The sequence below is a fragment of the Amblyomma mixtum genome, chromosome 4 (genome assembly GCF_055824585.1).
Source record: "Amblyomma mixtum isolate Tamu chromosome 4, ASM5582458v1, whole genome shotgun sequence".
Taxonomy (NCBI): Eukaryota; Metazoa; Arthropoda; class Arachnida; order Ixodida; family Ixodidae; genus Amblyomma; species Amblyomma mixtum.
In genome coordinates, this window is record NC_143015.1 from 62,860,993 (window position 1) to 62,988,091 (window position 127,099).

Below are 127,099 nucleotides of genomic sequence, written 5' to 3' on the forward strand. Positions count from 1 at the left end.
TGGTGGCACAGACCAGCATCCAAATTTTCCTTTTGACTTAAAAGTACTTTCAATATAAAGGCAGTGCTACGTCACAAGGCTTGTTCAGTGGCTCCACTGATGATGAAAACACACAGCGTGTGCGTCAGTTAAGAACGCTTTTGTTATTTTATAACACTCAAGGTGCCGTAAACAGATCACTAGGTTTTCGCATACCATTTTGCTAACCACTAAAGCACCCTTCTTTCGATAGTCGCAGCCCTTTTGCAATATATACCCAACGAATGTCTGTCCCTACCTTTTCTTCTTCCTGAGCTTTCGTTTTATTATCCAATTTCTCTCCAGCAGAAAATTGCAAGCATTAAAATCTCCGCGGAAGACTGAAAAGAAATACTATAACTTTTATACCTTGCTCAACCAAAACACTTCTTCTCGTAATGTCCATGCTATAGCTGAAGCTTAGCTGTTCGTGTGATGCACCGGTTGTGAACTCAAAGGTAACTTTGCTTTAGGTTTATTTTAGGCCTGGTGCTGTATTGGTGACTAAGACGGGCACCAGGTCAGAGGCAGGATGCTTTAATTAGTTCAATAATTAGCAAAATATGTTAATAAAGATTGCAGTTTTGGCGGCTATGTTGTATTTTTGGAATTAGAAATCGTCCTACCAAGAGTTTGCAACATGAGCATTTCAGGTTATTCTGCGCCCTTTTATTATTTATTATTTATTTATTTGAACATACTGCTAGCCTCACATTTGAGGCCCTCGCAGGAGTGGGACATCACATACACTAAAATAACACAGGTCAAGTAAGTGAAAACACAAAGGCGATCGTAGTCAAACAAGGCAATATGCAATATACAAAAGGTAAAAGAAAATAGCAAAACAGGAGCAAGTAGCATATTTGAGGACTTCGGCACGGTAAAGAAAAAAAACTAAACAAGAAAAAAAACACAGTAACAAAAATGCAGACAAGTTTTTAGGGAGCAAGAAATGAAACCGTAGCTGCTGAAGAATGATACTGTCATGAGAAACGAGCAATAAGGTTAAAAAAAATAATAAGCGAGAGTCAGATAAGAAAATGTGGATGTCATCGTCAGCAAGGAAAAAAGAGTGCAAAAGTACAGCGCACCAGCATCGTAGTCGTTATTGCAAAACAAAGCGTGATATGTTGGCGATGAAATCTTTGAGTGATGCGCAGTTGACAGCATCGCAAGGCAGACTATTCCACTCACGGATTGCTTGTGGGAAGGAAGAGTACCTGAATATATCGTTGTGAAATCTGTACTGGGTTCATAGTTATTGATCTTTCACCATTCTATGTAATGCGAGTCTGCAGTGCATTTTTCATAATTAGGGCAGCGTTTCCTTTCCATGCGCACGTTAAAACATGATCTTAAGAAAAGCAAAAGTTGCTCTCTAAAGTAGCTGTGTCTACTCATAGTTTTCAACGGTCTCAAAAAGTTGTTTTTTGTCAACCTTTGACATAGGACTGTGCAACGACAGCATACTCGTTGTTATTTTGTTTCCCTGACGGTACACAAGGAAGGGTATACAAGCAAAATACAGCATCACTTTCATACAAAGGCTGTTGTACCTATTAGACTCGGTGCAGAAAAGAAAAATCTTTTATTGCTGCAGCATTTCTGTTCGCCTACACATGAATAACAACACCAAGAGAAATTTACAAAAAACTAGACAAGGCAACACGGTCATACCCCAACATGATGAAGTAGGAAAGGGGCCGAGTAGGTCACCGACTACATGACCCGCTACGTCGAAGCAAAAGCGTTGTCTAGTGGTACCGCAGCAGAAGTTGCAAAATTTTTTGTCGAACAAATTCTCCTCCGACACGGCGCACCCGAAGTACTCATCCCAGACAGAGGAACATCATTTACAGCGGAACTGACGCAAGCCATTTTAAAGTACAGCCAGACAAGTCATCGGAGGACAACTGCCTATCATCCGCAAACCAACGGACTCACAGAGCGTCTGAACAAGACCATCGCAGACATGCTCTCCATGTTCATCGACGCCGAACACAAGACGTGGGACTCTATTCTGCCCTACGTGATCTTCGCCTATAATACTGCCACCCAGGAGACAACCAGGTTTACTCCATTCCAGCTGGTATACGGCAGGAAGCCCACAACAACACTCGACGCAATGCTCCCGCACGTTTCCGACGAAGACAACCTCGACGTCGCCGCCTACCTTCATCGCGCCGAGGAAGCCCGAAGACTTGCACGGCTTCGCATTCAAGACCAGCAGCACACCGACGCCCGACGCTACAATCTGCGCCGACGAGACACGCATTACAAGCCAGGTGATCGGGTTTGGATATGGACGCCAGTTCGCCGCCGCGGATTGAGCGAAAAGTTGCTGCGACGCTACTTTGGCCCGTACAGGGTTCTCCGTCGCATCGGTGACCTCGACTATGAAGTCATCCCCGACGGCACGACAGCATCTCAGCGACGCCGCCCACGCCCGGAAGTCGTACATGTCGTACGCCTGAAGCCATATTATGAACGCTGAAGGACTCGAAGTTTCATTCTCCGTGTTTATTTTCATTTCAAAGCATCGAGACGATGCTTCTTTGGAAGGGGGGTAATGCCACGTATCATTGTAGTGTTTGTTGTGTAGTGTTTGTAGTGTTTGTTGTGTAGTGTTTGTTGTGTTGTCTGGGGGAGGTGCTGGGTAGCCTTCCATGTACCGGACACCCCCTACAAGCCGTGACGCCAGCCCTCTGAGTCATCAACCGCAGGACCTGAGTCCAGTCCACCGCGCTAGCCGACGCCTGCAAGGGGACGCACCAGAGTTCGGGAATCTGCCGGACCCTACCCGGAAGCGAAAGCAAGTACCAACGTCCATCATGACCTTGCCCCAGACGACCACTCCAATCATTCTGCAGCAGCCCCGGGTGCCACCAACCTTCGGCGCTTCGCCTGGCGCCGACCCCGAGGAATGGCTGGAGCAGTTCGACCGTGTGGCTGTCTTCAACAACTGGGACGACGCCATGAAATTTAGGTACGTCTTCTTCGCCCTGGAGGGACCAGCGAGAGTCTGGTTCGAGAATCAGGAAGACACCAGAAATACTTGCAAACGAAGCTCTTTATTTGGGCTGACTTGCGCCCTCAAAAGAACTGAATCACTCGGCGGCGGCGTAAGCAACAGGCGTGCTCGGCGGTCGTCGAACTACGAATGTCCGCCGCTCGCGGCATCGCTCAATTTAAAGGCGGCAAGGAAACTTCCAGATAACAGGACAAGATCATCTACAGTAATCTAGAAAAACCTAGATGCAGCCCTTCATGGCTGCGATCAATCGAGATTAGTCTGGTCGCTTCTCGCGCCACGAACAAAAGTGATAACAACCCTTTCCTGCAGCCTTGAGCGTGAACGAACAAACACTACAATGATACGTGGCAATATCGATTTGCACTACCCACAGAATCGGGATCAGCTTAGTGGAAAAACGCATTGGTGAAAGGAAAAGAAGGCATGTTTGAAACCTGGAAGGACAGCAAAAGCGGTAGCAGCTTCGTAGAGGGCTATCGGCTCAAACAATGTTGGCAGGAATAAACGGGTACACCACAAATATCGCGTCTTTTTCTCGCTCGGGGCTTACGGGTCGCAGTAGCAGAGAAAAACTAGACGCGAAATGTATATAACTGCGCTTGGGAAAATAGCAGCCTTTGAGAAAAATCAAGAACCGAGCGTAGGCAGGAGATTTTCGAGGTTGCTGGTCGCCGTGTTTGCGATGCGCGTAGCTCACTGGAGATCTTCCTAAGTTGCCAGCCCTTCTACTGGGCTTAGCGCATGTCGAAACTAGAATGCGCTGCAAGGTTCTTTTGAGGCGCCAGAAAGAGGCAGTATGCCTTTCGGAGGAAAATTCGCTGGAGTAAGGTTCAGCTTTTGGCGCCAGCATTCGAAGTTTGCTCAAGAATTATTACTGGACCGTGTGTTTGTGCTTCGGCGTAGGTCAAACAACTTATATAGGCCATTCGTTGAACTTGCTTCTAGACCGAGAGCTCTACACCTAGGGGTACAACTTCAGATTTCGATGGAGATTAGAGAATGACCTTCAACGCCTCACAAGGTCAAACTGAACTTAACTGTGTGGTGGTATAGCCCATGCTATGGAGGTATGACCACGTTATCAGATGACTACGATCATTGGTAACTGAACTTAATCACTGACCTTGACCTTGATATTTGAACTGAGGCAGTGCATACCATGCTTAACACAGCTTTCGCACGTACAACAAGGTTCAAGCCTCGTTGAACACCAGCCATTTTGAAACAACAGCGCGAATAAGAACGGGGACGAAAGTAAAGACAACACAACGAGCCGATTCCCACATTGTCAGGCTCTGTCTTCAATATAGCAATAGTATTATACAAACAGAGGGATAAGACCACGCGGAAGATTGTGGAATCATACCATGTCGCAAAAAACCGGACCACGTCCATCAGCAAGGGCACAATTTTACAGATAAATAGCTCGCATTCCTGGACTCAAGTTGAGGGCTCATAGAATTCTATATTGGTTCTTATCTCTGACTGCACACTCCTCCTTTTCTTAATTTCTTCCTCATGCGTATATAAACTGCATTTCAATTCAAATAAAGTTAGTTAAGAGGCAGCGCTCATTGTGTTGTCTTTACTTTGGTACCCGTCCTTATTCACGCTGTTGTTTAATAATTGACAAATTCCAATTCGCTCTTCTTTTCCAGCTATTTTATTGTTGAGCCAGCAGGTGTGGTCTCACACTTATAGAGCAAACTTAGTTGGAGGCTACCATGCCGTTCGTATAGCGCATCATCGCGCTTTAGTGAGCAAATACGCTCTGATGAGTGTGCGCCTTGCTTTTTCAGCATATCTCTGATCGTGTACGTCCACCTTTCCACCCAACTGCCAAGACAAAAGCACCGTGCGCCTGCATTCTTGGGCCATGTCGCGGGGTTGGAAATCGGCAAACCGCCACTAAGGCTACCGTATCTCATACTTAATAATATCGCGTGCGATGTTGCAGGGACCAAGCTCAGCTATAGGGGCGCACTCACGGAAGAATGCAGGGGAAGCAAACATGTTGGTGACACGTGCTTCATAGTTATTGCCACGAGAAATTATTCCGCGGGTCTATATGATTCATTTCACATTCAAGATCGGAACAGAGAGAGACTGATCTTTATGCGAGTCATTCACAGAGTGGCCATTATAGAAACCTGATCGACGCAAACAGGTTGCATTCCACTCCGCGCGTTACCCAGCGATATAGCCCCCGAGAGAGAGCGTTATTATAGGAGTCCAACCATTTCCCAGGCTAAGCACACAAGCGCCACTGGGTAGTCCCAGTTCTGCGTTTCCTCGTGCTTTGCCTAATTGAATCCGGGTACGTACACCGCCTTAGGCGAAGCTTTGTGCGGCGTGATTGCGTCTGCCTCTGTCCTAGCAGTAACCACCGCGAGTTTCTCGAGGTTCGCTGCTTACCGGCGCGTAGTAAGGGGTCTCTGGACGACAGTTTACACAGCCGGCCATGTGGCAGGGCCCGGGAGCGTGGCGAACTAGTTGCAGCTCATTTCTCAAGAGGAGCGCAGCTGCGAATGTCACAACCGCTCGTGTTGTTACCATCTCACGTTGTGTCTGCACAGTGCTGGACATTTTTTGCCTTACCTCTGTGCACCACAATTAAAAGGCACTAAGGGAATGAAGAAAACAACGAGAAGAAACATTTGCTCGTTATTTTCCGTTAGATAGCAAAGTAGCAATGCAAGAAAGTTGCAGAAAACTAATGCTCATCTCTGGACAGCATGACAGTAACTAACTAGCAAAGCACCATCACTGTTTTAGTTCTTCCAACGGTTGAATTGTACGTGAGTGTGTTCTGCAGCAGTTTATTAAGGGTAGTTATAATCATTTATTAGACTCGTTTACTAGTTTTCTCTCCGTCTGGCGTGACGTCACAACAGAGGTCAAGCTAAAGGTCAAACGTGAATCCGCCGGGACGACGCTGAAGGCTCAAAACCTAGTGCAGTATTGCTGTCGCAATAATAAACCGAGTTCGGGCGCAGCCGCAGAGGCCGCATTTCGCTGCAGGCGAAACATCGTGTATTTGCATACATATCGCATATTGCCACCCTACCCTCTTCTTTCGATCACCTCTTTCTTCCCCCTCGCCCTGTCCTTTTATTCCCCCAAGCCACAGCTCAGACGCTTCAGGTTTCGATCGCAGATGTCGCGTCTAGTAACATCTTTTCTTCACATTTTTATTTTTATTAATAAGCAGCCACTAACGACAACGAACGTAAAGGGCCTGTGTGCTCAACTGATGCCAGTGCAGGTCGAAATTATTCCGGAGCCCTGCACTACGGCACCTTTAAAACGCATCTTTTTGGCGTCAGTTTCTGCGTTTCGCGGCGTTGTAGTCGCCGTTGTCCGTTGTAACCAGCATTCGACACCTTAGTAGAGCTTTAAGCTGCGAAGCCCATGGAGCGGGAGCTTTGAAAGCAAAGGAAAGGAGATGATGATGATGATGATGATGGTGATGATGAAAACTTTATTTGTAACAAGGGAGTTTTGGACGCATAACTTCCCTCTTGGAACAGTGCACACCTCAATCGATTTTTAAGCTACGTCGCGGTAGTGACAGATGTGTGCTGCATGCGTTGGAATTGACAACATTGTGCCATTTTAAGGAAAGGAAGTGCGCATAACGCTCCCTGGGTCAGTGGATGCCTGAATCGTGCTTATAGGTGCGTGGGTGATCAGAGAGATATGGGGGCTGCAGGCATTGACAACACTGTGCCAGAAACGCGGCGCTGACGCCATAGTCCTTCGGCGTTCGTTGTGTTCATTGCCGTTGGCGTTGACAACGTTTTACACTACGATCATTTTAAAGAAAAGAAGTGCGCATAACAGGCTCCCTGAGCCAGTGGAAGGCTGAATCGCGCTTATAGGTACTTGGGGTGAAGAGAGAGAGATATATGGGCTGCAGGCATCGAGAGCTTTGTGCTAGAAACGCGGCGCTGAAGCCATAGGCCGCCGGCGTTCATTACGTTCATTGGCGTTGACGTTGGCAACGTTTTACATTGTAATTATTTTAGGAAAGGATGTGCGCATAACTGGCTCCCTGGTCAGCGGACGCCTGAATCGCGCTTATAGGCATATGGGGTGATGAGAGCGGCTCTAACGCTGCATGCGTTAGAGCCGACAATGGTGAGCCAACTCTCACGATCAACAATTAACTGCCACCTGCCAGGGTGGCAGAATGGGTGAGGACTTCAATGTAGTACATATAAAGACAAACAGGAAATTCTTGCCAATATGCGGGAGAACATCCCTTTCCTCTCGCCCGTAACGCCTCCCACGCCTGTGACATCCTCGCGAAATACTTGCACAGACCTCGTCTTTAAGAACCAGGCATTGGTGCAGCAAGTCGCCTCTTCCCTCCGCATCCTTTCCCTCTGCCGGGCGGAACCCTTCCCCGCGGGACCTAGAGAACCTCAAGACCTGGGAGGACTGGGAGACCCTGCTGCGCTCGGAGGACTCGGCCGTGCAGACCATCGCCACCGGCCGGGCTGCTTGCGTTATGGACCTTAGGAACATAAACACTTGAGTGCAGTGGGGTCGTGCGGGGACCCTGGAGCGTGCCCCGAATTCCTTGTACAATAAAGTTTTTTCTCTATTTCTCTCTCGAGCATATAGGCATCTATTTCTCCGACCACAAAGCTTCCTTCATGGCAATCAAGACCTGTTAGTGGAATGTTTATTCAAGGAGGAATATGTGTCTGTAATTGTTATGTTGTCTGTAATTGTACATACATGTCATGCTCAAATTCTTTGCTTCACTCTATCAAAAGCTTAGTCAGCTGATGAGCTTCTCTCAAATTTCGCATTAAAAAGTAAGGTAATCTTCGGCAATTTTTATTAGCAATAAATAGCCACTAACAACAACGAAAGCAAAGCGCCAGTGTGCTGAGCTGATGTCAGTGCGCGTTAGATTCCCAGGCGGCCGAAATTATTCCGGAGCCCTGCACTATAGCACCTTTTTTTTTCACTTTCTTTTGTCGCTCTCACTTTCCTCCCCTCAGTAACAGTGCGGTTCAGTGCGGTTTTTTCTAAACCAATTTTTTCCGCTGCTCTGCACCAGTGGGAATTTCTCCCCGTGTTCTCGCTGTAAACACGGAAGCGAATGCGAAAGAGAACCCACCGTGGTGGCTTAGTGGTAAGGCGCTCGTCTTCCGAGCCGGAGTACCCGGGTTCGAACCCGATCGCGGCGGCCGTGTTTCGATGGAGGCGAAATGCAAGAGGCGCCCCTGTGCTGTCCGATGTCAGTGCACGTTTAAGAACCCCAGGTGGTCGAAATCATGCCGGAGACCTGCACTACGGCACCTCTTCCTCTCTTTCTTCTTTCACTCCCACCTTCCTCCCTTTCCTTACGGCGCGGTTCAGGTGTCCGCCGATATATGTGATGCAGATACTGCACCATTTCCTTCCCTCAAAAACCAATATACCAATTTTACCATGAAAGAGCTGAAAGAAAGAGAGAGAGGGAGAGATCGAGTGCACGTGAGCAAGTGAGCACTTGAGCACGACTTGTTCTGCTGACGTGGCAGTCCACTCAATCAGACGGGCCCGCGATATCAGTCCAGGAAGAGACGCCATTGTGTTCGGGTCATGTCGCAGGTGCAGCGTCTCGGAAGGCACAAAAGGGACTGCTTGAAGGCGCCGGCAAAAACTGGATGACTTTTCATATTTATGTGGAGTGATATGGACCCAGCAGAAGCTTTCCCCGGCATCTTCCTCGGTGCTGGAGCAGACGTCATCGTGCATGGTGAGGACTACAGTGCCCTCTTAACAGTACGAAGACATAGGATGTTCCGGAACAGCGAGGGTGGACAGGTAGACCTAAGCCTTTTTTTTTAGTACATCTCATTGGAAGTCTGCGGCAGACTAGTTTGCCCGGTAACTGGTCTTAAAGCCAACATTACACACTGCCGCATTTTCATGTTTTCCACGGTGGTCAAAGCGCTCTCTGCTCAGTGCATGTAGGTGTCGTAGCGCTGGACGTGCGTCGACGCTAGCTTCGTCGACGCACGTTGTGCATTCAAAAGCTTCTCGTCACATAACGAGAGGGCAGCCGCTCATTGCTCGTGCGGTTTACTGTATGCCACGTGCATCCTCCCGATGTACTACTTCTTCGAGAGTTCGCGACTATCACATAGCGCATCGGCTTCCTCGGTTCGATGTGTTCAAGGTGGCGGCGACTGGCGTTCTTATCATCCTGTCCACTTGAGAGCGAATGCAGCCTCGCGCATTAGCATTCGCGACTAGGCCTAGTACTGAGAATCGTTGAGTCGACGAGTGTGCCTTAAAAAATATAACAAAACTTAACATTTTGACAGTGAAGAATGATTGAATGCGCTTTCGAACGCATGCCGGTAGGCGTTGTGGGGGCCTGAAAGACTCTTCGAGTGTCCCAGAATCTTATCAGGCCTTTCCTTTTACACTTTTAGGAAGAAGGAATTCGCATCCATGTGAAAGAAGCGGTGAAAGAACCACAGCATGGCCGTGAGGAAATGAGCGACGCCGACGTGAGTACAATTTCGACATCGTTAAAACCTATAGCCGGCGTAGCTGGTGTCAGGCTCCTTAATTCATGATTACCATGGGAATAGGCGACCACATGAAAGAGAATATTAGGACAACCAACTATTGATTTTGATTTTGCTTCTAGTTTCTTGCCCAAATTTCTGTAATTCTGACCCAAAAGACGCGGGTTCGATGCCTGCCTTGGAGGTCGAATTTCGATAGAGGCCAACTTCGAGAGGTCCGTGTACTCTGCGATGTCAGTGCACGTTAAAGAATCTCGTGTGGTAGAAATTTCCGGAGCCTTTCACTACGGCGTCCCTCATCGCCTGAGTCACTTTTAGACGTTAAACCCCCGTGAAGCCATAACCCCCCCCCCCTTTTTTTTTGCTTCATCGTGTCTACATCTTATTTTGCTCATGACCTGGACTTTAGGAAAATTCTCCACATCGCGTCAGTTTTTGAAAAAGTGGCACCTGTTCCATACGCAGCAGCAAATAAAAATGTTTCGAACTCTTGTAACTCTTTTCTGTGGCAGCTCATACACGCAGATTTGTGCCTTTAGGAAAACAACTGCTTACGCACTTCGCCACTTTCTCTTTGTCTTGAATCTTCCTGGAGCAACTTGGGCTAGTGGAAGTTTGCAACTAATTTCCACAGCCATCCGCCGCGGTGCCTCGGCTACTGAGCCGGAGTACCCGTGTTCGAGCGTGGCCGCGGCAACCGTGTTTCGATGGAGGCGAAACGAAAGGGCGCCCGTGTGCTTCCCGGTATCAGGTGGGAATAATTCCGGAGCCCTCCACTACAGCACCTCTTCCTCTCTTTGAGATGCCACCTTCCTCTCTACTCTCACAGTGCGTTCGTATGTCCACCAAGAAGTGAGGCAGCTACTGCGACCTTAGGCTCGACCACCCAAAGCCGTAACCTGCAACACGCCTGCAGAATTAGTAGTTTAGGTTTGGTTTATTAGGGTTTTACGTCCCAAAGCGACTCAGGCTATAAGAGACGCCGTAGTGAAGGGCTCCGGAAATTTCGACCGCCTGAAGTTTAACGTGCACTGACATTGCACAGTACACGGGCCTCTAGAATTTCGCCTCCATCGAAATTCGGACGCCTCAGCCGGGATCAAACCCGCGTCTTCTGGTCAGCAGCCGAGCGCCGTAACCACCGAGCTACCGCGGCGGGTGGAAATTAGTCGTTTCTGAAGGAAATAAATGGCGTAGTAACTGTCTCACATCTCAGTGCAAGGAGAAAGAGAAATAAACGCAGTAGTGGAGCGCTTGCGAATAATTTGGACCACAAGGGGAAACATAACGTGCCCCGACATTACTTCTAGAACTTCTAGCTGCATTCTCGGCGAAAGCCGGGGGATGAGTGAAGCCCTCTTTAGGGTAACGTGGCATAAACGCGCCACAGAATAGGTCACCACAATTCGTTGTCTTATTGGCGTTGGCAACGTTGCACAATCCGCTTTTTGAAGAAAGGAAAGGCGCATAAATCGCTCCCTGGTTCAGTGGACCCCTAAACCGCACTTTGAGGCAGCTGGCTGTGGTGTGCAGCTACAAAAAAAATTGAGGGCGCTTAATCTTCGCCTCAAGGAATGGAACGCGAGAGCGTGTTGCAGCGCTGCCAGGGAGTCAACGGAACGGAACGCCATCGCCCTTTCGGCAGGACGTCTTGCCCGTTGGAAACACCGTTGAACATCGTTTTTATTGCGAAAGCAATACTGCTCGAGATTTCCGCTCTTGGCCGTCGTCCCGGAGAATCCACCATTGACCTTTAGCGTTTCTTGAATTGCTGAATGCAAGTATAATCGCTAGCTCATTGCTGCAAGTATCTCGCACTCAATTTGAGACATCGTTACTGAACCTCCTCTGTGGTTTTTCATCCCATTCATCCCCATCACCAACAGGAACGCCTATGTATGAAGCCATTTACTGTAGCTCTAACTCTCAAAGGGCAAGGCATCGCATTGAACGGGTGGTGGCGTTCCGTGGACTGCCTGCCAGCGCTACAACACGCTGTCGCGTTCCACTCCTGAAGGCGAACTTTAAGCGTCAATAACTAACTTTGATAACATAACCCTTACTAAAAGCCCCACCAAGACATACCACCAGCCAACCTAGGCGCAGCCCGGGGAAATTGCTTTCGCAATTACCGGGCTTAACCTAATGAAGCCATAGCCAATTTTTTTAATTAGGTGGCGCCGTAGTTGCCTCACATATCGGTTATCAATGCATGGGGCTGTAAGGTAAATATAAAGAAATGTCTCCGTTCACCGTTCGGCAATAATTTACTCCACCTGCGCTCCTTTACGCGCGGAAAAATCCAAACAGACACAGATGCATTTTGCATTTCTTCATCCAACCGCGGCGAGGAGTCCACCTGCCTATTACAACAGAGCAACCGAGTGTCCCTGCCATTGAACTAACACTGCAGATGCGTAAGTTGGCCGATGAAGAGAGAATGAAAAACTTTTATGAGCAAAATGAAATTTTTAGAAGAGTTGGAGGGGTCGCCCGGATCTACGGCGTCTTGCGACCTTGCGCAAACCGCGGTGCCTGTGTGAAAGTGGCTGCAAGGGGCTGTTTATTGTAAGAATATTCTTGTATAATATTGCATCATTGCTATGAGCCCTGACGTCATAAACGGTAGCTGCAATGTTAAAAGGACAAAGGAATGAAATAGGAAAAAAAATTAGATGTGGTTCAGCTCTGGTTAAACCTGGAGGACTGCGAAAGCAACATCTGCGCGTAGCCATATATTTTTGCGTGAGCTACATTGCCCAAAGTCTCGCCGTTTCGCGTGCTCTTGCACGACCATCTGCGCATGCGCGGGGAGCAAGTGACGTCACTACGCACAGCGGGTGTGCCTTGCCGCGCGCACTCGCCTTCTTTTCCTGAAAATGATTGCAGTGTAAAACGTTCACAACGCCAACGCCAATGAACGCCATGAAAGCTGATGGCCTATGGCTTCAGCGCCGCGTTTCTGGCACAACCTTGCCAATGGCTGCTGCTCCTATCTCTCTCTCTCATCCCCCCACGTCATGGAGGAAGAAAAACTAGGAGGGACCATGACGTCACAATCTTGAAGCCTAGTCATAAAAAATATAATGGAAAGCATCATGGGAAATAGGCCCTCACGTGACAAGGCAGTGGTAGCTCTTAGCTGGATTTCGGTTTCGGTTTCGCTCTCTCGCTGTACGAGCAACTACGTGACCATCTGCTTGCGTTCACTGACGGCTCCGCGGTGAGCGCAAACTGCTCGCTCGCCGCAGCGGCCACCATCCCCGAGCGACGCGTGCGCTGACTGCGGCGCAGTGGAGACACTTGGAGCACATGCTCCTTCGCTGTGCCGCTTCTGCAGTGCCGCGTCGCGAGATTCTCGCGGCCTGCAGGGCGCTGGGAATCATCCCGGACAGTCTCGAAGCGCTCCTGTGGCCGCGCGGCACTGCGCGCACCCGTGATATTCTAGCCTCTATACCCGTGACAGAACAGTGGTGAGCCTCTGTGCGTTCATCGAACAGGCGGGCTTGACTTCCCGCTCGCTCTTCGCCAGGTAGTGCACGCGTGACACGAACGCTCCGTGGGTGCTACCTCCGACGGTATACGCGGCCGGGCGCCCCACCCCGGCCGCTAGTGCAGTATGCCGCGCGCGCGATTAGTCCGAGACAGGACGCTACGAGCGCGCGGCTATGTATACATACAGTTTACTTCTTTTTGTAAGTGATTGTGCGCAGTGGCCGGGAGACCCCGCGCAGGGGCAGACGTAAAGCCGCCGGCACTCGCTCGACAGCGAGAGAGAGAGAAATACTTCACTGCTGAATTTCACGTCGGAACCGCCTATGTGCGCGCGCGTATTCGGCACGACTTGTGCCTTGAGAATAGCGGAGAACGGAGGGCCCATGGGCGGCCCGAAGTCCGCCTGACCGAGAAATAGAATCTTGCGCAGCGCGCCGGAGCGCTCGTTCAACACGTCCGTCCGCCGTGAGCGCTCTGGAAGCCGCCGCGCCCTTTTTTAGAGGCTCGTTTCTTCGCCTACTCTCGAGTTCTCCGCTCATAGCATGCGCTGAAATAAACGCTCCGTATGTGTGTATAACGACGAAAGGAATTCCTCTCCATTCTCTTTATGAACCACAGTTGAACAGTGACGAGGTCGCGGCCGCACCCTTTGATGCAAAGTTTACCCGCAGTTTTCTACAGTGCACCCAAAAACTCAAGAGTGTAATCAACAGAGACGCGGAGCCTTCAGACAACCTCGAGCTCGGTACGCATTCCGCCAAAGCGCTGCGCTGCGCTACTTCGGAGCACGGACGTTCACTAAAAAGAACCGCTGGCTGGCAGTCTGGTAACTGTGGAGGAGGGCCTATTTCCCATGAGTCAGTGCGCAAAAGGGCCCTCGGCAGCGGCGTCAGAGGAGGATGGCTTGCAGAGGCTGAGCGCACTCCCTCCTAGTTTTTTTACCTCCATGCCCCACGTACATATAAGCACGGTTCAGGCGTCCACTGACCCAGGCCTTTCCTTAAAATGACCCGAGTGTGAAACGTGGTAAACGCCAATGAACACAGCGAACGCCGACGGCCTATGGCTTGAGCGCCATGTTTCTGGCACAACGTTGCCAATGCCAACGCATGCACCGCACAACTGTCACTACCGCCACTTAGAGCATGGTTGAGGTGTCCACTGTTCCAAGAGGGCAGTTATGCGCCTTCCATCTGGTTCAGGTGTCCACGGAGATGTGGACACCTCGCCCTCACCTCACGCTAAGTATACCCTGGCATAGCAGAGCTAATCCACTCCCAATTTTAAGGCGAAAGCCTTTAATGCCTCATACTGTCGTGACCAAGGAATGTTAGCAAATGTGTCCGCGTTTCGGCGTCACTACTTAAAACACAGGTGCGCAGCGCGGCAAACACACACCGTAACTGCAGCCGGGCTCTCTGAAGGAACGAGTTGGTCGTCCATAATCTACAGCTGGTATGACGTCACAGCGGCAGTAGCGCCACAGGTGCGCGGCGCGGCGTAACTGCAGCCGGGCTCTCTGAAGGAGCAAGTTAGTCGCCCATATTCACTCCGCTAAAGGTCAAACGCAACTGCGGCCGGGTCACGCGAAGGCTTGAAAGTGCGAGTAGTACTGCTTTCGCAATAAAATTCGAAGACACTTAAGGTTCGCGTTTAGGAGTGGAACGTGACAGCATGTTGCAGCGCTGCCAGGGAGTCCACGGAACGCCATCGCCCGTCCAGCGCGACGTCTTGCCCGTTGCAAACCGCTTTGAACGTAGCGCATTTTTAAGGAGAGGAAACGGCTCAGTAAATTGTCTCACATCTCGGTGGATACTCGAACCCCGCCGTAACGAAAGACAGGTAGGGGGGAGTGAAAGAAGAGAGAGAAAAGAGATGCTTGGGCTTAGCTTTGGTTAAGCCTAGGTAATTGCGAAATCAATATCTCCTTGGCTACGCTATGTGTTTCGCTTATGGTTGGTTAATATCTTAAGCTTCGCCTCTGAGTGTGAAACGCGACAGCGTCTTGCAACGCTCCCAGGGAGTCCACCGAACGTCATCGCCCATTTGGCTCTATGCCTTGCTCGACGGTAAATTGGTTTTTGAGGGAAGGAAATGTATCTCTCTCGCATTTCTCGGTGGACACCCGAACCTCGCCTAACATTTCCCAATGTTAATTTTCCCAATGTTGTGTGGTCTAATGTGCGTTCCTATTGTAATCCTTTTTCTAGTGAAGCTGAAGATTTTTGAATTTCTGCAGCCATTTCAACTTGTTGCCGCTCGTAATGCAGCAACTCGAATTACTTCTGCTACTTCTAACATCTTAGATTTAGTGCTCACCACTTCACCTGATCTTTTCCAGCCCATATCGTATCTACAAGGGTTAAGTGATCACTTACTGCTTCATTTTTATTTAACCTACACCATGCCTCACCAGAGCAACTACAAGAAATATATCCGGGACTACAAAAATGCTGATTTTGATGCCGTTAACCGTGAACTGTGTGTTTTTTTAGACGATTACTTACCCAGATTTCATGACCGCTCCGTGAACGCCAACTGGAATTTGTTTACAGAAAAAGTTTCATCGCTCATCGATAAATATGTTCCGCGCATAGTTATCGCATCTAACCGGCAATCACCATGGTTCACTAAAACGTTGAAAAGGCTCAGTAACAAGAAAAAACGTATCTTTCGAAAGGCAAAACTAACCTGTTCTCAAGTTCGTTGGAATGCTTATCAGGCCGCAGCTACCGAATACAAAAAAGCACTCAAGCTCGCCAAGGATTTATTTTTCAATACTACATTACCATTTCTTTTAATTAGTAACCCTAGGCAATTCTGGAACATCGTTAACAAAAGAGACGATACTGCTATCGCCCTTAAGGACTCAGCCGACGCACTTATCCGGCCTGATGAGTGTGCGAATGTTCTAAACTCTGTATTTGTCTCTGCTTTTTCAAAAAATGTGTGTTCTGTACCACATACATATCCCGATGCTGACTTTTTGCCAATGGACCCTATTATCTTTGATATTGCTGGCGTGGAAAAAATGACAGAAAAACAAAAAATTTCTTCATCATGTGGGGTTGATAACATCAATTCAAAGTTTCTGATCAGCCGCCGCGGTGGCTCAGCGGTTATGGTGTTCGGCTGCTGACCCGAAAGACGCGGGTTCGATCCCGGCCGCGGCGGCTGGAATTTCTTTGGAGGAAAATTTCTAGAGGCCCGTGTACTGTGCGATGTCAGTGCACGTTAAAGAACCCCAGGTGGTCGAAATTTCCGGAGCCCTCCACTACGGCGTCTCTCATAGCCTTAGTCGCTTTGGGACGTTAAACCCCATAAACTAAACCAAACCAAAGTTTCTGATCAGGACTAAAGTATACAGCGCTATAATTCTTTCTCATCTTTTCCAGCAATCTCTTGACACAGCCTGCATTCCTGGCGACTGGAAGGTCGGGAAGGTTATTTCCTTGCACAAGTCTGGAGATAAACATTCAGCGCTTAATTATAGACCCATTTCTCTAACGAGGATTCCATGCAAAATCATGGAGCATGTAATTTACTCTCACCTGGCATCATTCCTACAGTCAAATGCCTTTTTTACAGATTATCAGCATGGACTTCATAAGTCATTTTCCTGTGAAACACAACTCTTATCGTTTACGCATGATCTGAATTCCATTCTTGACTCGGGTTCCATTGTCGATTGTATATTCCTAGATTTTTCCAAAGCGTTTGACAAGGTTTCACATCAACTGCTTTTTTTTAAACTAAGCAAACTTAACTTTGACACTAACATTCTTCCATGGTTGCATTCTTTTCTTACTGATCGTTCACAATTTGTCACAGTAAATAACACTTGCTCTTTCACATCGCCAGTCGAATCAGGCGTACCACAAGGCTCTGTGTTGGGGCCTTTGCTTTTCCTAATATATATCAACGACTTGCCTATTAGCATATGTTCATCAATTAACCTTTTTGCAGATGACTGCGTCATATACCGCGAAATTAACACTGACGCTGATGTAACTCTTCTTCAGTCCGATATCGATCATGTTCTTGACTGGGCTAACACCTGGTGCATGGAACTAAACCCTAAGAAATGCAAGTACACAAGTACATGCGTCTTTCTCGTTGTAATACTTCACTGCCCACGTATCATCTTAATAAGAGCAGCATCGAATCCGTGTCTTGTTACAAATATCTAGGCGTAGTTATTTCTTCTAATCTCTCTTGGAACACGCATGTAGATTATATAACTAACAACGCTAATCGCATGCTGGGCTACTTACGCCGAAATTTTTATCTTGCTCATAGTTCTGTAAAATTACTTCTTTATAAATCGTTAGTTCGTACTAAACTGGAATATGCTGCATCTGTTTGGGACCCCAGTCAAGAGACGCTCATCTATCAACTGGAATCCGTCCAGAACCGGGCGGCTCGTTTCATTCTTTCAAATTATCATCGCAACTCCAGCGTCACGACTATGAAAACAAGCTTGTCACTACCCCTGCTGTCACAACGTAGAAAAATATACCGTCTTTGCCTGTTCCATAAGATTTATTACGATAAACCCATTCTGAGGAATAAAATGTTACCACCCTTTTACATTTGACATCGCATTGACCATCGTCATAAGGTTGGTATTCCTTCATGCCAAACCAACCATTATCACAATTCATTCATCCCAAGTACGTCAGCAAGCTGGAATCACCTTCCCGGATCTATCGTCGAAATTTCAGATAATTCTATGTTTAAATCTGCTTTAACCAACCTGCTGCTGTCATAAACTCGAGAATACTTAACACTGTCATCTTTTTTTTTTCCTTTTTACGGTTGTTCCACTTGTTTTATATGCGCGTGTTACTGCCCTTTGAACGTGATTTCTCTTGTCGTTTGTTTTTATTGTATGCTGTTGCTTTTTGTTGTTGTTTTCATTCTGCGATATGCGCTGTTTATTTTTTACTTGTTTTGACGTAACTTGTTTGTTCGTTTTTTTTTTCTCTGGGCTTCATTTATGTCTAATTATTAAGTGTATCTACAGCTGTATTTTTTGTTTCACTTTCGTGTGTAATCCACTCACCTCTGTAATGCCCTCTGGCCCTGAGGGTGATGAAATAAATAAATAAATAAATAAATAAATAAATAAGGGAAGGGAGAAAGATGGGAGTGAACGAGGACGCTGTACTAGCTAGATGCGCCTTTGTTCGGTCGCAGGTTGTCGACCGGCCGCGAAGTTGTAGCTGCGGCGCACTGAAGAGCCGACTTGGTGCCCCATCTCTCGCTCTGGTATGACGTCAGTAGTCACATGACCGACCACCGGCCGTGCAGGGTAGGCTGCGGTACCGCGAAGAGGCGACACCTGGCGTAGTACTTTCGCAATAAAAGAGATGCTGTGTCTCAGGGCCGTAATGGACGACACGAGAATTGGATTTGAGGAAAGGAAGTTGCAGTAACTGTCTCACACATCTCGGTGGACACCCGCAACCCCGATTATAGGTTTCCTGTTAGAATTCCTGCCGCAAGCTCTCTAACTAAACCAATAAGTTTATGCTACTCGAAAGGCTGAATGGTATTACACCATCTGGAACATTCTGCGGCAAACGGTTGGCATGATACTTTTTTTTTTCCATCGCGATGCCAGCAACTACAACTACAACGCCGACGGCTTTTCGACCGAACGCTAGAGCGTGAACGACTATGTGAGGGATACTGAAAAAAGCGCCATAGGACAACAGAAACTTGCAGATGCACCCGGCGAACGCTGTAGCCGCATTTTCTTACCGACGAAAGCCTGCATGACAAAAGTTTGTATACGACAGGACGTGCAGGTAGTCAATACACTGGAACCAAGGTGGAGGTAGCGGAGCCATCGCGGCTTCGGCCGCTTATCTGTTTCTTCAGCAGCGTCCGCTTCGGCGGACGCGGTTGTTGCTGCGACGCGCGTCTTTGCTTTTCTTTTTCTCTTTTCTCTGACCTTTTATTTCTCCTCTATCTGCACGTGGCAGCGGTGGTGGCTCGGCTCGAGCCAGTAGGCAGGCCCATGCGATTTCCTTTTTAAGCGAAGCATATTACTCGCACAACCGAGCTCTTCCTTGCTGCGCCGCGCACGGCCGCGTAGCTACCACTTGACCTTCATCGGCGCACCACGTGATATGACGTCACAACAGCTGTGAAAGCTGGGGCCTCGTGCGTTTGCTCGCGAACGCGCAGCCTCCACCGGCGGCCTAACTCCCGCTCCTACCGCTAGGAGATACTGACGTCACGCAAAAGGCGACGCACTCGTTGAGTCAGTTGTGCAGCGAGATGTCGGCCAGGGAGAGGGCGGCTCGCGAGACCGCAAAACTATGCTTCGCATCCTAGGCTTAACCATAACCTAAGCCAGGCCATTTTATTCTTCTCCCAGTCACAACAACAACAACAACACTAGAACAAACCTTTTAGATGAATCCAAGCTATGACCCGAGATACTGTTATGTATTAATGCTGCTGGGATTTTTCGCTCACAGCCAACGCCAGGGACGACAACGACAGCGGGTTTTCTGCGACACAACACGGGGCCCTTAACGCTATCATGTTAAAATACAACCCCTAGGTCCAGTGCCTTGAAGCGTCCACTGAGCGCAAGTCCCGAAATTCGTATTTGTTCAAGAAAGGAGTAAGAAAACGCTGTTTCCGTCTCATTTCGCGTTATTTTCGAAGAAATCCAACACTTAGGACACAAACGCTTATCTTTGACACTTCAGTGCAAAACCGTAAGCATTCGCAAAGCAGTGTTGGTAAAGTTAGTTTTAGCTGGTGCCAGCACTGATGCAGTTTTCAGTGCACATCATACCAGATCACGTTATTACTAAATACGGGCAAGGTGTTGCAAACTATGCCGCACATGGCACAGACCGAAGCGGACATGTGCAAGACCCCGCCGCGGTGGCTCAGTGGTTAGGGCGCTCTGCTGCTGAGCCAGAGTTCCCGGGTTCGAACCTGGCCAGGCGGCCGCGTTTCGATGGAGGCGAAATGCGGAAAGGTACCTGTGCCGTGCGATGCCAGGGCACCTTTCAGAGCCCACCGCTACGGCAGCTTTTTCTTATCTAGAATTTCGCCTCCACCGAAACTCTAATTTTCTATAGGTGGACAATTGGAGTGTACTGGGTCTGCCCTTTCCCGACTCACTGCCCAAAGTGCGTCGTCTAGCGCGATTTGAAGGTGATCATTTCAGGCTTACCCAGAATAAACTGCTCTGACACAGTTATTTTCGCATGAACGCTGCAGCGAACACCTGAGCTTAGCTAGATGAAGGACTCTTCTATCATGCACCGTCACGTTTGTTGCGGACTAAGCGACCGTCACGTCAGAAAAAAATTTCCTGCTCTGTTTCAGCCGGAACGAATGTGATAACCCTCAAATCGCTCTAAACTACCAGCCACAACCTCGCCGTTGTTCGTGGCATTCGTCGGAGATCGACACTGACTTGGTTCCCGCCTTTTTTTAGCGTTACGCTCCCCATGCTGGAGGGAAAAATCTTTCGCCGTATTTTATAACCAGCTTCCAAATTTCCGACGCATCCGCAGGTGTGACTAAAGAACGCAGTTTCTTCGTTGTCACGGAAACAACTGACGACAGCACCTGACGAAGATCGAGGGCGAGAGTCAAGCTCACAGGTAAACACCTCAGTCTTTCTTGGTGAACACAAAAGCATTGTGCATTGCATGGTTTACGTGGTTAAGAACGTATTCGTTGTCTGCGTAAGGTGGATGAAAATGCTAATGGTCAGTGGTTAGGGCGCTCGACTACTAAGTCCGAGTACTCGGGTTCGAACCCGACCGCGGCGGCTTCGTTTCGATTGAGCGCGAAACGCAAAAGGCGGCCGTGTGTTGTGCGATGTAGGTGAACCGTAAAGATCCCCAGATGGTTCAAAATGTTCCCCAGACCTCCACTACAGCACCTCTTTCTTTCTTTCTTCTTTCACTCCCTCCTTTATTCATGGTAAAACAGCGCGGAAAAAACACGAAGACGGAACAAACACGACAACACGAGCGCTGACTTTCAACTGACGATTTATTACGCACATGTGTACATATATAGCATTCCCGCCAAACACTAAACAGAACAAAAAAACACTGCATCATCACTGAAAATATTAAATCTACATATCTACAAATGCATGCTCCAAAAAGGTGATTTCGCGGTTAGCCAGTGATAATGAGGGCTTACTAATGCATGCTGTACCCCCTTTGTCAATGTGATATGCCTCTACTATTTCTCTTACTATCTGATCCTTATGTTTGAAGATGACGGATGTCTGATGAAGCAATAGGGCGCACGTGTGCTCAGGTTGCCTGCAGTGAAGCGCCAAATTCAAACCGGCTGCCTTGTCCAAAGAATTATGGTGCTCCCTCAGGCGTTCGTTTAGACATCTCCCAGTCTGGCTAACATACCACCCACCGCAAGAAAGGGGAATCTTATAAACAACACCCTCGATGCACTCAACCCTCCTCTCTACGTGTGCTGTGGTACAACCACCACCATCATCAGACATCCGTCATCTTCAAACATAAGGATCAGATAGTAAGAGAAATAGTAGAGGCATATCACATTGACAAAGGGGGTACAGCATGCATTAGTAAGCCCTCATTATCACTGGCTAACCGCGAAATCACCTTTTTGGAGCATGCATTTGTAGATATGTAGATTTGATATTTTCAGTGAGGATGCAATGTTTTTTTTGTTCTGTTTAGTGTTTGGCGGGAATGCTATATATGTACACATGTGCGTAATAAATCGTCAGTTGAAAGTCAGCGCTCGTGTTGTCGTGTTTGTTCCGTCCTCGTGTTTTTTCCGCGCTGTTTTACCATGGATAGTAATAACCAACTTGCCCACCTTTCTGTACTCCTTTATCCCTTCCGCTGCGGCGCGGTTCCGGTGTTCACCGGACTATGAGACAGTTACTATGTCATTTCCTTTCCTCCAAACTAATTTTTAATTTTTTTTCGCCCGGAGAAATTAGGCCATCAACCTACTGCACCTAACGGAATGCATCAAAATTCATTATTACCGGTCGCCGCTGCCATTAGCGTCAAAGAAAGCACGAAAACTGAATGTCGAGAAGGGTAACAGAAAATAACAGCTGGTGATAGCTGTACCAAACTCTGTTCACACTTCTCAAGACCTATTTGCGCTATCAAATTTTTAGTAACTGCTGAAGTATTCAGTCTCTTTCTGCTAAGAGTTTTATTTCGTGTTTCATTAGTCAGTTCACATTTCATTTCATGTCTAGAGGAATTTAATATTTTCTTGTGAATCTATGTCCATGGGGGCGCATGTCCATTGCAATCGTGACAGAAAGTGTCTCTGTAGCATCTCAGTATGCTTCTAGTATGACCGCAACTTCTTTCACGCTCATACAACTGCGCGTGCGAAAGATTTTTGAGACTGACATTTAAAATGGAAATGTTTTTTTTTTTTAATCTGGTTTTGGACGACAGCAAATGGCGCAATAACTGTCTCTCACATCGGTGGATAACCAAACCGCGCCGTAAGAGAAGGAAAGAAGGTGGAAGTGAAAAAAGGGAGACAGATTTGGGGTGGCGGAGGGCTCAGGAATAATTTCGATCACCTGGAGATCTTTAGCGTGCACTGACCTCGCAGAGCACACGGGCGCCTTTTGCGGTTCGCCTCGATCGAAACGCGGCTCCAGCGGACGTTACTATTTTTAAGCCAAACAAGAAAAACAAAAACAGGGATTTGTTCAGTATAGGCTTGATTAATGGCTGTTCTGATTATCCACTAAGTTCCCTCATCTTCTACTCGTAAATCGGAGCACAGCCCGCGGTAAACTACATTCAAGCAAGGTCCAAGGGGGGTAGCACTTTAGCAGTACAGGTGTAGGCACCACAGATCCAATCGTATGAAGACCGCGTTCAAGAGGGGTTTAATGATACGTGCTCCTTATGTATCCGGTAAATAAGTTCTCCAGATTGGCCGCTTAGAGAAATCCTTTATTAATGGGTTTTCTAATTCATATATGCTTGCTGAATGCGACATGTATCAGGCCGCAAGCTTCAAAGGTTTCGATTAAACTGCTTGAAACCTCAGAAGATGTAGGGTGGAATCACCGTCTCTCCTGATCTCTCATGGCGCGCTCATATCAGTAACATCATTTCAGCATCAAATAAAACACTAGGTTTCCTGAAGCGTCACCTCCGTCTTGCCCCACCTGAGGTAAAGCTGCTCGCGTACAAATCATTGGTAAGACCAAAATTAGAATATGCATCTGCCATCTGGAACCCACATCAAGTATATCTAATCACTGCATTGGAATCTGTTCAAAATCGTGCCGTCCGGTTCATTCATTCCTCATACTCGTACGACACCAGTGTTTCAACTTTGAAAGTGAAATCCGGATTGCCACTCCTTTCATTTCGTCGCCGCATCGCTAGCCTCGCTCTTTTTCACAAGTTTTTTTATTCTTCCCTGAATCAAGCACCGTACATCACAGCCGCAGCACGCATATCTCACCGCACCAGTCATCCACTGCAAGTTGCACGCCCATCGTCGCACACTACTACTTTTTCTGCATCGCTCTTTTCGCGAACAGCTTCAGACTGGAACGGCCTTCCCTATGACATCGTCGTCATCGCTTCGCCATCTGTTTTTCAAGCGCGTGTAACAAATCATCTTCAATGTTAATCATTGCTGTTTTTCAAGTGTATTCCCACCCCTTATGTAACACCCCCTGAAAAGGGGGCCTTTAAGGAATAAAACTGAACTGAACTGAACTGAAGGAGGGACGGAAGGTATTCCTCGCAGTGATTACCCCAGCGATAAGACCAAAGCAACTAAATGCGCAGCGGCAAACTTCCATCTCAAGAGGCTGCCTCCAATACCCGGATTTTCACGGCGAGACCGTTTTGCGTAGTCCTCCCTGTGCCGCGATCAGCGCAACTGAACGATGCAGCTAGCGGGAGACCCGAGCTTATATAGCTCATGCTTAGTAGGCTTGAACTATATAAATAGAGGAAGATGGAAGAGATAAGACAAATCTGAAGTGAACAATAAAGCACCGCCTTAAGGGTAAGGTGCGATAAGACAAATGCCTACATGCAGAATGTCATTCTCTGCATTGCATTCATATATTACTGGGAGTCCTCATATCTCTCCTGGCGCAATGGAGGAGCTGCTCAGCGATGCGCCACTGCCCTGTGATGGAAGGTGCTGCCAGCGATGGGCTTTCTGCGTGCCAGGTTGCTGTTACCGAGCGACCAATCGTTAGCTTCCACCTTCGTGTACAATAAGCGACTGCGCAATGGCTCCCATCGGAAAGCGAATAATCTGACAAGCATTGATGAGGAAGGCAGCATTGCTTATATTTAACGCACACTCTTGACTGGGTCGTGATGGGCTGCGCCTTTTGAAGCTCCGCATAATCATGCAGGTGTCAGCATCACGGAGTTGTTCCCGCGGTCGATGGCCATTGGTTCGTGTGGCATACCTGCACCGCGTAATGGCCGACTTTCCGGCGGCGGCGAGTCCTGTAGCATTTGTCGCACTACTATGACCCGGTGAGTTCCTTCCGACGTCCAGCTCTTTCGTTGTTCCGATGCAACACATGTGGCATTGGTTATTTGTGTGTATCGCGATTGACTAATTTTGTGCTGGGATTTCAAGCTAAGGTGTTTTGGCGGGGCTGGATTTGCGTGCACTGTCTGTCCGTTTTGTTGTCTACTTGAGCTCTCGAAGACGCGTATCACGGAACAAGTGGGCGAAAAGCAAAGAGAACGCATTTTTGGTGCTGTTGCATTCAAGAACAAGTTCGCGTGTAGCAATAAGTTTTTTCGCCTCTTAAGTTTAGAGAACGAAGCACGAGCCTAAGCGTAATTCGTTCGAGCTTTTTGGATACATATCCTTGCTTGATGGAAACCTTCCAGTGGTTGAGTGCAAGCTTATTTAAGACTAGAATTGCGGCATTAGCTAAAAAGCAGCGGGTGGTATCTAAACGTTAAAATAGCGGCTGAAATGAGCGCCGGGCTTCATTGATTGTGCCTGCCCTTACATTACTCTTAATCTTAATGGACTAAAAATTAATACAACTAAAACTAAAGGTGTACTGTTCAAAGCCAGAAACAAACATGTGGATATAAACCACCCTCTTGTACTTGGTCCTGAAGTGATAACATTAGTTGATAAACTTAAAATATTGGGTATAACCTTCTCCGCTGATATGACATGGACTAGTCATATCGAATCATTATCAAAACACCTATCAGCAGCAGCAGGTGCAGTATCACGATGCCGGCATCTCTTACCAGTGAAAGCCAGACTCCAAGTTTACCACGCTCTTTTTGCTTCTAGAATTAATTACTGTACACTTGTGTGGGCTACAACGAGCCTTAAGAATCTGTGCATTCTTCATCGTTTGCAAAAGAAAGTTTTGCGCTACATTGGCAATCTCCCACGACTACATGCAACCGGCCAGTTATTTGCAGATTTTGGCATTATCAATGTGATGACTGTCTTTGAATTCCGCTTAGTCTACTCGTTGTTCTTTTCAAGTGAAGATTTTAAAGCATTTTTAACCGCTTCTTCTTGCTTAACTAGTCAAAGAAGTGATCCCCGAACCCGTGCTTCAGATATGTGGTTTCTACCACATCGTCGCACGGGATACTTACTTCAATCACTTACATACCAGGTTCCCTTTGTGCTGAATAAACATGAAAAACTGTGTGCTGATTTCACTACTTTTACTCGGAGACAAGTTCGCGAATATTTCATGAAACGTTGAAACAATCCTTTTGATGCTTTGATTGTATCCCTCTGGTAATACCATCATGTTGCACTGTTATTTTGGTAACCACATATCTATTCTTTATACCTGCGTTTATACCTGCGTTTATACCTGCGTTTATACCTGCGTCTATACCTGCGTCTATACCTGCGTCTATACCTGCGTTTATACCTGCGTTTATACCTGCGTTTATAACTGCGTTTATAACTGCGTTTATAACTGTGTTTATAACTGTGTTTATACCTGTGTTTATACCTGTGTTTATACCTGTGTTTATACCTGTGTTTATACCTGTGTTTATACCTGTGTTTATACCTGTGTTTATGCTTGTGTTTATGCCTGTAATATGTTCCATGTAAAGCAGCTTCCTGCTAAAACTGTCGCCTGCTGATGTATGCGAGGGCCCTCGGCACTCTCAAGCAGTGAGAAACTGCTTTTTCGCTGAGGTGCCCCCCAACCTAGAGTTGGAAAATAAACATTGAATTGAATTGACTCAGGTATAGACGGGGGCGCCAGGGGCTCGCGTCTGCCATTTAAGACTAAAGAAGCAATTATGAATGTTTATGGATAAATAAAGCACAAAAACTGCTTGACTGTGAGCCTAGGAAAAATTTTATGTCCACTTGTGCATTACTGGGAGCCTTAAAACGCGCAAGACACCGTTGCTATCAGCTTGGCGGGCGCTGCAGAAATCTGGGCAGGTTGGCATGAACTGAACTGCACAGAAAATGGTAGAAAGCACAGATGGTAGAAGCGGCCCCAGATTCAAAGCGTCTTAATGTAACCTGGAGCCATAGATCTGGAATAAAGCACAATTCACGCCAGAAAACTCTCAATAGACAATATGCTTTCGGCCTCGGAAAGCCCTCAACATCCCGTCGGGGAAATCCACGCCGAAACGCACCTTCAGCAAAACTAGTCCCTGGTCGCATCATGTCACCTCCCAGAGATAATGCACTTTTTGTGATAGCTTTCGTTTTATCTCTTCTGTGAAACTCAGAGTTGTATTTATTGTGCAATCTTCCAATTTTCTTTTTTTCAGGGGTTCCAGGTAAAGAATTCACCTTTCTTCGATCTTGTAACCAAGTGAAGTTTTGGACACCGGCCCCTTGTTTCGGTATATTCGCTGTTTGTCAGCTCTTTCTCCTAATCAGGAAATTTATCGTTGTTGTGAGTATGTTGCATGATAACGTGCGGATACGTTTATGGCAGATCTGCTATTGAAACCTCTGCGAGGTCTCGTTCCTTCGCTCTCAGGGCGTAGCCCTAAACTACGAACTCCGACACGTATGGTTTTCGCCTCTGAAACGACTGACTGCCCAATTAGTTTCATAGTTTCCAGTAGTCTTCACCCTTCATTAACATGGGTTGCCTTTACCAGACGGGAACTGTTAACACCAAAATGCAGTTCTCAAGAGCACTGAAACTTCATTAAACGTCCTGTGGACGTTTAGAACGTCGATGGGACGTCCAAGAGAATACCAGTGTTCATTGGGTTGTCCGTTGTGCCAATGTAACCCTGTTTTCTTTCCTGCAGATGGACCAGCCACTGAGCAGCCCATGACAGCGGCCGCACTGGGCGAGTTCTGGGTCGTCTAGGACGTTTCTGGGACTTACGCGTCACGCGCGCAGCGCACCCGTCAAAACAAATTCAAAGTGCAAGAAATTGGTCAGGGTGAGCTTGAGTATCCTTGTTATAAATGTGCGTTTAAAAGATACGAAGAAGCGAAGAGAGCCTGTGCCACAAAGCACTCAACCATTGTATCCGAGCTCAAATTTTCTTTACTTTTCACTGGTACACTTTTTTTCTAATATGAGCAAAGCTCACCTCGTGAAGGTGTATGGGTGGGCCTGAAGTGACCAAGTAAGAGGTTTTATAAGGGAACAGTTTGCTTTAATCCAGCTGGCATGTTGGCCGAAAGTTGAAAAATTAAGGAATGCTTCATATGAGATGCGTCCTTGCACCTCAGATAGTATCCAAAATTGCACTCAAATATCCGCCATATTGCTCGCCTGCAAGAGCGCGCTATCTTCTAGTAAGTAAGACGCTTCGTGCAAAGCTCAAAACGCATTCATAATTATGGTTGAACAGAGCAAACAGACACAGACCAAGAACGAAACAAGACACACACACCAGCGCTTAACTTACAACTGATTATTTATTAGGAAGAAGCACGTCATACGAAAACAGCGCACATGTGAAAGTCAACAATCTCCTAGTGCTGGTAAATGTTAAAACGCTTTAAAAGCATGTGTGCATCCCCAGAACCGCTACCCACTATGTGGCATTTTCATTTCTCGACGAGATAATATGACAGATGGCGTACACACGCACCCTTTATCCTTCCGGACAATAGGAAATGCTTCAGCTTTCGTATATGAAAGCGGTTTTACATTTTACCAGCACTAGGATTTGTTTCGCATATGGGCTATTTTTTAGTGTGTGTATATTATAACGTGCTTCTTCCTAATAAAAAATCACTTGCAAGTTCAGCGCTGGTGTGTGTGTCGTGACTGTTTCTTGCTCTGTGTCTGTCAGCGCTGTTAAACCACCATTATGAATCTACACCAACTAGCCGAATCTGCAGATCAAAACACATGTCTAGAACGAGTCGAACTATGTTCCACAGCTCTAAAATCCACTGCGACCACGAAGGCAAAAAATGCTGATAAAATTCTGTAAGGTTAACTGCACGTGCTTACATCCAGACCATTTTCAAACATATGTTATCCCTAGATTTCACGAGATAAGCCCGAACACGGCCATAATGCGTTCTAGACAAGCGTTTTTGTCAAACGTTTTGCCGTCTTTACCATATACCAATGATTTTCAAAAGGCCAAGACAAATAGTTGGCCCCCAGTAATGTATCTCCAAGTCCTGTCCACGCTTGTGGGAAACCTCGTAGTACAGGGAAACGGCAGCACCAGTTTAATCACGAAAGAAATTCCTCAGGTGCCATGCGTAGTCGAGAATTCAAATTGATCGACATATGGAGCGCTGTTGCAGGTTATGTCCTGAATTAGACCGCTGCTTCTCCGCGCAAAGGGCCATTATTTATTCATTATGATTTTATAGGTGTGCAAGCGATATGTTTCCTCCAAAATAGACAATCTTGCTTCTGATCAGGACGCCAGTTTACCAATTTCCCTCACGAGAAAAGTATGCAACTGCTGTATTTTAACTGTACTCACCTATGGGGCAGGAACATGGAGGCTAACGAAGGGAGTTGAGCTTGAGGACAACGCGGCGAGCTATGGACAGAAAAATGATAGGTGTAGCATTGAGAGATAGGACGCGGCTGGCTCGGGTGAGGAAAAAAACGCGGGTTAATGACACCCTAGTCGAAATCAGGAGGAGGAAATGGGCTTGGGCAGGGCATGTAATGCGAAGGCAAGATAACCGCTGCTTCTTATTAATGTAACGGAATGGATTTCAAGAGAAGGCAAGCGTAGCATGGGGCGGCAGAAAGTTAGGTGCGAGGATGAGATAAGAAGTTTGCGGAGATACGGTGGGCGCACCTGGCAAATGACAAGGTTAATTGGAGACATGGCAAAGATCTTCGCTCTCCAGTGAGCACTGTTAGGCTGATCATGATGATGACAATGATGATAATGCCTTTCTTGGTCAGTCATAAAATGAAAGGGGCTAAAAGAGATGTGATATCAGAGCCTACAAGTTAAAAAATACGTGCTCATTGGTCGTAACCACAGGAATGTCCCTTCCAGTATTCCTTGGTGTCTCTTCCAATATTTGTTTGTCGTTGTTTTTTAACCATCATTTTTAGCGTAACGAAGATATTTGGTGAATTATACTTGTGCCGTTTTTGAATTGCATTCTGCTCAAAGGAGGCGGTCGCAAACCAGCTGCCTGAATTACTGGCGGGGTGAGCTGCACCGTCTGAAGTGTGACCGTCGCGTGGGTGCCAGAGGTCGGCCTGACCGCCAAAGCCGACAAGCAGGGGTGAGGATGGCTTTTATTCGAAAGTATGTTGATGATATATTACAACTAGTGATATTTATGCCTGCAAAAACAATGTAATATTCCTACGCACGATACGGAGACAATGAAGGCAAAACTGGAGTTAACCTTTCTTGGTCATTTAACACATCTTAATAAGGAAAAGGCTACATTCACTAACAAATTTAAAAATAAGACCCGAAAAATTTAAAAATAAGAGCCAAAAAATTAAACTAATGTCACACCCGTTGGCGGTTGCTCCTCGAAAAGCTGCAGTGGGGTAGACAACTTTCTCACGTCGATCACTGAAACTTATCTATAGGACAATTCTCTTTCATTTCTGCATTGTGACCATGCACTTGATCCTTTTAGGTCGTGACTTGACAGGTTAGAAACTTTATTACCGAATATGCAGAGAGGTAGTCGGAAGGCGCAATTTTTTTCTTTTTTAAATACCACTTCTTAGCAAACACAGTCCTCTCTCGTTTATACGAATTCATCGGTTCGCGGGTTCGATCCCGGCCGCGGCGGTTGAATTTCTTTGGAGAAGAAATTCGAGGCCCGTGTACTGTACGATGTCAGTGCACGTTAAAGAACCCCAGGTGGTCGAAATTTCCGGAGCCCTCCACTACGGCGTCTGTCATAGCCTTAGTCGCTTTGGGACGTTAAACCCCATAAACCAAACCATCAAATCCAAAGCTATACATAAAGCGAGTATTTCGTATTAACCATTCAAACTTCGGCACTAACAAGCAACGTTACAAATATCAAAAATCCTATTTAAGATTCGAATATGCTTGCTAAATAACCATGAAAAAATGTCCACGGTAGAGAGAGGGTGTGGTAGATGGTCCTTGGCGATCACAAAATGAACAAGGGAGGGGAAAACCTCAGGTTGCTTGAGCCAATGTTTCGACAAGGGGACTTGTCTTGCCCAGACGAAGACAAGTCCCCTTGTCGAAACATTGGCTCAAGCAACCGGAGGTTTTCCCCTCCCTTGTTCATTTTGTGATCATGAAAAAATGTAGGCATATTCGAAGTTATTAAGCTAGTTTTTTTCTATGTTCCATTTTTTCAACACTTGCGTTTCCCATATACAAAGTGCTAATGTCGTTTGAAACAACTTTTGCGATCTCTGTAGTGCGAATTTCTTCTTCTTGCTATCTGAAGACATCCTTACAGCTACCCGCAATCACTTCACGCAGTATAGAAAACAACTTATTGAGAAAACCACTATGCTTCAATAATTGTTTCTGTCAATGTATAACCTGCATAGTATATATCGCTTCAAAAGTATGGTAGACGGGAAAGTATTTCTGAAGCGATGTCTTATACTGCAGAGCATAACGCGCGATCATGTGACAACCATCTGCTCCTGGCTCTCGTTTCCTTCATCTTCTTCGGGTGAGGGGCACGCTGGTAGGGTAGGGAGAGTATGTGACCACACACTCAAGCACCCTGCCTCTCGCACAGTGCAATGTTAATTTTGCTGTCATCGGGTAGGTGGCCTGGCCGTAAGACACCCCAAACGCTTGGACTCTCTCAGACGCCGCACGTAGCCACGCAGCAGTGAATGCCCGAAAATGGTCTAGGAATCCAGTATACATTTAAGCATAAGGTGCTGCCTGCGAGTGAACTGCCCGAACAGCTCCGCAGATCTGTGCTCACATATTTGTTAGATACAGCGGGACCGCGTTTATACCGACCGGCGTAAGGTTGGAATCCTCAGATAGGTATATCGCCTGTCTTTGAAGTCAGCTGCTGCAAATCGCCAAACATTTGCAACACAAAGCTGACTGCCAGTGAAAGATACAAAGGCGCTAGTTTATTGTTTTTTCATTTCGGAAATCACCAACTATTTTTCATAGCATTTGTTGTTTTTTTTTTCAACTCAACATTGTTTCTTCAAGAAAAAGTTCCTCAAAAACACTCGACTGCGACAAGGCTCAATGTACGTCCGTTTTCCTGCAATAATTCTTCTTCTCTCAATAAGTTGCGAATACATTAGATAGTTGCGATATATTCCGCAGTAATTACAGTATTCAAAAATTCAAAATACAAACAAGGGTGTATTTTGAGGGAAAATAGGACATTCCATTTCACATGTTGTACTTCTTCGAACATTGGCAAACAAAAAGTTGAAAAATTGGGAAAGTGAAACAAACCAAATTCTTTTAAAAAATAAGGAACATATAAAGATGTTTTGTGCTCACTGGCTGGCAATGACGATGAAGTTGGACCAATATTTGGGAACTCGGTATACAACGTCCTTGCAGTATTTGTGTTTGAAATATTATGGCGCTGCATGGAGGAATAAGCGGTCAATAAAACGCGTGTAGGTGGTGGTGGTGGTGGAAAACATTTATGTACAGGTATAATACAGGAGGTTATGCATGAGCTGACCCAGAGGGGGCCAGCCCTTACAAATACTAGGTGGAGGTCCCTAGTTCGGGACCCCAGTGGCATCGGCCGCCGCCCAGGCTCGCCCGACCAAGGCCCACAAAACACAGGACTGACGCCAACTTTCAACTGGGGTTTATTGCACCAAGCCTGCCTTTTATACCACAACCAAGCCATATCAACGAAAGCGTAAACGTTGTACATATAAAACGGCAATTCATGCGACCACTGGCAATATAGTAACGCTGATCATAACAATCTAATCTAAACAGAGCTTGGGAGGCCAACTTATTTTCTGGCCAGCAGAAACACATCAACCAAGGCAAAAAAAGAAAAAAGAAACAAGGCACTGGGGCATGACAAATCCACACTAACGAATTATGAAACGCGTGATGAAGGCGAAACAGAGCAAAAAATCGAACGACTATGAGATAAAACCACGTGAAAAAAGATAACCAACAATAACCCGGCAAAAAAAAAAAAACTCTTCCTTTCAGTGGTAGGAGCGGACATCAGCAGAAATATCAGTGACCCTCATGTAGTTTCCATACACAGGTATGTCGACGATTTCTTGGTCATTCTGAAGGACATTCCGGAACAGGATCTAGACGCTGCCGTCACGAGGACTGTGTCCGTTTTTTCAAGCCACGGCCAGGGTCTCACGTTTACCAAGGAGGTCCCTACGGACACGCAACTCCAGTTTTTAGATATCAAGTTAATGTTTCCGGACAAAGGTCTTTGCTGGCTGTACAACCCGCGTTCTAAGAAAGGCTTGCTACCATTTGACAGCGCTCATTCAAAGCTTGTAAAACGCGCGATTGTTTCTAACTCCCTGCAATCTGCCTTAAACAAATCTTGCCCCCACATGTTGTCCACAAGCTTTCGCACTCAAGTTGAAAGGCTAAAACAGGCAGGTTATCCGCCTTGTCTAATTTCGGCGGTGTGCGAAATGCTTTTGCAGAAACTCAAGCAACTCACTTGCATCAGGGAGCCGGTATCGCATTCATCAGTAACAGTAATACCGTATATTCACAAGGTGTCGCATAACATTAAGAAAATAGCGAGCAGACATAATGTTCAAGTTGTATTCTCCGCGCCTTGTAAGCTTTCAAGACTTTGTGCCATGACCAACAGAGAAAAGCGGCCGGCTTGCACCATAAAACACCAAAAAAAGTTCACGCAATGCAGGACACAAGTGGTTTATGAGATACCGCTTAGCTGTGGCCTCGTTTACATCGGGCAAACAGGTCGTTGTTTTAATGAGCGTGCAAGTGAGCATTCCCGAAACTTGCGCAACAACGAAAGAAGCTTCCTGGTGGACCACTGCAAGAGCTGTTCTAATTGCCGTCCCGAATTCGAGAAAGCTAGATTTTTAAAGAGTGGGAAAGATAAAACTGAGAGAGAAATTGTTGAGGCATATTTCATCGAAAAAGCTGGCAACAAATGCGTTAGCAGGCCTTCCATTATGCTTAGCAGCGCCGAGATGTCTTTTATAGAAGGTTTTTTGTAGTTCGCAGATTTCCCTTGGTTTTGTGCTCTTATTTCGTCCTTTCTTTCGGTGTTTTACAATTTCTAGATTCTTCGACGCTAAGACGACTGTTCTTCAGGAATGATCTTCAGTTTTTATCACTTGACGCTAGGTGCTGTATCTTCAGACTTCATCCCTCCTTATTGTTATTGTTGGTCATGTTTTTCCGCGTTATTGTTGGTCATGTTTTTTTTTTGCCGGGTTATTGTTGGTTATCTTTTTTCACGTGGTTTTATCTCATAGTCGTTCGATTTTTTGCTCTGTTTCGCCTTCATCACGCGTTTCATAATTCGTTAGTGTGGATTTGTCATGCCCCAGTGCCTTGTTTCTTTTTTCTTTTTTAGCCTTGGTTGATGTGTTTCTGCTGGCCAGAAAATAAGTTGGCCTCCCAAGCTCTGTTTAGATTAGATTGTTATGATCAGCGTTACTATATTGCCAGTGGTCGCATGAATTGCCGTTTTATATGTACAACGTTTACGCTTTCGTTGATACGGCTTGGTTGTGGTATAAAAGGCAGGCTTGGTGCAATAAAGACCAAGGCCCGTTGGGCCTGCAGGTCAGAGCAGCCGAGCAGGGTCGCCTCCCAGTCCTCCCGGGTTGGGTTGGGGTGAGGGGGGAAAGCAGGGTTGGAGGGGCAGGCCCACACTATGTGGTAGATGTCCGAAGACTTCTCCGCACAGTGCGGACAGCTGCCCGAGAAAGAAGGGTCGAAGTGTTTCAGAGCTGCCGGGCACAGCAAAGTATTAGTATACAAGCGGAGCAGAAGCCGCTCCTCCGCCTTTGACAGACCTTTACACGGGCGGGGATAAAGACCATGGCCAGATTGATAGAGTAAAACGATGTCTTTGAAGGTGTAAGCTGGAATAAATTCGAGTTCCTGATCGTCAGGGCGGCTCAAGGAGTGATGGCGTGTCCGCTCTGTGATTTTCCGTACCCCACGCATTTCTAGATGATATCTGTAACCTGTCAGTCCTCGGCGTAACAGGAGGTCTAGTGACCGCAATCTTCATAGCCAATCATGCAGTACGACTGACGGTAATGCGCGTCCAAGGATCACGCTGCAAGTGTAAAGCATGAACCTCCCAAAAATGGGCAATTACTAAAAAAATTCACACTTTCCCACTTCGTTTCGCTAGTGCTCCGTACTCAAATTATGTAGTTGTCGCAGTCGAGAAAAGCATATCGACCGAATTGCCCCTTGGGCATTTTTACCGCGGCCATTGTTCAACCTCCACATTACCGAGGCCGTTTCAAATTGTTATGCGCTAGGAAAATAGTCGATAACGGGAGTCGCCATACTGAAGAGGTTAATATTGATGGGGCAATATTTTATAGTTTGTTACAGCAGATCCTGAAAAAAGGATTCAAAGAATCAATTTTTTCCTTCAAAAAAAGTAGTGAACTTGCTCTGAGTGTCGCTCGCATATTGACGCAGCGTGCAGCAATTTCGAGGCGCCCCTTTAAACAAAAGCACAGTGACAGTGTAATGCCCAAGGTATGCTGAATGAGAAGATTTAATATTGAGAAAAAAATTAAACTTTCCATCTCCTTATTAGGTGCTCTTTCGAATAGCTGCGATCGTATTAAGCTAACAAAGAAAATAATTGCTGTGAAACTAATACTGAACGTGCTGCGTCTCCATGTTCATGCTTAATGAGCAAGAAAAGTGCGTGGTGGCCGCCGCGGTGGCTAAGTGGTTATGGTGCTCTGCTGCTTATCAGAAAAAAGAGGGTTTGATCCCTGCCTTGCCGGTTGAATTTGAATGAAGGACCGATCAGCCGAGCAGGGTACAACGGGACTTTTCTGGGCACTCTGTCTTTGTGGAGACAGCCGGGCCAGGCTGGAATCGGCAAGAATCCACTGCGCGAGCAAGTTGCCGACGAGGACAGCGCCCGATGAACAGTCGTCATCCACCAAGTGCGTGGAGGATCACCACCGATAGATCCGGCGAGGCAGGTGCGCATGCGTCAGCCATTTTCATCAAGCCAGATAACTGAGAAAGGTGGTAAACATTAATTGTGAACAGCACAAGCGCTACAAACAGACACATAGGGGGAACACGGCGCTTACTCGCAACTAAAGGGCTTAAAATATATAATACACAATGTCTGAATGTACGGCTTATGGAACATGCGAATGCCCTTGTTAGGAGCGATACCTCAAGCATTTTGGCAGCTCATTGTCGAAACTACAGCAACAAAAAATTGGCGGGGGCTTAGCTTTGGTTAAGCCTGGTAGGTTGCGAAAGCAGGTGTTTTATACTGCACATGCAGCGCCTCTTGTGGGAAGAGCGCGGCGCGCCGTGCCAAGCGGCCGCCGTTGCCCGACGAGCCGAGTTGCTAGCCCGTCTCTCGCTCCTGGTATGACGTCATGCTGTACCGTCACTAGGCATGGTATGACGTCAGGGGTCATTCTAAAGGTCAAACGTGCCAAGTGCCCACCGCTACGCTAAACGCCGTTCTTGGGAGTAGTATTGCTTTCGAAATAAAAGGGGGAAAAGTAACACTCTCAATTACTTTGAAGAACGAGCGTTCTGCTCCGTCACTGAGATCGACTAACACTGGAAATAGTTTGGTTTATTTGGCTTATTGGGGTTTACCATCCCGGAGCAACTCAGGCTACGTGGGACGCCGTAGCGTAGTGTTCTGGAAATTTCGACCACCTCGAGTTCCTTAACGTGCACGGGCCTTTATAATTTCGCCTTCAGCGAAATTCGCCCGCCGCGGCCGGCAGCAAATCCGCGTCTTTAGGGTCGGAAGCCGAACGCAGTATTCACTGAGCCACCGGGGTGGTTGACTAGAAATAGAGGAGGCGTATTCCATATCAAAATACCGGATTTACGTTAGCCTTTCTGCAAGAGAGATTGTTTAGATACACGGATAACGAATGCATGGCAAGTTTTCCGCGCAGTGGTTTACACATGAGTGCTCTGGGTTGGTCGATTGTGTGTCTGTGTGCGTATATACCGAAGCTTCTTAAGAAACCCTTAAGTTTCGAGTAAGCACTGTGTTCCCCCTTTGTGTCTGTGTTTGTAGCTCTTGCGTTATTCCCAATGGCCATTTTCATGTTGAAGATGGCACCAAATTATTGTCTACTCCTACGAAACATATTTAGACGTGTTTTATTTATTTATTTGAGGTACTCTCCAACCCAATGGGATTTTCACAGGATAGGCACATGATTAGAACGCAAAAATATCTGACACATAAACTTCCATACAGTGTTGGTTAGAAATTAATTACTTGAGTGTGGAACAGAAATGCAAATAGATAATAAAACAAGAACGATACAGCTTACTCGATAAAAAATGCATGCTGTTATACGGGGCTAATATTCGCCGCGGTATCTCAGTGGTTATGGAGCTCGGCTGCTGACCCGAAGGATGGGGGCTGGATCCCGGCCGCGGCGGTTGAATTTCGATGGAGGCGATATTCTAGAGGATTGTGTACTGCTCGATGTCAGTGCATGTTAAGGAACCCCAGGTAATCGAAATTTCCGGAGCTCTTAACTACGGCGTCTCTCAGAGCCTGAGTCGCTTTGGGATGTTGACTCCCTAAACCAAATGAAACCTATACAGGGCTAGTAGGGTGCCTATACAGATGCTGTCTGATACAATGATGTGAGCAGTCTAATACCTGGGTCAACATAATTTAATTACTGCGTATTAGTTCTTCTACAGGTGTTAAAAATTTCTGCAATAATAGAGCAGTAGTTATACAAGGATCCAAACAATTCTATTCTTTTATTTCCAGTGCGAAAAATGAGTATCTAAAACTGTCGGCGTGATATGCATATTCTTTGAGAGTTAATCGATGATGATTTTGGTATGGCATGGAATCAAGTACGGAGATGTAGAACGAGGCATCTATGAGTAATGTTCTGTGTACTAATTGGAATAGTAATTTGTCATGCTAGTTTTACGCCGTTTTGTAAAGTAGAAATACCGACTAACTTGAGCAGTTTGTATGACAAATCACTTTCCCTGTGTATTTTGCGCTACTGTTGCAATGCAAAGGAGATTTCCATAGATCGGCGCCTGTATTTGCAAGGTTGAAAAGAAAGACATTAACGCGAGTATAATGAGAGTATGCAGCGCATTACTGCATGCCTGTAGTAAATAATTAGTGCTTCACAAGCACCGGGTCGCAAAAAAAGAATTCAGAGGCGGGAGGCTGGCATGTCCCTGTCTTCTGGATTGCATTAGAACGTAACACTTACGAATGTACAACAGCCTCTTTGATAAGTAACTGAAACGGAACTGTGCGTTATTAGTAAATATGATCAGAATAGTGGCAAGTTAACCGCCACATTTATTCACCCGCATTTCCATGCACAGCACCAAGAATAGTGAAACCAGTCCTTTTTGTTTCGATCACATTGTCTGTATTCTTTGCATTCTCTTGTGCTGTTTTCCGCTAAACACATAAAAGGGAATTGAATGTAGCGGCGTTTCCCTTGGCTGCTCTATTGCCGGCCACTTGAGGAAAACAGCAAGTTAGTCCATGGTGACTCAGTGGCTATGGCACGCGTGTTCTATCGTGGCCACGGCGGTCAGGTTTCAATGGAGACGAAATTATAAAGGTCCGTGTGTTGTCCGATGTCGGTGCACGTTAAAGAACACCAGATGGTTGAAATTTCCGGAGCCCTTCACTTCAGCGTAATTCTAGCCTGAATCGCTTTGGAACGTTAAACGCCCATAAACCGAACCAAACCAACTTGGAAAAGAGGAAGGTTCAACTCTTCGTTTTGTCCTCGAATGCTTCTGATCTGATCAAACCAAATATTTTAGCATTCGAGATAACATGCCAAAGTTAAGCATAAGATCAGGCCATTCTTACCGACTTTCAACCTGTGACCCTACTCAGAACTGGCGTGTTATCAACAAGCGGTAGTTCGGGCTTTCTTCGCGGTTTCTTCGAAAAGCATATCAATGGTTGTATTACGATGTTCGCAAGAAGCTTTTAGCATTTTGGATTTCGAACATGCTTCTGAACTTGGAGACTCCGTCCGTGTTCTTCTCTCTTGTCTAACCTCTACGTTGCCTTTGCACCGCTCTGTGTGCAACGCAGTGTGGTGTGCGGGGCGGCATTCACAAGCGTATATAGTTTCCTGGGAAAGAGGTGGTCATGCTGCATATCAATATGATTTCGTCATTCCAAGGATCTGTCATAGCGCTCCCATCGTTCTCTTCCCTGACCGTTGAGCAAATGTGCTTTGAATATTATGGTCGCAACATTTCTGTCGTGATTCTTATGGAGTTGAGGTGGCACGTACATCACACTCACCAGTGCGTTTTTGAGAAACTAGTCCGATGTACAGAGAGCTATGCTGACCGATCACATGAATCTGGAGCGGTTTATCCCCAGGCGGTAGGTTGGGCGCTATGCGCGATCTAGATCTTCTTCTGGTGACAAAAACTCCGCACCGGATAGGTAGTTAACCTCTTTCCCGGTAGTTGGTGCCATAACTGAGGGCGCAGGATCTCTGCAGACTTGGATTCAGTGACGCCGCATATTGAAACGTAAACAAGCATTGAGACGGGTGTCCTTTCTCATTTCGAATGCTCGTGAATGCGTGCAGACTTACAATTCAGTGTGATTGCTGTATTGAAGCAGAGGTGCCTTTAATCCTAAGTTCCTGTCTTCTCTTCTCGCAGACGGCATCCGTTTCGTGGGTCACGTCGTATGCACTGTGATGGCTTTTAGCCGACGGGTACAGCCCTGTGCCCAGACGGCGCGGCAGTTCCACAATCCAGACAGAGGGTGAGTAGTTTTAAGTGAGTAGCAGCCCGGCACCGGAACCAAGGAGTGTGGTGGATCACATTTCTCTATTTCCGATTAAGTGGATGGTGTAAATATATCTGAAATATCAGGGCACCATTCTGTCTCAGTTCTGGCGGCCCTCACTTGTTCCATCTGCACTTTTCTTCTTATCGTGACTCTGTTCCTTTTGAACGAAATTTTCAGACAATAGATAGCGGGCAGTGACGTTATTTCTGCCGATTAACTATCTTCTTTCCCCATCTCATTATTTCTGAAGTGCTACAAGCTTACTGCGCATAGTACAATGCACTGTAGGTTCCAGCATGACATCGGCCTTTCGCCCCGCCGCGGTGGTTCAGTGGTTACGGCGCTCGGCTGCTGACCCGAAAGACGCGGGTTCGATCCCGGCCGCGGCGGCTGAATTTCGATGAAGGCGAAATTCCAGAGGCCCGTGTACTGTGCGATGTCAGTGCACGTTAAAGAACGCGACGTGGTAGAAATTTCTGGAGCCCTTCATTACGCCGTCCCTCATAGCCTGAGTTGCTTCGGTACGTTAAACCCCAATAAATCCATAAACCCATAAACTTCGGCCTTTCGATTGGTATATTGTGGGCGTATTTTCGGTTAGTCTTCCACGCAAATTTCTGCGGGGAAGAGGGGAAATAAAGCCTTGTTCCTAATGCAGCATTGCTACATAAATTGAAGCACCAAGCGTTGTGAAAATAGAACACATGACATTCATGGCCCTTTTTCCTTACGCTGTTAAACTTGCTGGTGTACACCTTTGGGTGAACGCGGCGACTAGTGGACATTGCTGTAGGTATCGAACGCGCCACATTTCAACCGGGGTTACGCGGTTATGACCACCACGGCGCTCACATTCGCATTTGTCCAGTCAGCGTCGCTTGAATGGTTAGCGGAAATACATACGAAGTTCAGGCCTGCGTAGTAAGCTGTCAGCTTATTGCGCATGTGAAATGGCCGTCGTCTTACCCGTTAGTTGCGAAATGCGGACATATTAAACGTTTCATTCCTTATTTAAGCAAAAGCACTCACGTACGAATTACCCGTAGCCATATTTTACACAGACTCGTGTACACAATTCGAAAGCTGTTACGCCACCAGCATAACAAATGCTGGCGGCTTCACTGCAACTGAGCGCCCGCGTTGGAGAAGAAATTGTGGCGCTACTCGGTGGACAGCTTCGCAGCGCGTCAGTGAGCCTTAGTGGATATGAAGGGTGCAGGCCTAGCTACTACGCAGGGCTATTAAACCCGAAGTCTCTCAAGTCCATGTCACTGGACCCTCGAGAGCTAACTTCTTACCTGAAAAGACGCTTGGAATGCTATCCGGGAATACACTACCGGAGTCGTTCACCTAAGTTTTGTACAAGCTTTATTTCTGAGCGTTCAGTAGAGATTGCCGGGCTCAGTTTGGTCCAATTCACGTTAAGTCATCATTTGCGTGAGCCGCTGTGTTTGAGCCGTGCCGAAGTGAAATTGCAAGACCACAGCGGTGGCGTAGTTGTTTGAACATCCGCCTCTCACGCGGGAGGAACGGGGTGCTATCCCCAGTGCCGCCGGGCACCAGGTACAAGCTTTCCCTTGCCTGGTGATAGGCTTTGTTAGAGTGAAGTTCTTGGCAAATGGGTCTTTCACCGCACCTCGATTGAAGGAAAAAACCTGTGCCATGGTGCTCTTCGGCCGCAGATGTCCTTGCGCCTTAAAAATGTCATCATCATCATGAAGACAGAGTCCAGCTTTCGTGCACATTGCCCGTTTGTGCCGTCTTTCGGGGTCGGCAGTAAACACCACGTAACCCAACAGCGATGGGTAAGTTTACATCCGCGGTGAAACCTCAGATCGTTCCTGCTCTACAGAATGACGGGATGTGGGGCGAGTTGGTGCATGCCTGAAAATACAGCAGTGCAACAATGACAAAACAAGAAAAAAAAAGATAACACATGCACACACTACCACCTATTTTTGGGAAGAAAAGGGCACGCATTTATAAACCTCACTCACAATTGTAACAAGCCTCTATCGCGCTCAGCGATAGAGCCTTATCAGATCGAGAGGACATAGAGTGGAGAGAGACATGCTGACACAATTATAGATCTGGAGTGGGAGGATTTCCCAGCCGTTACGTTGGGTGTAATGCCGGTCTAGATCTTGTTCTGGGGTCGAAACCCCACGCCTGGTAGGTGGTTAACATGTTGCCCGGTGGTTGATATCGTCACTGCTCCCTTTGCTGTCTTGGATACAGCGACATCGTATATCGACAGGTAAACAAGCAATGAGATGGGCGTCCTTTCTTATTTCGAAAACGCGTGAGTGCGTGCAAACTTACGATTCAGTGTGAATGCAGTGCTGCAGTAGAGGTGCCTGTCATCCTAAAACTACACCTTGTCTTCTCGCAGGCAACACCCCTTTCGCGGCTGTCGTCGCAAATGCTGTGATGGCTTTAGGGCGATGCCTACAAGCGGGTGCCCAGACGGCGCGTCAGTGCCACATCCAGTTAGCGGGGGAGTAGTCTCAAGTAAGCAGAAGCCTTGTACCGATTGCAGGGGGGGGGGGGGGGGGGGGGGGGGGGGGAATTGGTAATTAAATTCCTTCTACACGCTTCTTGGTCAGCGCGGTGTTCTTCCCTTTGAAAGAAATTTCCAGGCTTTGAATAAGGGCAATTACAATATTTCTACAGATTAACATGCTTTTACCCGTCTTCATTCTTTGTGAAGTGCTACAAGCTTACAGCCTTTAGCACAAAACACTGAAACTGAAGATGGCAGCATGAATATGGTCTTTCGATTGGTACATTCTCGGCGTCTTTTCGGTTAGGCTTCCACGGAAATTTTTGGTGTGAAGAGAGAAAAATATTTTTTTTGTATTTTCAGGACGAGGATACCCAATTGAAAGTATGCTCTTATCGCAGCTTTGACCCATTAATCAAAACACCAAGCGTTGTGAAAATGAAACACCTAATGTGCATGAACCTTTTTGCTAAACTATTAAACTTGCTGGCCTACGCCTCTAGATGAACATGGCGACTAATGGTTAGTGCTGTTGTCATTTAACGCGCCAAATTTCAACCGCGGTTGCGTGGTTATCGCCACCACGACACACACATTCGCATTTGTCCTGTCAGCTCCGCATGAATGGTTAGAGAAAATAATTTCGACGTTCAGGCCAACGTAGCAGGCAGTCAGCCTACTCAGAAAATAAGTGACCGTTTTTAGACCCCTTAAGTGCGCACACGCACATCAACTAACTTTCCTTATGGAGACAAAAGCACGCACGTGCGGATTGCGCGCAGCCATATTTTATATTATGCTATTCAAAAGCTGTCACGCCACTGGCACAGGGCATGTCGGCGGGTTCACAGGCACACAGCGCCCGGGTTGGAGGGAGGAGAAATTGTGACGCTACACAGCAGACAGCTTCGAAGCACGTCAGGAAGCCGTAGTGGGTGTCACTGGTGCAAGGCTACCTACTACACAGAGTATTTCACACGAAGTGTCTCAAGTGGGCGTCCTAATTTTTGTATCAGATTTATTTCTCACCATTCAGCGAAGGTTGCCGGACTCAGATTGGCCGATTCATTTCAATTATCATTTGCGTCAGCCGTTGAATTTGTGATCCGTGCCGAAGAGAAATTTAAAGACCACACCAGTGGCACTGGAGCGCAGCGCCTGGTTTAGATGCGGGAGAAAATGCGACGCTATTCGGCGGACAGCTTCGCATCGCGTCAATAGTAGTGGATGTGAGGGATTCAGGGCTAGCTACTACGCAGAACTATTAAACCGGAAGTGTTCTAAGCGGATTCACTGGGCCCACGAGAGCTAAATTCCTACCTCAAAAGACGCTTAGAATGCTATCGGGCAATACCCTACTGGAGTCATACACATAATTTTTGTATCAGTTTTATTTCTGAGAGTTCAGCAAGAGAGATCAGAAGTTTCTGAAGTATATGTGAATGGACCCGCGAGAGCTAACTCCTTACTAGAAAAGACGCTTAGAATGCTGTCGGGGGATATCCAGCGGAGTCGTTCGCCTTCACTTTTGCATCAGTTTTTTTTTATTCTGAAAGTTGGGCAAAGATTATCTGGCTCAGTTTAGCCCAATTTGGGTTCAGTCATTATTTGCGTGGCCGAAGATGAATTTCAAGACCGCTGCGATGGCCTAGTCGTTTGAATCGCCTGCGGTGCAACGTCAATGCGGTGCACCACGCGTGACCGCTGCGGTGGCCTGGTGCGTTTGTATCCGCTATGCACCCTGGCCAATCCCCCGCCGTGGGTATGTGCAATTAAGCCTGAGGACATCATCATCATCATCATCTATTCCGACCACCTGGAGATCTTTAGCGTGCACTGACACCGCAAAGCACTCGGACGCCTTTAGTATTTCGTCTCTATCGAAACGCGGCCGCGACGGACGTTAATATTTATGAGGCAAATAAGAAAAACAAAAGCAGGAGTCCCTTCAGCATATATGCTTGATTAATGGCTATTGCGGCTATGCATGAATTTCCCCATCCTCTATTCGTAAACCGGAGCGCAGTCAAGGTCCAAGAGGGGTAGCACTTTAGAAGTTCAGTGGAATGCATGATCAAGAGGGGCTTTAATGATACGTGCTCATCCGGTAAATGAGTTATCCAGATTGGCCGCCTTGAGAAATTCTTTATTAATGACTTTTCTAATTCATTGATCCTTTCTGAATGCGGCATGTATCATGCCGAAAGCTTCAAAGGCTTCAATTAAACTGCTCAAAACCTCACAAAAGGTGGGGGCGAGGGACGGAAGGTTTTCCTTGCAGTGACTAACCCAGCGGTAAGACCGAAAGAACTAAATGCGCTGTGTCAAACTTCCGTCTGAAGAGTTGCCTCGAATACCTAGATTTTCACGGGGAGAGCCGTTTTGCGTAGTCTGCCCTGAGCCGCCTTTCAGCGCAACCCAACGACGCAGCTAGCGACACGCCCGAGCTTATAGCTCATCCATAGTAGGCTTGAACTAAACAGAAGCAGATGGAAGAGATAAGACAAGATTGGAGTAGACAATAAAGCACCGCCTTAAGGGTAAGATGTCATAAGACAAATGGGTTAGTTCGCATATATGCAGGTCATTTGTTGCATTACATTCATATATCACTGCGAGTCCTCATACTCCTCTGGCGCAGTGGTAAAGCCGTTAAGCGATACGCTACTGACCTGCATTGGAAGCTGCTGCCAGCGATTGGCCTGTGCGGGACACGTTGCTCTTCTCGAGCCACCAATCGCTAAATTCCACCTGCCTGCTCAATAAGTGACTGCGCAATGGCTCCCATCGGAAAGCGCGGATAACCTGACAAGTCTTGATAATTGTGGGAACACTGCTTATATTTAACGCACTCTCTTGAGTGGGTCGTGATGGGCCGCACCTTTTGAAACTCTGCATAATGATGCAGGCGTCAGCATCACGGAGCTGTTCCCGCGGTCGATGGCCATTGGGTCGTGTGGCATACCAGCATCGCGTAGTGGCCGACTTTCCGGCGGCAGCGAGTCCTGTAGCATTTGTCACACTACTATGACCAGGTGAGTTCCTTCCTACGTCCCGCTCTTTCGTTATTCAGATGCAGCACATGTCGTATTGGTGATTTGTTTACCTTTAGTATCGCGATTGACTGTAATTTTGTGTAGGGATCTGAAGCTAAGGTGTTTTGGCAGGGCGGAATTTGCGTGCACTGTCTGTCGGTTTTGCTGTTTACTTGAGCTCTCGAAGACGCGTATCACGAAGCGAGTGGGGGAAAGGCAAAGAGAACGCCTTTTTGGCGCTGTTGCATTCAAGAATAGGTTCTTGTGCAGCAATGAATTTTTTTTTCGCCACTTAAGGAAAACTGCTACTCGTTGAGTGCAAGCCCAGTCGAGCCAAGAATTGCGACGCTAGCTAATAAGGAGTGGCTGGTATCTAAAGGATATAAAAGTGGCTGACATGAACGCGATGCTCCATTGATTGTGCCCACCCTTTACATTACTCAGGCATAGGCGGGGGCGCCAGAACCTCGCGTCTGCCACTTGAGACCCTAGAAGCAATTATGAATGTTTATAGACAAAAAAAGCACAAAAACTGCTTGACTGTAAGCCTAGGAAGAATTCCATGCCCTCTTGTCCAATGCAAGGGGCCTCGTTGGTATTAGCTTGGCAGGCGTTGCAGAAATCTGGGCAGGTTGGCATGAACTGAACAGCACAGGAGAAAGTAGAAAGCAGAGATGGTAGAAACAGCCCCGGATTAAAAGCGTCTTAATGTAACCTGGAGCCATAGATCTGGAATAACACACGATGCCGCCAGAAAACACTCAATAGACAATATGCTTTCGGCCTCGGAAAGCCCTCAGTACCACCTCGGTGGAATTCACGCCGAAAAGCACCTCCCGCAAAACTAGTCCCCGGTCACAGCATGTCACCTCCCAGAGATAATGCACTTTCTTTGTGATAAGTTTCGTTTTATCTATTCTATGAAACAGACTTCTATTGTTGATTGCGCAATCCTCTGCCTTTTCATTTTTTCAGGGGTTCCAGGTAAAGAATCCATCATTCTTCGATCTTGAAACCAAGTGAGGTTTGGGACACCGGCGCCTTATTTCGGTATATTTGCTGTTTGTCAGTGCTTTCTCCTCCTTAGGGAATTTATCGTTGAAGTGAGTATTTCGTATGATAACGTATGAACGCGCTTATGGCAGATCTGTAATTGGGCTTCTTCGATTATCCGCCTCTGGCAGTCCGCGGGTTGCTTGCGGGCTGCCCGAGCGCGCTCGATTTTCTCGGGTTGCTCCGCCCACTTCCGGTGGCTGCCCGGAACGCGTTCGTTTTTCTCTGGCTGGGCGGTTTCGGGCTGCCAGCCGGCGGCCAGACTCGCCAGGACGATTTTGTGCTGGCAGCGCTCGGGCAGCTAGCAGACGACAGAGAGGTGTATGATAGCGGGAAGCTCGCGCGGCCATTTTTATAAGGACTAGAAGGACCGCGGTTCTTCATGCGATGTTTTGCGCGATGCAGGCGCTTGTTTCGACTAGGCCACGGTGCATATCGACTGTGTCGCCTGCAATGGCACCTTTTGCGGTAGTTCTCGCTGTTTATTGATGTTTTGCGTGCGTATGCGCGATCATATTTCGATCATCTCACCACCTCGCAAGCACACTCAAGCTCGCTTCATATTACGATCGCATACTTCTGATTCAGGAAATATTTCGGCTGTTAATTCCGTGTGCCAGGCGGATATTGCGATGGTGTTCGAGGCCTTTCACGACAGCAGCCGGATTCCAGTTCCGAGTACGCGTTCAGACGCGCGTATATATGCATGTGCTGAACGTGTTTTACGAAGTGTTGGTTGAGCGCGATACGGGAGCGTATGGTCTTCATTGCGTTTGGCGCATTGCAAAAGTGGATATGCTTTGAAAAACGCTTGACTGAAACAAGTCCTTTATTAAAAGCCCTCACGAGCACATTGCTCGAGACATCTCTGCGGCACAGAGAATTGTCGCGCCGACCAAGTGCTGATTCTGTCTTCGCCAACTGTTGTACAGCTTCATGCTCGGGCCTTCTGCCACATATGTTCAAAATATCTGAGAAGTACCGCAGGCATGCACCTCCTCGCGTTTGGCTCATTTTAAAAAAATAGATAAAAACGAGCTCTAGCGCTGATCATCATGCAAACACACGCGGAACAAGAGGCGCCGACACACAGGGCTTTATTCTAGCGCCTTTCATTCCAGTGCCAGTTCTCTGCTATAAAGCTGTATTATTACAGAAACGATACGCAGCTAAATTTATACAGTGCACCCGCTTGTTCTAGGTGGACGTTCAACAAGCTGATATGAGCTTTTGTCGAGATTATGCGTTCCTTGCCCGCAGCAAAAGCCGGCGGCCGACAGACTACAGTTGAACGAACGTATCCCGATTATTTTCTGCTTACAGCTTACAGGAAGCAGGTTACGAGCGTAGAAATCGCAACGACCACAGCAGAGTCCACCAGGATCGATCGTCGGTGGTCATACCAGTCATATATATACTTACTGCGTAGTAAGCAAACACGCAATAATCCGAGAGTACGGCTTGTCGTTTGATAAACAACGCACGGGCAGTTTTTCCGTGGTGTCGACTGAAACACATTAGACTGCGATTGCTCATCGCATGCTTTTGAGGATTTCTTGAAGCTTACACAGTGCACCGAAATGCACACGCTCGCGTTGTCGTTGCCGATGTATACGCGTGCGACCTTGATCAGCTGCATGTTCTGCAGTCGGCGGAACGCAGCCCTCAATAACTGTAAGTCGTTGTTTTCGATACCAAACAGCCTATTTCTACCGTACGCGTGCGTAGCAATGAGACGCAGAACGCGAAGCTAGAGCTAGAGCATCTGCCCTCCGTGATCCGCGCCTTGCTTGCCGCCGTGATTGCCGGCAGGCTGGTTCCGGTGGCCGCCAGCCCACGTGACCATGATGCGTTTTCCTGTCAGAGACGAACTTGCGGGCCGCCAGCGGGCTGCCCGAGCGCGGTTAATCGAAGAGGCCCATTGGGGCCTCTACGAGGTCTCGTTCCTTCGCTCTCAATGCCTAGCGCTTACGTACGAACTCCGACACGTACGTTTACGCCATCTGAAACGACCGCCCAGTTGGTTTTCTAGTTTACAGTAGTCTTCACCCTTCATATCCATAGGTTGTCTTTACCAGACAGAAATAGTTAACACCAAATACAGTTGTCCATTGTGCCAAAGTAATTCCGGTTTTTCTTTCCTGCAGATGGACCAGCCACTGAGCAGCCCATGAGAGCGGCCGCCCTGGGCGCTTTCTGGGTCGTCTGGGACGTGTCTGGGACGTATGCGTCACCGCGCACAGCACCGGTCAGAAGAAATTGAGGTGCAAGAATTTGGTGAAGGTGAGCTTGAGTATCCTGGTTATATATGTGCGTTTAAAAGATATGAAGAAGCGGAGACAGCATGTGCCACAAGGCGCACAACCAGTGTTTTTTTCTAATATACTCATAGCTCACCTTGTGGAGGTGTATGGATGGGCCTGCAGTGGCCAAGCAATAGGTTTCCAAAGGAACAGTTTGCTTTAATCCAGCTGGCGTGTTGACCAAAAGTTGAAAAACTAAGGAATGCTTCATATGCGATGCGGCTTTGCTCCTCACGAGGTATAAAAAATAGAATGAGAGCCGAGTTGTTGCACTCAAGTGGCCGCTGTTTTACTCGCCTGCTTGAGCGAGCTGGCTTCTAGTCAGTGGGACGTTTCGTGCAGAGCTCAAAACACATGTCTAGAACGACCGGACTGTGTTCCGCAGCTCTAACAACCGCTGCGACCTGGAAGGCAAAAAATATCCGTGAAATTCTTAGAGTTTCGCTGCACGTACTTACATCCAGACCATTTTTAACCAGACGTCATCCATAGTTTTAACGAATTCAGCCCGAAACACGGCCATAACGTGTCCTAGACAAGCGTTTTGCCCTCTTTACCATACACCAATGATTTTTAAAAAAGTTATGACAGGTAGTCGGCCCTCAGTATTGTATCCTCAAGTCCTGTCGACACTTGTGGGAAAAATCGTAGTGCAGGGAAACGACAGCACTAGTTTAATCACGAAAGAAATTCCTCATATGGCGTAGGTACACAATACCGAAATATTGAGCGCAATTGTAGGTTATGGCCAGAATTAGAATGTTGCTTCGCAGCGCAGAGGGCCAGGATTTATTCAAAATAATTTTATAAGTGCGCAAGCGATTTGTTCCCTCCAAAATAGGCAACCTTTCATGTGACCATGAACGCCAGTTTACCAATAGCTGCCAAGAAAAAAGTATGCAACAGCTGTATTTTACCGGTACTCACTTACGGGGCAGAAACGTGGAGGCTAACAAAGAGAGTTTCGTTAAAGAAAATACAGTGAACTATGGACAAAAAAATGTAGGTGTACCGTGAAGAGATAGGAAGCTGGCGGAGTGGGTGAATTAACAAACGCAGGTTAAAGACATCCTAGTTGAAATCAGGTGGAAGAAATGGGCTTGGGCCGGGCATGTAATGCAAAGGTGAGATAACCGCTGTGTAACAGGATGGATTCCAAGAGCAGGCAAGCGTAGCATGGGGCGGCAGAACGTTAGGTAGGCGGAGGAGGTAAAGAAGTTTGCGGGGATACGGTGGCTACACCTGGCACATGACAAGGTTAATTGGAGAGACTTGGTAGAAGTCTTTGCTCTGCAGTGAGCGTTGTTAGGCTGATTATGATGATGACAATGATGATAATGCCTGTCGCTGTCAGTCAAAATGAAAGGTGCTTAAAGAGATGTCATGTCCGAGCTTACAAATGAAAAAATACGTGCTCATTGACCATAACCCCAGGAATGTTCCTTCCAGTAGCCCTTAGTCTCTCTTCCACTATTAGTGTGTCGTTGTTTTTTAAGCACCGTTTTTAGCGTAACGAAGATATTTGGTGAAGTATACTTGTGCCGTTTGTGCATTGTTTTTTACTCACAGGAGCCGGTCCCAAACCAGCTCCCTGAATTACTGGCTGGGTGAGCGGCACCGTCTGAAGTGCGTCCGTCGCGTAGGTGCCAGAGGTCGGCCTGACCGCCAAAACTGACAAGCAGGGATGAGGATGGCTTTTATTAGAAAATATGTTGATGATATATTACAACTAGTCATATTTATGCCTGCCGAAACAATGTAATACTCCTACGCAGAATACAGAGACAATTGAGGCAAAACTGTTGTTAACCTGTACTGATCGTTTAACACATCTTAATGAGAAAAAGGCTACATACACTAAAAAATAATAAATAACAGTCAAAAATTTAAACCCGACTGTCACCGCCGCTGGTTGTTCCTGGGAAAGCTGCAGTGGGGCAGAGAACTTTCTCACGTCGATTGCTGAAAGTAATCGATAGGACCATTCCCTGTCATTGCTACACTGTGATCACTTGATCCTGTTAGGTCGTGACTTCACGAGTTTGAATGAATTGTTTAAAAAAGGCCGTATCAGCGAATAAGCAGAGAGGAAGGAAGACGGCGCAATTTTTCTTTAAATCCCACTTCTTAGCAAACACAGTCGTTCCTCGTCTATACGAGTGCATTAGTTCACGACCAAAGCTATGCATAAAGCGACTAGTTCGCATTAATCATTTAAACTGCGGCACTAACGAGCAACGTTACAAAAATCAAAATGCCTGTTGAAGACACATACGCTTGCTAAATAACTAAAAAAGAAATGTAGGCATATTCGAAGTTATTAAGCGTGTTTTTTCATACTCCATTTTGCGACACTTCCCTTTGCCATATACAAAATGCAAATGTCGTTTGAAAGAACTTTTGCGATCTGTGGAGTGCTACTATCTGAATATATCCTTAGAGCTACCCCCAATCTCTTCGTGCATTACAGAAAACAACTTACCGGGAAAAACACTATGATTGAATAACTGTTTGTCATTGTGTGAGCTGCATCGTATACACCGCTTAAGAAGAATGCAAGGCAGGAAAGGATTTCTGAAGGGATGTTTTCTGCAGCATAGCCATGATACGCCCTTCCCACAACGACCCGCCCGTAGCTCGTTCCGTGATCACGTGACCAAAACCAGCTCGTGCCTTGCGTTTACTTCGTCTTTGGGGTGCGCGCTAGGAGGGCAGGGAGAGTATGTGACCACACACTGAAGCACCCTGCCTCTCGCATAGTGCAATCTTTGGTGTCGTCGGGTAGAATAAGTTACCGTAAGACACCCCAAACGTTGGTTCTGTGTTGTTGTTGTTGTGGCTGTAGAAAGGATGGAAGGAAAATTGCACGGGCCTGCCCACTTTACGGGCTGAGTCACACTCGCTGCCACATGCAGACAGATGAGAGTTGAAAGATGTGAGAAGAAAGATTGCAAGAAAAGACGCGCGTCGCAACAACCGCGTCCGCCGAAGCGACAACGCCGGCTGTAAGATACCCCAAGCCCCTTCAAACGCTGCGAAACGCCTCTCGAACGCCGCGCATAGCCAGGTACCAGTAAAAGCCTGAAAACTTGCTGCGAATCTAGCGTACATGTCATAAGCTTAAGATGCTGCCTGCGAGCGCACTGCCCGAACTACTGCGCACCTCTGTGCTCACATAATTGTTACACACAGAGAGACAGCATTTACGCAAACGGGCGTAAGATGGAAAACCCAGAGATAGGTATATCGCCTGTCTGAATTCTTCTTCTGCCATATGCCAAGCGTTTGCGTAAAACTCATTGCCAGTGAAAGATACAAAGGCTTTACTTCATTGTTTTTCTTTCTGGAAATCAACTATTACGCTTATTTTGTTTTGTTCATTTCAAAATTGTTTATTCACGAGAATGGTCGTCAACAACACTCGACTCCGGCAAGGCTCAATGTATCCCGTTTCCCTTTAATAATTCCTGTTCTCTCAACAAGCTGCGATTACAGTTTTGAATTTTTCCCCATTTATTAAACAAAATACCAGAATAAAAATTTTGAAGAAGGGTGTGTTTTGAAGGAAAATAGGACATTGCGTTTCATATATTGCAATTTTCGAACATCGGTAAGTAAAAGGGTAAGAAATTGTGAAGAAAAAAGAAACAAAAATCATTAAAATATAGGAACTTATACACGTATTCTTCTCTAAATACTGACCGGCAGTGACGAGGAAGTTCAACCAATGTTTGGGAAGTCAGTATGTATTGTCCTTGAAGTATTTATGATTGAAATGTTGTGGGGCTGCATGATCAAACGCGTGATGGCGTTTCGGCTCTGCGACTTTCCACACCGCACGCACTGCTAAGTGATATCTGTACTCAGTCAGTCCTTAACGTAGCAGGAGCTCTAGAAAGCGCAATTTTCGCACCAAATCATGCAATACGAGTGATGGTAATGCGCACCCGATCACGGTACGAGTGTAAAGCATGAACCTCCTAAAAATAGGCTATTACTAAAAAAATTCACAAAATTTCCCACTGCATTTTGCCGGTGTTGCATACTCAAAATATCTAATTGGCGTAGTCGAGAAAAGCATAGCGACCAAATTGGCGCATGGGAATGTTCTCCGCGACCATTGTTCCAATTTCCATATTACCGAGGCATGTATGCATCTAAAACGTTTGGGCCCTAGAAAAATAGTCCTTAACTGGAGTCGCCGTACTAAAGAGGGTAATAATAATGTGGGATATGTCCTAGTGTTTTCTGAAGAATCATTTTTTCCCAACAAAAAGTAGCGAACTCGCGTTGAGTGTCGCTCTCATATACGCGTCGTGTGTGGCAGTTTCGAGGCACCTCTTAAACAAAACCACAGTGACAGCGTAATGCCTAAAGTATGCTGAAACTAAACAGCCTATCTCTTTGTTGAGTGCTCCTGCAAATAACTGCGATCATATTTAGCTAGAAAAAAGAAAATAACTGCCGTGAAAGTAATGATGAAGGTGCTGCGCCTTCATGTTCATATAAGTGCTTACTGACCTAGAAAAGTGGTACCCTGCATGCACTTTCATATCTTCGATTTTCTCGAGGTAGCATACAGCGCCTGCAATTAATTCTGTGTGCGTAATGTGTCACGTGATATGACGTTGGACACTACCGCGCGCCCGTGTTCAGCTTTCAAAACGGGACAGTTCGCGTGTGTTTATGTGCACAAGGGCCGATCGGCTGAGCAGCGTACAATACGACTTGTCACGGCAAACTCTCTCCGTGCAGACAGCCGGGCCAGGCTGGAATCAGTGAGAATCCACTGCGCGAGCAAGACGCCGATGAGGACAGCGTGCGATGGACAGTCGTCATCCACCAAGTCATGGTGTGGTCGCACGTCACACCGATGCAGCCGGTGAGGCAAGAAAGAACGCTCGCATCAACCATTTTCTTCAGGAAAGATAACTGAGCAAGCTGGTAAACATCAATTGTGAATAACGCAAGCTCCACAGACAGTCACAAAGGGGGAAAAAAGCCTTCACTCGCAACTAGACAGTTTGTTAAGACGCATAAAGTGCACGGTGTCTGAATGTGCGGCTTAGGGAACGTGCGAATGGCCTTGTTAGGAGTGATATCTCAAGCAATTAGGTACCACATTGTTGAAACTACAGCAACACAAAGGGGAAAAAGGAGCGCTCTCCGTTACTTTTGAGAACAAGCAGTCTGTTCGGACACAGAGATCTAATTACACTGGAAATAGTGGAAGCGTTTTTCACATCACAATACGGGACTTCTTCTTGCGTTAGTGATCCATGTGTCAGACTTTTCGCAAGAGATCTTTTAGATATACAATTTTTTAGATACCAGTCTCCAATTGTTTTTTACTCATCCTTGGGCTTGGGAAAATATAGTTTCCAACACTACATGCATGCAGTAAGTAATTAGCGCTTCTCAAGCACCGGGACATAACAAGAATTCAGTGACGGGAGGCTGGCATGTGACTGTCTTCTGGCTAGCATTAGAACTTAACATTTACGAATGTACAACAGCCTCCTTGATGCGTAACTGAAATTGAACTGTGTGTTATTAGTAAATTTGATCAGGACAGTGGAAAGTGAACTACCAGATTTATTCACCCTCAATTCCATGCACAGCAACAAAAAGAGTGAAACTAGTCCTCTTTGTGCCGATCACATTCTGTGTATTCTTTGCATTTTATTGTGCTGTTCTCCGCCAACCATATGAAATGAAATTGCATGTAGCATTCTTTCCCTTTGCCTGCGCTGTCAGCGGCCACGTAAAGAAAACAGCAAACCAGTCCGCGGTGGCGGAGTGGCTATGGTACGCGGGTTCTATCACGGCCGCACCGGTCGAAATTTCGATGGAGACGTAATTCTAATGATTCGTGTGTTGTCCAATGTCGATGCACGGTAAAGAACTCCAGGTGGTCGAAATTTCTGAAGCTCTTCACTTCGGCGTGAAGAGCTAGCCTTAGTCGCTTCGGTACGTTAAACGCCCACAAACCGAACCAAACCAACCTGGTAAAGAGGAAAGTTCCGCTGTTCGTTATGTCCTCGAATGCGCCTAATCTGATCAAACCAAATATTTTAGCATTCGCGATAACAGTTAAGCATAAGATCGGGTCATTCTTACGCAGTTTCCACTCGTGATCCTACTTAAAACTGGCGTGTTATCAACAAACGGTAGTTGGTGCTTTCTTCGCGGTTTCTTCGAAAAACATATGAATGGTCGTATTTCGGAGTTCGCAAGAAGCTTTTGGCATTTTGCATTTGGAACGTGCTTCTAAACTTAGAGACTCCGTCCGTGTTCTTCTCTCTTGTGTAACATCTACTTTGCCTTTGCACCGCTCTGTGTGCAACGCGGTGTGGTGTGCGGGGCGGCATTCACAAGCGTGTATTGTCACCTGGGAAAGAGGTGGTCATGCTGCATATCAATACGATTTGGTCATTACAAATATCTATCATAGCGGTCCCATCGTTCGCTTCCCTGATCGTTGAGCTAATGTGCATTGAATATCATAGTCGCAACATTTCTATCGTGATTCTTATGGAGCTGAGGCAGCCCGTACATCACACTTGCGAGTGCGTATTAGAGAAACCAGTCCGTTGTACTGAGAGTTATGCTGACCGCTCACATGAATCTGGAGTGGGGTGATTCCCCAGCTGGTAGGTTGAGCGCTATGCGCGATCTAGATCTTGTTCTGGTGACGAAAACTCCGCACCTGGTAGGTAGTTATCCTATTTCCCGGTAGTTGGTGTCATAACTGCGGGCGCAGGATCTCTGCAGACTTGGATCCAGCGACACCGTATATCGACACGTAAAGAAGCATTGAGAGGGGTGTCCTTTCTCATTTCAAATAGGTGTGAATGCGTGCAGACTTATGATTAAGTGTGATTGCAGTACTGCAGTAGACGTGCCTGTAATCCTCAAACTCCATCTTGTCTTTTCGCAGGCGGTGTCCGTTTGGCGGGCCACGTCGTAGGCGCTGTGATGGCTTTTCGGTGACGGGTACACCCGCGTGCCCGGACGCCGCGACCGTTCCACCATCCACTCAGCCGGTGAGTAGTTACAATGGGTACAAGTTTTTAGTATATTAGCAGCCCTGTACTGGTTGCAGGGAGCATCTTGAATCAAATTTCTCTATTTCCGAGTAAGTGGCTGGTGTAAATATTTGTGAAGTGTGAGGGCACCATTCTTTCTCAGCTCTGGCGACCGTCACTTGTTTCATCTGGAAGTCTTTTTTTTTTTCGTGAATCTGTTCCCTTTGAAAGAAATTTTCAGACAATGGATTTAAGGCAGTGATATTTTTTCTACACATTAACTTTATTTTACCGTCATTTCATTCTTTCTAAAGTGCTAAGAGCTCACTGCGCTTAGTACAATACACTGAAGGCTCCAGCATGACTTCGGCCTTTCGACTGGTATATTCGGGGAATATTTTCGGTTAGGCTTCCACGCAAAAGTCTGCAGGGAGGAGGGAAAAGTAGTTTTCGTATTTCCAGCAAGGGGATACAGAAATGAAAGTCTTGCTCCCAACGCAGCTTCACTCCATAGACCGAAGCACGAAGCATTGTGAAAATGAAACACCTGACATGCATGACCCTTCTTCGTTAAACGGTTAAACTTGCTGGCGTACACCTATGGATGAATGTGGTGATTAGTAGATAGGGCTGTTTGTGTCTAACGCTCCGCTTTTCAACCGTGGTTGCGCGGTTACCGCACCACGGCGCTGACATACGCATTGCTCCTGACAGCGCTGCATGAATTATTAGCAAAATTACATAGGAAGTCTTTGCAGGCCGTCAGCTTTCTGAGCAAATAAAATGACCCCCACCCCCACCTCACCCACTAGTTGCAAGGGAGGTGGTGACGAAGCGCGGCTACGGCCGCTTATCTGTTTTTACAGCCAGCGTCCGTTTCGGCGGACGAGGTTGTTGAATCGACGCGCGTCTTTTCTTTCCTTTGTTTCTTTCCTTTGACCTTTTAACTCTCCTCTATCCGCACGTGGCAGCGGTGGTGGCTCGGCTGGAGCCAGTTGGCAGGCCCGTGCACTTTCCTTTTCATTCTTCTCTCAGTCGCAACAACAAAACCCACTAGTTGCGAAATGCGGAGACGCACATCAACTATTTCCAGTCTTTACTGAGCCAAACCTTTCACATTCGAATCTCTTCCAGCCATGTCTCACGCAGACTCGCGCACACAGTTCGAAAGCTGTTACGTCACCGGCATAACACATGCTGGTGGGTCTACTGCAACGGAGCGCCTGCGTTGGATGAAGGAGAAATTGTGCTGCTAGTGGGCGGAGACCTTCGCAGCGCGTCATAAAGCCTTAGAGGATGTGAGGCGTGCAGGTCTTTGTTTATAGGGTTGCAGGGCTATTCATGCTACTAAGCAGAGCTATTAAACACCAAGTGTCTCATATACATGACACTGCACAATCTAGAGCTAACCTGTTAACTGAAAAGACGCTTGGAATGCTATCGGCGAATACCCAGCGGAGTCGTTCACCTTAGCTTCTTGACGACGTTTATTTCTGAAAGTTCGGCAAAAATTGTGGTGCTTAGTTAAGTCCTTAGTTAAGTCCATTCGCATTCACTCATCATTTGCGTGAACCACTGTGTTTGAGCCATGCCGAAGCGAAATTTCAAGACCACAGCGGTGGCCTAGTCGTTTGAACATCCGCCCCCCATGCGGGAGGTGTGGGGTGCTATCCCCAGAGCTGCCGGAAACCCACCGGTTATACAATGGGTACAGCCTTTCTCCTGCCTGGTGCTCGGTTTTTAGGGTGAACTTCTTGGCAAATTGGTCTTTCACCCCATCTTGAGTAAACGAAAAAGCCTGCGCCTTGGCAGTCTTATGCCTCAGATGCCCTTGAGCCATAAAAATTCATCATCATCATCATGAAGGCAGTTCAACTTCGTGCCCATCGCCTACTTGTGTCATTTGTCGGTGTCAGCAGCAAACACCGCGTAACGCAGAAGCGAAAGGTGAGTTTACGTCCGCGGTGAAAACTCAAAAACCTGCTCTACAGAATGAAGGAATGTCGGGCGAGTTGATGCATGGCTGAAAATACTGCGGCGCAACAACAACACAAGAAAGAAAATGACAACACATGTGCGCAGTACGAACTGGTTATCGGAAGAAAAGAGGCATATTTTTAGTCCTCACCACACCATGTAACAAGTCTTTATCGCTCTCAGCGATAGAGCTTTGATAGAGAGTACATAGAGTACAGAGAGATATGCTTACACACACAAGAATCTGGAGGGCGATAAATCCACAGCCTGTAGTCTGGGTGCTATGTTGGTATAATCTTGTTCAGGGAATGAAAACGTCACGTCGGGTAGGTCTTTAACAAGTTGCCCAGTAGTTGTCATAACTGCCCCCTCTACAGTCTCGGATCCAGCGACACCGTATATCGACAGGTAAACAAGCAATGAGATGGTTGTCCTTTCTTTTTTCGAAAACGCTTGAATGCTTGCAAATTTATGATTCAATATGATTGCAATACTGCAGTAGAGGTGTCTGTAAACGCTGCCTTGTCTTTTCGCAGGGAACACCCGTGTAGTGGTTGTCGTCGCAAGCGCTCAGATGGCTTTAAGGCGATGCCTAAAGACGGGTGACCTACGACGCGCCAGTTCGACAATCCAGTCTGCGGGTGAGTAGTTTCTAATATAGCAGCAGCCTTGTATCGTGATCAGGGAGCATGGAGAATCAAACTTCTACCTTTCCGAACAAATGGATTGTGTAAATATTTCTGAAATGTGCGGTGCGCCGTTCTGACTCAGTTCTGGCGAAACTACCTCGCACCATCTGCGCGCTTCTTGCTTACCGTCACGCTGTAGCATTTGAACTGACAGTTCAGACAGTGGATAAGGGCAGTGGCATTATTTCTACAGATTAAGATGGTTTTACCCCTCTTCATTCTTTGTGAAGTGCTGCAGGCTTACGGCGTTTAGCACAAAACACTGAAGGTTCGAGCATGACTTCGGCCTCTCAACTGGTACATTCTGGGCGTATTTTTGGCTGGGCTTCCTCGAAAATTTCTCTGTGGAAGAAGGAAAAGTTAATTTGTATTTTCAGCAAGAGGATACATAAACGAAAGTATTGCTCTTATCGCAGCTTTTCCCCATAAATAAAAGCGCCAAGTGTTGTAAAAATGAAAAACACCTGACATGCATGAATCTTTTTCACTTAACTGTTAAACTTCCTGGCGTACACCTCTGAATGATTTTAGGAGAAGGTAAGTGACGCCAACCAAGTAAAATACAGGAAAAACACGACGTTTCGGGACTGGCTCGGCCCCTTCTTCACGGCGTGACTACGGGCGAGCGCAGCTTGCCTTTTTAAGCCCCTGCGTGGAGGACCTCCGGGTCAATGGCCGCAGCCCATGGACGTAGGATGAGGGGAGTGTTTCCAGGGAACGATTAACATACTCTCGTGTTTGCAGAATGTTAATCGTTCCCTGGGGACACTCCCCGCATCCTATGTCCATGGGCTGCGGCCATTGACCCGGAGGTCCTCCACGCAGGGGATTAAAAAGGCAAGCTGCGCTCGCCCGTAGTCACGCCGTGAAGAAGGGGCCGAGCCAGTCCCGAAACGTCGTGTTTTTCCTGTATTTTACTTGGTTGGCGTCACTTACCTTCTCCTAACATTAAATTTCCCAACCAGACAGACTTCAGTCGAATGTTTTCTTTTGAACCTCTGAATGAACATGACGACTAATGGTTAGTGCTGTTGGTATCTAACGTGCCAATTTTCAACCGCAGTTGCGCAGTTATCACCATCAGGTCGGTCACATTCGCATTTGTCCTGTCAGTACCTCATGAATGGTTAGAGAAAATACTTCGGACTTCTAGAACTACGTGGCAGGCAGTCAGCCTACTCAGAAAATAAAATGTCCGCCCACGTAGCCACTAGGTGCGATTTGAGGTCACACACATCTACTATATCTTTCTTTATAAAGACAAAAGCACGCAAGGGCGAATTGCGCGCCACCATACCTTATATTATGCTATACGAAAACAGCGGCGTGCGCAGTAAATGCCGGCCGGTTCACTGCGACGCAACGCCCAGATGGAGGAGAAAAATTGACTCTACACAGCCGACAGCTTCGCAGAAGGCCTTAGCATATGTGCGGGTTGCAGGGCCAGCTACTACGCAGATCTATTAAACATGAAGTGTCTCAAGTGGATTCACTGGACTCACGAGAGCTAACTTCATACCTGAAAAGGCGCTTAGAATGCTATCGGGGAATACCCTCCCGGTGTCATTCACCTAAGTTTTGTATAAGCTTTATTTCTCGCCATTCAGCAAAGATTGTCGGGCTCAGTTTGGCCAATTCCGTACAATCATCATTTGCGTGAGCCGCCGTAATCATGAACCGTGCCGAAGACAAATTTGAAGACCGCAGCGGTGGCTTGGTCGCTTGAGCATGCGCCTCGGATGCGGCAGGTTCCGGGTGCGACACCCAGTGAGGCGGGTACTCAGCGGTGATACAATGGGCACAGGCTTTTTCTGCCTGGTGCCGGGCTTTTTTGTGGCGAACTGTTTGAGAATTATCTTTTCCACCCCACCTTGAGTCTCTCTTTCTTTCTTTCTTTCTTTCTTGTGGGTTGTCGTCAATAGATATTTCATCATAGCAATCAATATATGCACTGTCACCCGAGTGCTGATGACATGGCTCCATGTTAAGCCTAACTATAAGTAAATATTAACCTAATTAGACAGTATTGGTGTCTAACACGTCCAACTCATCGAGCAAGTTACAAATATCCATTAGTTAGTTCATGAAATTATCGGTTTGCTAATTATAAGGAATTTACGACATGGCCGCCTTGTTAAGCCTAACTATAAGTAAATATTAACCTAATTAGACAGTATTGGTGTCTAACATGTCCAACTCATCGAGCAAGTTACAAATATCCATTAGTTAGTTCATGACATTATCGGTTTGTTAATTATAAGGAATTTTAATAGTTTAAACAACACCATAACTGAATGTTAACTAGATGAGTTAATTTTGTTATGTAACCTGTTCTACTCATATCATCATCATCATGATCATCATCATCATCAGCCTGACTACACCCACTGCATGGCGAAGGCCTCTCCGCTGTCTCTCCAATTAACCCTTTCCTTTGTCAGTCGCCGCCACTGTATCCCCGCAAACTTCTTAATCTTATCCGCCCACCTAACTTTCTGCCGTCCCCTGCTGCGTTTGCTTTCTACTCATATAAGTGATTCCAAATAACTAATTCGTTTTATGACACCTAATTAATTACTGTGTTAAAGGCAATTTTTATTTTTAAGCACACTCATGTGACTAGTCAATTATGACGTAACCAACCAATCTAAAATTGGGTTCTATGTCGGTTTACAAAGGGGGCCGCCATTTTGAATTCCTTGCACAGAAAATTTCACAGAAAATTTCGCGCAGACAGAAAAGTTCACAGAAAATTTCACGTCGAAGGGAGGCTGTGGAACACACCAGGAAATCGTAGAAAATTTCATGCCTGAAGGGAGGTGGTAACAGACCCAAAAAAGTGAGAAACGTGATGAATAACAGCTACAACTCTTAAAATCATATATTTCTGCTGTACAGAACGGCAGGCATTGCGAAGAGTTGGTGCATGACTGAAAATACTTGGGCAAAACGACGACTACAGAAAAAAAGACAACACATGCACACACTAGCTGCATTCGATTCAGCCGTGGTTCTCTGCACCGCCGGAACCGGTTCACGGTGCGCTGCACCAAAGCGCTCGATTCACAGCGCCTCCTGCACCACCGTCCGCGATTGATTTTGGTGCAGTCGTGGTGCCGCTTCGGTGCAAAGAACCGCGGCACCCTCAGAAACGGAGGTGCAGGATAGTGGTGCACGTGTTTGACGGCGTAGGCAGACGACGCGCGCAGACGACGTTTTGTTTGTTAACATCAATGGCCAACTAAAGGAAGTTTTTCCCGTTTCTCTCGACAGCCTGAACAGCCTCTTGAATTCGAAGCTGAAATACCTAGCTACTACGCTTTCGTAGTAGTTGGGGATTCTGTTGCGGTCTGTCCGAACTGTGTTGCTGCAAAAGAAAGCGCCACGTCGGCTTCCTCATCTTCGCTGTCTGACAACTGAGAAAATTCGATAAAAGTGGATTCGGCGATGTCGTAGTCCATGACTCCACGAGGCACGAAAAACAGACGCGACGCACCGCAACACAACACACCACGACGGACGAGAACCGGATAGCAGACGGCAAGGCCTGTGCGTGCACGCGCTCGATTGAAAATCTCCGCACCAGTGGCCGCATTTGTTTTTCCAGTCCCGGACTACTTGCTGGCAGGTCTCGGCTTCCGCTCGGACAGGAAAAGCGTCATGGTCACATGACCTACTTGCCATAGGCTGCTTTCGAACACGGCGCCAGAGTCGGGCTCCCCCTCGGTTACCGTACAAGGACGCTGTCATCTGCTAGCAGACGATGCAAGCCACGGCCACTACGACGCCGAAGCAACGCCGAAGCAACGCCGTGCGCTCGATCATGATACTGAGTCGATTTAAAGACTGTACTGTCAGCTTAGCGTAGGTGCATTACAGAACTCAGCTTCGGAGGTATGCTCGCCGCTACTGCTTGCGGCGAAGTTCGCACAAAGTAGCCCAACTCGTTGCGGAAAGGCGGATAGACGAAAGCCTCCGCAAAAATGTTGACAACAAGCTCTATAGCTGCTCCAGTATACGAGTGGTTCACCTGCGATGCTTTCAGGTAAGCGTACAGACAGCATGTGGCAAAACAAGCGAACAAGAACCTCTTGACGACACGAGCAAACAATACGCGCTCGCAGCTCCGAACGCGCGTCCGTGTGCGGTGGATTTCAAGAAAATAAACGAAGATGCAAGAACAAAAAGTCTTGCGATGGCTCAGAGAGGAGCTACGGAGCTCATGTGAAGGTTTAACGCATGATATCGACCTCCAGGGACACGAAAAGCACTCAAAATGCACACGGAGTCTAACTTAATATGGCTGCCAGCGCGGCGCTCAGCTATCGTCTGCTGCCTTCTCAGGAGCCCCAAGCAGCCCGCGGACTGCCATAGGCTAAAAACGAACGCGTTGCTATGGCGATGCAAGCAGGTGGGCGGAGCTTTCGGGCTGCCCGAGAAAAACAAATACCGGACTCGAGTCCGCAAGTAGTCCCGGACAGTCCGGGACTGAAAAACAAATGCGCCCAGTGATTTGTGACGCTGATGACGCGCTGCACCTGCACCAAGAAACTGGAATTGCACCGCGCCGGCACCAACGGAACTTTTTCAGAATTAGTGCAGAGAACCAGTTCTGAATCGAACAGACCTACTGTCAACTGAATATTGCAAGAAAACTGGCGTATTTATAACCTTCACTGATCATGTAAAAACCCTCTACTGGTCTCAGCCCAGCCAGTAACCAGTACAAGTGGAACCATTTTTATAAAGCTCTGTGCCACGAAGAATTACGTTGGTGTCCAATGCGCAAACCTAGGTGGTGGTGTTTTTTTTCTTATCTTACTTAGTTCGTGTAATGTCTTTGTTATTTTAATTTCTTATTGACTCCTTTCATGGCTGCCACTCCTTTTCCTGCGATTGTCTGAGTATGTTATTGCTAAATTTTTTTTCTTTTCAAACGTTTGTGATAAACCAGTGCTTTAAGTGCAGGGTAGAAGAAGCGTTCTGCGATATGCGTTTAGCCTTGTCATTTACAGATTACTTGTTACTCACTGGGCATAGAGTGATAGAACGTTCTTACATGCTAAGTGTTCTAAATGTACCAAATTACTTCCAATAATAAGCTGTTAGTGTGCGCATGTGTTTCCTTTTTCTCTGTTGTGTTGTTGTAGCAGCGGCGCAGTATTTTGACTCATTCCTGCTCTACCCGCCGTGGCTGTGCCCTAACGCCCAATCAATTGAGTGTAATATGCCTAGAATTCAAATTAACCCCGCAAGTGTCGATAGGATCCGCTGGCAACTGCTGAAATTAAAAGGTTTTTCCCGATTTCCAAAGCTTCTGTACGCACCTTATGCCAACGTACTTTTCGTGTGTGATTGCCTGTGCCTCTCAGCATACACAACTTGTGTGGAGTCTCCTGTTAGATTTGAAGCCTCGATCAAGCACTTTTATAGCGAAAGCAATACTACGCTCATGAACGGCCTTTCGCGTAGCGCCGGCCGGTAGCCACGTTTGACCTTTAGAATGACCTATGACGTCATACCAGGGTGACAGATGGGCTACTAAGTCAAGTCGTTGCGCAGCGACGGCCGGTAGCCACGCGTGACATTTAGAATGACCTCTGACGTCTTGCCATGCCTAGTGACGTAATAGCGTGACGTCATACCAGGGTGAGAGATGAGCTACTAAGTCGAGTCGTCGCGCAGCGGCGGCTGGTAGCCACGCGTGATCTGTAGACACGGCGCACAGCGTTCCTTCTCTTGGAGGCGCTGCGCTTTTGCTTTCGCAACCTGCCAGGCTTAACCAAAGCTAAGACCCGGCGAATTTTTTTTGGAGACCTGGAGATTAGTGGGATCACTAGATGTTTCGCTCCATATCGTGGGGATATGTTGTAAAAAATTCAACCAGGGGCTGCTAGACAACTAGTCTACAATGTTTGTTTTAAACAAAAGCAAGGGATGCTATTTGGTATGTTAGTTATGCTTCGTCAAGCAACTGATTGTATGCATCACGTTCGCAGGGTACCTCTGGCGTCTCTGATGTGGCAACCCGCTTCGAGCTGGGAATTTCGCCTTGTCTGACCTGAGCTTGGCGGTGCGCCTGTACTGCTGCATCTTGAGTCGGCATGGTGTGAGTGAAAGGGCAGCCATCTTCGAATAAAGTTCAAGTGTGTCGTTCAGACAGCCGCATGACACAGTTGATGATGGTACGATTAAGTGCTCGTGACAAGTGACAACTTGATTCAGAAGCAATTCAAAGCCAAGATTTCGCCGGCTGCCGTAATAGCTTGTTGCAACACGTGGCGCTGAATAAGTTGCTCGTCGAGGAAGTAAAACTGAAGTCTTGTATAATGAAAGTAGGAAACACGGGGTGTCTGTGGGGGCCGTTGTCTCTCTTATGTACGACCGAATGACAGAAAAGATTACAATCGCTATATAATGTCCAATATAGCCCATTACGGGATTGTTTTGCTGCCGGAAAGTTCCGGAGAGAATAAGTGCAGTATTTCTCAGGATAAAAAGCGCTGTTTCCTACAGCTCGGGACCGCTAAGAACAAGCGGTTGTATGAAAGAACAATTGCGTCTATGTCACATAGAGACCACAGATTTGAGATGAAGAGAAAAATTGGCGGGGTCATAGCTCTGGTTTAGCCTGGTAGGTTGCGAAAGCAGGTGTTTTATACTGCATATGCAGCGCCTCTTGTGAGAAGAGCGCTGGGCGCCGTGCCAAGCGTCCGCCGTTACCCGACGAGCCGAGCTGGTAGCCCTCTCTCGCTCCTGGTATGACGTCACGCCATAACGTCACTGGAGCCTCTATGCACCTCCATTTCGAGGAGGCGGTCCGTTGAAGTCGTAATGGGAAGCCCAGGCGCCCCCTTCACGCATCGGCTGATAAGTGCGTCTTTTCTGTGTTTTTCATGTCCTAATAATAAGGAACGCAGACAAAAAAGAGCGGAAGCGCTTACAAAGCGCATAGAAAATAAGAAACCTGAGGAAGTCGCCTATGTAGAAGCGGCTAACGGAAAGTCGGGGGCGGCAGTCTCCACGGCGGTCAACGGCCGTGGCGCACCAGTCACCGCCGCTTGCATTAGAAGCCGAAACATAGATACAGCTGAGGAAGTTGCAATAGCGATGGCATGCGTTAGAACGAAAGCAAACTTCATAATTAGCGACAGCAGAACGGCTGTGTGGATTTTTGGCAAAGGAAGGGCCTCGAAAGAGGCAAACAAAATTTTAGCAAGCTCGGAATTAAATCGTAAAATTACGATAATCTGGGCCCCCGCTCACGAATCAGTCCCAGGCAATGAGGCAGCACACGAGTTAGCCCGAGCTCTCTACTTCCGGGTAACCGTAGAGCCGCCCGACTGTCGAAGACTGGATGAGCGCGCGCAAACCTACCCTGAAATCGTCGAGCAATATAGAGTTGGAAGAAGGTTCCTGCCGCCACCGGACCGAACTTTAAGCAACAGAGAGGCTGTCGTTTGGCGACGCCTGCAAGCTGGGAATTCCCGAAATCCAGTCTGGTTATTCCTCTCGCGAATAGACGATAGACCTGATGATAAGTGTAAACTCTGCGGAGATAGGGGCACTCTTGATCATATAATCTTGGCAATGTCCTGACTCCCCAGGCGTCAGGAAGAACATTAAAAGTAGAGATGCCTGGGAGCCCTTGCTGCGAAGCAAGTCCCCCGCCGATGAGCAACAAGTCATACGCCTGGCGACGGAAGCCGTGAAGAAACACTGCAATTTCGCCTGTCTTTATTCGTGGAAGCCCGGCCCCCGCCCCTTGAGCCTGCGTGCCAGAGGCGGAGAGTAGGGGGCCTCCTACATCGGTGAAAAATAAAGTTCAGCTACTACAACTAATGCTACCAGCGCCTCTAGCGGAACGAGCGCGGCGCGCCGTGCCAAGCGGATGATGTTACTTGACGAGCCGAGTTGGTAGCCCGTCTCTCGCTCCTGGTATGACGTCACGCTATAACGTCACTAGCGCCTCCAGCCGGAGGAGGGCGGCACGCCGTGCCAAGCGGCCGCCGTTACCCGAGAGGCCGAGTTGGGAGCCCGTCTTTCGCTGCATGTATGACGTCTCGCTGTGACGTCACTAGGCATGGTATGACGTCAGGTGTCATTGTAAAGGTCAAACGTGCCAAGTGGCCGCCGCTACGCGAAAGGCCGTTCTTCGGAGGAGTATTGTTTTTGCAATAAAAAAAGTCCTTTGTTTAATATTTTTATCGAGACTGATGTTTGCACTGCATCAGACTGACATCACACTCACCAGTGCGTATTAGAGAGACCAGTGCGTAGTAGAGAGAGGTCTGCCGATCACTCACATGAATTTTGAGTGGAGTAATTCCTCAGACTATAGGCTGAGCGCTATGCGCGATCTAGATCTTGTTCTGGTGGCGAAAACTTCGCAACGAGCAGGTGGTTAAAACATTGCCCTGTGCTTGGTGTCATAACTGGGGGTGCCTCATCTCTGAATACTTGGATCCGGCAACACTCTAAATCGACAGGTAAACAGGCAATGAGAGAGATGTCCTTTCTTATTTCGAAAACACGTGAAAAGCTTTCGAACTGGGGATTCAGTGTCACTGCAGTACTGCAGTAGAGGTGCCTGTAATCCTAAAATTCCGCTTTGTCTTCTCGCAGGCACGAATCACTTGATGAACCTCGTCGTAGGCGCTCTGATGGCTTTTCCGCGACAGGTACAGCCGTACTCATACAGCGCGCCAGTTCCACTATCCAGTCAGCGGGTGAGTACGTTTTAGTATAGCGGCAGCATTGTATCGGGTGCGGGGCGGATCGAGAAACAAATTTCGGTATTTCCGAATAAGAGGATGGAGTAAATATTTCTGCCATGTGAGGATGCCGTTCTGGCTGAGGTCTGACGAAACTACCTCGTTCCCTTTGAACGAACTTTTCAGACAATCGATCAGGGCAGTGACGTTGTTTCTACAGATTAACATGGTTTTACTCCTCTTCATTCTTTGTGAATTGCTACAAGCTTACGGAGTTTAAACACTGAAGGTTCCAGCACGACTTCGGCCTTTCGATTGGTATATTTTGGGCATATTTTCGGTTATGTTTCCACGGAAATTTCTGTGGTGAAGAGCCAAAAGTAATTTTAATATCTTCAGCAAATCCATACATAAACGAAAGTTGTGCTCCTAACACAGTTTTGCCCCATAAATTGAATCACCAACCGTTGATAAAATAGAACACCTGACATGCATGAACATTCTTCGTTGCACTGTTAAACTTTGCTGGTGTACACCTCTGGATGCGCATGACGACTAATGGATTGGCCCCGCCGCGGTGGCTCAGTGCTTACGGCGCTCGGCTGCTGGCTCGAAAGACGCGGGTTCGATCCCGGCCGCGGCGGCTGAATTTCGATGAAGGCGAAATTCTAGAGGCCCGGGTGCTGTGCGATGTCAGTGCACGTTAAAGAACCCCAGGCGGTCGAAATTTCCGGAGCCCTTCACTATGGTGTCCCTCATAGCCTGAGTTGCTTTGGGACGTTAAACCTCAATAAACCAAACTAATGGATTCGTTGGTTGGTTTATGGGGTTTAATGTCCCAAAGTGACTAAGGCTACGAGAGACGCCGTCGTAGAGGGCTGCGGTAATTTTGACCACCTGGGGTTCTTTAACGTGCATTGACATCGCACAGTACACGGGCCTCTAGAATTTCTCCTCCAAAGAAATTCAACCGCCGCGGCCGGGATCGAACCCGCGACTTTCGGGTCAGCAGCCGAGCACCATAACCTCTGAGCAACCGCGGCGGCACTAGTGGATAGTGCTGTTGAAACCTAACGTGCCACTTTTCAACTATGGTTGCGCGGTTACCACCACCACGACGCTTACACTCGCATGTGTGCTGTCAGCACCGCCTGAATGGATAGCGAAAATACGATGCAATTTCAGGCCTGCGTAGCAGGCAGTCAGCCTACTGAGAAAATAAAATAGCCATCGTCTCACCCACTGGTTGCGAAATGCGGAGACTGACGTCAACTATTTCATTCCTTACCCAAGCAAAAGCCCTCACGTACAAATTTCTCGCAGACATATCTTACGCAGACTTCTGGACACTATTCGAAAGCTCTTACACCACCTCCATAGCCCATGCCGGCGGGTTCACTGCAACGCTGTGCTCGCGTCGAATTGAGACGGAAGCGTGTTAGAAAGTCCTAGTGGTGAGCGGCCTCCATCTTACTATGCAGAGCTATTAAACCTGAAGTGTCTGAAGTATGTTTGAATAGATACGCGAGAGCGAACATCTTACTAGAAAAGACGCTTAGAATGCTACTGGGGGATACCCAGCGGAGTTCTTCACCTTTACTTTTGCATCAGCTTTATTTCAGAAAGTTGGGCAAAGATTGCCTGTCTCAGTTTTGTTCAGTTCGCATTCAGTCACCATTTGCGTAGCCGAAGACAAATTTGAAGTCCGCAGAGGTGGCCTGGCCGTTTGAACATCCCCCTGGCTTTCGGAAGGTGCGGGGCACCATCCCCAGTGCTGCCCGGCACCCACCGGTGATACAATTTGTACAACCTTTCCCCTGCCTGGTGCTTGGCTTTTTTATGGTGAAGTTCTTGGCAAACCGGTCTTTCACCCCACCTTGAGTAAAGGAACAACCCTCTGCCATGGCGCTCTTCAGGCTCAGACCCCCTTGCGCCATAAAAATTCATGATCATCATCATTAGGACACAGTCTATCTTTGGTGCACATTGCCCGCTTGTGTCATCTGCCGGTATCAGCAGCAAACACCACGTATCTCAACAGTGACGGGTGAGTTTACATCCGCGGTGAAATCTCAGATAGGTCCTGCTCTACAGAGCGACGGGATGTGGGGCGAGTTGGTGCATGGCTGAAAATACTGCGGTGCAACAGCAACAACCCAAGAAAGAAACAGATTACACACGCGCACACTACAACCGGTTTAATGGAAGAAAAGGGACACATTTATAACCTCACTCACCATGTAACAAGAATCTATCGCTCTCAGCTATAGAGCCTCGTTAGATGGAGAGGACATAGAGTAGAGAGAGACATGCTGACACAAATATGGATCTGGAGTGGGGTAATTCCTCAGCCGGTACGTTGGCTGCTAGGTCGGTCTAGATCTTGCTCTGGGGACGAAAACCCCACGCTGGTAGGTGATTAACAAGTCTCCCGGTGGTTGATGTCATAACTGCTCCCTCTGCCGTCTCGGATCCAGAGACACCGTATATCGACAGGTAAACAAGCAATGAGATGGATGTCTTTTTTTTTATTTCGAAAACACGTGAGTGCGTGCAAACTTACTATTCATTTTGATTGCAGTACTGCAGTAGGGGTGCCTATAAGCCTAAAACTCTACCTTGTCTTTTCGCAGGCAACACCTGTCTCGCGGTTCTCGTCGCAGGCGCTGTGATGGCTTTAGCCCGATGCCTACAGGCGGGTGCCCAGACGGCGCGTCAGTCCCATATCCAGTTAGCGAGTGATTAGTCTTAAGTAAGGAGCAGCCTTCTACTGTTTGCAGGGCTGTATTGAGAATTAAATTTTGGTACTTCCGAATAAGTGGCTGGTGTAAATATTTCCGAAAACTGAGGGCTGCAATCTGGATCAGTTCTGGCGAGCCTCTCTCAATCCATCTGCACGCATTTTGGTCAGCGCGGTGCGTTACCCTTGAACAAATTTTTTCTCAGTCAATAGATAAGGACAGTGTCATTATTTCTACCGATTAACATGGTTTAACCCCTTTTCGTTCTTTGGGAAGTGCTACAAGCTTACGGCGTTTAGCACAAAATACTCAAGGTTCCAGCATGGCATCGGCCTTTCGATTGGTACATTCTGGGCGTGCTTTCGGATAGGCTTCCTCGGAAATTTCTTTGGGGAAGAGGGAAAAGTAATTTTCATATTTTCAGCAGTGGTTACATAAACGAAAGTATTGTTTTTTTTCGCAGCTTCGCCCCATAACTGGAAGCTCTAAGCATTGTAAAAATGGAACACCTGCATGAACCTTTTTCGATAAACTGTTAGGCTTACTGGCGTACACCTTTGGATGAATGTGGCGAATAAAGGATGGTGCTGTTGGTATATAACGTGCCAATTTTCAACCGCGGTAGCACAGTTATTACCATCACGTCGCTCACATTCGCGTATGTTCTGTCAGTACAGCATGAATGGTTAGAGAAAATACTTTGGACTTCTAGAACTACGTGGCAGGCAGTCAGCCTACTCAGAAGATAAAACGACCGTTCACAGATCCAATAGGTGCGATTTGCGGTCACACACATGTATATATCTTTCCTTATGAAGACAGAATCACGCAAGGGCGAATTGCGCGCCACCATACCTTATATTATGCTATACGAAAACAGCGGCGTGCGCAGGAAATGCCGGCCGTTTCACTGGAACCCAGCAACCAGATGGGAGAGAAATAGTGACTCTTCTCAGCGGACAGCTTCACAGCGGTCAGAAAGCCCTAGCGGATGTGAGCGTTGCAGGGCCAGCTACTACGCGAGCTATTAAACATGAAGTGTCTCAAGTGGAATCACTGGACTCACGAGAGCTAACTTCTTACCTGAAAAGACGCTTAGAATGCTATCGGGAAATACCCTGCCCGTGTCATTCACCTAAGTTTTGTGTAAGCTTTTTTCTTGCCATTCAGCAGATTGTCGGGCTCAGTTTGGCCAATTCCGTTCAATCACCATTTGCGTGAGCCGCCATAATTAAGAGTCCTACCGAAGACAAATTTGCCCCTCGGACATGCGCCTCGGATGCGGGAGGGGCCGGGTGCGACACCCAGTGAGGCGCGTACTCACCGGTGACACAATGGGCACAAGCTTTCCCTGCCTGGTGCCGGGCTTTTTTGTGGAGAAATGCTTTGGAAATATCTTTTTCACCCCACCTTGAGTCTCCCTCTCTTTCTTTCCTGTGGGCTGCCGTCCATCGATGTTTCATCATAGCAATCAATATATCCACCGTCACCCGAGTGATGATGACATGGCCGCCATGTTAAGCCTAACCACAAGTAAATATTGACCTAATTAGACAGTACTGGTGTCTAACATTTCCAACTCATCGAGCCAGTTACAAATATCCATCAGTTAGGTCATTTCATTATCGGTTAATTAATTATAAGGAATTTAATTTAAGCATAACCAAAATAAATATTAACTTCATTAGTTAATTTTTGTGTCTAACCTGTTTTACTCATATAGAGGATTCCAAATATCTAATTCGTTTTAAGATGCCTAATTAATTGCTGTGTCAAAAGCAATTAAGCATAGCCCTTTGACAAGTCAATTAAGACGTCACCAATCAATCACAAATCGGGTTCTATATCGGTTTACTAAGGGGGCCGCCATTTTGAATTCCTTGGACAGAAAATTTCAGTGCAATTTGCGGGCAGACAGAAAAGTTCACAGAAAATTTCACGTCGAAGGTAGGTGGTAGAGCACCCCAATAAATCGCAGAAAATTTCATGCCGATGGGAGGTGGTACCAGACCCAAAATATTGAGAAACATGCTGAATAAGAGCTAACACTGTTCAAATCAAATAATTCCTGCTCTACAGAATGGCAGGCACTGGGGAGAGCTGGTGCATGACTGAAAATGCGGGCGGGAAAACGACGACTACACAAAAAAAGACAACACATGCACGCACTGTCAACTGATTATTGGAAGAAATCTGGCACATTTACAACCTTCACTCACCATGTAAATACCTCTACTGCTCTCAGCCCAGCCGGTAACCAGTACAAAGGGAAACATTTTTATAAATACCTGCACCAGCAAGAATTACGTTGGTGTTTTGTCTTATCTTAGTTAGTTTTGTAATGTCTTTGTTATTTTACTTTCTTAATGACAGCTTTTAAGGGTGGCACTCCTTTTCCTGCGATTGTCTGATGCTGCTATTGCAAAAAAAAATTTCTTTTCCAACGTTTGTGATAAACCAGAGCTTTAAGTGCAGGATAGAAGAAGCGTTCTGCAGTATGTGTTTAGGCTTGTCATTTACAGATTACTTGTTAATTACGGGGCTTAGAGTGATAGAGCGTTCTTAAATGCTGAGTAAGTGGTCTAAATGTACCCACTTACTTCCAATAATAAGTTGGAAGTGTGCGCATGTTTCCATTTGCTTTCTTCTGTTGTTGTGGTAGCGGCACAGTATTTTTAGTCATTCCTGCTCTACCCGCCGTAGTTATGCCCTACAGCCCAATCAATTCAGGGTAACATACCCAGCATTCAAAAAAACCCCGCAAGTTTCGATAGGACCTGTTGGCAGCTGCTGAAATTAAAAGGTTTTTTCAAATTTCCAAGGTGCGCACATTGTGCCAACGTACTTTCCGTGTGTGATTGTCTGTGCCTCTCAGCATACACATCTTAGGCAGAACCTGCTGTCAGATGTGAAGCCTCGATCATGCACTTTTTTGGGGGCCTGGAGATTCGTAGTATAACTAGACGTATCTCTTCGTATCGTGAGGATATGGTGGAATAAATCCAACCAGTGGCCACTAGAAAGCTCGTCTAAATTGTTTAAATAAAAACAAATGGCATTATTCATTTTTCGGCACGTTATTCATGCTTCGTCAAGCAACTGATTGCGTGCTTCTCCTTCGCAGGGTACCTCTGGTGTTTCGCATGTGGCCAGCCGCTTCAAACTGTGAATGACGCCTTGTCTGCCATGAGCTTGGCGGTGCCCCAGTACTGCTGCATCTCGAGTCGGCATAGTGTGAGTGAAAGGGCAGCCATCTCCGACTGAACTTCAAGTTTGTCGTTCAGACAGCTGCATGACAGACAGTTGAGGATGGTGCGCTTAAGTGCTCATGAGAAGTCACCACTTCATTCGGAAAGAATGCGACACCCGGGTGTCGCCGGCTGCCGTAATAGCTTGTTGAAAGAAGTGGCGTTGAATAATACCCCTGTCACACGAGCACTTTAAAGGCATTTGAAGAAAAAGACATCTCACAAAAAGGAGTTGCATCCGCAGACACAAGCCAAAGTTTAATCTCCTTTTCAGAAGCGGTCTTTTCCGAAACCGGAGATCGCCGATCTCTTTTACGGCTGGAAAGACGTAGCATCCAACGCAGTGGGCACCAGTAATTATCATGCAATAAAGAAACGAAGCAAAAGTGCATTTTTATTTCAAGTGTACACATAAAAAAAAAGGGTTTTGTCTTTCGCTGAACCTTAAGTAGGCGCAATTTCGCACTTTTTGCACGGCACTCTCGTAAACAGTGGCCGAAGGTTACTAGACAAACATGTAAAATTTGCTACTTCTACGAAGGCTCTTGAAGCTACCTTATTAAATCTTCTTTAATTTAACCTTTTCGAATAAACTGTATCTAAATTCACTAAAACAAGCATATTATAATACGTTTCTAATTTCTATATTGAAATACGTTGGTTTATTCTAACTGGTTTTGTTTCAAAATCTAGCGCCATGCTTTCCATAGCGTCTTTGGAAGGAAACGATAAAAGGAGATCGCTCGCGCCGTGTGTCTTCAGCGCAACTCCTTTTAATTAGAGGCCTTTCAACTCGGTAAAGGATCGCTTAGGTAAGAGTTTTTGCGCGCTCGTGTGACAGAGGTATAAGCTGCTCATCCAGGGAAGCAAAGAATGAAGTATTGTATTTTGGAAGTTCGAAACATGGGGTAGCTCCGGTGGCCGCCGTCTCTCTCATGTACGACCGGAGGACAGACGAGATACCGTCGCCATATAATGTCCAATAACGTCCTTTACTGGATTGTTTTGCTGTCGGAAAGTTCAGGAGAGATACAGTGCAGTATTCCTCAGGATAAAAAGCGCTGTTTCCTACAACATCTCGGGAACACTGCGAACAAGCCGTTATGTGAAAGAATAATTGTGTCTAAGCCACATAGAAACCAAAGATTAGAGATAAAGGGGAAAAAAGTCATTTGATTATTATTTTTATAGACATTTTCGTTCACACTGCATCAGACTGACACCCCATTGACCAGTGCGGATTAGAGAGACCAGTGCGTAGTAAAGAGTGATATGCTGACCGCTCACATGAATCCCGAGTGAGGCAATTCCTCAGAATATAGGTTGGGTGCTATGCGGGATCTAAATATTTTTCTGGTGTTAAAAACTCCGCACTGGATAGGTGTTTAACGCATTGCCAGGAGAATGATGTCACAAGTGCGGGCGCAGCATCAATGCAGACTTTCATACGGCGACATCCTATATCTACAGGTAAACAAGCAATATGAGGGGTGTCCTTTCTTATTTCGAAAACGCGTGAAAGCGCGTGAACTTAGGGCTCAGTGTGACTGCAGTACTACCGTGGGGGTGCCTGTAATCCTAAAATTTCGTATTGTCTTTTCGCAGGCAGCAGCAGTCTGATGGCACTCGTCGTAGACGCTCTGATGGCTTTTCCGCGGCAGGTACAGCCATACTCCTACAGCGCGCCAGTTCCACACTCCAGTCAGCGGGTGAGTAGCTTTTAGTATAGCAGCAGCCTTGTATCAGTTGCGGGGAGAATCGGGGATGAAATTTCTGTATTTCCGAATAAGTGGCTAATGTATATCTTTCAGAAATGAAAAGGAAGCATTCTCGCTCAGTTCTGGCGAACCTGACTCCTTCGGTCTGCGTGCATGCCGCGACACTGTTTCCTTTGAACGATCTTTTAGTGCAATGGATAGAGGGCAGTGACATTATTTTTACAGAGTAACTCGGTTTCACCCCTCTTCATTGTTTGTAAAGTGCTACAAGCTTATTGAGTTCTGTACAATACACTGAAGGTTCCAGCATAACTTCGGCCTTTGAATTGATATACTGTGGGAATATTTTGGGTTAAGGTTCCACGGAAATAAAAGTAATATTCGTATTTTAAGCGAGGGGATACATAAAACGAATCTTCCTCCTTATGCAGCTTTGCCCCATAAATTAAAGAACAAACCGTTATGACTAGTGGATAGTGCCTAGTGGATGGATATGACTAGTTGATAGATAGTGGTTAGTGCTGTTGGTACCTAACGCACCGCTTTTCAACCGTGGTTGCGCGGTTATCACCATTACGACGCTTAAATTCGCATGTATCCTGTCAACACCGCCTGAATATATAGCGAAAATACAAAGGAATTTCAGGCCTGCATAGCAGGCAGTCACCATACAGAGGAAATAAAATGGCCGTCGCCTCACCCACTGGTTCCGAAACGCGGAGACTCACTTCAACTATTTTCTTATTTACCCAGGCAAAAGCACTTACGCTCGAATTTCCCGCAGCGATATCTTACACAGACTCGTGGGCACTATTGGCGAGCGGTTACACTACCGCCATAGCGCATGCTGGCGGGTTCACTGCAAAGCAGCGCCCACGAAGGATGGTGGAGAAATTATGGTGCTACCCGGCGGACACCTTCGCAGCGTACCAGAAAGCCTTAGTGGATGTGATTAGTGCAGGCTAGCAACTAAGGCACCTAAGCCACCTAGAGACACTTGGTTAAAGATTAAGAAAAGAAAGTCACCTTTGATTATTATCTCTCATTGACATTGTTGTTCGCACAGCTTCAGACTGACATCACACTGACCAGTGCGCATTAGAAAGTGTAGTGCGTAGCAGAGAGAGGTATGCTGACCGCTCACATGAATCCAGAATGGGGTAATTCCCCAGCCCATAGGTTGGGCTCTGTGTTTCTCTATATCTTGTTCTGGTGATAAAAACTCTAACGGGTGGGTAGTTAACATATTGTCCAGTGGTTAGTGTCATAACTTCGGGCGGAGCATCTCTGCACTCTTGGATCCGGCGCCACCGTATACTCACAGGAAAACAAGCAATGAGGGAGGTTTCCTTTGACATTTCAAAAACGCGTGAATGCGTGGGAAGTTACGATTCAGTGTGACTGCAGTACTGCAGTAGAGGTGCCTGTAATCCTCAAACTCCACCTTTTCTTTTCGCAGGCTGTACTCGTTTGGCAGGTCTTTTCGCAGGCACTGTGATGGCTTTCGGGTGATCCCCACAGGCGACTGCCCAGACGGCACGCCAGTTCCACAATCCAATTAGCGGGTGAGTAGATTTAAGTAAGCAGCAGCCTTCTATCGGTTGCATGGAACATCGAGAATCACATTTATTTGCTTCAGAACGGTGTAAATATTACTGCAAGGTGAGGGCGCCGTTCTGGCTCGGTTCTGGCTACCCTCACTTGTTCCATCTTCATGCTTCTTCTTATCACCACGCTGTTCCCTTTGAATGAAGTTTTCTGGCAATAGATAGAGGGCAGTGACATTATTTTTACAGATTGACTCGACTTTACCGCTCTTCATCTTTCTGAAGTGCTACAAGCAAACTTCGTTTAGTACAATCCACTGAAGGCTCCAGCATAACTTCAGCCTTTAGATTGGTGTATTCTGGTTATATTTTCGGTTAGGCTTCTACGGACATTTCTGCGGGAAGAGGGAAAAGTAAGATTCGTGTCTTAAGAAGGGGATACATAAACGATCATCTCTCTTAACGCAGCTTTGCCCCGTAAATCAAAGCGGAAAGCGCTGTGAAAATGGAACACCTGCATGCATGACCCTTCTTCGTTATGCTCTTGAGCTTGCTGGCGTAAAACTCTTCGATGAACGTGGCGACTAATGGAGAGTGCTGTTGGTATCTAACGCGGCAGTTTTTAACCGCCGTTATCACCACCATGGCGCTCGGATTCGTGTTTTTTCTGTCTGTGCTGCATGAATGGTTAGAGAAAATACTTTGGACGTTCAGATCTACGTTAACAGGCAGTCAGCATACCTACTCAGAAAAGAAAATGTCCGTCCCCAAACCCACTAGGTGCGAAATGCGGACGCACACATGAACTATACCTTTCCTTATGAAGACAAAATCACACGCGTGCTAATTGCACGCAGCCATATCTTATATTACGTGATTCGAAAGCTGTTAAGCCAGTGGTGCAGGACAAGCCGACGTGTACACTGCTACACAGCGCTTGCGTTTCATCGAGGAGAAATTGTGACGCTACTCGACGGACAGTGTCAGAAATCCTTAGGGTGAGGGGCTTCGTCAAACAAATGATTGTATGCTTCACCTTTGAAGGGTACCACAGGCGATCCAGCCGCTTTGTACTATGAATGTCGCCTTGTCTGCCCTGAGCTTGGTGGTGCTCCTGTATATCTGCATCTCGAGTCGGCATGGTGTGAGTGAAAGAGCGGCCGTTTCTGACTAAAGTCCAAGCTTGGCGTTCAGACAGCAGCTGCATGACAAACTGGCCCGTGCACTATGCGATGTCAGTGCACGTTAAAGAACCCCAGGTGGTCGAAATTTCCGGAGCCCTTCACTACGGCGTCCCTCATAGCCTGAGTTACCTTGGGACGTTGAACCCAATAAACAAACCAAACCAAACCAGTTGAGGATGGTGCGATTAAGTGCTCGTCAGAAGTGAGCACTGCTTTCAAAAAGAATGCGACGCCCGGGTGGGGCTGGCTGCCACAATAGCTTGTTGAAACAAATGGCGTTGAATAAGCGGCTAGTCCAGATAGTAAAAACTGAAGTATTGTATTTTGAAATTAGGAGAGACAGGGAAACGTGGTAAGGGGGGAGGGGGCTGTGGTCGTGTCTCTTATGTACGACCGGAGGACAGAAGAGATCCCATCACCATATAATGTTTAGTGTTGCCCATTACGGGATTGTGTTGCCGCCAGAAAGTTCAAGAGAGATTCGGTGCGGTATTCCCAGATACAAAAAGCACTGTTTCCTACAACATCGCGGGAACACTGCGAACAAGCCGTTATGTGAATGAATAATTGTGTCTAAGCCACCTAGAGACCACAGTTTACATAGAGAGACCAATCCGTAGCAGAGGGATTTATGCTGACCGCTCACATGAATCTGGAGTGCATTGAATCCTCAGCCGGTAAGTTGGGTGCTATGTCGGTCTAGATGTTGTTCTACTCACGGAAACCCCACGCCGGGTAGGTGGTTAACCTGCTGCCTTGTGGACGGTGTCATAACTGCCCCCTGTGCAGACCTGGATCCAGCGACACCGTATATCGACAGGTAAACAAGCAATAAGAGGGGCGTCCAATCTTATTTGGAAAGCGCGTAAATGCATGCGAACTGGGAATTCAGTGTGACTGCAGTATTGCAGTAGAGGTGCCTGTAATCCTGAAACTCCACCTTGTCTTTTCGCAGGCCGGACCCGTTACGCTGGTCTCGTCGCAGGCATTGTGATGGCTTTAAGGCGATGCCTACAGCCGAGTGCCCAGATAGCGCGCCAGTTCCACAGTCCATTCAAAGGGTGAGTAGTTTTAAGTAAGCAGCCTTGCACCGGTTGCAGGGAGGATCGACAAACAAATTTCTGCATTTCCGAATAAGTGGCTAGTGTTAATGTTTGGGAAATGTGAGTGCTGTTCTGGCTAAGTTCTGGCGAACCTCACCCATTCCATCTGCACGCTTCTTGCTTACCACGAGGCTGCTGCCTTTGAACGAATTTTTCAAGCAATGGATGCAGGGCAGTGGCATTATTTCTTGAGCCTAAATCGCTTTTCCCCTCTTCAATATTTGTGAGGTCCTACAAGCTTGCCGCGTTTAAACAGTGCACTGAAGGTTGTAGCGTGACTTCGGCCGTTGGATTTGTATATTCTGGGTATATTTTCGGCTAGGCTTCCACAGAAATTTCTGCGGGGAAGAGAGGAAAGTAACTTGTGTATTTTCAGCAGGGGGTTACATAAACGAAAGTCCTGCTCCTGACGCAGTTTTTTTGGCATAAATCGAGCACCAAACTTTACGAAAATGGAAGTCCTTACATACATGGCCCTTTCATTACAATGTTAAACTTGTCAAATTCTCGCGTGCCCCTCTGGATGAACGTGGCGAGTAGTGGATAACGCTGTTAGTAACTAACCCACCACTTTTCAACCGTGGTTTCGCGGTTACCACCACCGCAGCGCTCATATTCTCATTTTTCCTGTCAGCGTCGCATGTATGATAAGCGGAAATGCATTGTACATTCGGGCCTGCGCAGCAGGCAGTGAGACTACTGAGGAAATAAAATGACCGCCCCTAGGCCCGCTAGGTGCACAATGCGGACACACACATCAACTATATCTGTCCTCATGAAAACCAAAGCACGCACGTGCGGAATGCCTGCGGCCATATCTTATACAAAACTATTCCAAAGCTGTTGCGCCACCGGTGTAGGACATGCTGAAGCTACTCGGCGCTACTCGTGACGCAACTGGTGACGCTACTAGTGACGCTACTCGGTGCCACATGTGGCGCTACTCGGCGGAAAGCTTCGCAGATAGTCCGAAAGCGTTATGAGAACAGAGGGGTGCAAAGCTAGGTACTACGCACAGCTGTTAAACCGGAAGTTTACTCTAGCACGAAACCAGGCATAGAATGCTAGGGCAAAATAAGTAGCGGAAATGTTCACTTGCACTTTTGCATTAGTTTTATTTGTGAGAGTTCAGCAAAACGATTCCGGCTCAGGTAGATTTTATTCGCATTCAGTCTTTCGCTTGAGACACTTTGCTGATCAGCCGCGCCGAGGATAAACTTCAGCTTTTCGTGCACATCGCGAATTTGGTGCCAGCATCAAGCGTTACGTAACTTAAAAGTGAAGGATGAAGCAACCCCTGCCTATCAACTCAATAAAATTGAAGGAGGCACCAAGCATTAAAAAAAGCGCTAATTTTCATAAGACGCGCTGGCAGCCGCTGAAATGAAAAGTTTACTAGATTTTCTAGGATTCTGTCCGCACATTCTAGAGTTGCACTTTTTATGTGCGCTTGTCTATGTGCAACTCACTGCACTTGTTTTGTGCACCTCCAGCATTTTGTCTTCAACCACGCAATTATATAGAGACACATAGATTCGTTGGATCGCTAGATGCACCTCTCTGTATTCTGATGATATTTGGGAAAATAACCAGCCAGTGCCCGCTACGCAACTCGTATACATTGTTTAAACGGGAAAGAATGGTGTTCGTAACGTTATTTGTGCTTCATTATGCAAATGAGTGCATGGTTCACCTTCGCAGGGTGCGTCTGGCAACTCGGATGTGGCACCAGACTGCGGCCTCAAGTCGCCTCGTTTGCCTGAGCTTGGCGGGCTGCTCTACTTCTTCATCCAAGTCCGCATGGTACGAGTGAAAGGGGAGACATCCCCGACTAAAGCTGAAGTTTGTCATTCAGGCAGCTACGTGAGAGGCAGTTGAGGATGGTGCGAATAACTGGGCGTGAGAAATGAAAACTGCATTTTTAAAGAATACGTCAGCCGGGTTTCACCGGTCGCCATAATAGCTTGATGAAACAAGCGGCGTTGATTAAGTTGCTCGTCCAGAAAAGTAAAAACTGAAGTACTTGTTTTGAAAGTAGGAAATGCTTGGTGTTTGTTTGGGCTATCAAGTGTGAACTCATGTACGACCAGTGTTACTGAAGGACACTAGAAATAGAGTCGCCATAAGCTGTCGAATGTCGGTCGTTACGGTGTACTGCTGCCATCAGCATGTTGAGGAGAAATCGAGCGCAGTACTTCCCAGGACAAAAAAGTGCTCTTCCGTACGACATCTGAAGAATACTTCGAACAAGCAGTTAGTAAAAGAAAACTGCATGTAAACCACCCACAGACCCTTTATACGATATTTGGAAAAAATAGTTACCTATAATTATTATTTCTTATGAACTTTGCCGTTCAGACGCATCAGAAAGAATTATTTACGAGCTCCATGGATCTTGCCGTCAGTACTAAGAGGAGATTTTTGCCCGGGAGTACTATCTTAAATGCATCAGAAAGTGAAATGTCTACCCGTACACCCCGACCGAGGTCCAATAGAGCAGCTTTTTAGGCAAAATCAAAAAATAATGAAAGAAATACTGTGAGCTAGCAACGGGCTAACTGCTTTCTCCTTAACCTGTTACGATTTACGGTTTATGGTGGTTTAACGCCCCAAATCAACTCAGGCTGTGAGAGGCGCCATATTGGAGGGCTCCGGAAATTTCGACCACCTGGGGTTCTTTTGCGAGCACTGGCATTGCGCAGTACAAGGGCCTCTACAATTTAGCCTCCATTGAAATTCTACCGCCACTGCCGGGATCGAACCCACGTCTTTCGGGTCAGCAGCCACCGCGGCGGCTACAGTGCTGCACCGAGCGTTTAGGGAAGCGAGAGCGCTTTCAGGTAAACAAAATCTGAGGCCAAGCAGGCAATTTTTTCTTCCGTGTTTTTTGCCGCGAGTACCAATGGTAAAAAACACAGGCACTAACAACTGAAGGTCTTAGACCTGCATCGTCTTGCCTCCTCGCTATTTCTTTCTCTTCTGTCAAACCAACTATCCAGCAACAACTCACTTGCATCTATTGCCCATTTTGAATCTTTGAATGCTTTCTTTGCATTGTCAATTTTCCGCTGTTGAGTTCTCCTGCGTTGAAAATATCTCAGCGCGTTAGTTGTCCCTCACTGCGATGAGGTGTAATGGAAATATATTTCCCAGGGTTCGAATTTTTGAAAACATTAGCTGAGAAGTAGTTTTCCTGATATTGGTATCGCCAAATGAATAATGTTTTCTGATAGTGCGGTTGCATGCCAGCTGCTGTTTCTTGAGCTTTGGGACTTTTTTCCCCGCCGTAGGAACACTGACTCATTCGTCCCATTTCAGGGAAAGTCACATTGCAAAAACAACTGTTTCCGTTTGATCAGGATTAAACACTTAATCCCTTTCTAACGTTGTGGTTATCGTCTCAGGATGAAACTCTTAATCCCTTTCTAAAGTTCTGGTTGGCGTGCATAGAGAGGAGGAAGAGGAGAGGATATCCACGGGAGAGGAGACCAGTCAGCATGAGCCCATCAGTTAACAACTTAGCCGCCGTATGGCACTTTGGCTTTAGCGGTGACTTGGCACTCACTAGTATGAACGCACTACACATTCCGCCGCACAGCTAAAGCACAGAGGTATTTTCGAGACACTGGCCATAAGTAGGCCATCTGACCGACTTGCTGTAATTGCTGCTCTCTGTAGTTGTACGTACATGTGCTTGAATTCTTTGCCTCAATCTATCAAAAGCTTAGTCAGCTGATGAGCTTCGCAAAAATTTCGGATTAGAAAGTAACGCAATTGTCGGCAATTTTTTATTAGCAACAAATAGCCACTCACAGCAACGAACGTAAAGCGCCTATGTGCTGAGTTGATGCTAGTGCGCGTTAGATTCCCAGGTGGCCGAAATTATTCCGGAGTCCTGCTCTGCGGCATCTTTTTTCACTTTCTTTTCTCTCTCAAATTTTCCTGCCCTCAGTCACGGTGCGGTTCAGGTGCCCCCCGGAAAGTGAGGCAGCTATTGCGTGCGATCTTCCTTTTTCCTAAGCCAATTTTCTCCACTGCTCTGCACCAGTGCGAATTTCTCCCTTTGTTCTCGCTGTAAACACGGAAGCTAAGACGAGAGAGATCACGAAACTGCTGAGAGAGGGAGAGGGATTTGGAGTGCACGTGAGCACTTCAGCACGATCTGTTCCGCTGACGTGGCAGTACACCGAATCAGACGGTCCCGCGTCATCATTCCAGGAAGAGACGCCATTGTGTCCGGGTCATTTCGCAGGTTCAGCTTCTCGGAATGCACAAAAGGGACTGCTTGAAGGCGCCGGAAAAATCTGCATGACTTTTCATAATTATGTGGAGCTCTGAGCAGCTCTTTCGTCCTTTCTTCTTGAACTTCATCCTTTGCCCCTTCCCTTATGGCGTGTTTCCGGTGTCTACGGAGATTTTAGGCATATACTGAATTTTTTTCCTCATAAACGGTTTATGGTTTATGGGCTTTTAACGTCCCAAAGCGACACAGCCTATGAGGGACGTCGTAGTGAAGGGCTCCGGAAATGTCAACCACCTCGGGCTCTTTAACGTGCAGTGATATCGCACATTACTCGGGCCTCTAGAATTTCGCTTCCACCGAAATTCAAATTTTCTGTAAGAGGACACATGGAGATTGCTGGGTCTGCCAACACTGACAACGCTGACCAACACTGACCAGGTTCCCGCCTTTTTTAGTGTTACGCTCCTTATGAAACAGAGGAAGAACCTTTCTCCGCATTTTCTAACCAGCTTCCGAATTTCCGACGCATCCGCAGGTGTGGCTAAAAGACGCAGTTTCTTCGTTGTCACGGAAACAACTGACGACAGCACCTGAAGAAGATCTAGAGTCAATCTCACAGGTAAATAAACGCCTCAGTATTTCTTGGTCGACACAAAACTTTGTGCGTACTGCATGGTTTATGTGGTTAAGAAGGTATTGGTTGTATGTGTAAGGTGGATGAAAAAGCTCATGGTTTACTTGGTTAAGAAGGGATTCGTTGTCTGTGGAAGGTAGATGAAAATGTTCAGAGTCAGTGGTTAGAGCGCTCGGCTACTAAGTCGAAGTACCCGGGTTCGAACCCGACCGCGGCGGCTGCGTTTCGATGGAGGCGAAACGCATAAGGCGCCCATGGGCTGCGCGGCGTCAGAGAACGTTAAAGATCTCCAGGTGGTCGAACTAGTTCGGCGCACCTTCACTACGGCACCTCCTTCTTCCTTTTTCTTTCACTCCCTCCGTTATCCCTTCCCTTATCGCGTGGTTTGCTGGTTGGTTGGTTGGTTGGCCTCAAGTAGAATGGCACATACCCACTACGGGGGAGTGGCCAAGACACAGGCGGTGAGCATGTCCACCAGAATATGAGACAGTTACTGCGTCATTTTCTTTCCTCAAAACCAACTCTCAAAAATGTTTTTTTTTCACCCGGCGAACTTTGGCCTCACCCTATTGGACGTAACAGATTGCATCGGAATTTATTAATACCGGTCACCGCTACCATTATTGTCAAAGAAAGCCCGAAACCATCTCGAGAAGAGTAACGAAAATAACAGCTGGTGAGCAGCTGTACCAAACTCTGTTCACAATTCTTTTAAGACCTATTGGCGCCATCAAATTTTGAGCAACTGCTGAAGTATTCCGGCTCTTTCTGCTAAGATTTTCATTTCGTGCAGTTCGCATTTCATTTAATGTTTATAGGAGTTGTATATTTTCTTGTTCTTCTATGTTCATGGTGGCAAACGCTTTTTGAAATCGTGGTAGAAAGTTTCTCTGAAGCCTTCAGTATCCTTCTAGAATGAACGCAACTACTTCTTTTACACTCTTACAACTGCGCGTGCGAAATATTTTTGAGACTGACATTGAAAATGGAATTTTTTTAAATGGTTTTCGAGGACACCAAATGCCGCAATAATTGTCTCTAGCATCGTTAGATAATCGAACCGCACCGTAAGAGAAGGGAGGAAGGTGGAAGTTAAAGAAGAAATATTTCCGGTAGCGGGGGGGCTCCGAAATAATTGCGACCACTTGGAGATCTTTAGCGTGCATTGACATCGCAGTGCACTCTGACGCCTTTTCCGTTCCGACTCCTTCGAAACGCGGCCGCGCCGGACGTTATTATCTATATGTCAAACCAGAAAAACAAAAGCAGGGGTGCCTTCAGAACATATGCTTGATTAATGGCTATTGCGGCTATGGATGAATTTCCCCATCTTCTATTCGTAAACCGGAGCGCATCCCGCGGTAAACCACAGTCAAGGTCTAACAGGGGTAGCACTTTAGAAGTTCACGGGAAACCATGTTCAACAGGGGCTTTAATGAAACGTGCTCATCCGGTAAATGAGTTATCCAGATTGGCCGGTTTGATAAATTCTTGATTACCGTCTTCTAATTCATTGATCCTTGCTGAATGTGACATGTATCAGGCCACAAACTTCAAAAGCTTCAATTAAACTGCTCGAAACCTCATAAAAGGGGGCGGGGAGGGCGCGAGGGACGGAAGGTTTTCCTTGCAGTGACTACCCCAGCGGTAAGACCGAAGCAACTAAATGCGCTTTGTCAAACTTCCGTCTGAGGAGATTGCCTCCAATACCTGTATTTTCACGGCGAGAGCCGTTTTGCGTAGTCTGCCCTGAGCCGCCTTTCAGCGCGACCCAACGACGCAGCTAGCGGCACGCCCGAGCTTCTAGCTCATCCTTAGTAGGCTTGAACTAAAGAGGAGCAGGTGGAAGAGATAAGACAAGAATATAGTGGACAATGAAGAACCGCATTAAGGGTAAGATGCGAAAAGGCAAATGGTTTAGTTCGCATATATGCAGAAGGTCATTCTCCTCATGGTATTCATACATCACTGGGAGTCCTCATACTCCTCTGGCGCAGTGGTAAAGCCGTCAAGCGATGCGCTACTGACCTGCATTGGAAGCTGCTGCCAGCGATGGGCCTGTGCGGGACACGTTGCTCTTCCCTAGCGACCAATCGTTAGCCTCCACCTTCCTGCCCAATAGGTGCATGCCCAATGGCTCCCATCGGAAAGCGCAGATAACCTGACAAGCATTGATAAGGAAGGAAGCACTGCTTATATTTAACGCACACTCTTGAGTTAGTCGTAATGGGCCTTGCATTTTGAAACTCTGCATAATGATGCAGGCGTCAGCATCACGGAGCTGATCCCGCGGTCGATTTCCATTGGGTCGTGTGGCATACCTGCATCGCGTAGTGGCCGACTTTCCGGCCGCAGCGAGTCCTGTAGCACCTGTCGCACTACTATGACCCGGCGAGTTCCTTCCGACGTCCAGCTCTTTCCTTATTCCGATGCAACACATGTCGCATTGTTGATTTGTTTAGCTTGAGTACCGCGTTTGACTAATTTTGTGTGGGGATCTGGAGCTAAGGTGTTTTGACGGGGCTGGATTTGCGTGCACTGTCTGTCCAATCTGTTGTCTACTTAAGCTCTCGAAGACGCATATCACGGAGCGAGTGGGGGAAAGGCAAAGAGAACGCCTTTTTTGTGCTGTTGCATTCAAGAACAAATTCGCGTGTAGCAATGAATTTTTTTCGTCTCCTAAATTTAGAGAACGAAACACGAGCGTAATTTGTTCCAGCTCTTTGGCGACCCATTCGTGCAAAATAGAAAACTCCTACTGGTGGAGTGCAAGCTTATTCGAGCCAAGAATTGCGACAGTAGGTAATAAGCAGTGGCTGGTATCTAAATGTTATAAGAGTGGCAGAAATGAACGCAGGGCTCCATTTATTGTGCCCACCCTTTACAATACTCAGGCATAGACGGGAATGCCAGAAGCTCGTGTCTGCCACATCAGACTCTAGATAGAGTTATGGATGGTTATAGGTAAATAAAGGACAAAAACTGCTTCACTGTACGCCTAGGAAGAATTCCATGCCGTCTTGTTCAATGCACGGAGCCTTAAAACGAGCTAGATATCGTTACTATTAGCTTGACAGGCGTTGGAGAAATCTGGGCAGGTTGGCATGAACTGAACAGCATAGGAGATAGTAGAAAGTAGAGAAGGTAGAAATGGCCCCGGATTCAAAGCGTCTTACAGTAACCTGGAGCCATAGATCTGGAATAACACACAATGGACGCCAGAAAACTCTCAATAGACAGTATGCTTTCGGCCTCGGAAAGCCCTCAACACCAAACCGGTGAAATCCACTCCGAAACGCACTTCGCGCAAAACTTCCACAGATAATGCACTTTTTTGTGATAGCTTTCGTTTTAGCTCTTCGGTAAAACTGAGAGTTGTAGTATTTATTGCGCAATCCTTCGATATTTTTCTTTTCAGGGGTTCCAGGTAAAGAATTCGCCTTTCTTCGATCTTGAAACCGAGTGAAGTTTTGGAAACCGGTGTCTTGTTTAGGTATATTTGCTCTTTGTCAGCGCTTTCACCTCCTAAGGGAATTTATCGTTGAAGTGAGTATGTCGTATCATAACGTATGGACTTGCTTATGGCAGATCTGCTATTGAGGCCTCTGCGAGGACTCGTTCCTTCGCTCCCAGTGCCTAGCCCTAAACTACGAACTCCGGCACGTATGGTTTTGGTCCCTGAAACGACTGCCCAGTTACTTTCATAGTTTCTAATAGTCTTCAGCTTTCATTGCCATGGGTTCCCTTTAGCAGGCAGAAATTGTTAACACCAAATGCAGTTCTCAGTGAGCACCGAAACTTCCTTGGACGTCCTGTGGACGGTTAGAACGTCCATGGGACGTTCAAGAGAATTTGGTGTTCATTGGGATTGTCCGTTGTGCAAATGTAAACCCGGTTTTTCTTCCTGCAGATGGACCAGCCACTGAGCAGCCCATGAGAGCGGCCGCCCTGGGCGCTTTCTGGGTTATCTGGGTCGTGTCTGGGACGTATGCGTCACCGCGCACAACACCGGTCAGAAGAAATTGAGGTGCAAGAATTTGGTGAAGGTGAGCTTGAGTATCCTGGTTATATATGTGCGTTTAAAAGATATGAAAAAGCGAAGACAGCATGTGCCACAAGGCGCACAACCAGTGTTTTTTTTTTTTCTAATATGCTCATAGCTCACCTTCTGAAGGTTTACGGATGGGCCTGCAGCGGCCATGTAAGAGGTTTTCTAAAGGAACAGTTTGCTCTAACCCAGCTAGCGTGTTGACCACAAGTTGAAAAACTGAAATCCAAGGTTTGACGAAATCTCGTCTGGTCGGGTGAGTACATGTTATCTATCTTGTTACATGTTATGGTATCTTCATTTTAACTCGGTCCACCCTACTTGCCACAAGCGCTCCGTCGTTTCTACCCTCGTCCGACGTGCGGAAAGAATGTGCTCGGAGCCTCAGGATAAAGCCTCTGACCTATGCCAAGTACGCCACGAGCTCAACGAATGTGGCTACCCAAACCACTTTGTGGATGCTGTTATACGCCAAACAGCCAGGCCATCTCAGCCCGCTAGCATTCCTTGCCATGCACGAGCTGCCATCCCTTAGGTGCCAGGCGTGAGTGAGTCATTGGCTCGCACTTTTCGCACTTATGATGAGCATATAGTCCACGTTCCTGCGTGCAAGCTTCGTCATGAGGTGGTGGCCGTAAAAGACAAGATCAAGAAGGAAAGATTTCCCGGCGTAATATATAAAATCCCCTGCTCAGACTTCGCTGATTCCTGCATAGGGGAAAGCGGAAACTTCGAGAGACCGCTGAAAGATCACAAGAATGACGTCAGAAACAAGAAGGTGGCTTCCAACGCACTTGCTGACCATGCCGAAAGCGCGAAGCACAGTATCGCTTGGGAAGAGGCCGTAGTTATCGGCCATGAGAAAAACTGGACGTCACGCCAATATCTCGAGTCCTTGTTTATATAGACAACAAATCACACGCTGAATCGCAACATCGGTAATCTGCCGCCCGCGTACGCTAGATGCCTGCGGCGATTAGTGCAGCGTACTTAAGCACTATGTTGGAAATTTTTTCTTTCAGTGAACCAGGCTTCCGTGTGGAAGCCGAAACGTCTGTCATATTGACTACACCTATTTGGTCGGTGCCTCTTTCTTTTTAACAAGTTGAAAAACTAAGGAATGTTTCATATGCGATGCGCCTTTGCTCCTCACGAGGTATAGAAAATAGAATGACAGCCGAGTTGTTGCACTCAAGTGGCCGCCATTTTGCTCGCCTGCTTGAGCGAGCTGGCTTCTAGTCAGTGAGACGTTTCGTGCAGAGCTCAACACACATGTCTAGAACGACCGAACTGTGTTCCGCAGCTCTAAAAACCGCTTGGACATCGAAGGCAAAAAATGTCGATGAAATTCTTAGAGTTTCGCTGCACGTACTTACATCCAGACAATTTTTAACCAGACGTCATCCATAGTTTTAACGAATTCAGCCCGAAACACGACAATAACGTGTCCTAGACAAGCGTTTTGCCCTCTTTACCATGCACCAATGATTTTTAAAAAGTTATGACAGGTAGTCGGCCCTCATTATTGTATCTTCAAGTCCTGTCGACACTTGTGGGAAAACTCGTAGTGCAGGGAAACGACAGCACTAGTTTAATCACGAAAGAAATTTCTCATATGGCGTAGGTACACAATACGGAAATATTGAGCGCAGTTGCAGGTTATGGCCAGAATTAGACGTTGCTTCGCAGCGCAGAGGGCCATGATTTATTAAAAATAATTTTATAGGTGCGCAAGCGATATGTTCCCTCCAAAATAGGCAACCTTTCATGTGACAATGAACGCCAGTTTACCAATAGCTGCCAAGAGAAAAGTATGCAACAGCTATAATTTACCAGTACTCACTTACGGGGCAGAAACGTGGAGGCTAACAAAGAGAGTTCCGCTTTAAGAAAATGCAGTGAGCTATGGACAAAAAAATGTAGGTGTACCGGGAAGAGATATGAAGCTGGCGGAGTGGGCGAGGGAACAAACGCAGGTTAAAGACACCCTTGTCGAAATCAGGCGGAAGAAATGGGCTTGGGCCGGGCATGTAATGCAAAGGCGAGATAACCGCTGTGTAACAGGATGAATTCCAAAAGAAGGCAAGCGTAGCATGGGGCGGCAGAACGTTAGATAGGCGGAGGAGGCAAAGAAGTATGCGGGGATACGGTGGCCACTCCTGGCACATGACAAGTTTAATTGGAGAGACATGGTAGAAGTCTTTGCTCTGCAGTGAGCGTTGTTAGGTTGATCATGATGATGATGATGCCTGTCGCTGTCAGTCAAAATGAAAGGGGCTTAAAGAGATGTCATGTCAGAGCTTACAAATTAATAAATACGTGCTCATTGACCGTAACCCCAGGAATGTTACTTCCAGTAGCCCTCAGTGTCTCTTCCACTATTAGTCTGTCGTTGTTTTTTAAGCACCGTTTTTAGCGTAACGAAGATATTTGGTGAAGTATACTTGTGCCGTTTGCGCATTGTTTTTTACTCACAGGAGCCGGTCCCAAACCAGCTCCCTGAATTGTGGCTGGGTGAGCTGCACCGTCTGAAGTGTGACCGTCGCGTGGGTGCCAGAGGTCGGCCTGACCGCCAAAACTGACAAGCAGGGGTGAGGATGGCTTTTATTCGAAAGTATGTTGATGATATATTACAACTAGTCGTATTTATGCCTGCAGAAACAATGTAATACTCCTACGCAGGCAAAACTGTTGTTAACCTGTACTGATCGTTTATCACATCTTAATGAGAAAAAGGCTACATACACTGAAAAATAATAAATAAGTCAAAAATTTAAACCCGACTGTCACCGCCGCTGGTTGTTCCTCGGAAAGCTGCAGTGGGGCAGAGAACTTTCTCACGTCGATCGCTGAAAGTAATCGATGGGACCATTCCCTTTCATTGCTACACTGTGGCCGCTTGATCCTGTTAGGTTGTGACTTCGCGACTAAGTAGTAATTGTTGAAAAAAGACCTTATCACCGAATAAGCGGAGAGAAAGGAAGAGAACGCATTTTTTTTTTAAATCCCACTTCTTATCAAACACAGTCGTCTCTCGTCTATACGAGTGCATTAGCTCACGACCAAAGCTATACATAAAGCGACTAGTTCGCATTAATCATTTAAACTGCGGCACTAACGAGCAACGTTACAAAAATCAAAATGCCTGTTGAAGACACATACGCTTGCTAAATAACTGAGGAAAATGTTGGCATATTCGAAGTTATTAAGCATGTTTTCTCATGTCTCATTTCCCAACACTCGCGTTTGCCATATACAAAATGCAAACGTCGTTTGAAATAACTTTTGCGATCTGTGTAGTGTTACTATCTGAATATATCCTTACAGCTGCCCTCAATCTCTTCGTGCATTACAGAAAACAACTTGCAGGGAAAACCACGATGATCGAATAGCTGTTTGTCAATGCCTGAGCTGCATCGTATACACGGCCTAAGAAGAATGCATGGCAGGAAAGGATTTCTGAAGCGATGTCTTCTGCAGCATAGCCATGATACGCACGTCCCACAAAGACCCACCCGTAGCTCGTTCCGTAATCACGTGACCACCACCAGCTCGTGGCTTGCGTTTCCTTTGTCGTCTTCAGCTGGGGTGCGCGCTAGGAGGGTAGGGAGAGTATGTGACCACACACTGAAGCACCCTGCCTATCGCATAGTGCAATCTTTGGTGTCATCGGGTAGAATAAGTTACCGTAAGACACCCCAAACTTTGGTTCTGTGTTGTTGTTGTATTGGCTTTAGGCAGGATGGAAGGGAAAGTGCACGGGCCTGCCCACTTGACGGGCTGAGTCACACTCGCTGCCACATGCAGACAGAAGAGAGTTGAAAGATGTGAGAAGGAGGATTGCAAGAAAAGACGCGCGTCGCAACAACCGCGTCCGCCGAAGCGACAACGCCGGCTCTAAGATACCCCAAACCCCTCCAAACGCTGCGGAACGCCTCTCGAGCGCCCCACATAGCCAGGTACCAGTGAAAGCCTGAAAACGTGCTGCGAATCCAGCGCACATGTCATAATCTTAAGATGCTGCCTACGAGCGCACTGCCCGAACAACTCCGCACATCTGTGCTAACATAATTGTTACACACAGAGGGACAGCATTTACGCAAACGGGCGTAAGATGGAAAACCCAGAGATAGGTATATCGCCTGTCTGAATTCTTCTTCTGCCATATGCCAAGCGTTTGCGTAAAACTCATTGCCAGTGAAAGATACAAAGGCTTTACTTCATTGTTTTTTTTTCTGGAAATCAACTATTACGCTTATTTTGTTTTGTTCATTTCAAAATTGTTTATTCACGAGAATGGTCGTCAACAACACTCGACTCCGGCAAGGCTCAATGTATCCCGTTTTCCTTTAATAATTCCTGTTCTCTCAATAAGCTGCGATTACAGTTTTGAATTTTTCCCCATTTATTAAACAAAATACCAGAATAAAAATTTTGAAGAAGTGTGTGTTTTGAAGGGAAATAGGACATTGCGTTTCATATATTGCAATTTTCGAACATCGGTAAGTAAAAGGGTAAGAAATTGTGAAGAAAAAAGAAACAAAAATCATTAAAATGTAGGAACTTATATACGTATTCTTCTCTAAATACTGACCGGCAGTGACGAGGAAGTTCAACCAATGTTTGGGAAGTCAGTATGTATTGTCCTTGAAGTATTTATGATTGAAATGTTGTGGGGCTGCATGATCAAACGCGTGATGGCGTTTCGGCTCTGCGACTTTCCACACCGCACGCACTGCTAAGTGATATCTGTACTCAGTCAGTCCTTAACGTAGCAAGAGCTCTAGAAAGCGCAATTTTCGCAGCCAATCATGCAATACGAGTGACGGTAATGCGCGCCCGATCACGGTTCGAGTGTAAAGCATGAACCTCATAAAGATAGGCTATTACTAAAAAAATTCACAAAATTTCCCACTGCATTTTGCTGGTGTTGCATACTCAAAATATAAAATATCTCATTCCCGCAGTCGAAAAAAGCATAACGACCAAATTGGCGCATGGGAATGCTCACCGCGACCATTGTTCAACTTCCATATTACCGAGGCATGTATGCATCTAAAACGTTTGTGCCCTAGAAAAGTAGCCCTTAACTAGAGTCGCCGTACTAAAGAGGGTAATAATAATGGGGCGATATTTCCTAGTGTTTTCTGAAGAATCATTTTTTCCCAACAAAAGTAACGAACTCGCGTTGAGTGTCGCTCTCATATAGGCCTCGTGTGTGGCAGTTTCGAGGCACCCCTTAAATAAAACTACAGTGACAGCGTAATGCCTAAACTATGCTGAAACTAAACAGCCTATCTCCTTGTTGGGTGCTCCTGCAAATAGCTGCGATCGTATTAAGCTATAACGAAGAAAATAATTGCCGTGAAAGTAATAACGAAGGTGCTGCGCCTTCATGTTCATGTAAGTGCTTACTGACCTAGAAAAGTGGTACCCTGCGTGCACTTTCGATTCATATCTTCGATTTTCGCGAGGTAGCATACAGCGCCTGCAATTAATTCTGTGAGCGTACGTGTCACGTGATATGACGTTGGAAACTACCACGCGCCTGTGTTCTGCCTTCAGAACGGGACAGTTCGCGTGTGTTTATGTGCACAAGGGCTGATCGGCTGAGCAGCGTGCAACACGACTTGTCACGGCAAACTCTCCTTTGTGCAGACAGCCGGGCCAGGCTGGAATCAGCGAGAATCCACTGCGCGAGCAAGCCGCCGATGAGGACAGCGCGCGATGGACAGTCGTCATCCACCAAGTGCGTGGTGTGGTCGCACGTCATCACCGATGCAGCCGGTGAGGCAAGAAAGAACGCTCGCATCAGCCATTTTCTTCAGGCCAGATAACTGAGCAAGCTTGTAAACATCAATAGTGAATAACGCAAGCGCCACAGACAGTCACAAACGGGAAAAAAAAGCGTTCACTCGCAACTAGACGGTTTGTTAAGACGCACAAAGTGCACGGTGTCTTAATGTGCGGTTTAGGGAACTTGCGAATGGCCTTGTTAGGAGTGATACCTGAAGCAGTTAGGTTCCACACGGTTGAAACTACAGCAACACAAAGGGGAAAAAACAACGCTCGCCGTTACTTTCGAGAACGAGCGGTCTGTTCTACCACCGAGCTCGACACACTGGAAACGGTGGAAGCGCTTTTCATATCAAAATACGGGACTTCTTATGTTAGTGATCCATGGGTCAGCCTTTCCGCAAGAGAAATTTTTTACATAGCGGTATCCTATTGTTTTTTACTCATCCCGGGGCTTCGGAATATATAATGTCTAACACTACATGCATGGAGTATGTGCTTCACAAGCACCGAGACATAACAAAAAAAATTCAGTGGTGGGAGGCTGGCATGTGCCTGTCTTCTGGATTCCATTAGAACTTAACTCTTCCGAATGTACAACGCCCTCCTTGATGCGTAACTGAAACTGAACTGTGTGTTCTTAGTAAATATGATCAGGACGGTGGCAAGTGAACCGCCAGATTTATTCACCCTCAATTCCATTCACAGCATAAAAAGGGTGAAACTAGTCCTCTCTGTTTTGATCAAATTCTGCGTATTCTTTGCATTTTTTTGTGTTGTTTCCGCTAACCATATAAAATTAAATTGCATGTAACATTGTTTTCCCTTGCCCGCGCTGTGGGGGGCCACGTGAAGAAAACAGCAATCCAGTCCGCGGTGGCTGAGTGGCTATGGCACGCGGGTTCTATCGCGGCCGCGGCAGTCGAAATTTCGATGGAGACAAAATTCTTAAGGTCCGTGTGTTGTCCCATGTCGATGCACGGTAAGATCCCCAGGTGGTCAAACTAATCTGATCAAACCAAATGTTTTAGCATTCGCGATAACTGTTGTAGCGCCCGGCTACGCTATAACGCGCTGGCGCTGAGATCGGCGTTCCCGCGCTGGAGGAAAATAAAGATGGACAGCGCGTGCTGGGCGCGCACGCCCGGCACGGGCAGTTCGGAACTAGAAGCCTGCCACGCTGGTCGTCTCTCTCTGGTGCTCCGCTGCGACGCCGCAGATCCTCAACAGTGGTGACCCGGCGAACCGTGCCTTCTGTCCCAGCGGCGTCCTAGCATGGCGTATTGGCAGCACCCAAGTTTCGACCCGCCGCTTCCGGCGTTCCGGCCTGCAGGCGTCGGCGGGTGGTTCGCCGAACTGAAGGCTGCGATGCACCTGAACGGCATCACCATCCAGCCGTTCAAACACGCAGTCCTTTGCGACATCCTCCCGCCCGACCTCCTGCGTCGGCTCACCTACTCTGCCTTCGGCGGCCGGCCATACGATGAGCTGCGTGCGGCCGTCTTGGCGGACTTCGGCGCCTACTACGTTCCGCCGCCGCTCTACGACGCAGCGGACCCGTTTTCGCCGCCGCCAGCCTCTGGCCCTGCACCGGCCTAGCTCGCGCCTGTTAACACTGTTAAGCATAAGATCCGGTCATTCTTGCGGAGTTTCCACCCGTGATCCTACTTAGAACTGGCGTGTTATCAATAAGCTGTAGTTGGCGCTTTCTTCCCGGTTTCTTCGAAAAACATATGAATGGTTGTATTGCGGAGTTCGCAAGAAGCTTTTAGCATTTTGCATTTGGAACATGCTTCTGAACTTAGAGACTCCGTCCGTGTTCTTCTCTCTTGTCTAACCTCTACTTTCCCTTTGCATCGCTCTGTGTGCAGTGTGGTGTGCGGGGCGGCATTCATAAGCGTTCAGAGTTTCCTGGGAAAGAGGTGGTCATGCTGCATGTCAATATGATTTCGTCTTGCCAAGGATCTATCATAGCGGTCCCATCGTTCGCTTCCCTGATCGTTGAGCAAATGTGCATTCAACATTATGGTCGCAACATTTCTATTGTGATTCTTATGGAGTTGAGGTAGCCCGTACATCACACTTGCCAGTGCGTATTAGAGAAACCAGTCCGTTGTACAGAGAGTTATGCTGACCGCTCGCATGAATCTGGAGTGGGGTGATTCCCCAGCCGGTAGGTTGGGCGCTATGCGCGATCTAGATCTTGTTCTGGTGACGAAAACTCCGCACCTGGTAAGTAGTTAACCTATTTCCCGGTAATTGGTGTCATAACTACGGGCGCAGCATCTCTGCAGACTTGGATCCAGCGACACCGTATATCGACACGTAAACAAGCATTGAGAGGGGTGTCCTTTCTCATTTCAAATAAGTCTGAATGCGTGCAGACTTATGATTAAGTGTGATTGCCGTACTGCAGTAGACGTGCCTGTAATCCTCAAACTCCATCTTGTCTTTTCGCAGGCGCTGTCTGTTTGGCGGGTCACGTCGTAGGCGCTGTGATGGCTTTTCGGCGACGGGTACACCCGCGTGCCCAGACGCCGCGACCGTTCCACCATCCACTCGGCCGGTGAGTAGTTAAAATGGGTACAAATTTTTAGTATATTAGCAGCCCTGTACTGGTTGCACGGAGCATCGTGAATCAAATTTCTCTATTTCCGAGTAAGTGGCTGGTGTAAATATTTGTGAAATGTGAGGGCACCATTCTTTCTCAGCTCTGGCGACCGTCACTTGTTTCATCTGGAAGTCTTTTTTTTGTTCCCTTTGAAAGATATTTTCAGACAATGGATTGAAGGCAATGATATTTTTTCTACACATTAACATTCTTTTACCGTCATTTCATTCTTTCTAAAGTGCTGCAAGCTCACTGCGCTTAGTACAATACACTGAAGGTTCCAGCATGACTTCGGCCTTTAGACTGGTTTAATAGGGGAATATTTTCGGTTAGGCTTCCACGCAAAAGTCTGCAGGGAGGAGGGAAAAGTAATCTTCGTATTTCCAGCAAAGGGATATAGAAATGAAACTGTTGCTCCCAACGCAGCTTCACTCCATAAACCGAAGCACGAAGCACTGTGAAAATGAAACACCTGACATGCATGACCCTTCGTCGTTAAACTGTTAAACTTGCTGGCGTACACCTATGGATGAATGTGGTGACCAGTAGATAGGGCTGTTTGTGTCTAACGCTCCGCTTTTTAACCGTGGTTGCGCGGTTACCGCACCACGGCGCTGACATTCGCATTGCTCCTGACAGCTCTGCATGAATTATTAGCAAAATTACATAGGAAGTCTTTGCAGGCCGTCGGCTTTGAGCAAATAAAATGACCCCCACCCCCACCTCACCCACTAGTTGCGAGGGAGGTGGTGACGAAGCGCGGCTACGGCCGCTTATCTGTTCTTACAGCCAGCGTCCGTTTCGGCGGACGCGGTTGTTGAATCGACGCGCGTCTTTTCTTTCCTTTGTTTCTTTCCTTTGACCTTTTAACTCTCCTCTATCCGCACGTGGCAGCGGTGGTCGCTCGGCTGGAGCCAGTTGGCAGGCCCGTGCACTTTACTTTTCATTCTTCTCTCAGTCGCAACAACAACAACACAACCCACTAGTTGCGAAATGCGGAGACGTACCTCAATTATATACAGTCTTTACTGAGCCAAACCATTCACATACGAATCTCGTCCAGCCATGTCTCACACAGACTCGCGGACGCAGTTCGAAAGCTGTTACGCCACCGGCATAACACATGCTGGTAGGTTGACTGCAACTGAGCGCCTGCGTTGGATGCAGGAGAAATTGTGCTGCTACTGGGCGGAGACCTTCGCAGCGCGTCATAAAGCCTTAGAGGATGTGACGCGTGCAGGTTTTTGTTTATAGGGGTGCAGGGCTATGAAACACGAAGTGTCTCATATACATGACACTGCACCATCTAGAGCTAACTTGTTAACTGAAAAGACGCTTGGAATGCTATCGGGGAATACCCAGCGGAGTCGTTGACCTTAACTTTTGGACGAGATTTATTTCTGAAAGTTCGGCAAAAATTGTGGGGCTTAGTTTAGTCCAATTCGCATTCACTCATCATTTGCGTGAACCGCTGTGTTTGAGCCGTGCCGAAGCGAAATTTCAAGACCACAGCGGTGGCGTAGTTGTTTAACCATCCGCCTCTCATGCGGGAGGAGCATTGTATAACCCACCGGTTATACAATGGGTACAACCTTTCTCCTGCCTGGTGCTCGGTTTTTAGGGTGAACTTCTTGGCAAATTGGTCTTTCACCCCACCTTGAGTAAACGGAAAAGCGTGCGCCATGGCACTCTTAGGACTCAGATGCCCTTGCCTATAAAAATTCATCATCGTCATCATGAAGACAGGTCAGTCTTCGTGCACATCGCCTACTTGTGTCATTTGTCGGTGTCAGCAGCAAACACCACGTTACTCAACAGCGATGGGTGATTTTACGTCCGCGGTGAAAACCCAAATACGTCCTGCTCTACAGAACGATGGAATGTTGGGCGAGTTGATGCATGGCTGAAAATACTGCGGCGCAACAACAACACAAGAAAGAAAAAGACAACACATGTACACAGTACCAACTGTTTATTGGAAGAAAAGGGGCATATTTTTAACCCTCAACACACTAAGTAACAAGACTCTATCACTCTCAGCAATAGAGCCTTGATAGACAGTACCTAGAGTAGACAGAGACATGCTTACACACACAAGAATCTGGAGCGCGATGAATCCCAAGCCTGTCGGCTGCGTGCTATGCCGGTATAGGTCTTTTTCTCGGAATGAAAACCCCACGCCTGGTGGTTGTCATAACTGCCCCCTCTGCAGTCTCGTATCCAGAGACACCATACGTCGACAGGTAAACAAGCAATGAGATGGGTGTCCTACATTTTTTTTTTTTTCGAAAACGCTTGAATGCGTGCATATTTCTGATTCAATAGGATTACAATACTGCAGTAGAGATGCCTGTAATAAGAAAACTCCGCCTTGTCTTTTCGCAGGGAACACCCGTGTAGTGGTTCTCGTCGCAAGCTCTCTGATGGCTTTGAGGCGATGCCTAAAGACGGGTGCCCTACGGCGCGCCAGTTCCACAATCCAGTCTTCGGGTGAGTAGTTTTTATATAGCAGCAGCTTTGCATCGGATGCAGGGAAGATCGAGAATCAAATTTTTGTATTTCCGAATAAGTGAATGGTGTCAATAATTCTGACATGTGAGTGTGCCGTTCCGGCTTAGTTCTGGCGAAACTACCTAGTTCCATCTGCGCGCTTCTTGGTTACCGTGACGCTGTACCCTTTGAACGAACAGTTCAGACAATGGATAAGGGAAGTGACATTATTTCTACAGATTAACGTGGTTTTACCCCTCTTCATTCTTTAAGTGCTACAAGCTTACGGCGTTTAGCACAAAACACTGAAGGTTCGAGCATGACTTCGGCCTCTCAACTAATACATTCTGGGCGTATTTTCAGTTAGGCTTCCAGGAAAATTTTTTTGGAGAAGGAAAAGTGATTTTTGTTTTTTTCAGCAAGGGGATACATAAACAAACGTATTTGTCGTATCGCAGCTCTGCCCAATAAATCAAAGTGCCAAGTGTTGTAAAAATGAAACACCTGACATGCATGAATCTTTTTCACTCAACTGTTAAGCTTCCTGGCGTACACCTCTGAATGAACATGGTGACTAATGGATAGTGCTGTTGGTATCTGACGTGACAATTTTCAACCGCGGTTGCGCAGTTATCACCACCACGACGCTCACATTCGCAATTGTCCTGTCAGTACCGCATGAATGGTTAGAGAAAATACTTTGGACCTTTAGACGTACGTGGCAGGCAGTCAGCCTACTCAGAAAATAAAATGACCGTCGACAGACCCACTAGGTGCGATTTGCGGTCACACACATGTGCTATATCTTTTCTTATGAAGACAGAACCACGCAAGGGCGAATTGCGCACCGCCCTGTCTTGTATTGTGCTATTAGAAAGGAGCGGCGTGCGCAGGACATGCCGGCTGGTCCACTGCAACGCAGCGCCAGATGGAGGAGAAATCGTGACTCCACTCAGCGGACAGCTTCACAGCGGTCAGAAAGTCTTAGCGGATGTGAGGGTTACAGGGCCAGCTACTACGCAGAGCTATTAAACATAAAGTGTCTCAAGTGGATTCACTGGACTCACGAGAGCTAACTTCTTACCTGGAAAGACGCTTAGAATGCTATCGGGGAATACCCTCCCGGTGTCATTCACCTAAGTTTTGTATAAGCTTTAATTCTCGCCATTCAGCAAAGATTGTCGGGCTCAGTTTGGCCAATTCCGTACAATCATCATTTGCGTGAGCCGCCGTAATCACGAGTCGTGCCGAAGACAAATTTGAAGACCGCTGCGGTGGCTTGGTCGTTTGAGCATGCGACTCGGATGCGGGAGGTTCCGGGTGCGACACCCAGTGAGGCGCGTACTCAGCGGTGATACAATGGGCACAGGCTTTCTCTGCCTGGTGCCGGGCTTTTTTGTGGCGAACTGTGTGAGAATTATCTTTTTCACCTCACATTGAGTCTCTCTCACTTTCTTTCTTTCTTGTGGGTTGTCGTCAATAGATGTTTCATCATAGCAATCAATATATGCACTGTCACCCGAGTGCTGCCGACATGGCCACCATGTTAAGCCTAACTATAAGTAAATATTAACCTAATTAGACAGTATTGGTGTCTAACACGTCCACCTCATCGAGCAAGTTACAGATATCCATTAGTTAGTTCATGACATTATCGGTTTGTTAATTATAAGGAATTTAGTTTAAGCAACACCATAACTGAATGTTAGCTAGAGTAGTTAATTTTGGTATGTAACCTGTTCTACCCATATCATCATCATCATGATCATGATGATCATCAGCCTGACTACACCCACTGCAGGGCGAAGGCCTCTCCGATGTCTCTCCAATTAATCCTTTCCTTTGTCAGTTGCCGCCACTGTATCCCCGCAAACTTCTTAATCTTATCCGCCCACCTAACTTTCTGCCGTCCCCTGCTGCGTTTGCTTTCTACTCATATAGAGGATTCCAAATAACTAATTCGTTTTATGATGCCTAATTAATTACTGTGTCAAAGGCAAGTTTTATTTTTAAGCACACTCATGTGACTAGTCAACTATGACGTAACCAACTAATTTCAAATTGGGTTCAATGTTGGTTTACAAAGGGGGCCGCCATTTTGAATTCTTCAATCAGAGAACTTCACAGAAAATTTCACGTCGAAGGGAGACGGTAGAAGACCCCAAGAAATCTCAGAAAATTTCATGCCGAAGGGAGGTGGTAACAGACCAAAAAATTGAGAAACGTGATGAATAACGGCTAACACTCTTAAAATCAAATAATTCCTGCTCTACAGAATGGAAGGCACTGGGGCGAGTTGGTGCATGAGTGAAAATAATGGGGCAAAACGACGACTACACAAAAAAAGACAACACATGCACACACTGTCAACTGATTGTTGGAAGAAAACTGGCACATTTCTAACCTTCACTTACCATGTAAATACCTCTACTGCTCTCAGCCCAGCCGGTAACCAGTACAAATGGAAACGTTTACATCAATAACTGTACCACCATGAATTACATTGGTGTCCATGCCCAAACCAATGTGGTGGTGTTTTTTCTTATCTTACTTAGTTTTTGTAATGTCTTGCGTCTAATAATAATTGCGTCTAAGCCACTTAGAAACCACACATTAGACAAAGGGGAAAAAGTCACATTTGATTATTATTTTTATAGACATTTTCGTTCACACTGCATCAGACTGACAACACATTGACCAGTGCGTATTAGAGAGACCAATGCGTAGTAGATGGAGGTATGCTGACCACTCACATGAATCAGGAGTGGGGTAATTCCTCAGACTATAGGTTGGGCGCTGTGCGGGATCTAAATCTTCTTCTTGTGACGAAAACACTCGCACCGGGTAGGTTGGTAACGTATTGGCCGGAGAATGGTGTCATAACTGCGGGCGCAGCATCAATGCAGACTTGGATATGGCGGCATCCTATATCGACAGGTAGACAAGCAATAATAGGGGTGTCCTTTCTTAATTTGGAAACGCGTGAAAGCGCGCGAACTTAGGACTCAGTGTGACTGCAGTAATACAGTGGGGGTGCCTATAATCCTAAAATTTCGCATTGTCTTTTCGCAGGCAGCAGCAGTCTGATGGGACTCGTCGTAGGCGCTCTGATGGCTTTTCCGCGGCAGGTACAGCCATACTCCTACAGCGCGCCAGTTCCACACTCCAGTCAGCGGGTGAGTAGCTTTTAGTATAGCAGCAGCCTTGTATCAGTGGCGGGGAGAATCGGGGATCAAATTTCTGTATTTCCGAATAAGTGGCTAATGTATATCTTTCAGAAATGAAAAGGAAGCATTCTCGCTCAGTTCTGGCGAACCTGACTCGTTCGGTCTGCATGCTTGCCGCGACACTGTTTCCTTTGAACGATCTTTTATGGCAATGGATAGAGGGCAGTGACATTATTTTTACAGAGTAACTCGGTTTCACCCCTCTTCATTGTTTGGTAAAGTGCAACAAGCTTACTGAGTTCTGTACAATACACTGAAGGTACCAGCATAACATCGACCTCTGAATTGATATAATGTGGGAATATTTTCGGTTAAGGTTCCACGGAAATAAAAGTAATATTCGTATTTCAAGCAAGGGGATACATAAACGAATGTTCCTCCTTATGCAGCTTTGCCCCATAAATTGAAGAACAAACCGTTATGACTAGTTGATAGTGCCTAGTGGATGGACAGTGGATAGTGGATAGACGACTAGTGGATAGTGCTGTTGGTACGTAACGCACCGCTTTTCAACCGTAATTACGCGGTTACCACTATTACGACGCTTACATTTGCATGTGTCCTGTCAGCAACGCCTGAATGGATAGCGAAAATACAACGGAATTTCAGGCCTGCATATGAGGCAGTCACCATAGTGAGGAAATAAAATGGCTGTCGCCTCACCTACTGATTCCGAAACGCGGAGACTCACTTCAAATATTTTCTTATTTACCCAGGCAAAAGCACTTACGCACGAATTTCCCGCAGCCATATCTTACACAGACTCGTGGGCACTATTGGCGAGCGGTTACACCACCGCCATAGCGCATGCCGGCAGGTAAACTGCAAAGCAACGCCCACGATGGATAGTGGAGAAATTATGGTGCTACCCGGCGGACAACTTCGCAGCGTGCCAGAAAGGCTTAGTGGATGTGATGGGTGTAGGCTAGCACCTAAGCCACCTAAGCCACCTAGAGACACTTGGTTAGAGATTAAGAAAATAAAATTAACTTTGATTATTTTCTCTCTTAGACATTGTTGTTTGCACTGCTACAGACTGACATGACACTGATCAGTGCGCATTAGAAAGACTAGTGAGTAGTAGAGAGAGGAACGCTGACCACTCACATGAATCTGGAATGAGGCCATTCCCCAGCCCATAGGTTGGGCGCTGTTTTGGTCTGTATCATGTTCTGGTGACAAAAACTCGGTAACGGGTAGGTAGTGAACATATTGTCCGGTGGTTAGTGTCATAACTTCGGGCGCAGCATCTCTGCACTCTTGGATCGGGCGCCTCCGTATATCCACAGGAAAACAAGCAATGAGGGAGGTGTCCTTTGACATTTCGAAAACGCGTGAATGCGTGGGAAGTTACGATTCAGTGTGACTGCAGTATTGCAGTAGAGGTGCCTGTAATCCTAAAACTGCACCTTGTCTTTTTGCAGGCCGGACCCGTTGCGCGGGTCTCGTCGCAGGCATTGTGATGGCTTTAAGGCGATGCCCACAGCCGACTGTCCAGATAGCGCGCCAGTTTCACAATCCATTCAGCGGGTGAGTAGCTTTAAGTAAGCAGCAGCCTTGTACCGGTCGAAGGGAGGATCGACAAACAAATTTCTGTATTTCCGATTATGTGGCTGGTGTTAATGTTTGTAAAATGTGAGGGCTCTGTTCTGGCCAAGTTCTGGCGAACCTCACACATTCCATCTCCGTGCTTCTTGCTTACCACGAGGCTGCTGCCTTTGAACGAATTTTTCAGGCAATGATTGCAGGGCAGTGGCATTATTTCTTCAGCCTAACTCGGTTTTACCCCTCTTCATTATTTCTGAAGTCCTGCAAGCTTACTGCGTTTAGAACAGTGCACTGAAGGTTCCAGCATTGATTTCGGGCCTTTGTATTGGTATATTCTGTTAATATTTTCGCTTAGGATTCCACGAAAATTTCTGCGAGGAAAGGAGAAAAGTAACTTGTGTATTTTCAGCAGGGAGATTCAGAAACGAAAGTCTTGCTCCTGACGCAGTTTTTTTTTTCCATAAATCGAAGCACCAAGCGTTGCGATAATGGAAGTCCTTACATAACTGACCCTTTCATAACACTGTTAAACATGTAAAATGCAGGCGTGCAGCTCTGGATGAACGTCGCGTTTAATGGGTGTCGCTGTTGGTAACTAACGCGCCACTTTTCAACTGTGGTTTCGCGGTTACCGACATCATAGCGCTCACATTCTCATTTGTCCTGCCAGCGCCGCATGAATGGATAGCGGAAATGCATTGTGCGTTTGTGCCTGCGTAGCAGGCAGTGAGCCTACTGAGGAAATAACATGACCGTCCCTAGACTCGCTAGGTGCACAGTGCGGACACGCACATCAACTACATCTTTCCTTATGAAGACTAAAGCACGCAACTGCGAATTTCCGCAGCCATATCTTATACGAAACTAAGCTGTCACGCCACCGGTGTAGGACATGCTGACGCTACTCGTGACGCTACTCGGCGCCACATCTGGCGCTACTCGGCAGACGGCTTCGCAGCTAGTCCGAAAGCCTTGGGGGTTAACAGGGGTGCAGATCTAGGTTCTACGCACAGTTGTTAAACCGGAAGCTTACTCTAGCATGAAACCAGGCATAGAATGCTAGGGCGAAATAAGCAGGGGAAATGTTCACGTTCACTTTTGCATTAGCTTTATTTGTGAGAGTTCAGCAAAGATTGTCCGGCACAGTTTGATTTTATTCCCATTCAGTCTTTTGCTTGAGCCACTCTGCTGATCAGCCGCGCAGAGGATAACCTTCAGCTTATCGTGCACATCGCGAATTTGGTGTCAGCAGCAAGCGTCACGTAACTTAAAAGTGAAGGATGAAGCAACCCCTGCCTATCACCTCAATAAAATCCAAGGAGGCGCCAGGCATTAAAAAAAGCGGTAATTTTTATACAGCCGTTGAAATGACGAGTTTTCGAGATTTTCTAGGATTCTGTACGCACATTCTACAATTGCACTTTCTATGTGTACTTGTATGTGATACTGACAGCACATATTTTGTACACCTCCTGCATTTTGGCTTCAATCACGCAATTGTATAGAGACCCATAGATTTGTTGGATCGCTAGACGTACCTCTCTGTATTCTGATGATATTTGGGAAAATAACCAACCAGTGCCCGCTACGCAACTCGTATACATTGTTTAAACGTGGACGAATGGTGTTCGTAACGTTATTTGTGCTTCATCATGCAAATGACTGCATGGTTCACCTTGGCAGGGTGCGTCTGGCGGCTCGGATGTGGAACCAAGGTGCGGTCTACGATCGCCTTGTTTGCCCTGAGCTTGGCGGGCTGCTCTACTCCTTCATCCAAGCCCGCATGGTACGAGTGAAAGGGGAGACATCCCCGACTAAAGCTGAAGTTTGTCATTCAGGCAGCTACGTGAGAGGCAGTTGAGGATTGTGCGTTCAGTGCGCGTGAGAAATGAAAACTTCATTTTTAAAGAATACGTCAGCCGGGTTTCACCGGTTGCCATAATAGCTTGTTGAAACAAGCGGCGTTGATTAATTTGCTCGTCCAGAAAAGTAAAAACTGAAGTACTTTGTTTTAAAGGTAGGAAATGGAGGGTGTGTGTTTGAGCTATCAAGTCTGAACTTATGTATGACCCGAGTTACAGAAGTACACTAGAAATAGAGTCGCCATATGCTGTCCAATGTCGGTCGTCACGGTGTACTGTTGCGATCAAAATATTGAGGAAAATGAGCGCAGTACTTCCCAGGACAAAAAAGTCCTCTTCCGTACAACATCTGAAGAATACTTCAAATAAGCAGTTAGTAAAAGAAAACTGCATCTAAACCGCCGACACATCACTGACCCGATATGTGGAAAAAATAGTCAGGTATAATTAATATTTCTCATGAACGTTGTCATTCAGACGCTTCAGAAAATTATTTACGAGCTCCGTGGATCTTGCCGTCAGTACTAAAAGGAGATTTTTGCCCGGGAGTACTACCTTAAAGGCATCATAAAGTGGAATTTGTACCCGTATACCCCGAGCGAGGTCCACTATAGCAGGTTTTTAGCTATAACTGGAGCTAGCAACGGGCTAACTGCTTTCTCCTTAACCTGTTAGGATTTATGGTTTATGGGGGTTTAACGCCCCAAAGCAACTCAGACTATGAGGGACACCATAGTGGAGGGCTCCGGCGGCAAAATTTTTTTCGCTGCATACTTATATTATCTTCCTTCGATTACAACCATTTTTGAAACGATACCTCTTTATAGTTTCCCACAATCGCTGCGGACACGGTTTTGATGACAGAGAGCCGCCGACATAGCCTAGTAATGCTTTAATAATTACCTCTTTGGATATCGATTTTGGATATCGATATAGCCAAGGAATGGTGTGACGTCACATCCACCGGAAGTCGTCATGGCATAATGTCCTCGGCTTTCGCCTCTCAACACTTCAGTTGCTAAACTGTCCTCGAAAATTTTTGTGTCAGGATTCGTAGTCTCACAATATCCTAAGATGAGATACACATTTGTCTAGTGGAGAGTTTTCTAGCCAGTATCTGCTTGAAAATGCGTTTAATAATTTCAAAGGCGTCCAGCATTACCAGCAATATGATTAAGTTGATCGTTCCAATGAAGATTGTTAGTGAGGGCTGCACCTAAACTGTAATGCTTGACAAACGATATGTTTGTGTCAGTAGAAAGTATTGGGTAGTTAAAGGTCGCCTTTTGTAGATTGCAGAAGATTTGTAAACATTTTGAAAAATTTAATGTTGTGCGCCACGTATTGCACCATGTTAAGGCTTAAGTTATGCCACTTTGCAATTGATTGACAATTGCCACACAGGTGACAGCATGGTAAATGCAACCATCCGCGTACGATCTCTCCCGACTCGATACTTGATTAACTATAGCACTATTTAATGTTAAGTAAAGAAGAGGGCAAAGAACTGTTCACCAGGGGACATTGAATTCACTTTTTCTAGAATAACACGTTGCTTTCTAACGAAAAGGTACGCTTGGATCGATTTCAACAGGGCAGGTAGAATTTGAAGGGTAGGCAACCTCACCACCAAAAACTTGTGTGCGACCGAATCAAAAAGTGTACACTCAACCTGGTTACCATTGTTAACTGAGAGGACAAATTTCTGAGCAAATTGTATCATTTGCGTATCGCAGGAAACTCCTGTTCTGAAGGCATGTTGCATTTGGTAAAAAAAGTTATCGTCTTGAATGTGGGTAAAATATTCATCTAAGTGATGTATTACATCAATTTGCACAAGACACTTGTGAGAAAGATAAGTCTGTAGTTAATAGTTATTGTTTTTGTTTTCCACTTTTTATGTTTGATTGCAGTCCATGGTGGAGCGCACCACACAGCAGGCGGAGAGGCACCAGAGAGTGCGAGGCAGAACGAACAGAAAGAATCGCTGCCTGCCGGAAGTCTTCTCCCCAGTGGCCTGCGTTTTTCTACGCAAAATTCCGGTGGCAACGGTGGGAGGACGCTCAGTCGCTCCCAGAACCAAGCGCCGGACTCGGCCGACAGCCGAGTTCCACCACCGGCTGATGAAGCGCACGGTGACATTGGCCACCGCCGTACTGACGGCCTCGACCTGTTCCGGATGCTGGACGCCGCCTTCCACCGCATCGCGGGGACCGTGTCGACCAGCCGATGGACCTGTTATTGGACGTTCACTTGGCTGCACACACGCTGGGTCGGCGAAGGTCAGCTGCCGTGCGCCCGGATGATGCACAGCGCCACCATCGTTCCGAAAAATGTGAAACAATATACCCGCCCCAATAAAACATGCTCAAAAAATTTTGAAGTAACTTAAAGAAGACTATCTGCATCTGCTTTCGCCGAGTGATTTACTTTACCTTCATTCACACATTAGAATGAAAACTTTCACTTCGTGGCAATGTCACACATGAAAATGTGTTATGAAAGAAACGTAAATGTTTGCTGTTCACTACTATTCTGATTGACGCGACTCCTGGCACCTCTTATATCTTTCTTGTGTACTGGATGACAGCACATTACATGTTTCTTTTAGGATGCCAAAGCAAATTTTAGTGTGACGAGGGTATGTGCGGATTATTTGCAAAAATAAAGCAAAGCTATTGGAAGTAAAGCAGCCTTAACGTTAGTGTGGTCAAATCCATCCTTCAGAGGGGCGTTTATGATCTATTTCCATCCCACATACATGATTTCGAAGCACTGAACCACGAGGAGATGGATAATTTCAGCAACTACACAAACTGACTGCGCTGAAACAGCTAAATTTGTGTCGAGCCGTTCCCTGATAAATCTTCCCCTGCACGCCGCAAAAGCGCAAAGGGTCCTTCAATCTTAATCTCCGTGTCCTAGCTACCTCCCGCCCCCTCCTTACCGCATATTTATTGTTAGCAAGACATAGAGCACAGTCAGATAAAACTAGCCGATATCTATTGCCGAGAGAAACATTCTCTCAGAATTCAATTATGTTGTCTCACAAATCATGTGGCTCAAAAATAATAAGCCGGAGTATAAAGCAATGTAAAAGATTGCTTTCTTGTTGAATCAGAATAAAATGCAGTTTGTTTATAGAATTACAGGCCTGAAATCACTTTCAAATGTAAGTAGCTCAACTACCTGATTTTATTCAAATTTTTTCTTCCTTTCGTCGTTAGGCTTTCCGGCAGTCTAGTTATTCCATTGAAATTTTTTCCTTCGAGAATTATAGCTACTTAATTAAAGCTAGCGTTTCAGGGAAAGATGCATGATCGTGCCTCATGGGGTTGTATAATTAAATGCAAGATGAATGCTGTGCAGGACAGGGTTAATTTGAGAGACATGTCTGAGGCTTTTGCATTGCAATCGGTGCAGTCAGGCTGATAATGATTATATCTTATTCCACACCGCAGGCGCTCCGAATATGCAGCCGGAAGAACTAAACACAGCCCACCTTGGCCAGGAACAGTGCGACAGAATCACTGATAACGTCATATTTCCTAGAAAAGGGCGCCTAAGCGTCAGCGCCTAGAACTAGTGACTGCTCCACCATGCGAAGAGGCTGTCCTCCGTCAGGTATCCCTTCATGTGGCGCAGGCAGTTTGAAGCCCTACCCGAACACTGGACACCGAGACGTCCGCCACGCCTTCATGTCGATTGCAGGCTTAGTCTAGGTACAATTACGTGAGCAGCGCGTTTCTTTACTGAAGTCGACAAACAGTATGCAGCTCCTCCGGCTGTTGACACTCGCTGCGGCTGAAAGCAACTTCGTCGTCACACCCCTTTCGAGGTCCACGCCACAAAGACTTCGTTAGGAAGTAGCAGCGGGCCCTCACGTCAAGCCCCCTGGCCCCTTCTCCATGTGCCCAGTCGAATACACAGGGTGTACAGACTGTTTCATGCTCATGCGCAATACGCGCACTAGATTATTGAACAAAGTTTCTCAAAACAAAGAGATAGCCAGTTTAAGCGGCTGATAATTCTTCAATGGTGCTCTGCAAATGCCTAGAAATGGAGGCCATGACGTCTTCAGATTTCACAATGAAAGTAAACAACGACAAAGACAACGACATTAACAGCGACAGTAACAGAGCCGAAAAGAATATCAGATGTTTACTGGCGTATTGGTGCCTTCCCGTTTATTGTGTTTTGCAGCTTTCTTTTATGCATCGAAGGGAACAAATTTGCCCTTGTTCGTTTGAACTTGTTTAATGCACTCATAGAACATGCACTTAGTTATGAACGAGTATGCATATTTTTGAAACAATACGAAGTAATTCAAGGCGAGAAGTGAAAGCGCCGGTCATTAAATATCTGGTGGCTTCTTGTAACTCCAGCTGTAACCAACTTGCCACTGCTTTAAACTCAGAAAGAAGTTTATGTTGTGTTATCAGCTATATATAATTCGCAATTTAAACAACGGAATCAAAATATTTCAGGAAACAGCTACGTGTAGAATGCAAAAAGCCTATGCCACAGCGCCTGGGCCTGTCCCGACATTCAGTCCTGCCCTTCACACCTCAACCCTTCCCCAGAGCATGGGTTCCCACGCTGACCAGCTCGATTCGGAAAGACCGGCTCCAACTGACAGACCGGACTAGTTATACAGCACAAGCCGTTGGAATCCTGGAGTTTGGACCCTAACCGGCGCTGTAGAAAAGCTACCCGCTAAGATCAATTACAATTTTTCGACTGGACTCGACCCACGTTCATGAGTTAGCTCTTACCTTAAAGATTAAGGACGGTGGAAGTGGGCTCTCAAAAGGCAAAGGATTAATTTAATTTGGAGAGACACAAATTGAGCAGAGAGGATCAAGCAGCAAACATGAGTTTGTGCGATGCTACCCGAAATCGATAAGGAATAATAGACATGCGCTCTACACGTGATAGGAATGGAAGATAGCCGACGACTCCGCAGGGGCTTCAAAGTCAACTCGGCGAAAAGGATAAGCAATATTAAGGGGCTATGACGGCGGCTGCTTGAGAAGAATAGAACTGCTTTAAGGTCACCTTGAAATGTCTTTGTCCTGTATTATTTGCCCTTCACGGCTATTAGAAACTCGAATAAAAATAAATGATAGGAGACGAAAGATGTATCCACGTGACTTCGGGCGCTGTCTATTTGTTGTCCTCGTTAATTTGTATTCTTGTCAAATTTTGTTGAGAGACAAGTCACCCCGCAGAATTATTTTAGTTATGAACTACACTTTTTTTTACATAAAATTCCCTAGCCTTTTCGATTTTTTTGTTAGCAGCGTAAGCTCTTGTATTTAAATCAAAAATAGAACTAACGCGGATTTCTCCGTCAATCTCCCCGCCGTGCAGGGTGGCCTTTCGAAGATTTGCGCATGTGTCTTGTTGGCACCTTCATCTCTTGCTTCGTCGTGTCAGGCGGCGCTTCTGTTGAATCCATGTCAGTTGGTTTTCTGGCCGTCGGCGAACGTTCAGCGGCTGCCCGGGCTTTTGGAGTCTTTCCGGTTGACGTCTGCGGGCATTAAATAGTCTACAGTGGAAATACTGCTTCAACGGTTGGCTTTTAACGCGAGAGCGTTAAAGACCTCGTCCCGCAGAAAATTCGGAGTCGGCGTTGTGAGCGATAAATAGGGTGGTAAAAGCTGTCCCAGATAACCACCCCCGGAGAAGCAACTTAGGTAGGCAACCTAGGTCGCGTGACTTTGTGGAGTCCTCGTAAGCTACCCGCCAGATTGTGGGAATACTAACCACACTGGCAGGTGGCAGTTAAATTATTGGTTGATCGCGAGAGGTAGTTCACAAAGAGCAAATTTGTTCGCACGAGACCCACCGGTGGCAGCACCTGCCGTCTCAGGGCAGTGGCGCATCTTTTAACCGCTGCACCATTACGCAAGGATTGGTTTCATTTCATTTCATTTCATTTATTTTTCCCTTAAAGGCCCGAGGGCATTACATAAAGGGGGAGCAAACTCAAGATTTGTACCAACATGAAAGAACACTACAAAGAAAGAGAAAAAAACATAACAGTGAAAAGGAATAGAAATGTACAGCAGGTAAGGGGCGTCGAAAAGGTTATACAATATGTAACAAGTAAAAAAAATTAACACATGAGTAAACAAAGGCTAAGGAATGAAAAAAAGCAAGGACACTTGTCTGTATCAAGCACAACATATAACTGAAAAGATTGCTCTCACGAAAAATGGTCCTTTAGCATTTCACGGAATGGTTTGCGATTAGTGCATGATACAATGATGATTGGCAGGGCATTCCATAGAGCTATTGCGTGCGGGAAAAAAGAAGAACTGAGTGCTAACGTGCGACAGTTGATGCGAGCGATGCTATGATTATGGTTCAAGCGGCTAGACGTCCTATGGGGGGGTTCTAGTTTTGCGTGGCGTGAGCGCGGATGATAATAGAAATGATGCAGAAGACAGAGGCGAGATATGATGCGGCGTGACACGAGCGATGGAATGGAGACGGACTGTTTCAGTGCAGTGATGCTGGTTTTTCTTGAATAGGAAGATGTTATAAAGCGGATGGCGCGGTCCTGTACGGCTTCGAGGTCGGCGGCGAGATAAGCTTGAGATGGATGCCAAATGGATGACGCATATTCTAATTTCGGGCGAATGAATGTCATGTATGCTAGTTTCTTTATTTCAGGGGATGCGGCCTTCAAGTTACGTCGTAAGTAGCCGAGTGTGCGTGAGGCTTCTGCGTAAATCTTTTGAATGTGGGTTACCCATGATAGTGATGGTGTTACGTGGAGGCCGAGATATTTGTATGATAATGTGGGGTCGACAAGAAGTGAGCCAATGCTGTACTGATGCCGATTCACAGTGCGTTTTCTCGAGAAAGACATAGATTTGCACTTGCTAATGTTTAAGGAAAGGAGGGACTTATTACACCATGAGGCGAGTGTTTTAAGATCGGCTTGTAGTAAAGATGAATCATTGGTCGCGCTAATAACTCTGTATATGACGCAATCATCTGCAAAAAGCCGTAAGTTAGAGTTTATGTTAGGTATGTTTAGGTTTAGGTATGAGGACAGCCATGAGGACAGCCAGGACAGCCATGGACAGTATGAGGAGTTTAGGTATGAAGACAGCCAGGGATGTATGAATGTAAAGTTGAAAACGACGAAATCCGCATGCATGGGCAGTAGCTGAATAACGCTATCGCGTCATGTCCTTAGAGTGGAACTTAACTATCCCCTCCAATTTTTGCAATAAGTGATCGATGTAAACTAATGTGCCCCTTTTAGTACCTGTGCACTAACTATAGATATTTTGCCAAATTATACATCGCTCAAAAAAAGTGGCAATAGAAGGCTTATTTTCGTATACACAATTGATGTTTGTAGCGTCCCTAAACACACTATTTCTCAATACTGGAAATTGTACGAATAGGGTGTACCTGAACCCTGAACAGTTTGCTCTTCTCCTTTTAGCGGAAGAATACCTCTAGGCTCCAAATTTTTACTACAAGGTAATGATCACCCCTTTAAAAATAGCGCAGTTATACAAGGACACGAAAATGTACCTGGGAGCAGGTGTGCACGGCCTATTTCTTGTTGGCTTTTTTTCAGTGTTTTCTTTTTTGCAGGTTTTGCCGTGAAGCAGAACTCTCATCATTGTCTTTAGTATTGACTTCTGCAAGAAAAAAAAATTCTGCCTCCGCGGTTTCGCAGTGGGTATGGTGCTCGACTGCGGACTCGAAAGACACGGGTTTGATCCCGGCCCTGGCGGTCGCATTTTGACTGAGGCGAATGCTTGAAGCCCGTGTACTGTGCGATGGCAGTGCACATTTACGAACCCGAGGTGGTCTAAATTAACCGGGACCCTCCATTTCGACGTCCCTCATAACATGAGTCGCTTTGGGACGTTAAACTCTATAAAGCCAGATTCAAACAAATAAAATTCTGTAGCCCGTATATACTTCATTAGCAGCATCAGTGTTTCTAATAATATTCATAAAAGCGAAATGTGGCAATTGTTTCCTTGCTGTATAGCTTTTTGTAGTTATAAACTGTGGCTCTAGTGTCTATATCCAGTGCACGCAGCTTATTAGCATAAGGTGGCTTACCGTGCCAACAGTGTCGGGTGCTTTTTGCTCAGGAAGACCGAATTCTTCTCCTTTCTGGGCACTGCCCTTCACGTCCTCTCCACTTGGCTGGTGAGAAAAAAATTGGCAGTGGGTTAGCTCGGCTATGCCATGATATACGTAGCGAAAGCATGCAACAGAGATGCCGAAGCGAGCGGAGGTGAGCACAACAACGAGGCAAGCGGTGTGACGTCATACCAAACGGTAGCGGCGGCTCCGCGGCAAGGAGCGTGGTGTGACGTCACGCCAGATGGCGCGGCGAGCGCGCGGCGCCTACAGTCTGCGATGGTTGCTAGGCAGCGGCTCAAGGTCGGTCTCTGTACCGCCTCGGAGCACCGCCACAGCGAAATCGCAAGTTTGTGGCCAATGTAGCGTTCGCTACGAAACGACAAGTCAAACTACTTCCCAAGAAAGGCTACAGAACGTACAAGCCAAGACGCACTCACGAAGCGCTTTTTTCCTGCGGAAATACGATGTTAAAAAATTCTATTACGGAAGCATGACGGGAGGTTGCGGGTGTGAAAGACATACTATTACGGCTTAGTTGTCCCTGCCACTTAGTGACCCCACTGTAGCGGTTTCATAATCAGTACCACGGGGCGGGGACACTTTGTTTTCCTGCCGCCACGTTGGTTCAGTGGTTAGGGTGCTTGGCTGCTGACCCGAAAGACGCGAATTCGATCTCGGCCACGGCAGTTGAATTTATATGGAGGCGAAATTCCAGAAGCCCGTGTACTATGCGATGTCAGTGTGTGTTAAAGAACCCAAGGTTGTCGAAATTTCTGAAGCCCTTCACTATGTCGTCTCTCATAGCCTGAGTCGCTTTGGAACGTTAAACCCCGCAAAGCAAACCTTTTCTTCCAATTTTTTTTTGGGCCATCATAGTATTTGATTACCGTATAAGACGCGACGAGTACTTATTGTATTTCTGTCAAGTTCAACGCACAGCTTTAATTTCAGCGCCGCGTCACTTGAATGGTAAACGTTTAGAGCAGCCCTTCTTGGAAACAAAGCAAGAACACGCAGAGACGCCCAAAGCGTGACAGTGGTAAAGTCCCGAATCTGAGAGCGGCGTGCGAGTTAACTAGCTTTTACGCGGATATGTCAATTCATCGATTACTAGATGAAACAATAAAAATGATGCACGATAAAACGTGTTTCCTCAACGTAATTCTTGTATTTTTCCTAAAGCTCAGAAGCTATAAAGAGTCTATTTAATACAATAAACTGATTTTATGCACTGCAGGACCAGCAGCGAGCAGCAATGTCTTCAAGAAATTTCCATGACAGATGCCAAATGGCGGAAGACTAACTTTTCGATACCGTGTTCAGTACGAAGGCTAGAGTTTCGTTTAGAAATTTCAGAGGGTAGGAATACATGCCGTACCGTGGTTCTCATTAGGGTTAAGATCACCAAAGCCGCAATGATGAAGCCGAGGAGGACGAACGCAGACAAAATTTCCTGACGGTACTGCATTGTCGGGTTGGGCTGCTGGATGTTCCGCGCTTGGTAGATTTTATTCTGCGGAGCGCTGGGGGAAACAGAATTACAGTACAGGATAGAAAGGCTTAGAGCTAGACGAGTAGGCACCAAACAAAGCGATGGTATGGATGGGCATGGCATCGTACAGTATGGTATCGTACAGTCTGGTAACATATGGCGTGGTATCGCACGGTATTGTATTCTATGGTATGCTCTGGTGTTGCATAGTTTGGTATGGTATGGTATGGTATGGTATGGTATGGTATGGTATGGTATGGTATGGTATGGTATGGTATGGTATGGTATGGTATGGTATGGTATGGTATGGTATGGGCGTTTAAAGTTCCGAGAGCTGCACACAGGCGGTCATAGATGGCATAGCGGCGGGCTCGCAACACATTTTCACTTTCGATTTTTTAACGTGCTCTAACATGCACAGCACACAGGCAAGGTCAAGAAGGCACATGTGGGCAACGCCCATCTGATACAAGATTCGCTTTTGTAAGCGGAATCCATTCAAGGGCTGGTTCCTGGGGTATTCTCTCTGCAGGTTTTCAGGAAAAATGTCAGATGTTGCAAAATATGCACGCGCTTTGAACGATTGTATCAATACCATCCTCACCCCTAACCTAACTACGCCCACTCCAAGACCTGTGCAACGTGCAGCCACCTTATCGCCGCAAATTTCCTACTCTGATTGACCTAACAGACTTTGTGCCACTGCCTACTGGAGTGTAAGTGATATGCCTGCATTATTTAAGATTGTAATTTTGAAGTCTGTAGCTACAGTGAAGAGAATTTAGGTGAGTAATTATAAGTGGTGGTATACATTTTGTAATAACACCTTTTTTATTACTACGTGAAATAAACAGACGTTTTGCAAAAACCATCCACAACTCTTAATAAACACAAGAAATGCACCTAGCACTAGTCAGAATCTGCGGAATGTACAGACTTCTCGCTGTCTAAGAATGCAATTTGTAAGCCCAAATATATAGTTAAGTTACATTGAGCAGCCAAATAACACATGGTGATAACAGAGGAAATACAGGTTTGGAGCCTTTTCAGAATATTACCCATACGTTAGAGCAGGTAGCAGGATATCGCTTATGGCTTTGAGAACTTGTCCATGACTAAGGATTTTATGTATAATGTAACAGTAAAATGCACGGGCAACGACAGGTTCGGCAATTTTTTTTATAAGAGGTGCCGTTCCGTACGTCAAATGCATTCATGTAGAGTTACTTAAGCCGGTGAAGTCGTAGGTTGTCAGCATCATCACTCCCTAACGAAATTTATTAAAGTATGAAATAAAAGTGATTATGAAATAAAAGTGAATGTCAAGGAAAAAAACAATGCTAAGGCTATTTAATTTTGAGTTACCTTAAGTGCTTGATGCAAAACTGTGCTTACTGCAGCATTTTTCTTTAGCTTCTATTATAAATTTAGGGTTCATGTCTGCATTCTGTTGGCATTCGGACGACAATTAATACATTTTCAACGTTTGTGACCGTCAACAAAATCTGGCGCGAAACGCTGGAATTCAGCTTTTGAAAACAGAAGCTGCGTTTGCGCTCGCCCGAAATAAGCGGGTTCGGTCCTGGACGCAACTGTCGCGTTTCGAAGGAGGCGAAATTCTAGAAGCCCGTGTACTGTGTGACGTCAATGTACGTTAAAGAGCCCTGGGGGGTGGAAATTTTCGAAGCCCTTCACTACGGCGTCTTTCATAGCCTGAGTTGCATTGGAATGTTAAGCCCGCATAAACCAAATCAAACAGAAAGGTCTACAGGATAGCTTACTGAGTACGCCCTGTATCTGCATGTTACCTGTAGCCACTGTGCCTTACTGCTCACTCAGTAAAAGCAAAGCGAGGTTCCCAAAATATACATGTATGTATATTTTGGGAACCATGCTTTGCCAGGTGTATACACCTTGAAAAGACCTCCGCACGAAATTAAGATTGCAAAGAGCTAGGCACCTGAGAATTAATAGAAGTTTAAAAATCCGTTTCAGTCTTGAGCTCAACACATCAGAAATGTTTTATACGAACTCAGTCGGTGCGCAAGATATTTGCACCATCTTCTTCCCGAACTTCAGTACCAAATCGGCAGATTGAATGCACAGAGTCGGTAGGATTCAGAGTCCTGAGGAGCACTGGAGCGCACAATAAGCACAGGTGTTAGGCGTATATACAAGTCTGCACTGGTTCGCACCCATCACTATATGTCAATGAACAAATAGAAATGAGCAGATGCGGGAGGCCGGAGCCAAGCTGTAAACCTGTCGTTCGTTTAGTTCAATAAAAGCAATAACTCGTTCTTTCATGCAGAATAGTACGCATAGCAGGTAGCAGAATTCTATTCGCCCCAACATGCGTTGCCGCGAAGGCTGCCCCGCATAGGGCACACCAGTATGACCGGCTTCTCGAGAGTTGCAAGCCATAGCCTTCAATACCCTATGGAGCTAATGTTATTAAGACATCCGTAAGATCAGACCAAAGCTTCTGTAACTTAAGCAGTGAGCTCTTGTCCATGCATCGGACCGTCCTGAATGATTACGTTGCCACCATTCTAAAACACACCGTTACACGTGGAGGGACGTGTACAGTTTGTACCGAATCTTCATGTGCCAAAATGGCATTGCTACTCTCTTTTTCTGACAACAACGAGGATAGCGCTCAGGCTTTTGCCATGCAAAATATGGCAGGCCCGGTCGTGTGTACGAAAGATGAGTTTTCATAACTGCCGTTCTTTAAAAACGTGGTTTATGGTTTATGGTTTATGGGGTTTAACGTCCCAAAGCGACTAAGGCTATGGGAGACGCCATAGTGGAGGGCTCCGGAAATTTCGACCACCTGGGGTTCTTTAACGTGCACTGACATCGCACAGTACACGGGCCTCGAATTTCTCCTGCAAAAAAATTCAACCGCCGCTTCGGGGATCGAACCCGCGTCTTTCGGGCTAGCAGCTGACCACCACAGCCACTGAGCCACCGCGGCGGCTTTTTAAAAACGTCTTCAGATTCATTGACGGGTAATTAGCAGCGCAAGGAACCGAACGCAAGGCAAGTGAAGACAGACACAAACACTGAATAGGCCTTCCTTCCCTCCTCAAACCAATTTTTCTTCAATTAATGTAAAAGCCTCATAATAATCTCGGCGCCAACTCATCAGCTGACTTGGCATTGATTTCGGCGTGATCGGTTGATAAGCGTCACCTTCTGCACAATAGTGGCTACACTCAAGGGCTGTTCCTGCGTCAGGAACCACAATGGTCAGTGGGTGGCCTTACCTGAGCGATGCCAAGGAGGGCTGGCGAGTCTGCCTGAACACCTGTGCCATGGCTACGCAAGGCAATCAGTGGGCCGAGAGACGCACGGAGAAGAGGATTCGCGTCTTGAAGAGCGGCGTCGCAATAGTTGCTTGAAGGTTCGGTAGGTTTCAGCTGCTCGAACGGCGCTATGATTGGTTGGCCTCTACTTCTTTTACTACAGCCCACCCTAGAGCACGTGCCCAGTGGCCGCAGGGCTAGATTCTCTGCTGCGTGGAATTTTTTTTCTTCCGAGTGGATGAGTGGGCATAGATTCTAGTGCGCCCTTCCCTCGTAGCGCTGTTGTGGTGTTGACTGAGAGTCAAGGAGTTGATGCGAAATTTTTTTTCCTCAATAAATATATTTGCTTTCTGCCATTATCGTCAGCTGTTAAATAGCACAGTATTTCCTGCCATGTGAAAGTCCTGTTAGTCGCCAATTCTTCAAAGAAGAAGTACAGCTGAGCACCACGAGCCTTGAGATGTAGGCGCTGTGCTCTTCAACGAGGTCTACGTCCTTCGCCATAATCATTTGTGCTGCAGCTTCGAGGGATCACTTCTTTCTCTGCTCCGTGAGAGTCTGTTCCTCGACTCGTCGGCTCGGTGAGTGCATTCGTCGTTCATTGCCTCTGGCTTCACAGCCCCAGATTACGGTGTCTAATGCCGGTTACGGTGGCGGCTCCTTGGTGCTGGGTGAATGCAGCGCACGGTAGCGAACCCCAGGTGGTAGAAATTGATCAGCGGCCATCTTCTATGCCGTCTTTTGCAGCTCACCTGTCGAGCGTGAAGATTAGGCTTCGCACCACCCACCGTAGACTCTCTGTTGCTTGGCTACTGCAAAAAGCGAAAAGCTTGACTTCGACGTCCTCTTCAAATGACAGTTTCTGTAGTCAAGACATGATCAAAGATCAGGCTCTTAATCGCTTAGCCGATCCATTAACTCAATAGCTTCGAGGTGATAAAAGGCCTCTAAGGAACGGTTTCTTATCGATATCTTCGGAGGAAAACGCGAAACGTTGCTCATATTCAGGTTTAGCTCTCACCAAGCGTAATTCGTCACATTACATTACTCTGTGGCTATACATAGCGTCTTACGGTGACCGCAAAGTCAGTCCTAGACGTGGTGTGTGCGATTTATAGATAGAGATAAAGAGACCTTAAGCCACGCTCATTGCTGTGCATGATTATTTGAACGAATTTTGTCCAGGATAAATGCTCTGTTGGCTTAAACCCTTGCAATTCTAGCATCGTAGTATGAACTGGCATGCTTTGATTGTATAGGCGAGCTTATCATTCATCGCGATGGCAGACGGTACATATTCGTTGGTTTGGTTAGCCTAGCTATCACTGCAGGCGCTAGGCCCACATGCTGCAACCAACTGAACGACACAGAAAAAAACATTTCATCACGAAACACTGACGTGATGTGCAGGTTGGACAATAGTGATGCAGGCGATTTTAAGAAACCCCTGCTGCATGGTTGAAAATATTCATTTTTGTCGTACTTATCGCACTCTGAAAGTAAACTGTCACTCAATGTTTATTCGCCTAGGCTCATCGCATAAATCATTGCGCCGCAAAAATTTCTATGATACCCAGGAGGCTAAAGAGAGTCTATACGCGAAAGCGGATGTAGACGAGGTAAGGTTGCCAATTACTAGCAAAATGGAATCCTGTAAATAGTCTAAGGCGTCTGTTCTGAGCTATTTTTTTCATTTTCGCTTTGATTAGCGCCCCATCGGCCTGGTCCACAATCGGTGCTCAAGCTCATGTTTAGTGAAGAGTCACCGGGCCATATAAACATGTAAGCTGACTTCTGTTCCCGGCGATGTTAATATGTCGTGAAAATATAAAATTTTGTATTTTGAATTGACAAGAACATTTGTAATCCGTAATTTTGAAGTAGACACAAATAAAGGGGAGGAAAGAGGGTTCATGGGGTGCTGGAATGATATTTTTTCCTAGCATGGAAACACCGGCAAAGAAGGATGCTGCCAGGATCATGATTGCCGTCTTTGGGGAAAGGATGAGAAGAAACTAAAGGGTGCTTCAAGCAGAGGTCAATACAAAACATCCAGCAGGAAAAGTAGCTCCTTGTAGGATCATAAAAGGAGTTCCAAGGAGGTGTGGCAGCAGCCGGATGCATGATATAATCTGTCCATGAAAATCTGGCAGGTCAGCCCTTGCTTTAAAAGTAGGCTTCCATATGCGCGAGAAAGAGAGCGACGCGACGTCCCGGCGCGGCAATAACTGCCTTCGTTCACAGTGCTGCTTTGTGGGAAAACGTCACGCAAGCATCAGCGACAGGAGAGATTCAAGACTGCACCAGCGGAAATGCATGCTCATTTGCTGAGTGCTTGCGCACTTCACCTTCAAAAACTTTTCCGCAATCTTTCACATGGATTCGATGGTAAACAAGCAAACCATACACATGCATTGGCGTTTTTCGCCTGCCGCTGATGCACAGTGGCCAAGAGATCGAGCGCCCGTACCGGACCGGTCAGACGCTCACCTCGTCTTGCAGTGAGCCTGCCCGCAACATGGTCAAGTCCTCGTTGCTAACCGCTACCAACAAGAAGATTGTTCTCGTCTTTTTATATTGCGGCCCTGCCTGACAGCTTCAGCAAATAGAGTTCGTCTAATTCAGCGATTCAGAGGCAGCGGCAATGGCCAAGCTGGTGCGCTTCTTGAGACGAGGACATGGAGGAGCATAAAAACCGGAAGCCCAGAATCGGGTACCGCAGGGTACGATTGGCTAATCTCCCGTACAGTTCCGGGCTAGAGGCAAAATTTTCTCTGCATGTAGATTCAAGCGAAGAGGGAATCGAAGCGGGCAGAAAACTTCACTTGAGGCAGCCGCTTGTCGCAAGCCGTCGTCGTCGTCGCTTGGGTCTTACCCGAAATTTCGCGTACACGTACTATCGCGCTCAATATGACTTGCAACCTGAAGCAGCGTGGCCGGCACCCTTCATGGTGGCCGGAGCGCTCCCCGGAAGCACGGTGGAGCTGACAAGCGACGCGCTTGAAAACGAAAGGGAAAGAATTTTGCTGCTCTACCACTGCGTCTTCTCCCCAGCAGTCTTGGCAGTACGAAGGAGTTACCGCATCGCTGGTGCTTGCGTGACGAATGCAAGGCGCATGTCACAGTTAGTTTTTATTTCATTCTTTTTGCTTTCACATAGCTGTCATTCCCGATAAAACCGTGGCCCGAATCGCGCTTCAATCACAGAACGTCTTGAGGGGTTATGACGATTTGAGCTGATGTTGGAGGGGGAGGGCACATTTCTGTTGCAAACAGGGCTCGAGGACCGGAAAGCGAACGTATACGGATCGCGGAACTTTCTCTCTGGTCCTATACTCAGCGCAGAATTGCAGAGCTGACGGGACGATCAACACACGAGATCTGATTTCGTTGAGCAGACGACGCGGGGGATGCGCCTGGCGGCTGGAACAGCAGAATTCTTTCCACTTAGCTTTCAGGCGCTCAGACTGTCGGCCCCACCATGCTTCTCAAAACGCTGCGGCCACACGCTCGCGGGTTGCAAGTCATATTGTGTGCGATAGCACCGGAGCCTTAATCTTATCGCGGTCGCGAGCGCTGTCACGAAATTGCAACCCTCCTGCGACGCTATCCTGGCACAACACCTTGCAAGGAGCTCGGGGTAAGGTAGAGCGCTTTGTAGCCAAGCAAGAAGTCCACGAATGAGGTCTGAGCGCTCCTAGAGACTACGTCATAGTTCTTTAAAGTGTGTGCATAAAGGCATACTTGGCACAAAATGTTGCAGGGTTACGCAATATGTGGCATTTGTTGTGGGTTCACTGCGCCGCTGAGCGATGACGCGTCAGGGTTAAAGCGCTCATCAGCTCAAAATTGCAGATTCACGAGGACACCATAGTTCTCAACTCCATACCGAGGAAAACTTGTAACGTACCGTTTGACGTACGGGATAGCGAAGTGCCAGAAGCGCCATGTCTATAAGGCTATTATTTCTACTCCAACAGATTCTGTAATTGAATTTTAGTGAGCAGTACACGGTGACGGCGTAAGTCAGTTCAGCATCGTTGAAAACAAGTTTCCAAACTCCTGCTAAACTGTCTGCATTGAATTTTTAGTCTATAGAAAAGCGAGCTTTCACTATCGCAGACTTCAAATATCATTAAACGGAACTTCTGAGCAAACATCGAAGCAAAGCACTGGAGCCACTTTGCCAGTAAGTGTCCAATCCGGAGCCAATTCCATCATATTCAAGCGCATCATTGAATGAACCATGCGCTTAGCGGAAACATCCAACTTGGTGCAGAGAACTGCCATTGGTGTCGCTGCGATGTTTGAATAAAGACAACCTAGAAACCGCTCCCTGTAATACAGGCGGAGAATGTACAGAAGTGGCACGTTTCATACGCAGGTCATATGCTTCCTAGTCAACGCCATGTTCAACAGTGCCTACGACCCGGCTGCTCAGGCACCAGCGTACGGCCAGCCCGGCTACGACCCTGCTTCGCACGCAGAAGCGCCGTATGGACAGACGCACTTGGACCAGACATCTGCGGCGTCCGAACTGGGGACCTCGGCTTTCCAATCGACCGCGACCACTTCGGCAGGTAGGAAACTGCAGCGGCTGGGGCACACGTATTAAGGCGAAAGCCTTTAATGGCTCATGCTGTGGTCCGTTAGCAGAGGGTGCCACACCTTTGGTAGCGTATTAACTCGGGAACTAAAAAAACATAGGAGAGAACGAATGGTTGCTTCACACAGAGGAGGCAAAAATGAACCTAGAAACCCCGCTTGCTGACTGTAGAGTAATTATTTAATTAATTAGAGTCAAAAATGTAAAAATTGTGTCGAAATAACGCAGACGTCAATATAGCCACGGGAACGGTGTGACGTCACATCCACCGGAAGTCGTCACGGTATAGTGAAAATTGCCACAGAATGGTCGGAAAAACGCCGGATTTGTCAAATTAGATGAAAAAACGTTTAATTAAGCGTAACACTTAAGATCCCCGAAAGATGTACAAGTTGGGTATCGATACAGCAACGGGAACGGTGTGACGTTACATCCGCCGGAAGGTGTGACGGCATAGTGTCCTCGGCTTTCACCCCTCAACACTTTCGTTGACAAAGTGTCCTCGCAATTTTCACTTGTTGCTTTCAAAAAGTAGGTCTCCCGTGCTTCGCCACCATCATTCATTCAGTGCCTCCAGGATGATCCCCATTGCTAATATCTTTGTTCATTTAATTTACTAGCGCCCGCAAAAGTCCGTCGGATGCGTGTTTAAAAAAAAAAGAACAATTGCAGCTCTATCCTGCGACTCAGTCGCGTGGTATTCTTGCAGGCTGATAGAGCATACAAGTCTCTTCATACGTTGTGATATTTCACGGTACTTGATTGCGTGACCTCGCCGAAATAACTTTTTATGCGCAGTCGCGTACCGTACACTTTTCCTGGCGGTAGTGCACGTCTCCTTTTCTAATTTTTTTTATGGATAGTTGCTCGATGATACGCCAACTTACCACTAAATCTGCCACGTTAAAATGAAAATCCCAAAGTTCCCAGAATATGTAGTCACTGTTTTACTGAGAGGTGCTCGAAAGTGCTTAAAATGCACAGTGTTTGCCTCTCCTTGACTTAAGGCGAAAAACTATTGTTGTATTAAGTGAGCGATATTGATTGTAGATAACCATTTCTTTTACTCGTGAGCTGGCTGACTAAAGAAGCTGGCAAAATTTCCTACGTCACTGTAAAGCGTAGATCACACTCAGGTTCTACCGAGACGTCAGTCTGAACGGATATTTTTTCTGGCACCACATTGAAATTTGGTCAAAAAAAGACAAAAAAGCCTGCCATAAGACCGACCCAGAGCTACAATATTGGTGTCATGTTGCTACTGTTGTGTATTTTGGTCCAAAGGGCACTCACCACTTAAGGTATTTTCCAAACGATGCACCATTGCTGATTGTTCAGATTGGTTAAACCTAGTGTGTGTGCGAAAGCTGTTTAGCGGCTGGAAGTTTGGCGGCATGGCCGGGTAACAATAGCCATCTCAAGAGGGAAACCTTGGATTTAGCTAAACTGTCCTTTCACGTTTGACACACGCTGGCCTAACGAACTGTCTCTGCATGCCATTCGGGGAAAGCGATACTCAGAGTTGGATACATGCTTTCACTCACCAATGTTCTTGTGCCATAGTCCTTCACACACGCCACACATGCTGCCGAACGGGTTGTTCGTGAATTTCTAGAGAAACTGCCTCATTGCAGTCCCAAATTCACTGAGAAGAGACGCGTGGTTCGTCAGTATCCCTGACTTTGTTTCCATCGGCTGTTGCTGGACAGACGTCGAGGGGCGCCTTAGCTCGCGGCTTATTGTCGTCGCTTCTCCCCTTCTTGTCGTCGTCGTCTAGCGAGCCGTTGTTCGTGCTCTCGGGCCGTCTCAACCGCACGCTTGGCCTTCCTCGTTTTTTAGAGCGCAGCTCTTTGGCGTCCGTTCCTGGGTTTCGCGTCGGCGTCGGCCTCGTAACCAGCTCCGCCTCCAATGTCACGCTTTTCAATTGGTCGAAATGCTCGTGACGTCACAGTGCGCGAATTTCAAATGGGGCCAATTGTACTTTGGCTAGTAACCATGCAACCAATCAAAGGGATCGTATAGTGATGCTGCAACTAAGTTGGACTGAGTTTAGTTAATTGCTTAATTAATCAATTAGCCTAATTAATATAGAGGAGAATGAAGAGGTCAGAAGAAAAGAAAAGAAAGACGCGCTTTTCAATTGCTCGAAATGCTCGTGACGTCACAGTGCGCGAATTTCAAATGGGGCCAATTGTACTTTGGCTAGTAACCATGCAACCAATCAAAGGGATCGTATAGTGATGCTGCAACTAAGTTGGACTGAGTTTAGTTAATTGCTTAATTAATCAATTAGCCTAATTAATATAGAGGAGAATGAAGAGGTCAGAACAAAAGAAAAGAAAGACGCGCGCCGCAGCGACAACAGCGTCCGCGGAAGGAGACGCTGCTGAAAAAAACAGATAAGTACGAAGCCGCGTTCCCTCCACCACCACGCACTTCCCCACTGAGTTGTTGTTGTTGTTGTTGTTGTGACTGAGAGAAGGATGAAAAGGAAATTGCACGGGCCTGCTACTGGCTCTAGCCAAGCCACCACCGCTGCCAACGTGCAGATAGAGGAGAGGTAAGATGTCAGAGGAAAGAGAAAAAGGCAAGAAAAGACGCGCGTCGCAGCCACAACTGCGTCCGCCGGAGCGGACGCTGCTGAAAGAATCAGATAAACGGCCGAAGCCGCGCTCGCCGAAGCGAGGTCAGATACTCTTTTTCCCCACTGAGTAAGACGTTGCTCGTTTCATATACGTTGTGGCGAACATCCTAGACAGTTCCAACAATTGACAGGTTAATGACAGAACACGATGGATAGAAATACAATAATATAAATATGAAATAGCCTAATTAACCTTTCTAGTTAGACCGCATAAATCAATAAAACCGAGAACGAAATTGGTCGAGTTGGGGAATCGAACCAGGGTCTCCGGAGTGCGATACGAGCACGCTAGCCCCTCCGTAATGCCAGCTGAATGGTTTGGAATGAACAAAGGCGCGTCTAGCTAATACGGCGTCTTCGTTCACTCCCATCTTCCCCCTTTCCCTTACGGCGAGGTGCAGGTGTCCACCCAGATATGCGAGAGAGATACATTTCCTTTCCTCAAAAAATAAATTTACCGTCCAGCAAGGCGTACAGCCGAATTGGCGATGGCGTTCTGTGGACTCCCTGGCAGCGTTGCAAGACGCTGTCGCGTTCCACTCTTACAGGCGAAGCTTAACATGTTAACCACACATCAGTAACACACGCAGACAGCCAATGGACGCGTCATTCGCTGGCAGCACTTGATTCATCATTCACAACCACATTCTTAACGTACGCTCCCTTGCCGCACATGCCAAGTACGTACACCACGATCACATTCTGCGCCATTCCTCTGTACTTTGCTTTGCTGAAACCTAGATGGATCCCGAAGAGCCTCTCGAAATCATAGATTTCCTATACTGCTGTGGTGCTCTCGGAGACCACAACAGAGCGGCGGGAGTCGCTATCTACTTGCGCACAGGTCTCTCTGCAATACCAGTCGAAATGTTTGGCACGTCACATGAAGTTGGCGAACTGTGCGCCGCAAAGTTCCCCAACGGCTTGCTGGTAGTAGCTGCCTACTTCGCCCCTACCGCACTCACGAAAGACGTCGTGCACTTCCTGCAACTCGCATTAACCGTCCATCGATCCACACCGATGTTAGTAGTGGGGGACTTTAATGTTGACATAAAGACAAACAGCAATTTCCTAACACTTATGCGGGAGAACATCCCGTTCCTCTCGCTCGTAACGCGTCCCACGGCTGTGACAACCTCGCGAGGCACTTGTATAGATCTCGTCTTTGAGAATCAAGCATTGGTGTACCAAGTCGAACATATATCAGTCCTCATCTATTCCGCACTCATCCGCCCTCATCTATCCGCACAGGATGCCATGCTGCAACTCACACACGACCTTTTTGACCCGCTTCTTCCAGGTCACACCAAGGCAGTCTTAGCTTTGGATCTCTCCAAAGCTTTTGATCGCATTGAACATCAGGCGATCATGACTGCTCTATCCCCATTGAATGTGGGTGTGCGCACGTATGCCTACATTCAAGCATTCCTGACTGACCGCACGGCTGAGATACACTTCGGCCCTCTGTCTTCCACCTCCTACACACTTCAGAGTATCGGCACTCCTCAAGGGTCCGTCCTTTCCCCCTTTCTCTTTAACATAACCCTCATACCCCTCGCCCGGAAATTGGCAACTATTCCCCACCTCAAGCACACTCTCTATGCCGACGATATCACCCTGTGGACCACCCACGGCAGTGACGGCGACATAGAGAACACCTTACAGGAAGCAGCCACCCTCACCCAAAATTACGCACGGACCATCGGACTGTCTTGCTCCCCAGAGAAGTCCGAACTGCTCCTCATCCGGCCTAAGAACCACCGCTGTCCCTGCTCCCCCATTGCCATTGAATTGAATGGTTACCCGGTACCTGAGGTTGGCACCCTCCGTGTATTGGGCTTGCACATCCAGAATGATGGCAAAAACACCACTACCCTCAAGAAACTCAAGCAGGTTGCAGGCGCGATATCGCACCTCATCCACAGGGTTTCGGGCCATCATAGAGGCATGAAGGAGCGCGACCTATGTCGCCTCATTCATGCCTTTGTCCTCAGCCGTGTACTGTACACTACCCCATACTTACAACTATCCAAACATGACATAAACGCTTTGGATGCTTTGATTCGCAAGGCATTCAAGGTAGCACTTC

At 46.8% G+C, this 127,099-nt stretch overlaps 3 protein-coding genes and 3 long non-coding RNA genes across 16 annotated transcripts; 5 read left to right on the forward strand and 1 right to left on the reverse strand.

The window, feature by feature from the left end:
- Positions 1–8,591: 8,591 nt before the first annotated feature.
- On the forward strand, positions 8,592–26,986 carry LOC149346602 (uncharacterized). 4 transcript variants are annotated; one of them, XR_016292099.1, is made up of 6 exons: positions 8,592–8,878; positions 9,493–9,570; positions 18,286–18,438; positions 20,637–20,726; positions 24,500–24,626; positions 26,892–26,986. It is a non-coding gene; the product is annotated as an uncharacterized LOC149346602 (long non-coding RNA). The 4 variants fall into 4 exon arrangements; XR_016292101.1 differs by having other exon boundaries at positions 8,592–8,810; XR_016292100.1 differs by lacking the exon at positions 18,286–18,438.
- Positions 26,987–27,207: 221 nt separating this feature from the next.
- On the forward strand, positions 27,208–53,301 carry LOC149346603 (uncharacterized). 3 transcript variants are annotated; one of them, XR_016292422.1, is made up of 8 exons: positions 27,208–27,524; positions 29,697–29,811; positions 35,563–35,683; positions 39,393–39,498; positions 41,918–42,036; positions 44,937–45,063; positions 48,264–48,399; positions 53,175–53,301. XR_016292422.1 is itself a non-coding variant. In XM_089586515.1 (7 exons), the coding sequence occupies exons 3-7, from the start codon at positions 35,632–35,634 to the stop codon at positions 46,049–46,051; spliced, it is 417 nt and encodes a 138-aa protein (XP_089442641.1). In that variant the 5' UTR covers positions 27,208–27,524; positions 29,697–29,811; positions 35,563–35,631; the 3' UTR covers positions 46,052–46,589. The 3 variants fall into 3 exon arrangements, 1 of the variants encoding a protein (XP_089442641.1); XR_016292423.1 differs by lacking the exon at positions 53,175–53,301 and adding an exon at positions 49,989–50,249; XM_089586515.1 differs by lacking the exons at positions 48,264–48,399; positions 53,175–53,301 and adding an exon at positions 46,039–46,589.
- A 2,079-nt stretch (positions 53,302–55,380) lies between these two features.
- LOC149346604 (uncharacterized) lies at positions 55,381–107,234 on the forward strand. Of its 6 annotated transcripts, none has more exons than XM_089586510.1 (9): positions 87,174–87,291; positions 89,771–89,907; positions 92,952–93,080; positions 95,550–95,655; positions 98,086–98,190; positions 101,263–101,366; positions 102,842–102,947; positions 104,649–104,749; positions 106,732–107,234. In XM_089586510.1, the coding sequence occupies exons 3-9, from the start codon at positions 93,005–93,007 to the stop codon at positions 107,217–107,219; spliced, it is 1,086 nt and encodes a 361-aa protein (XP_089442636.1). In that variant the 5' UTR covers positions 87,174–87,291; positions 89,771–89,907; positions 92,952–93,004; the 3' UTR covers positions 107,220–107,234. The 6 variants fall into 6 exon arrangements, with proteins under 6 accessions (XP_089442640.1, XP_089442636.1, XP_089442637.1 ...); XM_089586511.1 differs by having other exon boundaries at positions 89,771–89,884; positions 104,649–104,751; positions 106,741–107,234; XM_089586509.1 differs by having other exon boundaries at positions 89,771–89,884.
- On the forward strand, positions 58,026–74,450 carry LOC149346605 (uncharacterized). Its single transcript, XR_016292425.1, has 6 exons — positions 58,026–58,065; positions 64,113–64,222; positions 66,739–66,842; positions 69,461–69,579; positions 72,693–72,802; positions 74,422–74,450. It is a non-coding gene; the product is annotated as an uncharacterized LOC149346605 (long non-coding RNA).
- On the forward strand, positions 74,471–85,990 carry LOC149346606 (uncharacterized). Its single transcript, XR_016292424.1, has 6 exons — positions 74,471–74,525; positions 75,994–76,099; positions 78,221–78,326; positions 80,070–80,171; positions 83,147–83,230; positions 85,510–85,990. It is a non-coding gene; the product is annotated as an uncharacterized LOC149346606 (long non-coding RNA).
- Positions 107,235–110,180: 2,946 nt separating the features above from the next.
- Positions 110,181–117,771, reverse strand: LOC149346607 (uncharacterized). Its single transcript, XM_089585423.1, has 4 exons — positions 117,722–117,771; positions 114,336–114,480; positions 112,931–113,017; positions 110,181–110,360 (listed from the first exon to the last, which is right to left on the reverse strand). The coding sequence occupies exons 1-4, from the start codon at positions 117,769–117,771 to the stop codon at positions 110,181–110,183; spliced, it is 462 nt and encodes a 153-aa protein (XP_089441549.1).
- Positions 117,772–127,099: the final 9,328 nt, after the last annotated feature.

Coding starts and splice junctions, on each gene's coding strand:
- LOC149346603 (XM_089586515.1), top strand. CDS start 35,632: ATGAACAGTCGTCATCCACCAAGTGCGTGGAGGATCACCACCGATAGA. Junction 35,684..39,392: donor GATCACCACCGATAGATCCG/GCGAGGCAGGTG, acceptor CTCTTCTCGCAG/ACGGCATCCGTTTCGTGGGT. Junction 39,499..41,917: donor TTCCACAATCCAGACAGAGG/GTGAGTAGTTTT, acceptor GTCTTCTCGCAG/GCAACACCCCTTTCGCGGCT.
- LOC149346604 (XM_089586510.1), top strand. CDS start 93,005: ATGAGGACAGCGCGCGATGGACAGTCGTCATCCACCAAGTGCGTGGTG. Junction 102,948..104,648: donor TTTCACAATCCATTCAGCGG/GTGAGTAGCTTT, acceptor TCACCTTGGCAG/GGTGCGTCTGGCGGCTCGGA. Junction 104,750..106,731: donor CTCCTTCATCCAAGCCCGCA/TGGTACGAGTGA, acceptor ACTTTTTATGTT/TGATTGCAGTCCATGGTGGA.
- LOC149346607 (XM_089585423.1), bottom strand. CDS start 117,771: ATGGCACAGGTGTTCAGGCAGACTCGCCAGCCCTCCTTGGCATCGCTC. Junction 114,481..117,721: donor CCCTCCTTGGCATCGCTCAG/GTAAGGCCACCC, acceptor TGTTTCCCCCAG/CGCTCCGCAGAATAAAATCT. Junction 110,361..112,930: donor CACCCGACACTGTTGGCACG/GTAAGCCACCTT, acceptor TAATGCCCGCAG/ACGTCAACCGGAAAGACTCC.